At 42.2% G+C, this 101,397-nt stretch overlaps 1 protein-coding gene and 1 pseudogene across 5 annotated transcripts; both read right to left on the bottom strand.

Annotated features, from left to right (window-relative positions):
* Window positions 1–5,313: 5,313 nt before the first annotated feature.
* On the bottom strand, window positions 5,314–82,085 carry PXDN (peroxidasin). 5 transcript variants are annotated; one of them, XM_066612375.1, is made up of 23 exons: window positions 81,856–82,085; window positions 54,388–54,459; window positions 52,918–52,989; window positions 47,873–47,944; window positions 44,280–44,351; window positions 43,703–43,774; window positions 40,724–40,893; window positions 38,721–38,838; window positions 38,314–38,483; window positions 36,445–36,717; window positions 34,244–34,360; window positions 31,324–31,482; window positions 30,275–30,387; window positions 28,429–28,585; window positions 25,550–25,658; window positions 23,994–24,151; window positions 18,781–20,284; window positions 17,780–17,914; window positions 15,385–15,593; window positions 13,202–13,322; window positions 9,554–9,686; window positions 7,594–7,707; window positions 5,314–6,291 (listed from the first exon to the last, which is right to left on the bottom strand). In XM_066612375.1, exons 1-23 carry the CDS (start codon window positions 82,077–82,079, stop codon window positions 6,166–6,168), a joined length of 4,470 nt encoding a protein of 1,489 aa, XP_066468472.1. In that variant the 5' UTR covers window positions 82,080–82,085; the 3' UTR covers window positions 5,314–6,165. The 5 variants fall into 5 exon arrangements, 4 of the variants coding, with proteins under 4 accessions (XP_066468472.1, XP_066468473.1, XP_066468474.1 ...); XM_066612376.1 differs by lacking the exon at window positions 47,873–47,944; XR_010793576.1 differs by lacking the exon at window positions 5,314–6,291 and having other exon boundaries at window positions 7,620–7,707; window positions 9,554–9,628.
* On the bottom strand, window positions 16,472–16,591 carry LOC136637501 (5S ribosomal RNA; annotated as a pseudogene).
* Window positions 82,086–101,397: the final 19,312 nt, after the last annotated feature.

The following is a 101,397-nucleotide window of genomic DNA, read 5'->3' as shown; positions in this document are numbered from 1 at the left end:
ATTACTGGATTCTCCACATTCCCAGGGGCCAGTAAGTCAGCACAGGAAGTGGAAGGGAGGCCAGGAGGGGGCAGAGTGGGGTGGGAGGGGAAGAAACAGGCAGGAGATCAGAACAGAAGGGAGACAAAATGAGGTTTTGAACAGGAAGTAATGGTGCTGGCAGTGCCACCAATATCCTTTCTCCCTTCTAGGTCTCTATCTGCCTTGCTGGGTCCACTCAGACTTGCACCAGCTAAATTGCTGGTGCAGGTCTGATTAGACCCATTGCAACGCTAGAGGCTTACTCTCCAGCACAACTTAAATTGGTGCAGGAGGGAAAAGATAGGATTGGGGCCTCAGTCTTAGTACAAAGTCATATCTTTTCTCTATCTCCTTCTCATAGCTCCACCTAAAAAAGCCATTCCATAGGGACCACAAGCAAAGTGCAGGCAAACAAATCCACAGATCCTATTATGCAAGGGTTTCTAAAGGAGGTGATTCTTAAGCCCAGTTCACATGAGTGCATGGACAGAGTCAGAATGTGGCTTGTCATTCCTGAAGCCCAACTGCTTGTCATGCTGACATTACTCTGTATCAACAGGACACCACTTTGGGTTTCACTGGCATACTGACATGTAGTATTTTTTTAAATAACTGAACATGACTCTGTTCAAAAATGTGACCTGTTTATTGTAAATGAGGAAGCGTTCATAACAGTGCAAACAATTCTTTGGTAGATTTATTTAGTTACAATAAAAACAACAAAGATTTCACTTTTGGTAGGTTTTTCCTTTTAAAAAAAAAAAGGTAAATAAATATGGAAAAAGTACAACTGAGGAAATATTGAGGAAATGATTGTTCAGCCATGGGCCACTGTCTCAGAACTGTTACATGAGCTTTCAATCAGCAGAAAATGTAAAACACATATACATTTATACAATACTTGATTTCTTTCAAATTTTGGAATAAGACCTATTTCCTAATCCATTTATCATCAGACGTTTAGATCAATAAATGCTGGGATTTACTTTTTAACATAAATCTTTTAACATAATATTTGAGCAAATACTAATTAGACATCTGCTTTATTTCAAGAGGGAGAACCAGAGGTATGTTTCCAGCTGTTCATGCATTCATTCGTAAATGACTGAAATACCTAAGCAGGTTTCTTCACAATATAGCAATGGAAAATAAAGTGTGATTAATCTTTAAAAAAAAAAGTTAACTGGTTTAATATAGCCAACTTCCAATTATGGCACTTGCCCCTGTTTTGAAAGCTGACTTCACTTGTAGAAATTTTAGGTACTAGCCTGGAAAGCCAAATGTGAACCAAAAAATTAAAAAAAATAAAACTGAGTAAGACATAAGCCCTAAAATGAGGTACGATACTTAAAATGTGTGTTGTGCTGTAGGAGAATAAAAATCAAAACATTCCATACAAAATCACCTTAAGCAGTTCTTTAAAATGTACATCATAATTTCATATGTATTCTGCATCAATTTTGTTTTCCATCTTTATTTACAGGTACTGTAGCTGTCCCCACCAAACAAATTTCTTGGTTAATTTCTCTTAATGAAGGTGCATTCTGTGCCATTTATCAAATGAAAACTGGTTAAAGACAGGAAATTGATGAGTCAACATATTATTAATGGAAAAGCATCATCACTCTAGTTAATTGCAAACCTGGTTTGCCACACTAATTACACACATTATTTGAAAGGGTTCACGTATTTGCTTTTGGACAGATGGCATGAATTCTTTGATCACCAGGCCCTAAATCCTAATGATTTAATCCAGAATTATTTAACTTCGTCTGTAGTTTTGTCTAAGAAACAAGGTGGGACTGGTTAAATTCTATGAAATTAAGACTTGTTTTATGAATAAGCACCATCAATTAAAATAAAACCATATCAATGAGGTACAAAAGTTTTCCTTCACTGAACCTAATAAAACATATTGGCTATAAAGAGGCAATATTGAAGATACAAAAGTAAACAATGACGTTAAAGTAGACATACATTTGACAGTGCTGAGAAAATCTTAATTGGGCACACAAATTCAAAAAGTGATTCATCACATTATTGTAACACTAGGACTAAGGGGAGCAAAAGAACATGTAGTAATGTGAAAGTCAAGAAACCCTAAAAATGAAACTATGCTGATTTAAAAAAAATTAAAGGAACAGTTAATCCCTATTTGGTAGTTCTGTCTGACAGATATTTTCACGAATCATGCCACAATACAGACAGGAACACATTTATAGGAACACATTTTTTGAATAAATCAGTAGGTATCTTGAGTGCTATCCAGCAGGATAAGTTCAGTCTAACCCTCCCCACCCCATTTCAAAGATGATTGTGTTTTAAGCAGTTCCTAATAGGAGCATGCATTCATTTTCAGAATGTATGGAAGCCAAACAGACTACAGGTGCAACCTATTTATCCACAGATTTTTTATCTGATTGTCTCAATGCAAATGGGGTGGGGGAACTGAAAGTTGCACACACCTTTGCCTCCTTTGCCCTTCGCTGGTGTCTTTCCAGGCAGCCCAAAACATGCAAAAAGGCTCAGCCTGGCACAGGCAGGGAAATAGCCCTGGAGCCATGGAAAAGGTTCCCCTTTCAAAGGAACAGTAACATTCCTGGAGCCCCTGGGGCAGCAGAGAGGATGGGAAGGGGGGGAAAACCTCTGTAGCCAGAACAGAGTGCAGCAAGGTGGAGTGTGCTCTCTTTCTCACTCACACACAGGGGCAGGTGCAACAGAGGGGATTGCTTTAAAAAAACCCAGGGAGTGTTTCCCAATTCCCTCCCCCCCTTCAGACTGAGATGCTGCAGGCTCTCCATGCTCCAGTCTACGGAAACAAAACAGCCCAGCAAGCAAGTCTTCCCAGCAAGCAAAGCATGAGATTTAGGCTACAATCTGATCCACACTTTCCTGCGAGTAAGCCCCATTGACTACAATGGGGCTTACTTCTGAATAGAAATGCATAGGACTGGACTCTTAAAAGCTCAGCATCCCACCTGTGAAAGAAGCCAGAACAGCTGGCAACGGTGAGGGCTGAGTACGGAGCAGAGAAGGGGGAGGCAAAGGAGCTGAGAGGAGAGGATTGATAACAGCTGCCTTAGTTTCCTTCCAGCCCTAGGTGTCAGGCTGCAGCATATTTGCTTAAGTCTATGGAATTTAGCACAATGCATTTTTTCTTAATCGTGCCAGGTCATGGAACAGAAATCATGTGTATAAATAGGCTCCATCTGTACAGCCCTTTTGGTTTGAGTTTCATTCATTTTGGAAAGAAGATAGGACCCCAAATATGCCTGAAAAGGTACGGTTGGGATTAGTTTTCAGAACCCCTTTCATTGCCCATTTGTTTTCACTTTTAAAAAGCCAAAACAATTTTTCTCCTTAAACTTGACTTTCACCACTGAGTCTGTTGCTGTTGTGGCAGGAGCTCCAGCACAACTATCTCCTGGCAGGAGCCGTTTTGAACACACAGAGCTGTCCCTAAACACAGTTTTCAACCTGAAGCAGTGTGGCTAAAAAAAAAAATTACTTCCACTGTAAAAAAAGCAACAAAAATCAAGTATAGAGAGATAAATGAGTTTGGAAACAAATTGGGACCATCTGAATGGATCCCTAAACTAGAAACTTTGAGCAGAATGGTCCCCCCAAAAAGCAAATGGGAGTCATGAAAATACATGGTAACCTGAAATGATTATTTTTTTTGCATGCACACCTCTAGCATCTAAGAATCTAAGAAAGAAGAAAATCTTTCACATTTTCAAGTTTGTACTATAAAGTTCTGCAAGCACCAGTATAGAAAGGGTTGTATGACTGTACAATGAGAAGGAAGTGGGTGCTGTACTTCTTCTGTACTGAGAGGCAAAAATCTAAAAGATGCTTCTCGTAACCTGATGCTAGAAAAAGCTATAGTCCTTGACAGGCAGATAGTCCTGCAACTGTTTAAGGCATGAGAGCCTCAACAGAAAAACAGTTGATGACTTGAGGTACAGTGTTGATCTGAATCAGAGTGAATGTGGCATGGATATGATTTTTTAAAAACTGCACCTGAGGCAAAACATTTGCATAGCAGACTCTGGGTGACTGTTCTGCAAAGTGCTTCTGGCAGTTTCAGAATTTGGTAATAAAAAGGGAAAGGGTTACAATAATGTTAATATCAGTAACCACTACGAGACAAGTAATTTTTTCCTGAAGCTATTAAAATGTTCCTTAAAATGTCATTTTAAAAAACGAATTCATTTATTTCTCTATCCCTACCCATCTTTATCTAGCAGAGGGGGTTAAAGGTAATGATCTGTTCCCCTCACTTCTCTTTGCATTAAGGGTGTGTGTGTGTATGGCGATGATGATGGTGGTGGTGATGATGATGATGATGATGATCACAATGAACTATGAGGAGCAAAGACATCTTCTATAAACAATACAAAAGCACTCCTGATTCTGCATTTCAGCATTATCCAATTATTACACACTTCAGTTTTGCCACTGATGACTAAATGTTTACAACTATAATCATGTGTTTCAATTGTCAAAGCTAGATTTAGTATCTTGTAGGAATGAGCCATGTAATATCAGCGTCCTTGTACATTTCTTCTCCTGGTTACTCACTGATTTGCAGAGCAATGGATGCCTAGCACAGAAAGTCCTGAAAGAACCTGAAACAATACCTACAAGAAGAAGCAGGCTTAATTTGTATCAGGGCTCAGTCTCTGAGCCTAGTTCAGTAGCAGAGCTTGGTCCTGGAACATATAAAGTAAGAAAGGTGAAAGTGGTCCTGAGCTCCAGATCTATCAGGAAATTCTGAGGAGAACCAATATTTCTTTAACTATAGTGAGAGCCCAAGCTTCAGGGAGTAGGGGACAGGAAAGATTTCCAGATTGATCTGAGCATTAACATCTATTTTTGTATAACAAACAGAACACACTCTGCTACATAAGAAGAGCCCTGCTGGATTCGGCCAAAGACAGTTCAGCTTTCTGTATCCCACAGTGGCCCACCAGATGCTTCTGGGAGCACTGAAGACAAGAAGATACCTGTATCCTCTTTCCATTCTCTTGCACTTGGCATTCATGCTGTTTTAGGCAGTTTTCTAGACCACATCAGAGTGCTCTTGGGGCTCCAGACCCCTATCTGTTCATTGGGGGCAGAGACACCCAATGTAGCAGAAGACAGAGAATACTGTTTGTATTGGCTCATAAGAAAGGGCACACATTGCAACTGAGACAGGGAAGGTCTAGAAAACTGAGAAATCAATAGCTTAGATGTGCAGCAGGAAAGAATACTGGGCCAGGAAAGAATTTCTTCCCTCCCTCCCTCCCTCTCTCTCTCTCTCTCTCTGTTGCCTCCCCAATGCCTTCTTCCTCCCTCCCATGAGTTTGTAGACTTGAGAGATAGAACATTTCTTCTTTATATTTGTCAAATTTTTGTTGGGGAGTTGATATACATTTAGGTATCAAATTTCTAACCATCTCAAATGTATTCTGCTAAGAAATAAGGAAGGGTCATTGCAGAGCAGTGGACGGGAGAAGACTTTAATACTGCCAGGGAGTGGATGAAACCCATTGCAAAATTAAAGCAACCTCACCAACCTGCAGAAGTGTCACCACCACAGAACATGAAATTTGGCTACAGGCTGCCATCGTGCCTTGGCTAGTTGCTCAAGTAAAAGAGTTAGTTGCTCTCAGGAGCAGCCCAGCCCAGCTCCATCAAGCTTTGAGACACCTGGCAGGCTAAGCATCTCACTTGGCCAGTTACTATATATCATACTTGAAAAACAAAACTGTGGCCTTCTTTGGCTTTCTTTTCATCAAAGTACAATGGCACCTGTCTTCTTTCTACCAGTGTATGAAGAAATAAAAACCAGTTTGTGAGTCTCAAACCACTTGACAAAGGCTTCTTTAAAAAGTAGCACCAGTTCTTAGTTTGTTGAACCTGAGAATTTTTAACACAAAATGATCCTGACCTGCACTGTGTATTCCCTTTCAATACTTTTACACTTTTCAGTGGGCAAGCAAATGCAATTATGTATTTTCTTACACTGCTACATCATCGTTTGAAGGCTGTCCTGTGATGTCTTGATTTTCTGTGTTGGCTTTCAGCCTACTGTTACCTGTATTTGCCATCAGAAGATATCCAAGTGACTTGATATGTAACAATTGCAAAGCAGACTTATGGCTTCTTTTCTTTGCTAAGAGTTTGTTTTAAGCAGACAGGGCAGCAAGCCCCCTTGAGTTTCACAGGCGTTGCACAATCGTTTGGTGGGCATGATTCTACATAACAGGTTATTTGTCCAACCTGTGTTTAGAAAAAATTACAACAACAATTTAGGATATAAACACTGCCTAAGAAACAATGAATTTTAACATATACATTATTCAGGAACTGCTCCCATGCTGGTACCCTGGTTTGAGGAAATACCTGGTACTACCACCTGCAATCTTGGACCTACAGAAGTTCAGTATTAAGTGTAGTGGGAGCTGGACTGTGTCATAATTAGTTAATTTTTCCTCTCTGCATCTAACAGTAAGGAAAACATATTCTTCAAAGGAGCACTTTTCTGTCAAACTTAACATCAAACACTTATGGCCCAATTCTATGCAGGACTGGGCCAGAGCTCGGAGGGGATTATGACAACAGAACACAGTTCCACTATCATAAAATGGGTCTCTGGTGGCACACACAGCTCACCACCAGCAGTCATTCTACAAACCCCCCTCCCCAGCAACATATTTGCTTGTGTGATAATATACACACAAAGAACATGTATGAACAGGCTGCCCCTTTATTTCAGTGGACACAAGAGGGAAGTTCCTACAGACAGTGATACTCCATGACTTTACATGCAGAGTCTGAGGGCACAATTCTAACCAACTTTCCAGCACTGACCTAACTGCAATGCAGCCCCAAGGTAAGGTAACAAACACGCCCTTAGCTTGTGGAGACCCTCTTGACTGCCTCCCCACTGCAGGATGCAGTGCACACCACATTGGCACAGCTATGTCAGTGCTGGAAAGTTGGTTAGGATTGCACCCTGAATCGGTTTGCTAATTTTGATAATTTAGGCTGGGGTTACAGTAGTAGAGCGAGGCAAAATGTCACGTAGTGCACTGTTTCCCTGCTGCTAATTACTGGAAATCTTATTCAGCCACCATCTGGGATTCCAGCAGACATTGCTGAAGCACATTTTCAAGCATATCTCCACACTGATAAGGCAGTGCTTTTCTTAAAAAAAAGAAGCAGTAGCAGCAGAAAGCTGAGATTCTCAGGCATTTGAATTCCATGTCCATTTTGTTCTCCACTCTCACGGAATTGTGGCAGTCCTATCAGTAGCTACCTTTAGCGATGAGACAAGCAAGCCAATAAAACAGCAGTTTGTCTCTGCCATGAAAACAGCTAAAGCCAAAGCAGCTCGTTGCAAGCCCAGCTCACTCCTGATGCACATATCACTTTTTCACATGGCAGCCCTAAAGTTGCAAGTACAAAAATTATGACAGCAATTATATTTACTTTCCAAATAAAAAGAGTTCCTCCAAATGCACATTGCAAAATCAGTACAGGACATATTAAGCTATGAAACCAAACATTCTGCCTACTCGCCTTGCATTCACACATGGTGCATGGGTCTTTTTTCCAAGTTTCATTACTGGAATAAGATTTGCCTTTTTCATCAGTGCATTCAGTTCTACTGAGCCGTGATTCAAGTTTCTTTATCTGTAGACAGAATAAGACAGTTTGTTTAGAAAAGTATACCAAGATATTTTCCTGCCTATTCTTTTTTCATAAACACAAAGAACATGTTGCAGTAATGGCTACAGTGAAACTAGCACACACAGGATATTTTAAAGTTTATTGAAAACTTTAGTTTTTTACAGAATTTTTTTAGTTTTTTTTGTAGTTTTTTTGTAGTTTTTTTTTTTTTTTACAGAATTTACTCAAACTATCTTCTCCATAATTTTCTCAAATTAGAAAATGAAAAATATCTGTAATACAGGCATTCCCTGCTCATTTGACAGGTTAGGGAGCAAGGCCAAGGTGAAAAGCAGAAATGGTTGAAAAACAAAACCTGGTCTTTATACAAATGTTGCTTCCAATTTTTTTTAGCTAGCAAATTGACAATGCCTTAAATCTTGCAAATTCCTGCTGTCACACAAAGATTTCTGCATGCCTTCAGGAATAGGAACAGACCTGGATCTAAAGTTGCTGAGCTCTCTCTCTCTCTCTCTCTCTCTCTCTCTCTCTCTCTCTCTCACACACACACACACACACACACACACACACACACACACACACACACACACACACTCACTCTCTCTCTCTCTCTCTCACTCACACACACACACACACACACACACACACACACACACCCCAAAATAGTTTGAATCACAATATCATATGCAAATCAACATGGGAAGGGCAATTTCAATCATTAGACCAGCAGAGAGGGGTTAAAAGTGTGGAGCATGCATTCAATGAATGACTTCCAGGTGTAACTGAAAGGTACTGGAAGAGCAAAACATCAAAAAATGAACAGTCAGAAAGTGGGGGATAACTGTATGTTGTTCTGAACTACAAACAGGGTTCTTACATTTTCTCAGCTTAGATCCAAAAATGATTCTATAGATGGAAATGTATGTTTTTTTAATCATATAGTCTTGCCTCCTTGGGTCTTCTATGCTTGCAGAAGAAATGCTGTTTGTGCAAGGGAGAAGTGCTGTTTGCTGTTCTCCCCTTCTCTCTGCAACCCAAGAAATTTGATCCTGAGGGTTGAGGGACCCTCAGGAGCAAATACTCAGGAGCAAATACTCAGGACTGCAGAGGGAAGGGGGTGTTGTTGAAAATCACCTCTCTCTCCTTGTGCAAATTGTGCACCTCTCTCTCTCTCCTTCTTCTTCTATGAATGGAAAAACTTAGGATACAACTCAGAAGCTAAGAACCGAGTATTATATGTTTAATACTTGACAAAGTGAAACGACATAATTTTTGCCTCAGCAAAAAGTTGCAATGTTGGCATCATCACACAAAAGTACTTATTCTCTTAAAACATGCAAAAATCAGGTCTTTGAGCAGTAAACATGACTAAAACAAGCACTTTATTAAAATGCAATTCAGAAAAAAGGGGTGGCATTCAGTGCAGCACAATACATGTCCTTCATCCTGAAGTTTTCTGAGCTACGAAAAAAGCCACACATGAGAGTTGGGACCCCTGGCAAGGAACTGAGACATGGCATAGGAAGCTGAGGGGTGAATATGTGGAAACTGGGAAGTCAACCGATAACATAAGCATGCCTTTTTTAGTGGTTCACCTCATCATTCTTGGATACTCCCTTTTCCCACTGCAGCTCATTATAGTGCATCCAGTGCCATTTCCCAAGCCACATAATTTGCTTTTCAAGGAGACCAGGTAGGGAGCAGGGGTGGAGAAGGGGCCCTGCACTGGCACATATTGTAGTAAGACTACACTCTTGATGCCTCCAATGATATTTACTAGTTCACACAATAAACAAGGAACTCAGCAATTTGATATTATCAGAAACATTTTCCACATTTTAATGTTTACCTGATTTCTGAGGTCTGTGATAGTTTTTTGCATATCTCCAACAAACTCTTTGAAGTCATTCATTGCAGGTGCTTTCTTGCGTTCAATGAAAGATGAAACGGTGCTATTAGAAAGTGTGTTCTCTCTTGCAGAACTATGAGAAAAAACAAGTGCAGTATGCAGCATAACAAGTAAAGCACAAATTGAGTAGATGCAAGGGAAGATCAGAAGATCATCCGGTGGATGATGTGGTGTTGACAGCGATTCCATGTTTTGACAGCTGGCTGACAGCTCTGGGTAGGGCAGGGCTGGCTCCACAGCTGTAATCAATCAAGGCCAATGGAGACTGATGGACACCTGGGCTTCATTTAACCTTGATGGGAATTTGAATAAGCTAAGGAGGTAGCTCACAGCTGAGCTGCATTTGGATAATGGTCTACAAGGATAACAGGCAGTTTCAGTCCCTGATCCCAGAGCTACAAGACTGCCAGGATCTTGCTGAAGGAGACACTCTGCTGGAAAGGACACAGAGGAGGGACTCTGCTGCAGAAGACTGGACTGTGCTTTAGAGACTGGACTTGGAGTGGAGGCTTTGGACCTTTACCAACTAAGTTATGGAGTTTTGGGGAGGGAAAGCCTCTGGACAAGAGGACTTGCAGGGAATAAGTGTTTGTAGCAATAAAGTTGGTTAATTGCTATAGATAAGGAGTTCTCTGTTCATTTCTTTGCACACCGCAGCTGTTGTTTCTAGAGATAAGGAGGGTGTTAATTAGCCAAAAAGTGGGCATTGGGTTACAGGACAATAGGATGGCACCTAGCTGGTTTTAAAAACTGGATGCTTCTATAAGGATTCTTAATAAGTAGATTGTGCAAAATGAATACAGTCAACACTGCAGGATTTATATGAGAGCCTAAAAATTACTTATGAGTTGCTGGATGAAGGGAATTTTAAAGAAAAAATGGTCCAGTCTCTGGTAGAGTGCTGGATGTGGAGTATTGTTCAGTCATGAAAGTCTGCAACATTCTCATGACATACAGGAGCAAGTCTCATGTCTTCGTCTTTTCTGTTCTATCATGGTTACATACAATGGAGAACTACTGTGAGATTTGCTAAAAACCTGCATATAATTGCTTGATTACGCATGTGCAACACAAGGGCTTCCTGCCTATATTAGCAAGAAGAACTTCAAGCCTTGAAGGAAGAAAGCAGGGTTGTCTTTGACGTTAAAGCAGTTCTTCCACACAGTTTGTGTTTATGTCGGGGAACCTTAGTTGGCCCTAAAAATGTGGTGGCGGTGGCAGTTCTAGAATATTACTTCTTGCCAGTAAGTTTAAAATGCTTAATGAACTGGGTATTTTACTCTGTACACATCTGCAACAATAAGCTTAACAGCACAAGCCTATGTAGGACTACTCAGACAAAAACCCTGCTGAGTTCAATGTGACTTACTCCTAAGTAAAAGTGTGCAGAACAGCATAAGAACATAAGAACATAAGAACAGCCCCACTGGATCAGGCCATAGGCCCATCTAGTCCAGCTTCCTGTATCTCACAGCGGCCCACCAAATGCCCCAGGGAGCACACCAGATAACAAGAGACCTCGTCCTGGTGCTCTCCCCTACATCTGGCATTCTGACTTAACCCATTCCTAAAATCAGGAGGTTGCGCATACACATCATGGCTTGTACCCCATAATGGATTTTTCCTCCAGAAACTTGTCCAATCCCCTTTTAAAGGCGTCTAGGCTAGACGCCAGCACCACATCCTGTGGCAAGGAGTTCCACAGACTGACCACGCGCTGAGTAAAGAAATATTTTCTTTTGTCTGTCCTAACCCGCCCAACACTCAATTTTAGTGGATGTCCCCTGGTTCTGGTATTATGTGAGAGTGTAAAGAGCATCTCCCTATCCACTCTGTCCATCCCCTGCATAATTTTGTATGTCTCAATCATGTCCCCCCTCAAGCGTCTCTTTTCTAGGCTGAAGAGGCCCAAACGCCGTAGCCTTTCCTCATAAGGAAGGTGCCCCAGCCCCGTAATCAGCTTAGTCGCTCTCTTTTGCACCTTTTCCATTTCCACTATGTCTTTTTTGAGATGCGGCGACCAGAACTGGACACAATACTCCAGGTGTGGCCTTACCATCGATTTGTACAACGGCATTATAATATTAGCCGTTTTGTTCTCAATACCCTTCCTAATGTTCTCAATACCCTTCCTATAAAGCAGCTATAAAGTGGTACAGGAAGTGTAGGAAAAACCCCAAATGGTAACAATTTCAGTGGAAACCTCTAGTGCAGAGGTTGGCATTTTTTGCTGGCTTAGTGGCCTGACATCCAGACTTTTGGCAACAAAGGTCATCAAAATTGATCAGAGGTTCAGTCTGCTGGTACCAGACACTCCCACTTTAGCATAGTATTGTTGTCTACTTCTCCAGATTATACTTTGGGGAAAAAATCATTCTGACACAGGGTGTAAGATAGCTGTTTTAGTGAGAATTGACAGAATTAAATGATATTTCACACTAGTAATTAAGAACCTGTTTGCTTTGTAGCTGATGGAAGTAAAAAAAGTGTCAAGACATATGCCTATATTTTACTTGTTTCTTGGAAATTGTTGTAATGGGAAGCTATAAAACTAGTCTACAGTTGCCTCAGGGTACTGCAATATACACTTTCATTTTGTCTTTCACAAATTTTGGCCCACACTGGAATACATCACATATTAAAAGGCTCACTCAAACAAAATGGAGATTAAAGACTCAGCCAATGTCTTGATCAGAGGATTAACTTTTTAAATATGGAACACTAGTAAACATTTGTACTGGCTACTTTCTAAACATGGTATCATATCACAGGTTTTCAAGCTGCATGCAGTTTCACAAATCAGATGTAACAATTTTTAAGCATCTTTTCCACTCATCATAGCCATACTGAACCAGGATACAGAAGCCACAACACTTCAACTTTATAATATGTTTACTTAAATGCACATATGCATTTAATTGCATAATTAATTGCTCTCCTCTCATCCTTCTATCTGGGGAAAAATGTAATGTTTTATACAGTGTCTGTACTGGCAACTCACTGTTGGATCAAGACAAGCCTTCTAATGAAGTGCCATTTCTACTTTTGCAGCAATAAATAACAGAACAACAGTATGTGTGCTCAAATTAGTACTGTAATTAACTAAAATGTTTATATTTTATAAATATTTATAAATGAAAAATTTTTTGCCTCACTTTTTCTGTAGCCTGAAGCACAAAGCAGTTTGCCAACAAACAAAATACCATGCATTTGCCAAATATTATCCCAAAATAAAACTGTTAAGGAAAAAGTCGAATCCTGAACATTTGCTTACAAAACAGCAGCCAAAAAACAGCCGTTTCTAAATCACTTATCTTAGGAATTTTGAAACACTTGAAATGTAAGGAATGTAATTTCTGAACTAAAGAAGACGAGAGAACTTTTTATTGGTAAGATATGGAAACATTCCTAAAATTCATATTCTGAAAATATACACCCCCCCTCCACCGCCTAAATAGGTACCTGGACCAGGATCTGACAGATCCTTAATTGAATGCTATGGAGGCATCAAAAAAACCTCTGTGCTAAAGGTTAGCAGAACTTACTCTATAATAATATTTCCATATCACAATTAGGTAAAATATTCACCTCGATGTTTTTGACATCTTCACGAGCTTTAACGGCTTGTCTTCACGGAAACTATAATCAAGAGAACGTCTTCCTCGGAAGTGATAAGAAAATGCGTTGAACTGTCCTCTGGTTCTACAATCTAAAATGGAACAGGATGGTATGTGTAGGGGCAGTCAAAAATGGTAAAAATGAAATAACACCACTATAAAGTGAAATTGGGTTTATAAAATGAAATATCCTGCTCAATTAACAAAATAACACTGACATGTACCTATTAAAGTGGCTGTGGAGCATCTGTGGATTGTCCCCAGTGCTTCTAACCCTGAACTCCCTTGGAGCTCTGTTGCTTTAACTGGCTGTAGAGTCTTCTGAGCATGCTTAGAAGGAAAATGCATGGAGCCCAATGGAAAATAAAACAGACATAGTGTGCATTTACCCATGAGTAGGCAACCGTGCCTTGGTCCATTGGAAAGGGCAGGCTGGGAGGAATGCAATGCCATCCAAATTGTCCTGATCCAATGAACGCAGGCCCCAAAAACACTCAAGAAGGAAGTCACTTCCTCCAAGTACATAAATGTACTGAACCCTATGGTAAGCAAAACTGAGCTACCTGGTCACATTTACTCATGAATAAGCAAATTTTTAAGAGTTTCTTGCTATGCTGGTGTGTTTTTCCCATGCACTTTAAAACCAGTTTGTTTCCATAGCAATTCAAAGCTATGCAATTCTGTTGGTTCAAGTTGCTTTAATGTTTTAATTTGGCAATGTTCTAATTTGTTTGTGTTTGGCAGCATGAGGTTCAGCTCCTGTAAGTTTAATTCAAGTAGTTGACTATGTAGTTGTGCTCTTCAGGTGTGCAGGTGTAAGATGTGTTCTATGCCTGCTTTATTCCTGTGGCTACATCTGCTGACAGCCACAGGCATAACACATATATACCACCTGTATATACAATTACACTTGATAAAAATCAATTACACTTTGACAGAAATGCTTTAAAATTGAGTAAAATATTATTAAAATATTGATTTGGAATAGAAACACCTAAAACCCCTTTCAGTCCTCTTTGTTAGGATAACACCTGCATCTATGAAAAAATAAAACCATTTTAGACTGCCTCTAGTTATGTGTTATTAATAAGATTTTCAGATTTTAAAAATGTAGGAAGCTCTTATATCAGAACAGAAGATACATAACTATGAATATTCAAAACACACACATAAAAGTCCTCCAAACGTGGTAGTGATTTTGAGTTCAATTCTATTGGCCTCAGCACCAGCAGTATACTTGCACCACTGGCAGTGAATATTGCAAATGTGCCATAAGGCACGTTCGTGGTACCTGTGGAGTGCTAGCAGGGCACAGACTCGATAAGCCCCCTTGTAGGGGCTGCTGCTTTACTTGGGGTAAGGGGACGAATGTCCCTTCCCCCAGGGAGACCTCCTGTTGCTTCCCATGCCCCACAGGCTACCTGCGGTGCTGGGAATCATAGGATTGGCCTGCCCAGCTGCTATCTTATATATACCTACCTGGGAATAGTTATGGTGCCAGAATGGCTTCAAGGATCAAGGTGAACACAGCCTTGATCGCTTGTGCTCATTTCCTTGCTATCAGACCTTTGCTTTGTCTCAATGCTGTATAAGAAAAAAAAAATGAAGCTTTATATTTCAAACTGCCCTGACCAATGCTCTGTGACATCCTTCCTACAGATTTCTCTGAAAAAGAATGTGTGAGGATTTTGAGTAGCTTGGCCAGGGCAGAGCAGGGGGGAAGCTGATGAGTGCCAGTGTGCTACATTTGAAAACTGAATAGGATGTTATGAATATGATCTGCACATTTTTTAAATATGGGCAATTATGCACTATGCCAAAGAAACATTATTTGTCTGTATCTCTCTCTCTCTCTCTCTCCTGTCATCCTCTCAGAGAGGTTTACATGGGGGTAACTACATATTCATTTTCACAACAGCCTTGTGAAACAGGCGTCAGACTGAAAAATGGTGACTTGCCTGAGGACAATAAGAAGTTTAATGGCTAAGTAGGGTTTTGAACCCAGACCTCCCTAGTTCAAGCCCAACATTACACCACATACAATAGGATTTATGTGCAAATAAGAAAAGTTTTTGAAAAACATTCTAAAGGTCATTTTAAAAAGACAACTTGATATTACACATTCCCTGCGTATTGTCTATTCAGTTCACATACCTTCGCAGCAATCTTGCCACATCCTGAGGTCCACTTTAGGAATTGCATCACAGCTTCCATATCCATGTGGGAACTCTGCCACTCTGAAAACATCATGTTGCACTCTTGTGATGTTGTCACCATTGTCACACAGAATTCTGGCAAGGGACACCTGTTTAATCTGAGTCAACTGAGCTGGACTAAAAACACCGGGGTTCTCATGCCACAACCTGTAGTCTCACATAAAATAAAAATAAATTCTTAGACAATGTCTCCATTTCCAATCCACTGTGATCAAGAGCACAAACAGAGAATTTCTTTGTGCAAAATATGTCTTGTATGCATCTTAGAGCCCAATCCTATCCCCTGCCAGCCCATAGCATTAGCACCGCCAACAGAGCTCACTGCACATGCTGTGGGGGGCCACAGCAACCAGATGGCCCTGGAGAGCTAATTAAAAATATTTTGTAAAATAGTATTTTAAAATAATTATTAAGCTGGCATAAATCCAAGGAGCCTCAGGGAATGTGTCAGGCCAAGAAAAGGGGGATAGGACCCACTGCTGCCAAGATCGCCCCCTCCCACCCAGTTCAGCCCATTCCTCGCCCCAATCCTCCCCTGAACCACCTCCACGGTCACCTTATCTGCTTTGGTACAGGCTGAGTGAGCCACTAGCTGATGTGTGAGGCTTCCAGCTATTTGTGCTTGTGGTCTCACAGTGCATGACAGCAGTGCAGCTTCTACAATGCTGGTTCAGGACTTAGGGCAGCAGATCATGAGTAGGCCCTCAATAGGATTGAACCGTTATATTCACTAAAAGAACTTAGTTATTTTAATGGCAAATTGGCTCATACCTTGACAAATATCTTCCCTTTTACTGAGTTATCTCTCCTGACATATCTGTAGAAGGCAATCATATCCCCTCAGCATATCATTTACAGTAAACACACTTTTAAAATAATGAGTCATTTTACCTCACCTTCTATGCCATGTACTGATTCAATAAATCTTATTTCAGTATGAATAATAAGTTGCAGGATTCTAAAGATGCCTCACACCAAAAAAAATGGTTGGTTGGCAACCTTCAGTCTTGAAAGACTATGGTATAAGCCTACAGCACCCAGTATTCCCAGGCAGTCTTCCATCCAAGTACTAACCAGGCCTGACCCTGCTTAGCTTCCAAGATCAGATGAGATCGGGCATGTGCAGGGTAACAGTTGCTGTCAGTATCTTGTACAACTGGTGTGCCTGCTGCCTGTTAAAATTGGTCTGCTTAATTTGTTCAAAACTTGACCTCTTTGCAGACCCTCACAGAGATGGTTCAAACATTTTAGGCATATCACTTGATTTCCAGTACTCAGTTATTTGGTGTGGATTATTCCCAGGTGAATACATGAACTAACTTCACGGGAAAGCATTGCATTTGGATATGTGAATGTTCTGTCTATAGTATTTTAACCATGATGGATTATGCACTGTCTGGGGCAGCAAATTTCTTAGCTCCTCTACCATTTCTTCCAGCAAATGAGTTCTCAAATAGAAATCCAACAACAACGTTTTAAAATAATCTAGCTAATCAGATCAGTTTCTGTGGGAAGATAGGGCAATACTGGTGGGGTACTACCCTGTTGAACAAAAGGATAGTGCAGGGGTATCCAAACTTTTAGGCAGGAGGGCCACCATCATCTCTCTGACACTGTGTTGGGGGCCAGGAAAAAATTAATTTACATTTAAAATTTGAATAAACTTACTTAAATGAATATATTGGAGATGAAACTTATATGAAGGAATGAAGGTCTCGCAATAGCTCAAGGTCTAATAAAAGACCTTGTGCAAAGCAAGACCAGCCTTTCTTTTGCTGCCACTGCTGCTTCAGACATGAAACAGCAAGCAGTGGAGGGAGCCCTTGGCCTGCAGCTCCTGCAAGAGGTCAAATAGTTGCACTAAGAATAGTCATGTCGGGCCACTGCAGGCTCCAGCAAGTCTCCGGAGGGCCAGAGGCTCATTGGAGACTGGAGGCTCCCCACAGGCCAGGGGAGTGGGCACTCCTGGGGTAGTACATACACTACCTTGGGCACTTCTGGGGTAGTGTGTGCATGTGCATCTGTGTGTATGAGGCAGGAAGCAGCATGCTTTTCACAGGAAAAAGGAAACATGGCAAAGAATGGTGGGTCAAGTGATGCAATTCACAGGAGGAGGAGGAAGACAGTCACCTGTATCCATCCGTTAAATAAATGCTAAGGATTCCACTTACCCATATCTTTCTATCCACCTCTTCTCTTCATCACATGCTAACACATTATGGCAACTGCCACTCATGAGGGGTAAGAAAAAGGGTAAGAGCAGACATACAGCCACTACAGTTACAACTTGTAAATTCAGTATTAAAGTACTACTTCATTTCCCACAAACTTACCTGTCTCCATCTCTCAGACGTTTAAATTGTGTGCTCAAGAGACACATCAGTGTTGGTCCCAGTCTGCTCCCAGGAACTAAATCTTCTACCATAAGAGCAGGAAACAAATCTATGTTCAGTGGTGAACCATACAATCTATCACAGAAAAAATAAACAATTGTGGATGACCAAATTGTGGATATATATATATAATCCATATATGTATATGGATTATACCACATTTAAGAACTACAGCTGAAATTTCATACAATTGGAAGTGGGAAGAGAAGGGTTTGGTTGTGTTGCATGTTCTTGTTCAGTATTTTTTACTGCTTACTAGGACCTTCCCAAAAAATTATTTTAAGCACCAGGGCTCCTGAGTCCTTTTCCCCATAACTCTTTTTCTTTACCTTAAGACTGGTGAAGAGTGTCTTTGGGCGTGTGCACAGCCTCTCCCTCCCCAATGAATAATCAGATATTGGCCCAACATCACTAGGATTAGTCAGCTGTTTCCAGCACAATCCCAGCATATTCTTATTTTACCAATAAAGCACCGGTTTTCAAAGCAAGAAGCAACTTGCTTGCAACTTTTGTGTCACCAACAGTCATCGGCCTTTGGTAGGAATGGTCATAAGACATTTCCAACATTTTAAACATTAGGTGGTCAAATAAAGGTACTGTGCAATTTTCTCTGTCTTGTGTGTCCAGTAAGGTTATTAAAGTTGGGATCCAAAGAGCTGCTTCATACAAAGGGCTTATTGTAGTCCAGGGCAATATTTGTCTTTTTCTGTGAATACTGAGCCCGCATACCAAATCAAACTACTCTGAAAGTCTCCAGTCTAAAAAAGTACTACTACACTGGTTCCTCCAATGAAATGAAAAGGGAAGCTGATATGCATAGGAAAACCAGAAGTGCATCAAAAAACATGTGGGAAGTCTGGATCGTGATGTTAATAGCTACTGAAAAAAACTTTTCAGGAGTATTCTATCATTACAGATGATCACTTTGGTCTGAAACGTACCTGAGAAGTTTATCTCTGATACTAGGATTCTTAATTTCATTCTTCAAGTCTTCAAATGTGTATGCTGAAGAAAGGTTACAGAAAACTCTAAAATCATGGTAAGGTGGGATTCCATGATCTCTGCCTCTTTGAATATTCATTGCAGCCAGATCTAAAGCCACTGCCCTTGCCATAGAGAACAGTCTCTCTGTCAATTCTGTATTGAGCAACTGGGATGTCACACGCATCTTACCCGCAACACCAAACAGGCCCCTTAGAAGTGGATCAATACCTCCTTCATTTACAATCCGAAATGGAGAGAAAAATGCTTTATGAAGAGGGATGTGGCCTTGTGGGATAGTTTCAAAGTTCTCATCCAGCCGATACAATATGGGATTGATCAGTGTGTGACCAAACCGAAAAGCAGCAGTTGCAAACTCATTAGTTATGCCAGAATTAATATTGGGATCATAGCCTTTATATTCACCAAGCATCTTCATGCCCACCTCTCCCAAAATCTTGGGTAGCCAGTGGCTGTATGTTATGTGCTGCATTTCTGCACCAACAATTTTGCGTGTTTCATGATATATTGTGTCACCATCCCAATGTGGGTTAAGTTTTAGCAATTCTGTGGCAATTCTGTTGTGTTCTCTAAACCACAGAGTATGCATACTTGTGAGCCCCAGTTGTTCATTGGCACGATGATCCCCAGCTAAGAAGCAAGGAATTGGGCTCTCATTTTCATCTCGCATACATTCTGTTGGTGGGCCAGTAGCAAATGGAAGAAGAGGCTTTCCAGATCTCTGTACGATTCCCTGTCTCAGGAGGCCTTTGTGACTTGCTAGATCTCTGACTTCTTGTGCCTCATGCTCTGAACTGCCATATACGTTGGATGCATCAATATAGGAAGTCAACTGGTTGATCTGTTCTCGTGGGTAAACAGAATTCATGAGGAGAGACGTCATGCCACTCCCGCACACTGGACTCGAACGTACAAAAAACATGCACCGTGCTCCATTTCTCACTCGTGGATCATTTGGTGGGATCATGATGGAGAAACACGGAGGATCGTTTGTACAAACCGAACTGCAGTGCTGGCCATCAGAAAACCTGGCCTCGCTTAGAGCAGCAACTGTGGAGTCCAGGTCATGATCAAGGAATTGGCCCCACTGCATCAGCATATGACTAAACTGGTCATCAGGGGTTATTGTTTCAGTCCCTATCAGAGTAGTTGAAACTAAGCGAGGAATTGGGAGTGTGTATCCATTATAACGTCGGTTAGTTCCTATGCCCCGTGGCAAATTAAATCCATTTTCATAGACTGACTTTAACAAGCGTTCAAAGGCTGTCAGAGAGGCTCCCCACATTGGATGCTGCAGGTTATTGCACGTTCCATCATGTGTTCTGTATTTCTGGTGAAAGCACATATCTGAACAGTTATTCACACGCCTGTGGGCTGTGCAGCCTGACAGGTTAGCTATCAGGTTCAAGTACTGTGGAGATACAAGATCATTATAGTGATAGCCTGAAACAGATCAGAAAGAGAGAGAAAAATAAATGCTTTTAAAGTACTGAAAACAAAGTCTTAAATGTTAGGACTATCTTGTATTTCAGTTGAATGCTACTTAGCTTCACGGTATAATTTAATTTCTGTGATAAAGAACTCATCTAATAATGGAAGCATATTGTTATCAAAACTATACAACTCTAATCTATACAGCCGCCTTGAGTGCTCCTTTCTGGAGTGCTAATAAATTCTGCTAATAAATAAATAAATAATGGGCGTTGCAAATTTTGAAAACTATTTCAACTGTATGAAGTGCCCTTTGGGGAGAAATGCGGAATACAAATCTAATAAATAAATAAATATGTAGAAGCTCTCAATCTATGCCTGATGGTGGATCAAGGCTACCCTACTCCCTAACATGTTTGCCCGGCTCTCAACATGTCAGATGTCACCTGTAGAGCAAAATATGCCTAATGAACAAAACGTGATTCTTACTCCTTAAATTCAAGGATTAACAACCATGCAGATCTGGCCTACACTCATTTGGCTTTACATGTAAAGTAAAAAATAACTTGTTGATATCAGGCAACAGAGGATAGAAGAAGCATACTAGAAAAGGGGTTGGGCTGGCATAAACTGGATCTCCCATCACACAGACTGAAGATGCCTATGTGGAGCTAGGATTTATATCCCAAATGCAATTATGTTTTATAATCTCATATTTCATAATCTTTAACGCATGGGTACATGTGCTGGACTAGGCCTCCTCTAAGCAGTGACACTCAGCCTTCAAGAAATGTGAAGGGATGATCCACACCCATTTGCTGTGCAACTTGTGGCACTCTATACACTGAATTTGAAAATTTAGACTTGGGTGATGAATCTAAATTTTCTTAATGGGGGTTGGAATAGGACCAGCTTGCACCTGATAAGAATAGAACTCGAATGCACTGAGAAAGCAGGGACACGTGCAGAAGAACCAGAACTTCAGCCTGCCCCATGACCTGGAGCATCTTTGTGCTGGTGCTGGGAACAGTGGCGAAAAAGGAAGAGATTATGACGAGCCAAAGCTGAGGATCTTGTTGTGATGAGACAACATAAAAAAAACCTGTCAGGCAACATTAGTAATATTTCTCACGACTCTATTCTTGTCAGGAAAACCTGTCCATTACATTTTTACAGTCATTAAAATTATTCATTTTACTGATGTAATTAATTAATAAAGAAATGTTAGCATTCCACACATAAACATTCTTAAAGTGCATAAACTGCACCTTCAGTGCTTAAAGTGCATTTGTTTTGGTAAGGCTGCAATAATACACTTTACAACACAGTCTTAATATTTTTTTGTAACTGTAAGAGTCAAAGTAGCCAGGACCTGGCTATGGATTTTCAATATGCATAAATGTGGTAACTGACTCTATATATTATCTGTTCAGTCTTAGTTATGTAGCAAAACATGTGTTCCTAAATTAATCTGGTAACGTTCCAGCTTCACAAAACGAATACGCTCAGACCTTGTGCAGTCAGTCCTGTTTAGAAGTTTTAAGGTTGCTTTAATAAAATTCACAATTACTTAGAACAAAAGAAAAATTCTTTGCAAAAGTATTTCCTTTCACACTGTAGACTTAACTACAGCATTTGGCTCTCTGCCAAGTCCCAGCTGCTCTGTGTTCCTAAAACTTGAAGATAACTTCCAAAAACTTTGCAATATGTCTCAAGCAATAACTGCCAAAAACAATACCTTGGAGGGATTTCTAAATAACTGCTTTACAAATGCTATATTAGATTGTCTTGATACATTCAGACTGAGAATATAACTATTCCACAAGGGTAATTATTAGCTGTTTCCAAAAAATGTCATCACAAACCAGGCACTTGGCAATGTGGAAATAGAGTAGTTCTAATCCTCAATCAAGCACCACATGCTGGACAGAAGAAGTTAAAAGCCAAACATGTCTTAGTTGTGAAATTCTGGACCAGTCTTCAAGATGTTAGAATGTTTCCATCCCATTTAAACAAGCAGCTTAGATCAGTGAAAACACCTAGTCCAATGACTTTCCAACAATTTATGGTATCTTTCTCCATGAGTTTCATTTTTGAGTTGCTGAATGAGTCAAACAGCACAATCCCAACTGGCCCTTGTGCCCGCCTGGAGGTGTTGTGCCAGCCATAAGAAGTTGGGAGGAGTTGCCTCCCAAGTGTCTCAGGAATTGGGAGGCCACTTCCAACATCATTATACCAGAGGAAAAGTGAGTTGACATTGACCGTGTCAGAACGGTGTGGGGGTCTGGAGAGGGTCAGAAGAGGGCAGAATGAAGGCGTTCCGGGATGGGGAGGGGGCAGTGGATGGGTCTGTGGACAGCCTGGGGTTGAGTGGGGGGGGGGTGGAGCCAGGATCCAGCACTTGGGCAAGATCCTAACTCCACTCCCGGGTGAACCAGCACCAGCACCTGGCTGCTCGGATCTGCATCACCTTTTCAGGTGGCGCAGAACCAAGTAGCCCCATTGGGGCTGCTGCTGTGTTACCCAGGGTAAGAGGAATCAGTTCCCCTTGTCCCAGGTTGAGCTGCAGCCAGACCCAACCCCACGCTAGATATGGGGCAGGTCAGCCAGCCTGTCCGTTTCAGCATGGATTAGGATTAGAATGCCCATAACTTTACCTGGGAGGCATATCAAAAAGACAGTGTGATAGTGCTGAGTTACAGATCTGAAAGAAGTGGCATTTACTTGTGGGATAACTACAGAGTGACTGGCCTAGCCTGGTTCTCTCTTTGTGGAAACTACAAGTCCAAGAGTTTAAATTGCCCTGATTCAGAGAGAGAATTAATAAATGAGAAATTCACACACTGTGGTTTTACATCTAATCTCTTAGAACTACAGGGATGTCTAGCCCCACAAAAACAATGGAAATTTGCTATGATTTCAACTATGGCTTTCTCTAAAGGGGTCCTACAAAAAAAAGCCAATACAGATGTGGCCTCTGCGTAGACCACAATGTTTTTGTGTTTCCCAAAATGTTTTGATCTTTATATAACATTAAAGCAAATTTAGTTATACAGAACTGTGAACATCAAAGGCTTAATTATGATGGCAAGTCAAAATATGTTATCACATTAAGAGTTTACATCAATGTAGGGAACACTTTCACATCAGGGGTCTAAAAAGATTCCATTCACCAACTTGGAAAAACTTTAGTGCTAGCCTTTGTTGAACTACAAGAACTAGCCATCAACGTTTCCTTAAAAATGTTACAAAAAAGAAATCTGCCCAACATCAGACTTCATCACTGAAATGCTGATAAAAAACTAATATTTAGCCTATATCAGGGGTTTCAAACATAAGGCCGGGGACTGGATGCGGCCCGCGGAAGCTTTTTATCTGGCCCTTGGGCTCTCAGTTGCTGAGCAGGCATCATAAATGCTATTCAGCCCACCGTATGAAATGAGTTTGACACTCCTGGCCTATATTGACCTTCCTGTAAAGTGACTACTTTTTACCTATATACAGTGAATACCACCATGTTGATTTCCACGTTTTAGTGTTAATTTAATTATATATTCTTAGTTTGTTTTAAAAGTTAGTACCTGTCCCAATACTTATAGATCAAAATGGTCTAAAAATAAAAATAAGTTGATAATACATTTTGAGGCACAGTGAACAGAAGCTGTGTATATCAGAAAACATACAACAATAAACATAGATGGCATAAGGAAAAAATACTGACTTGTTCCATTTAGGTCAACCATTAAACCATCTTGCACATGTTCTTGAATCAGCTGTAATGTCCTTTCAAATATTTCTCCTGCTCTTGCTTGCTCGATAGTATAAGGATCTCTTGGGTATCGAAATAAAGCTAGCAAATCATTTGGAGAACGGGGGCGACTAATAAGTAAAACAGGAAAAGCAAGGAAAAGGATAAACATACTAAGAAACATAACATGGTAGGTATGATTTAATCTAAAAACTATATACTATCAGATGAGCAGCATTAAAACATCTAAGTACAGTACCATAATTTATAAATACATACCTTGGTAACTTATACATACCTTCATAACTTATTCCAAATTGCAAGCAAAATAAATACATAAAAATGTTATCAGCCGACACCTGCACTTGAATGTTGAATAAGGACTGTCAAGCATATATAGCTAAACAAAGGAAACCCCATTTTAGCAATAACAGGCTTTACTGTGGCCTGAAATGTATTAAATCCAACATCATGATCAAGTGACGAACACAGGTTTTTGGTTGTGATCCAAAATGCCATACTAGAGTCTCCAAAGTAGAGACTGCTGCGTCCTGAAAAAGCCCTCCCCGTCCCAACCAGCGCTTATTGTTCCGCTATGTCACCGTGTTTCTTTCAAGCTGACCTGGGCACAGGGATGTTCTGGACAGTCTGGCCTGCCTGGACATCCTGCTGCACAGCCTTCTGGGATGCTGGGCAATAGATGAGACTGCCCACAGCATCCCTGTGCCCAGATCAGCTTGAAAGAAACATGGTGAAACAGCGGAATGGTAAGCACCAGTCTGGACAAGGAGGCAGGCTCTCTCAAAACCCCAGGTCCAGCCAATAGGCTGGGATTTGGAGAGCCCTGGGCTGTATGGTAAGCTCCATATATAATGCTAAGCTGTTTCTGAAAACATCTCTTCCACACATCCCACAAACTCAGGAAAACTTCAACCATGGCCCACAAAGCAGTTCAAAATGCTAGGGAAGAGAACTGACTCTGTAGTGAAAGAGCCAAGTGGATTTTAAACTCTGACATGAATAGTTGTTCCTCTTTAAAAAAAATGCTAGTCAGTTTCCATTTAGAGATTTTAAATTGGTTGCAATCCTATTATTACATGGGAACATGTAAAATTTGTGTTTAGGATATTTGATTTAGGGAATCACAAACATAATTTCTGTACTTCCAATGTTAACAAGTACAGGGTGCTTAAGCCCTCAGTGCTACCTCTCCAGTCTACACAACCAGTGAAAATGTTTGCAGACTGTGGGTATGGTGATGCCACAGCAGCAAAAACATCTTGCACTACGTCACCTCCTGGAATAAAAGACAGTGATGCTGGGGGAGAGGGGGTGCCCATATTGAACTAACTGTAGAACAAGGGGTAGCTGTGTAAATAAAGGATTTACAAGGGGGAAGCATATTCAATACCACCAGCTAAACTGCCATGTCCCCTCAAGCTACAGTTTCAAAATGAACAAGTAATACTACAACACAAGGCTATACTGCCAAAAAAAAAAAAAAAACCCTCCAGACAGCACAATAATACCTGTCAAACAAATGTGTACGTGTTGAGTTTATTGCTCTGTCAACAGTGGCAATTGCTTCAACAATTGAGCTTGCTACAAACGGATCTCCATTTCGACTGACATCAGGAACTGCAGAAGGAAAAGGGGAAATCTGCAAAGTTCTCCACACACACACAAAATGACTCAATATAAGCTAAGTCTAGACACTGCATCATTTTGGTATTACAAAGAAAACCACTTTTTCTGACAGTTTTATTACTTTTTCAACTGACAATTACAAAATACTTGGGAATGTTACAAAAACATTTAAATTGCTCTGGGAAATGTTCTGTTCTTTTGTAATTAAAGAGTTTATCAATATACTGTACAATTAACGCAAAAATGGCTGAAAATACATAATACAGTACTATCAAGGTGGCTTAGAGCTTAATCAGTGAGACATAATTAAACACATGTGCCAAAAGACTCATGAATGAATTGTACATAACCAAGGAAATTTTGGACTTTGTTTTCTCTAACACCCTTCACCAGCACTGCCAAAGTTGGGCAATCGCTTTGAAGAAAATTCCAGTGGCAGGATAGAGAACGAATGATAGCCTATTCAAAACAAAATCCAACAAAACCTAAACTTCAAACTAATTCACTTGGCCTCCAATTGCACTTAAAGTTTTCCCTTAGTTCTCAGCAAGACCATAAATCATATTATCACTATTTAAGAGTCTGTCCAAAGGAAAATGAGTGCTCCCTAAAAGAAATGGCTCTCAATATTCTTGAAATCTTCCAATCATCTTTTTAATTTATTTCTACCACCTATAGTCTGCATTTTCATTACAATAACTAATACGTTACCAGTTCACCATCTACCGTTTCCTTTCATACTAGTTTGTATGAAGTTTACTTGCCTTATAGATCAAAGGTTAACTGGAGGTTTGAAGATCAAAAGATAATGAGCGATGAAAGGTCAAATGGTTTTTATGGAAGATGATAGATATCATCAGCCATACTGGGCATAAATTACTGAAAAGTGGAAAGCTAATAGTAACATTTATTATTATAATTAATGCCCTACCCTGATTTTGGCCTCAAGTGCATACAATCATGAAGTTGTAAATTATGAACACCATTGAGAAAGCACAGCCATATCCTATGCAAGCTTACTCTGATGTAAACCCTTTTGTGCTTAGTCCTAGGTGAGTCTATAAGCATGTCACCCTTTCAGCACTTTCTAACTTAAAGTCACACAGCAAACTTCACTAAATGCCACTTGGTAAGTGTAACTAAAAAGAATGAAGCTATTCAGGGGATTATTCAGATCAAGACTCCTCTAACGCAGTGTTTCTCAAACTGTGGGTTGGACCCACTAGGTGGGTTGCGAGCCCATTTCAGGTGGGTCACCATTTCAATATTTTATTTTTTATATATTAGACTGGATGCTACCCTGGTAGGTGACTGCATCTGGGGAAATGTTACAGACATATGCTTTTAACAATGATGGTAAATGGGACTTACTCCTGGGTAAGTGGGCAGGATTGCAGCCCAGGATTGTTAAATCACCTGCTTGATGATGTCACTTCTGGTCAACACTTCCAGTGGGTCCTGACAGATTCTCATTCTAAAAAACTGGATCCCTGTGCTAAGCATCTGAGAACCACTGCTCTAAGGGATAGGTTCAATATTTGAAGCTTTTGTTTTTTGTTTTTTTTAGTAATCTCCATTTGTGAAAATTTAATTATGAAAACTATATAAATTACATGCAACACATATGTATGACAACATATTTATTTGTTTGTACAAGAAAAGATTTGTCAGTATCAGTGGGACTATGGGCTCTATTATCTCAATATGTTACAAACAGTGACTAATAGCACAATCTTACTGTAAGTTCTATTAAGTGCTATTATAGTGCGTATAGGATTGCAGCTCTAGTGCAGTTGAGAACTCTTAACTTGCTGTCTACCTTACGGGACTGTCTACTTTATGGGACTCAAATGTAAGTTGTCATATTTAAGGTTACCCCACTGGGCTGGCCCAATTATGCAGGTTGAAATAGCCACTTTGAGTGGCAGGTTGGAGGCAAACTGGTAAGGAGTGCCATGTCCCACAAACCTATCTACTGTCTCCCTCTGCCTACCCAGCCACTTCACCCTATGCTGTGCACTTGCTTGCTGAGAGAGACAGGAGGATCGGGAGAGTGACAGCTCACCTCTTTCTAGAGAGCCACAGACAGCTGGAGAAAAAAAGCAATAGGGTACCATAGCTATCCTTCCATGAGAGAGATCAACACAGAATTGCTCTGCTTTCCTCTTGCCTGGCTGGCCACAGTAGAGTGGAGTGCCTGCTCATTCCCTTACCTTTACCTGTTCTTCCCTGGCCGAATTCAAACAAACAGCCTGGGCAGAGCACACTGGGAGTACAGTCATCTTCTGCTCCTATCATGCTCTGCCTCACATGTCTGTTTGAATGTGACTGCGCAGGAACAAGCAGGAGATGGCAGAGGAAAAGGTGAGGAGGAGACAGGAGCACTCTTGGATCTTTGCACAGTACTCTTCTCCCCTAGCTCACCCAGCTGCTTCTTTGAAAGCTGTGCAGGCAAGGTGGAAGAGGCTGTGGAGGCAGCAGAGAGGCATGTCTGTGTGCTACCACCCCCAGAAATGGGAGCAGGAGGAGAAATTAGGGCATCACCTCAGGCAACACTTAAACAGGGATGTTGATGATGGCAGTGGTGAAATAAGCACTGGCTGCGGTTGCAGGTCCATACCACTTTGGTCGGTGAATTTGCTTGGGTTTCCCCTGCATACTCATAATTGGAAGCTTTTGCATATTGGAAGTTTCTAAAGTGGATGAGGATTTTCATGAAATAATTAATCTCTAGTCACCCATTGTAATTTGGAAATCTTACCATTTACACTTAGTACCATACTAACGGATGAATATCCAATAGTATTCCGTGCAACACATTCGTAACGACCTGCATCTGCTGGTCCAACATCACGAATAGTAAGAAATCCCTCAGGACTAACATGAAATTTTCCACTTTCTGTGACCTGAACACCATCCTGCAGCAAATCAGAATGCCAAAATACTGTGATAATTTTGTTAAAATGTTAGATTATACCACAATCTCATACAGGTCCAGCCTATTTATACATGGATTTTTTATACACAGATTTGACTCAACACTGAGTCATTGAATGGCCCCTGCAAATGAGAAAGAATGTGCTGATCCATGGAGAAGGGGAAAAATGCATCCCTTTAAAATCAGTTTTAAAAACTGAACAGTCCTTTTACAATAGCCTCCTTAATATGAGAGAGAGAGAGAGAGGGCAGCAGGCTAACAATCCATCAATCCTCTTTCCTTTGAACCCCTCCCTTCCCCCAGTACAGGTGATCATTTTGCATTGGTGAAGGGAGGGGCTGAGTGAAGTGCTGATGGATTGTTTTCTTAATGACTCTTATCTTAGAGTCAAAAGGTCAGCAAGGCTGTTTTTCAATGACTGGAGCAAAGAAACTTTGTTTTTTAAACTGATTTGCTATAGTGCGTTTTTTGCCATCCAGGTGAGTGCTTGGAATGGAACCCACGCAAATAATTAGTCTCAACTGTACTTGCTGTTTTTGTTTTAAAATGAAAGAGCATAGGAACCCACATCTGAAATTTCAGACTATTTGAAATTTTATATGTCCACAGTTACTGCATACAAATATCCATAAACACATTACACGTCAATGTGCAAAACAAGTAAACTGCTTCTCCATGTACTCTGTCAATGTTTCCAAAGCCCATGTCATGAAGAATAGTGAACTGGCAAAGATGCTTCTATTTTCCCCATTTCTCTCAGACACAAGATGATGTATAGAAGGATTTTTGAACTCTAGAGATTTTTTTTCATGCTCATGAGCAAAGTAATCATCATATATTTCCAGACAAGTATCATTGTTCATCTCGGTCAGAATGGTTGGTTTTAAGATCAGAAATGGAGATTCCAAAAGATCAGACTCCAAATCTGGAATTATTTATGCAAGCAACTTTTTTCAAAACAAGGCTGCCCACCATTTCAAAGGGGTAAGTCTAGAATGTTCATAACAAGAGAAGGGCTGCAACTATCTTCTCAAATGTGGTATCTACCTATTAAATGATCTTTGTAATACACTGTCTCAAAGGACTGACAGCTCAACCCTAAAAGTGGCGCTGCCATCAGGTACAACAGCACCAAAGCTGCTACCGCTGCATCCTGTGGCCCTGCAACAGCTGCCGGAGGCCTCCTCAGGGGAAGCCCCAGTCCCACAATGGGGCTTCTCAAGCCTGCACTGACTGTTTTGATCCTCCAGTTCCATTCCCCTCTTGCCCCAGTTCTTCTTCCCTCTCCACCCTCCCCCCGCTCCCAAGGCCTTCATCGCCACCCAGACCTCTTGCTTGGCTCCAGGAAGTGATTAGCCAGCGCTGGGCTCAGCACCAAGTGGTGCTGGGCAGGCACTGGCACTGACTTGGTGCAGGGTGTTGCAGACATGCTTTATGGCATTTGCAACACCCAGTGCCAGTGCTGAAGAGCTCAGGATTGTGTTCTGACTCAGCTAATATTTTAGACAAAAGAAAAGTAGTCTGCATTACAAAAGTAATTGGCATTTGGTGGGCCGCTGTGAGATACAGGAAGCTGGACTAGATGGGCCTATGGCCTGATCCAGTGGGGCTGTTCTTATGTTCTTATGCAAAGATTAATTAAAATAAGAAGCTATTATAATTCGATTACCTTATTCCATGTTATTACTGGCTCAGGCTCCCCTTGAGAACTGCATGGGATCTGTATATTTGTGCCAACTTCTACTGTCATATCATTTGGAACATTAACAAACACAGGGGTCACTAAAATAAATTAGATTGCAACAATGACAAATAAGTAAAACGCCTATCATTAATGAACACTGGTACATACAAAGTATTACACAGAAAGCTCCCTAACCTCCAACAGTTAATAATAATAATAATAATAATAATAATAATAATAATAAAAAAACTTTATTTTTATCCCGCCCTTCTCCCAAAAAGGGACCCAGTTAGCTCTGAAGGACTCAGTCCATATGTTACTGTTTTCCATTAAGCTTTTAATTTCTATGCAAACTGTTGGTTATGCTTATTGAAATACATACTAAAAATGTTTATTGAAATTGGAAAACTGAGATGTTCATTTTTCCCCCATTTATTGCCACTTTCAACCACTGTGCACACTGTTGTGCCTTGGGTGGTCTGCAGATTTGCCATGGGAGTTTGGGGGAGGATCATTTGTTAATAGGGCCACTGGAGGACATGAGCCCCTGCTGACAGTGTGGTGTGCCTTGTCAATTGTTAAAAAAACAGATGGTGTGCCATGACTATTTCAGTGCCTTGTCAGTGTGCCATGAGCTGAAAAAGATTGAAAATCACTGCTCTAGATGAACTTTAAACGTACTAAGTTTCCTTTTCCTAGCTTGCTTTAAGGATGTATGCTGTATACTTAAATTACAATTTGATAATAAAACGTAACAAAAAGTAAATAAGCTTACATCATAGCTTTGTTACTGATGAAGGCAAAAGCTGCAAATGACTGGGATCTTAATAACTAATATGAATAATGAAATACTTTTTCTTATATTGTATATCCCAAGTTCTCTACAGTAGTAACCATAAATAGTAAAGCACTAAGCCATGTTGGTTTATGCTTTTAAAATAAAATTACATTATTTTACCCTGCAACAAAAGAGTATAATTGGATGACAGAAAAACCAATTTAAACCAAACACAACCGGCCTTTCACAGACATACCTCTAGGTTGTACACTCAGGTGTACAGCAACTCTTTGAGATCCTACAATGTTGACAGCTTGACATTCATACTGGCCTTGGTCATGTAAAGCAACTCTGGAAATCCTCAGGGTTCCAGATGACAGGACTAAGTGTCTTCTATCTACAGAAAGCTGGCTTCCTGAAACATACCAAATGCTCCTTAAATGAAATACTGCATCAGTATTTTAGCTCAATTTAGCGTAAAACTCAAAAACTTACAGCCCAATCCTATTGGGTTTACTGCCCGTGCTCTTGTCTTACCGCTGGCTCCAGGTGTTGTGAAAAGTGCCATAAGGCAGGTCTTTTTGAACTGGAGGAGTCATATTGTTATGTTTTCCAGTTGCAGGTTCTGCAACTGTTAGTTAACTGAGGGCACAATTCTAACTGCGCTGGAGCAGGCAAGCCAGGAGGCTTGCGCTGCATCCAACACGAGATTGCAGCAAGCAGCAGCTTAGCCACGGGCAAGGGGAAGCTCTTCCCCTTACCCGGGGGTAAGGGCTATGCGCTCCTATGGGTCTCCTCAGACCTGTGCCACCTCTGGAGCTTGAAGCTGCTCTGCTCGTCCTGGGGACGGGGGTTGGGATTCGGCATAACTGTCAGGTCCCAGCCCCGCCCCTGGCTCCCCACGCGCCTGTCCCCGGGCCTTGACCCGCCCCCCCGCCCAGTAACGCCCCCTCTCACGCCACCCCACGCCTACCTTTGCTGCTTATGTTGGTGCACTTGCACCAACACAAGCGGCAACGTGGGAGCCGCGGTGGAGGCTTCTGCCACCATCTGTGCGTCAGCGCATCTAAATGCGACAACACAGCTCCCGCCTAAGGAGGCGCAAATGTGCTTTATGGCACATTTGCAACCCTCCAGGACCCCCTATACCGGTATAATTGCTGGTTAGGATTGCGCCCTGAAGCAGATAAGGATTTTAAGACACTAAAAATGACTGACATTGAATCAACAGTGTACATAGTGCTTTGCACAGAGTAAAAGACAGTCACAACACAAGAGGATTTGTGATCTAGAAAGTGACACAAAGTAAACAACATAGGGAAAGAAGCAGGAGTAACCAGGGATAGCAGGCGTAATTGTTTCAACAATGATCATACAAAAGTATTATTGCCAAGTAATGAAATGTCAACGTGTACCACATATTACAATTATTTTTTTCCTTTGTCTTGAGTCTGTCTGGAGACATGCTAACATTGCCCTATTCTTCACAAAGGGAAAAAAGAAGAACTCAGGAAATTGTGTCCAAGTTGTCTGACTTCAATACCAGGAAATATTTTAGAAAAAACTATGTAAGTCAGTCTGTAGACATCTGGATTTCAATGAAATGATTACTAGAAGCTCACAAGGATTTGTCAAAAAATAAATCCTGTAAGAGAAATTTCATCTCTTTTTTTATCAGGTTACTAGCTTAGTGGATGGTGTGAATGCTGTGGATGGAATTTATCTTGATTTCAATGAAGAATTCGACAATGTTTCCCATAATGTCTCGATTAGTGAGTTAGTAAAACACAGGCTAGATCAGTGGTTCCCACCCTCTTTTGCACTGGGACTCACTTTTTTAAATGACACTCTATCCGGACCCACCTAACTTTACAAACCCCCCAAAAGTTTCATGTTACCAACCGCTCAACCCTGTTTTTATCCTATGGTGGGGAGGGGGAGGGACTGCCTTCTAGAGCATTTGTTGAGCTCCACATTCTTCAGATTGGGGCCATTCTAGTGGCCTTGCATTCCCCTTCAATTGGTCTTTGATAAGAGCAGAGGCGTGATTGCCTGCTTGTGAGTAAACACACTGATGTGGCTCAGTTTTGCTTCCTATAGGGCAGGGGTGTCCAAACATTTTGGCACGAGGGCCACATGATCTCTCTGACACTGTGTTGGGGGCTGGGGGGAAAAATGAATTAATTTACATTTAAAATCTGAATAAATTTACATAAACATTAGAGATTAAACCTATATGAATGAATGAAGGTCTTGCAGTAGCTCAAGGCCTATAAAAGGCCTTGCACAAAGCAAGGTCGGCCTTTCCTTTGCTGCCTCTGCTGCATCACGGATGTGAAACAGCAAGTAGTGGAGGGAGCCCTTGTCCCACAGCTCAGGAGAGCAGTCGAACAGTCATCCTCATGCTGAGAGCAGTTGCATCGGGCCAGCATGGGCTCCAGCAAGTCTTCAGAGGGCCAGAGGCTCATTGGAGACTGGGAGCTCCCTGAGGGCCAGATTGGGAGCCCCCGAGGGCTGCAAGTGGCCCCCGGGTCGGGGTTTGGGCACCCCTGCTATAGGGCTTAAATACATTTTCCTTGCCAGTTTGGAGGAGGGACTTTCTTCTTGAAAGTCAGTTAGGGCTTGTGTTCATCAGACTGGGACCATTCTGGTGGTGCTTTGTTCTCCTTGGCCTGTTCTTCAAAGTGGACTGAGGCACATTTGCCTACTCATGAGTAAATACATTCTGCTCTTTTTCAGTTTCCATAGGGCTCAATAGCTTTCCTTGACAGCATTACAAGAACAAATAGTCCAAGAATCAGAATTACTAATAGTATCCTCCTGAAGAAAGCTTCCAGTCACCTTATAAATAGGAATGGGGAAGCAGAAAGCTGCTCAATCTAAAAATAGGAATTAAGCCTGGGGGTGATAGTGCAAGCCTTGAAAAATGCATAAGGGGCATAATTCTCCCACCCTGACATGCCCCCAAGGGAAATAAACTTACCCTATTAAAAAAATTATACATAATTCCCATTAGGTCACACAGGTCACTGCAAAATTGTAGAAAAAAGTATGCCATTTTTTCAAGTTTTACAGCTCGGTGTTAACCCATTTCTGCCCAGCCCATAGGTGTACACATTTCATCACTGTTGCGTATATGTAGCATTTGGCAGAAATGGCTTAATCTAAATTTTTACCTCCTTTAGTCCATGCAATAACTGGTTGTGGATATCCCTGTGCCTCGCAAGGAAAGTCAACAGTTTGCCCTTCAATCACTATTCTGTCTTGAGGAGTCACAGTAAACTGAGGTACAGCTATGAAAAGGAAAAAAACCCCAACAATTTTAGGTAACTTATGTCATACAATACAACATATACTTTATGTCATACAATACAGCTTGAAATCAGAGCCTATATGTACTTACTAGGTTTAAAGAAAGAAAAACAAAAATTCAATTAGGTTGTACTTTAGGAACGGTGTTAATCAAGCTACAGGCATGTGTCACTTAAAAACTTTCCGCTTAACAACACACTGCATATATAATAGTTTTCAAAGCACAACAAAGAGGCTCTTAATGAGGCAGTCAGGATTCCCATAGCCTGCAGCAGAGAGTCTGTGTCACAACACAGCAGAGTGTCACAACAAATAGGCTCTGAATGCAAAAAAGAGGCGATCTATCTCCAGTTGCCTGTGCAGCCAGCTAGTTTCTGGCAGAGTGTATGTTTACACAAACAAAGGCACTAGATTGGGCTGAATGTTCATATAACAAGGAGGATTGGAGAACCTGTCATTAAGTGACGAACACCCAGGACAATGTGCCCTGGAACTAGGTCTCCCAATGCCTTATAAGGCATTAAAAACGACACTTCCGGTTTCTCTATGAAACCAGAAGTCATGTGTTTTGAGCTATACAGCTCAGTCTGAGCCCGGCAGAGGGAGAGGACAGACATCCTGGGCTTCTGCAGAGTTCAGACTCCCCTTCACAGGCAAGAGAAAAGGACTTCCCTGCGCCTCCAGAAGGGGCATGCACAGGGGTGAATCCATGAATCCGTGGATACAGGATGCACATATATGCCCCCCTCCCGTATTTTATAGTTTATAAACTATAAACTGTATTTTAGATTATATTTTATTTTGTATATTTTGTATTTTATAGTTTATAGCTTTCTGTATTTTATAGTTTGTGTATTTTATTGTATATATTCTTAGTTCATTGAGAGCTGCCTTGGGTGCCCTTTGGAGAGAAAAGTGGGGTAAAAAAACTGGAATAAATAAATAATATAACGTATCATATAATACTATTAACACAAAAAAATGCATCTGCAAGAAAAAACAGTAAGTGATGTTTCAATCACTAAGATAACAGTGGGCATAATTAGAGCCAGGGTTTTCAGTTGTCTATGAGAAGATATTCGTACGTATCCTAGTGGCATAGACATGATTCAGCACTACATGCCACTAGAGGCTCTTGAAACTGACACTGAAGAAATAAGTCAAAAGCCAGCTTACATACATTGTGAGCATGCTACAGACTGACAGAGCTGGAAGTGAGACTGGCCTGAGAACTGCAGTTTCTACCATGTAAGATGACTGTATTAACTAGCCCTCAGGAATTAATAGTTGTACATTTTTATGTGGAAAAAAATGTTAGCTAATGAAGAACATTATAAAGTCCAGACAGGGAAAAATATAGGTGGGTCCTCTTTATCCGTGGATTAGGGTCCCAAATCCATGGCTGAGGTCCCACTGAGTCTCCCAGACACAACTGAAACCTTGTTCCGGTTGCAATCAAGAGCTTTTCTGAGGCCCGCAGAGGTTGCCCACAGCCTCTATAATTGTCAGAAAGCTCCCCCAGAGGTGTTTAATGGACACTTAGTACCCATTAAACACTTCTGGGGGGCTTTTTGAGGCTTGTGAAGGCCACGATGACCTCCCTGGGCCTCAGAACGCCCTCTAGTGACTGGAGCACAGTTCCAGTCACGTTTGGAGTTCTGGGTGCTCTAACCCATGGATTTCATTATCCGTGGGTTTTGGCATTCATGGGAGTTCTGGGAATGGAACCCCCATGGATGCAGAGGCATCACCTGTATATACATACATGAAACTGGTATGAAATATGAAAGCAGAACAAACCTTCAATACATTACAAATGAATAACTGATGGGGAAATTTTGGTGACTTTGGGAAAAGCTGCTCCCCAAAATACAGAATTTTGTTCATCCTTGTTAAAGTCTACAAATTGACAGGGAATTAGCTATACTAGCAGTGTTCATATTAGAGTAATTAGCAAATTTTGTCTTGTTTTGGAGTAAGATCATGTTGCACGGCTTAAAAATGCTATATGATTTGCAGTTTTTGTACATATCTCAATGCATAGATCTTATTAAATGCCACATACCTTGCACTATGATGAATGCAGTTGCATGGATGCTATCTATACTGTTGGTTGCAAAACAGGTATACTCGCCACTGTCTCCCTGGTCTACATTTTGGATGTAGAGCCCTCCTGATGGAGTTATGGTGATGCGGGGATCATTTGGTAGAGGAGTTCTATCACCTTTTGTCCATGTGATACGTGGCTGGGGGTGACCAGTTGCACTACATTCCAGAGTGACACTTTCTCCAACCAGAACTTCTGTATTTTGTGGGTGAATCACAAAACTTGGCCTAGCTGTCAAGAGACAAAAAGTCCAGAATAGTTTCATCTAACAACCACTTCTGCATAAAAGTGAAACAAAACATATGCATTTAATATTAATCTAAGTGCTAAGGTTATAACCACCTTTTTCAGTGCCCACTGCCACAAATAGAAGGAAATTAAGATGTTCCTAAATCCACTCACAAAAAATTAGTGCCCAACTAGATGCGATGGCAGAAGAATCTAACCCAAAGCAGAACAGGCTGATGAACTGCTCATCTTTCTGCCAAGATGGCCCCTCCCCTTCCTTCAACTGCCACTATAAGGAACGATCTTGGTCAAAGAAGTGAAGAAAGAGAACTTGATTTACGGCCCAATTCTATCGTAGGCCTTTGTCAGCGGAACATGCGTTCTGCTGGTACAAACTGCTACAAAAGCACCATAAGGTGCTTTGCAACAGTGCAAGGCCTAGGTCAGAGACTTCCTGCTGGTGCTGGCGGAGCAACAGAGGGACATGCAAGTCCAGCAGAGGCTGGGGAAGGACAGGGAGGTGGATGACAAGGAGAAGGAGGGAAGAATGGGGTGCAAGTAGATGGAACCGATCCATGAGGGAACAGGATTAGCGATCAAATCCTGAGGCCCTTCCCAGGTCTGATCGACCTGCATGGCCCATTGTCGACTTGAGCCAGCAATATTGCTGGTGCAAATCCAAGCTGAACCATTGTGGTTGCTGGGGTTTACCCCAGGGGAAGGGGGTAAATGTCCCCAAAGAGACTGCACTGCATTGCTCTGTGTTGGACTGGGCTGTTAGAAAAGCAGCATTAATGAAGATCTACCTTTAAGTAAGATAGATCTTTCTGCTACAGTGGTGCCTCGCAAGACGAATGCCTCGCGCAACGAAAAACTCGCAAGACGAAAGTGTTTTGCGATTTTTTGGGTGACTCGCAAGACGAATTTTTCTATGGCCGTGCTTCGCAAGACGAATTTTTTTTGCAAATTTTTTTATGGTTTGTTTGCAGTGATGCCTCGCAAGATGAAATTTTCGCAATACGAAACAACTCGCGGAATGAATTTCGTCTTGCGAGGCACCTAATTGCCTTTGGATGTTTCATTGCATTTTTTAATGATCGTTATTGTTTTAAGAATGTTATACAAATTGCATGTTAAGTGCCTTGCCTGGAAGGTATTTGCTTTTAATAAATAAATAATCTGAGTGCTCTTGATTTCCTATATCTTGGTGGGTAGAGATTTTAGGCACAGCATGAGTGGGCAAGAAAAAAAAAAAAAGAACCGTTCCCTAGACTACTTTTTCCCCCTCAAAACTGCACATCATTAGCTGTATTTCTCCATACAGGGGTTACATCAGGTCACTGAGTCCACAAGGAGAAAAATCTAAGATGACCAGTCACATCTAGTGTGGCCTAAAGTACTACAGATTTAAAGAACATTTGTAATAAAAACTTTAGGCAGGCTATTTTAAATGGTGTGATCTTTTTCGTTTGGTCAGTTTGAGTTTGTAGGAGGTATAGTACACAAATAATATCATAATATTAAACCCTGAGTAAAACATATAGAATCAAAAGTAATGTTTCTCCAAAATTTGAGCATTAAAAAAAAAAATCTACATACCAGGAGACCCAAAGTAGCGCAGAGTGACTTCTTGGGTTTTCACTTCACCGGCCACATTTTTTGCCATGCACTGGTAAATGCCTTGATCAGTCTCTTGAGTATTCTGAATCATCAGAGTGCCATCATCAAGCAAATTTAAACGGGAATCTGCTTTCATACTGAGTTCATTACTATGAAAAAAGAGACTTGTAGAATTTGCCCTTTTACAACACAACTACTGCATGTTAAAACTTACCAAAGAACTGAATGTTAAAATAGCAATGTTGTTCAATGTGCATGCCATATACATGTGTGCGCATATGGTTTGCAATAAAGTTAATGCTTGTTTAAAAACTTTTATCTAGTTAACTATTCTTTTAACGTGAGTCTACACAGATACACTCTCTTATTTTCTAAAATCACCTTACTTGTTTCGAAGCCAAATAATTTCTGGCTTGGGATTGCCTTCAGCTCTGCACGTGAAGTAAACAGTATTCCCTGAGGTAACATCCACATCCTGAGGCTCTGATGTAATTCTTGGCCGCTCTGTATCAGCAACAAAGTATATTAAAAGAAAAAGACCCCTGTGATTTCAAATACATTATTGACAGTTTAGTTTTTTTATTTTAACATAAACTATAAGAGATATCACTTTCTCCAATCCATAATTAAAAATAATGTGCAGACCAAAGCAGTATTAATAATGATATTTTTATGTTAATGTTTCATATTACTAAAATGCATCAAGGCAAAGAATGAACAGGTTGTACACAGTTTTTGGAAGACATCTTCCCAGGAGATAATTCACATGTGCAGCTGTTAGCACAGACAAGCAACTGTTCCACCTCAAAATGTATATGAGATAACATACTTTGGAATCTATCAAAATCTTCTTTCATACCATATCCATCACAGTTAATAAGAATTTGAAGAAAAAGAACCATGAAGGTTATGAGGCAGCATTCTGTTTGTCCCTCATAAACTCAAAGCAAATCCTCACAGCTTGCAAATCACCAAACTGAAAACCAGGATGAAGTTCTGGTGTTGGATTTAAACCTGGAAGAATAGAGTCAAATCCCCACTCAGCCATGAAGCTTGTTGTATGACCGTGGGCCAGACATGATCTCTCAGCCTCACCTACCTCACAGGGTGGTTCTGAGGACAAAAGGAGGAAAGGTACCATGTACAGCCTGACTTCTTTGGAGCAATTGTGGTATTAAATGTGAAATAAATAAAAGCCACCAGCCATGTATTGTGTCCCACCTTATGCCTGACAGTTTGGCTGTACTTGTCGTAAGAGGCGACTAAACAGCCACCGGGTAGATGGGACTCGTCAGCCTGGGAAGGCAGCTCATCTGAGAGAAGGAAAACTCTGATCCCAAACCGCCACTGCCTTCTGGCTACATCCATTTATGGAAGAGGCTTCAGGAGTCAACCTTGAGGCAAAATCCGGAGCCGGAGTCCCTGAGGCTGAACACAGTCACGTTCTGGGAACTCCTGCGACGCCGCTGGAATCAACCGTATTGGCCTCTGCCTTTCCATTGGACCATTTCAGCGATGTGGAGAGGGGGGATTTGCTGCATGGGTAACAGTCTATCCTCCATATCTACTTTACCCAGGCTTCGCACACTGGAGAGGACACTGTTCCAGAACCACCTTTCAGAGCGCGATACCATAGTCTTCCAAGACTGAAGGATGCCAACAATATGCTTGACAATTGCCTTGGGGGTTTTTTTAATTGTCTGAGCCATACAGGGAAAATGAGATATTTTCTCAGATATTTACTGAGTGCTTTGTGAATCCTGTACACATGGTGGGTGGGCTGCATTTAGCTTGGTAGATCACAAGTTGTACAGGCCTGCCTTAAAGTATCTGCTATCTCTTTTGCACTGGTTTTAATTTCACTTTTCTGAATGTTTAATTTTTTGTTTTATGTATTCCTTTAGCAGTACACAAGAATGTTTGGCAACTTGTTTAAAAATTCTGTCTGTCTCATTTGCTCATTTGCTCTACAACACATGAAAATTCCAAAGATGTAAGTAATTTGTATTGTGTTTTCTGCACAGTAGGAAAAAATAACCATTTTTAAACAGAAAACCATATAAAATTGTTCAATATTTTTTAAAGAAGCAAAGGTAGGCACAAGTTGTGATTTTTAGATAATGTCTATGGTTTACTCACACACATATCAAGGAAGGGCTTCTGTATGCTACAAAACGGTATGGTTTTATAGCATAAAGGTAAAGGACAGAAGATAATCCAAAAGGACAATAGAGAAAAGATTGCAGAAAGCAATTAAATGGCTAGTCATTAATGTTAAAAAGAACTGGATGGGCAGATGAACAAGATATTTTCCATGAAAATATATGTAGCATCCCTAATGAAAAGACAGAAGGCAGATTTACCCCTTTCAACAAACACACCACCTCACCACAGTTAAGTTCTTCTGGCGTTATTGTAGCCACTGATCGCCCCTGGATCCTTCTTGGATATTCACAAGTAGCTGCAGCTTGGGCATTACCAGATTCAGCATATGTCTTCAGCAAGTCAGCCAGCCACAGTATTTCACAGTCACAGTGAAGTGCATTTGAATCCAAGCGCCTGGGTAAAACAAAGAACTATAGCTATAGATATTAATGAGAAAAAACTTACTTGATTGATATCCAGACTGATATCCAGTAACCAGAATTTTAGGTATGTCAATTAAACGACACATCAATTACCAGACACTAACATTTTTCAGGGCATAAAAACATGAATGCTGGCAAATACAAAATGTATGGGTGTCAGTTAAAATTAAATTATGACTCTTCAGTTTCTGTCTCATGTACTCAAAGAAGTGAAGAAAATGGCAAAAGAGAACAAGGCAACCCTTGAGATCCACGGGGGTTCCACTCCCAGAACCACTGCAGGTGGTTCTGCAGGTAATTGTATCCACAGATTTTGGGGGGCCCAAGACCTCCAAACCGGTCTGGAGCTGTGCTCTGGTCAGGACTGGAGGGCCTGAGGGCCTAGGAAAGCCTCGAGGGCCTGGCCTCCCTGACCCTCAGAAGGCATTCTGAACTCTTCAAAGGCCTGAAAAGCATGACAAAAAACTGGCAGCCATGCTTTCGGCCCTTCAAAGGCCTCAGAAGGCCTTCTGAGGGTTGGAGAGGTCACATGCGGCTTCCCCAAAGGGAAACCAGAAGTAGTGTTTTCTCGGCCATAACGGCCACTTTGAAGACCGCAGAGACTACACGTGGATGCATGCAGCCTCTACGAGCTTTTAAAAGCCCTCCAGAAGTGACCAGAGTGCAGCTCCAGTCACCTTCAGATGGTTCAAAGGGGCTGAAACCACAGATTTCCTTATCCACAGTTTTTGGTATCCGTGAGGAGGGGGCGAAAATGGATCCCTCACCGATACTGATTCCCCACTTGTATTACAGTCCTTAGGGATCTGATTGACTCAAAGTCAGGCAATCACCACCAAGGGGCTCCACTTGAAATAGGAAGAACATATACACCATAAGCAAGTTAAAGGCTATCACTGGTTCTATGCCTCTGCCTCCTACACTTATCTTCTCATCCCATGACACAGACAAACCATCATAAGCAAGTATGGTGTAATGGCTGGTGGGCTGAACCTATCCTAGGATCCCAAGCTAATATCCTCACTGAGCTCCAAACTTGACCTTGGATCAATTGCTGTATTTCAGCCCAAATGAGAACCCAATCCTGTGCTCGGTGGCACGGCTCCATGCTGCCAAGCACATTTGCCAGCCTCACTGCCAGGCGCCATAAAAAGATAAAGTTTGGGAACCACTGCTCTAGGGTGTTCTCTAATTCATCCACTAGGGGGCAGGTTCTTTTGAAGAAAAGCATGACCAAGGGCTAGGCAGGATGTACCACCCACTTTCTTTTTACTGCCCGTTTCTACTGACAAAGTAATGAAAGGACCAAATCCTGGACCACCAGAGGGGAAAAAGCAGGGAGAAAACTTTTTATGTAATTATTTTTTTCTGTTATCACTCATAAGCCAATGATTTCATGATGTTGCAATGATTTCCCAAAAGCCAAATAAAGATAGCTATTACATTAACATTATCTACACAAACAACACAAAAGACAATAATTTCATAAAATAAATGTGTACACAAGGCATCTAGTGGAAGACTTAAAAAAAAAACTATGACCATTTAATCTACATACCAGAGGGCTGTAATGTTCAGGATAAAAAGTAATACTAAAGGATTAAATTGTAGACTTCCTCAGAAGTCTGAAGCTGAAGGCATGGAAGGAAGAGTTTAGCTTGATATTTAGTAGCGATTCCATTCTAAAATGAAAATGAACCCAATCCACCACTTCCTCAGTTAATAGGGCAATGGGTTTCAGTGCTATATCTGGCAGTAATGATATCACTCATTGCACTGGTGTACTGGAGATCAAGACTGCGTGAGGAATGGAGGTGAGGACAAAGCAAGAACTTGTGTGATTAATTGTGTTTTCCTCATGGTGACTTCTAACTAGTATTAGTGGCAAAATGGGGATAGTGGTTAGCACATCTTTTTAAATTTTTTAAACTGTATAATCCACTTTTCAGCATTTCTGACACCCACTCTTAGAACAATATTAAGGCTGCAAGCCTATACGTACTAGCCTGGAAATAAGTTCCATTGAACTCAATGAGGCTTTCTTCTGAGTAGAATTGTGCCCCAACACTTTGTTCAAGTACAAGCACAGATGAAGTACAGTACGGAGATTCTAGACCCTGGCTCAACACTTATTTCCTGGCATATCAATTAATAGAGTTGAGACTGCCCATATCAATAATATTTGTCTATCAGTCTGTTGGATATTACAGTGGATTACAAAACAAGTTGTGAATAGTTTAATACAGGTCCAGCCTATTTATACACTGATTTTTTTATACACGGATTTGACTCAACACAAATGGCCCCTGCAAATGAGAAGGAATGTGCTGATCCCTGGGGAAGGGGAAAAATGCATCCCTTTAAAATCAGTTTAAAAAACTGAAGTCCTTTAACAATAGCCTCCTTAATGAGGGGGGGGGGCAGCTGATTGACAATCCATCAATCCTTCTCTCCAGTGGACCTCTCTCTTCCCCCTGAGCACGTGAAAGAAAGGTGATCACTTTGCATTGGTAAAGGGAGGGGCTGAGTGAAACGCCTTTGTAAGCGCTTGGAGGACTGATTGATGGATTGCCTTCTTAATGACTCTTATCTTACATCACAAAGGTCAGCAAGGCTGTTTTTAAATCACCAGAGCAAAGAAACTTTGTTTGTTAAATTTATTTGCTATAGTGCATTTTTTGCCATCCACATGAGCACTTGGAACAGAACCACCGTGAATAATGAGGCTCAACCTGTAGTTTTGATCCATTTATTTTAAGAAAATAAAATCATTTACTTACAATCTTTTCATAGATTCCAAGTGACTGAATGTCCCAGGAATTAGATGAGATATTCGGTTGTTATGTAAAAATCTGTTGAAATATTGCATGTGTTAATTATTATTTTGAAAGTATTTTGCCAGAATCCTGACAATATCTCCTGGGTAGTCACTGAACTCCAGTGTACTGAGATAAACCAAAGTGAGGTGGGAGGCAACTGGGGAAAGGCCTTCTTAGTAGTGGCAGCCCATTCACAGAATATGCCACATAGAAAAGCTTCCCTGGCACCTAGGTTAATGCCTTGTCACCAAGTAGTGAAGACTTAAAAAAATTACTTTCATTGACTTTTGATATCTGACTGTTTTACTATTGCTATTTTATTGATAATTGTTATTTTATTTCATTTGCATGTTTTTGTTGTTATCTTTAATCTCTTAAGAATATTTGTAGAAGTGTACAATAGAAATGAACGCGGTTCTTAAATAAGGAACATGTGCTCATTTGGGGCTTTATCCAGGAAGCATGCCATTCTCCATAGTGTTTATGATAATTTTGTCTGAATGCAAAAAGGGTGCCATCAGGAGAAAAGAAAACTTACAATCTTTCAAGCTTGGGAAGATGGGTAAATGATTCTGGTTCCAACGTTTCAATCTGATTAAAGTGCAGATACCTATTTAAATGTTAGAAAGCAGATAACACAAAAAGAGTGTGTTTAATAAAGTGGTGCTCCCAACGCATTTTTAAATATGCAAAAAAAAAAAAAACACCCCTTAGATCTCATAGTCTTCTTGAATTAAACAGAATACCTCAGCTTTTATGTGAGAAGCAATGGCTAAAGTAAGAAAAAAAATAATAAATTGGTCTAATATGCCAGTCCCTATACTACTTGAACACGTTCTCAGAAATTGCCACCACAGGTTCAAGAACAAGCCTAAATCTATTTACTGCAATAAAATTATATAGAGCGAAGAAAATTTTTCAAACATAACATAATTTATTAAACACTGAATAGTACCTTTTCTACAAAAAATTGGGAGTAACCAGTAATATCTAGTACAATGTGTTTTATATATTAATAAAAGTTCCTTAGACGAAAAGAAGTTTTAAAAGCCCCATCACTGATCATGTAGATAAATTCATAGATTTTATCTTGCATACTTCAACCATACACCTTTATTTGGCAGAAAGTCCTACTATGACCAGTAAGGCTTGTCCTCAAATAAGTGTGCCTAGGATTGTAGACCACAGCTGAAATTCCAAGCATTAGGCAATAAATCTCACTCTTTGTACAGCTGGCCCTTCTTATCTGCAGGAGTTGCATTCCCAGACCCCTTGCAGATACTGAAACACAAGGATAATCAAATCCAATGTGCCTTCTGGGCACGTCTGGAGGTGTTCTGAGGCCTGGAGAGGCTGCACACAGCCTCCCTGTTTCTCAGAAAGCCAAGTCAAATCTGAAGGTTCTGAACCCATGGATTAAAAAGGGCTCTCCTATATTACATGCAGAGTAATTGCTGTCATATATCCAAGGAGGCTCATAAGCAATCAGGTAGCCTACTGGGGGGAGGGGGGGTAAGTAAAAGATTGTACCCTCTGCAAACATAGCTGCATCAGTGCCAATGCTGGGGAATAGGATAGGACAGTTTTATTCACACAAAGTACTAAGAAATAAAATTCCACATTCGTTCTTTAGTCCCAAACTCTTTCTTCAATGTATAATAATTTATGCACATATATAATCCCACTGATGACTATTTACTTCATTAATGGCTGAGATGAATGATTAGGAACATTCATTTAATACTTTACAAAAACAGGACATTATTAATATTTATATAAGCCTTTTCAAGAAGAGTAGTTTGCAAAGCAGTGTATATAGTAAAATAAATCAATAAATGGTTCCCTGTCCACAAAGGGTTCACAATCTTAAAAAAAGATGCATAAGAGGCATCATGCTGGGGTGAAGTAAGACAGTTGCTCTCTCCTTGACAAATATAAGAGGACACAACTTTAAAAGTTGCCTCTTTGTCCAGTTAAAAACACACTAGAATATGGACAATAGTTTATTGTGTACAGGAAAAACTATGAATTGAACTTTTTCATGAGATGCTGGCAATGTACATTTTTAATTATCCTGATTTCAGTAAGTGCTAGAACGGTATGGAAAGGTGATGCTTTACAGCTACAAATTCAGAGTCTAGAGTTCCATTCCCAAGCAAGACTGAGAATAACAGGGTAAATTCTTATTCTTTTTCTCGTTCTTACAAAGTTTATTCTTACAATTGAAGAAAAGATCAGAAATAGGACAATTCTAATTTTTTTTAAATCCAGCATGAGCAGAATATAAGGTTAGATTTCAGATAGGAAAGGAATAAATTACTGAACTAAACTAAACAGCAAGATGACGACTTCTAGCCAAAATGGGCTCATATTTGGAAACTATAACTTGTGACACATAGTGAGTATCCCAAAAAATGTGACCTGTTCAAAAAAACATACTCAATCCATGTTCCACTCTGATGGGATGCTCTGACAGATACGAGAGATAGGTATACTAGTGGCATATTATGGTACCTAAAGTTACAAAAGAAATTGCCTCCTTCCTTTTTTAATTCCAGGAAACTGGATGTAGAAGAAGAAGAGAGATAAAGTTTTTATTCTATAAGTGATAATGGAAACAGCTTCCATGAACAATTTCATTCCTGTACATTTTCCATTAACCTCAGAGACAGTTATTCTGTTTCCCTAAATCAGAGGTTCCCAAATGTTTTTTTACTGGCGGCAACCTTGACCTACTGGGCCATTGGCCACGGCTCCCCATTACAGCTACATTTCTATACACTGTATAAGGCAGTGGGTTTTTTGTGAGGATTCTGCTGCTTCCCTGGCTGGTTTCCATGGCTCCCCAAGGAGACACAGCTCATAGTTTGGGAACCACTGCCCTAAATTATTCTGAGATTAAATGCCCCAATTAATCAAATCAGAAAGAAAAATAAAAAACCATGACAGTACACCATTCTTTAAGCAATAATGCTTTGTACAATGTAGCTGCAATCAGCAGCTAATGAACGAAACAAGGAATCTACCAGGCACTGTTTCTGTATACATCTCATTTAAAAATATCTCCAGCTGAAATACGTGAGCAATAGCTCCCTCACGATTAATTCTGAATTCTACATGTACAATTTTTTAAAAAGAGTCATTGTGTACATCCAAAAATGATCATTTTTCTCCACAAACCATGAAAAGTTCAAAAGGAGGGTGGTTTCACTTGAAGCAACAAAAATATTTATCCAAGTGCAGCAGAAAGTCTTACACTGTTCTGTACTTTTACAACTAGGCATAAAACTGTCTATTAAGAGCCTGGAATCTCATTCAAATAATAAAGGGTGCATAACATTCAGAGCTGATGGTCTCAAGTTACTTTTTAAATGGAAGTCATTGCAAAACAAAATCTAAATTTTCTCCAGTGCAATGACAAAGCACACCAATAGTAAAAGCATTTTAATGGTAAAAAAGATATGTACAGGCGGCTCTCGGTATCCATGAGTTTGGTACCTGAAGATTTGAATATCCATGGGGTTGGCCACCTGTAGCCTTCCGAACCCTACTGGAGTTGTGTTCCAGTTGGGTCTGGAGGCCCTTCTGAGGCTTCAGAGGGCTGAAAAGGACAACTTTGGTTCTCGGCTGACCCTCAGAAGGGCCTTTAGACCTGAACGGAGCACAGCTACGCTTGGGTTCAGAGGGTTTGCCCCCCCCCCCCAAATCTGCCGATTCCAACATCCACAGATTTCAGTATCCATGGGGGTTCTGGGAACAGAATCCCCGCAGATAATGAGGACCACCCTGTAAAGGTAAAAGAACAAACAACAACAGAGCTATTATTGTCCTCTGTTACTCTATGGAGCAAAAGCAATTCCATTTAAAAAGTCTAACACCTTTGTAAGAAACAGCATAACTGAAACAAAACTACATATAATTTTGAAGATATCATTAGACGAACTGAGACTCTTGAACTCTAAATCACAAATACAGTAAGAACACAGAAAGAAAGAATTTGGCAAACACATTGCCTGACTCAAAACCCATTCCATGCAGACATGCAAGGCATGCAGCAAGAAATGTGAACCAAAACGTGCACTTTTCCTCTGAGGCAAGCGGATGACAGCACAGAAGAGAAAAGGCACTTACAGTTGTTCTAGAGAGGCAAGTCCTTTAAATGCTTGCCTGTCAATTGATTGGATTTCATTCTTGTACAAATAGCTGAAACAAGAAACAATCAGTAATATTAGTATACACAAACAAGAGCTACATTAATGGGGGAAAGAATTAAGGTGACACATGAGGACAGTTTTCCAAATACACTTAGAAAACAACAAAACAAGACACTTGTGCACAATGAAACACTTTTCACTTGACAATATTTCTGACAGATCTGCTTCTGATATCACTTTTGAGAACGTAAAATTTGTAGGATGTACAATTGCGTCTTTAATGACTTTCAGTTCCATCTTCCCTTTTATCACATTTTCCCAAAATTTATCAGTGGGATTGTAGAGCATATTTCCTTATTTATACTTCAAGACACCTTCATTAAAACATAGGAAGAGCCCCGCTGGATCAGGCCAAAAGCCCATCTAGTCCAGCTCACAGTGGTCCACCAACACAAGACAACAAGAGACGTGTATCCTGGTGCCCTCATAGAATCATAGAGTTGGAAGGGACCTAATAGGTCAACCCTCTGCCTTAGGCAAGAAATCTTCTTAGGGCATCTTCAACAGGTGCTTGTTGAGTCTCTGCTTGAACCTCCCTTGCAACTGGCATTCTGAGGTAGCCTAGTTCTAAAACCAGGACGTTGCACATACCCATCCAACACAGCTTGTAACCTGTGATGAACTTTTCCTCCAGAAATTTGTCCAATACTTTTTCAAGGCATCCAGGCCAGATGCCATCACCACATCCTGTGACAAGGAGTTCCAGAGGCTAATCACATGCTAGGTAAAGAAATATTTTCTTTTGTCTGTCCTAGCTCTCCCAACACTCAATTTTAGTGGATGTCCCCTGGTTCTGGTGTTGTGTAAGAGGGAAAAGAACATCTCCCTATCCATCCTCTGCATAAGTTTGCATGTCTCAATCATGTTCCCCTCTCAGGCACCTTTTTTCTAGACCAGGGGTGTCCAAAGTTTTTGGCAGGAGGGTCACATCATCTCTCTGACACTGTGTCGGGGACCAGGGAAAAAAAGAATCAATTTAAAATTACATAGGTTTACATAAATAAATATATTAAAGATGAACTTATATGAATGAATGAAGGTCTTGCAATAGCTCAAGGCCTATAGAAGGCCTTGCACAAAGCAGGGCTGGCCTTTCCTTTGCTTCCGCTATTGCATCACAGACGTGAAACAGCAAGCAGTGGAGGGAGCCCTCATCCCACAGCTCACGTGAGAGGTCAAAGAGTCACCCTCACACTGAAAACAGTTGCATTGGGCTAGTGTGGGCTCCAGCAAGTCTCGGAAGGGCCAGAGGCTCATTGGAGACTGGGGGCTCCCTGAAGGCCGCATTGGGAGTCCTCAAGGGCCACAAGTGGCCTCAAGGCCGGGGTTTGGGCACCCCTGTTCTAGACTGAAGAGCCCCAAACACTGTAGCCTTTCCTTGTAAGGAAGGTGCCCCAGCCCAGTAATCATGATCTCTTCTGCATCTTTCCATTTCCACTATATCTTTTTTGAGATGTGGTCACCAGAACTGGTTGAGGCCACCTTCAAGAGATTGTAAGAAGAGCTCTCTTCTCTGTATTACTGTGGTAGTTATAACCAAAAAATACACGGAATTATTGGTTATGTTTTATACAGGATTAGAATGGTCTAGTTTTTCAGCTTTTTTTTGTCTCCCGATGTACCACTTCACATGGTCCGCCTATTGGAAATACCACAGAAAGTAACTGGTGATGATGTCATCACCAGTTACTTCCAGAGTGAGGCCAGACACAACCTAACAAGAACTAGTAAGAGATTCATGGCAGGTGGAAGGTTTTTTTCAGCACTCAAAAAGCACACGCTAGAGCTTTACCCACCACCCACTGTGCCTGTCATGTTTCATTGCTGGTCTCGCTACCAGGTGGTGGCAGGTCTAGGGGACCTGTGCATACCACCAGGCACCAGCTCAAGTACCACTGGACATTAGCTCAAGTACCACCAGTGCTACCATGAGTTGAAAAACACTGGTCTATTTCTGTTTTCAAATACAGCAATGTTTCTATTGCAATTCAACATACAGAATACTTTTTTACCTCAACAAAATCAATAATTGCTCCTTTCTGCCCCACAATATTAGCCAATCAAAAGTACTATGTAAATGAAAACATAACCCAAATATATTTTATTTTATGACTCCCTGAGATTTAGAAACTATAAACCTTAAAGGTTGAAGAAGTAGAAAACAATGTAATAAGTGATGCAGAGAATTTATCAAGCCCACAGACAAACAGAGCTCTGAAGAGAAATATGCTTATGTTCAACAGCTATATCTTTCTTACAGGCGGTGTGTACACATAACATAGAAACAGAAAGGCACAAAAAACCCATTCCAAACATATAAAAAGGGTCACATGACAAAGGTTACAGAAGTGTTACTTTTATTTGGGCAGGAGGTCTGGTCTAGAGGGTAGAGCCTCTGTTAGCCTGAAGATAACATCAGAAGGTCGCCAGTTCAAGAACACGGGCAGCTCCCTGAATGGCTGAGAATGGCGAGACATTGAAGCAGCTGACAAGCCCAGCTGAGTGATTCCACCTGCTCTTGGGGTGAGCAAGAAGCATCTTGGCTGTCCTCCAAGTGAGAGATGGAGCTGCTTGTCAGCCTGCCTGGGAGAACTGGAGGCCAGAAGTGAGACCAAACCAGGAAGATCCATTCTGAAATGTTGGTTCTTGAAAGAAATAACCTCTATGATTGTAAAAATCCCCTTGAAGGATTTAGAAACGCCTGCCTATGTAAACCGCCTGGAATAAAGTCAAAGGAGTAATCTGATGACCAGAAAGGCAATATATAAATAACTAGTTATTATTATTATTACTATTATTATTATTATTATTTACTGACTTACTGCTCAAGGAATGCACAAAAATACAAGAGACTTGCATTAAAAGTTTTAAAATCCTTTAAAATAAATTTTATTAGTGATGACCACAATAGTGATTTTTAAAAATTTTTATTCTCAACTGGTTTCTTGTCTCACAGTTTAGAGGTTTTCAAAGATGCTGAATCTTTGAATCAGGAAAAAGAATCTTTCCCTGTTATTGGAAATTCGTTGGCATTTTATTGCATTTTGGATTCAAAAGGCTATAATCTTATATACGCTTACCTAGTAATGATTGCCACTTAATTTAATGGGGCTTACTTTTGAGTAGACATGCCTAGGATTGTGCTGCATCTCACTCAGCGAATAGATCCGAAATCCCTTCATTGGCATCCTGTACACTCCCAGATCCAGGACACACACCCTGTCCGTATGCTCAAAGCCCTCCATAGCCTCATCCTTCCTACTGCTCAGCTCTGTGCTCTTCAGTTCCACCACTCTCAACCATCTATCTGCTCCCTTAAACAAATTATGACGGCAACAGGATGCTTCCTAATGCATAACTTTCACATCTCATCTGAAAACCCACCTTTTCCATGTATCCTCTAGCAAAGTATTAGGGCACATTTTCTACCTGAAGCTAAGTATAAGTACATGGAACTATAAGAACTGCATATGTTTCACCTGTTGCTCCTGCTTCCATTCCTCTCCTTTCCTCTGCTGCCTCTCCTGGGCAGGACCTGTCTTTTGTAGTAAATATAGGAATCATGCACATGGATGGTGCTAGCTAGCTAGCTAAATAAATAAATGAATAGTAATAAAACAATCACCAAAAACATGAATGTGGATTTCAGAGGGTCAACATTTCTCACAAAATGCCCCTCCCCCAATTTTAGCTCAACACTAATATCAGGCAAGTCAGGCACTTACATTTTGGTGCATGTATATTTAGTGATAATAATAATAAGGGAAACAAAAATAATTATCTAAAATGCATGAAGTGTAAAAGAGAGCCAGATGGATACTTTGATTGGCTTTACCTGCATCTGCACAAAGAGTGATCAGTAATCAATGATCACCTCCTCAGTAATGGAGCTCAAAATCCTTCCCCTCCCACCGCTGCTTTGTCCTGCCCCAAATCCATTCCCGAACAGCCCCTGCTACTGACCTATCTGCTCCTGTAGCAGGAAGAGGAGGTTCTGTGCCCAGTGGCACCTACATGTGACCTCAGGATGCCTGTTCTGGTGTGCCTGCCCCACAGAACAACAGAGCGATTTTCACACCATTGTACCAGGACTTAGGGTGGCAGAGTGTGAGATCTGCCACTGTAAGATCAGAATAGGACTGGGCTGTTTGTGAAGCAGCCCAATCCTATCCTCCCACCTGCCCTACCCTAGCCTCCCTCCAGACCCCTGTGCTGGTTTGACTCAGCCAGCACGGGCTTACTTTTTGCACTGGCCCATGGGGCTTGGACCAGCCTCCCTCTTGTCTCGGTGGTGCAAACGTGCGTCACAGCACATTTGTGACACCTCTGGGCCAGCGTAAGGGACTCCAACCTATCGGTAATCTGTTGCCAGAAAGAATTGTTTAATCCCTTCATCTTTGGTTCAGTGGCCCCACTTCCCTTGACTCACAGCCCAAAACTATCCCCCACCACTAGCAATGATACAGCTGTGCCAACAGGGTATACACTGATTCCAATAGTGGGGGGTGTCAGGAGACCTATCAGAGGTAAGGAAAAATATTTTTCCCTTACTTCTCTACAGGTCTCCTTAGACCTACACCAGCTACATTGCTGGTGTTAAATCTGAGGAGAGAAAAGGGGCAAAAGGCAGGTTCAAAAAGAAGGAATAGGACATACTGACACTGTTAGGATCCTCTCCTCTCTGCCCAAATCTGAGAAAAAAAGTGTTTTCATGCCAAGTTCTGGTTGAAATGAAATAAGCACCTAAGAAGTAAATGTTACTATTATTGTCATAATCCCAGTCATTCCCCCCCACATGTGCCCTTTTTAGATAAAGTTTAAGTTTTTCTGTCCTGTGCAACATGAACTTCAGTTCTTCAGCATGGCGAAGGGAGTTTGACTAAATAACGTCCAACTTTCTTCCAAGTCATTATTCTATGAGCATGTACTTCATTTTAACAATATTATTTAAATGTAACTTACAGATATTTTAGATTTTCAAGGTCTTCAAATGCTCCAGTAGGTATCCTTTTAATGTGATTGTTGTTTAAAAGTCTGGAAAATAATGAAAACAGTTATTTGCTTTTAAATTCTGACAATATTCAATCAAAATATAAAATCCAAAAATAGGTTCAAAAGAAAGCCATTACATTTATTGTGCTAAAAGAAAAATGATTTTTTATAATAGCTTGCCACCTTTCAGAGCTGCTTTTTTTAAAAAAAAAATCTTGAAAAGCAGTATGGGTTCCGTTCAGAAAACTCTTTAACAAAGTCAGATGTGAAAGGAAAGATCACTCCACAACTTGTAGTGACACAACCTACAACAATATGGGCTGAAGTTTTAAAAATTCACATATAACTGAAGACCAAAGTAGACATACCATTTGCTCATGAACTTGATTTATTCTGGGCTAAACGGATCATGATTTATGGTGTCGGTTTTTCATGGTAGCTACAAAAGCGTATCGAGGCGGGAGACCATTTCCTTCTTGTTAGCCCCAAACTAAAATAGAAGGCTCTGCAGCAGGTCCAGGAGGTTCCTTTGCAGGAACATCAGAAAAGCTTGTGGAAAAAATAAACTGCTGGCCTGATCCTTGAGGCTCTGTAGCATCACATGGGAAGGTAATATTGGAGCACCTCAGCTCCATGAGGTACTCTGAGAAGCCTTATGCAGTTCTGGCCTGTTCACGTGGTAGACAAAAGCAGTTGCCTCAGGCAGCTAATTGAAGGGGTGCTGAGTCCCATCAGCACCCGTTTCTACTGCCTCCACTCCTGCTCCCCTCTACTGGTGCATCCAGTAGATTTTAAAAGTAAGAGGCCAACAGAGAGTGGATGAAAGGAAATATGCAGACTAAACTCTGTCAGCAGATTATCTAAACCACCCATCTACTCTACTGCAAATGTCATCTTCAACTTCATGCCCCTCTTACTTTTCAATTCTAGCAAGCATAGGAAGTGGAGAAGGTGGCTCTTTGCTTCTGCTAGTGCACCACTAGGTAAGGGTGAGGGCTGATGTTATTTGGTGCCACTGGGTAAAAGGAATTGGTATTTTGTGCTCTGCCTCAGATTTTGGAAGATCTTAGGTTGTTCCTGCCAAAAGGACTCTCACAGCCCTTTATTACTTCTGACACAGACTTGGTTTCCCAATCTGAGCAACTTGTCAGCCACAGTACTTGCGATACAGAGTCCTGAAGTTTAATACTAAGCCATAGCCTCATTCAAGATCTCTTTGATGTAATGTTTTCCCAGCATTCGGTTTCTTATTATTCTTCAGTGGACTCTAAATTATTACGAAAATAGCAAGTATATTAGGATGAAAGAGAATCAGCATCATGGAAGTAATTATTTAAATAATGCTGTGAAAAACTCTGCCTTAAGGAGGTTACCCTTCTATTCAAAGTGAAATAGCAAATATGTATGAAAGGTGAAGCAGGCATGAAGAATGGAACTTACAATGTGTTCAAATTTCTAAGCCGTCTAAATGCACCAGGCTGGATTTCTTTAATTCTATTAAACCGCAGATCCCTGTTGAAAACAGAAAATTATACTCATTAGTATAAAAGCTACCATCTCAGGTTAATGTTTCAAAAATCTCAAAACAGGGGCTTGCAGGGGATATCCTACACCCCTTGCTGATCCAACACCTCCTCCAACCCACTGTGTGCCTGGTTACTCCACCTGGCTGGTTCTGCCTCTTCTTGTGTGCTCAGATATTGTGCAAGAGGAGGATGAGAACAAAGATACTGTCTCCTGAGTCAGCTCTATCACTACTTCCTGTGGCTGGCAGAGCAGATGCTGTGAGTGAAGTAATTCCACTCCAAGTATTATCCCAGACAAGCCACTGTACAGAAACCAGCAGCAGAGTGGGAGCAGGACATGGTGGTGTGAAGGGAGTTGTGTGTGTGTACAGCTGATGGATAGGTTGTGGGCAGTGGAATTTAGGGAACTGGTAGAATTTGAGTGGTGAATTGGCTTGAGCCATTCCTGTTTCCAGTCCTACTTCAACCTAATCAAAGTAGTCAGCTCTCAAGGAAAAGTACACTAGTTTGGCAACAGCCCAGTCCTATCCTCAGTCACTCTGTGATGCAGGGATGTTGACACAGCCTCCACTGCATCCCAAGGGCTGGCTGGGGACCAGGTCAGTAAGGAGAGGAAAATAGTTTTTTTTTTTAACTTACCTGGTCTCCACTGGGTCTACTCAGATCTGCACCAGCTATTTTGCTGATGTAAATCTGTTAGGAGGAACGTGTTGGCCTGAAATGGAGGCTCCAGATCTCATGGACATCACTGCTGCCAAGATCTGCCCCTCACATGCCCCCAGTCCAGACCAATCCCCCCCCGCCACCACTTTACTTGCTCCAATGGTCAGTCTGTTGCCTGCCATTGCTGCTGCAGAGCTTATAAGCTGCCACACCATCACCAGCAAGCTGGACTCTGTGCAATACCATGGCAGCTTGTGAGATTGGACTGGGGTGTAAATATGCTCAAAAGGAAATGTTAAGAATCTAAGGGAACAATCCTAACCAGGTCTACTCAGAAGTAAGTCCTATTTTGTTCAGTGGGATTTACTCTCAGGAAAGTGTGGTTAGGATTGCAGCCTAAATCTCAGCCCAGAATGAAATTGACAGCTAATTAACTTTTGGGGCAGCTTAAGCAAAATGTGAGAATTATTATTTTGTCAAGGAAGCTTAGAATCATTAACAATTGCCATGCTGAATCAGTGTATAGAGTTGTAACCTTATAGCTACAATCCTTTCCTGGTTTGTCTTTCATCATTTTGTTCCTAGAAATTCATAATGGAAAGGGTAAAGGAAGGAGGAGCAGTAGCAAGAGAAAGGCAGAACAGACACAAAAGAGAAAGCAAGCAAATGTCAACACAGAATGACTTGTTGCAGTCTAGGTTTGTCTGCTACAATCCTCTTATCAGGAATCAGATACAAAACAAAGGCCTGGCTTAGTCAAACTATTTATCAGAAATCTATTTTCCTGACAACAGATAAGGGTAACTATCAGTTAAAGAATTCCTTTGTTCACTGCTATTGAGATAGTATTTTCCCTTCTTGATTCCAAGTGAACTAGTGAACTTTGATAAATTAGATGTGAGTCCTCCTGAGCAAAATCACGTCCCATTGTTTTTTAAAAAAGGTACAAATCTGCCTCCATGTCCAGCTCACTTACAACTCAATCCTATGCATGTCTACTCAGAAGTCTCATGGGGCTTACTCACAAGTAAGTGTGGATAGGATTGGGCCCTTAATCCAAATACTGGGGCAAGGCAGACAAACTCTTAACCTTTAGTCCAAAACACCGCACATGACCATGCCACTGAATTCTTCATATATAAGTTGTCTGGTGGAGAAATCTAGATAAATCAAATTGCTCATTATAGTATATCTTAATAGGTTAATATAACTTTGATTTAGGGTGCAATCCTAACCCCTTATGTCAGTGCTTTCCAGCATTAACTTAAGGGCAATGCAGCTCTGAGGGAAGGGAACAAACATTCCCTTACTTTGAGGAGGCCTCCGTGAGTGACACCCAACTGCAGGATGCAGCACACATCCCATTGGCACCGCTATGCCAGCGCTTGAAAGCACTGACATAAGGGGTTAGGATTGTGCTCTTAGTGGATTGTTTAATTTAGATCAGGGGTCTCTAAACTTTAAGGCCAGAGGGCCACATCAAATATCTGGCAGGGTATCGAGGGATGGAAAAATAAACATAAAATTTAAATAAATACATTAGAAAGCCTCAAAAAGCCTAACCCCTTCAGACGGCCCAAAAACGTCACTTCTGGTTTTTCAGGAAAACCAGGAAGTGATGTTTTTGGACGTTTAGAAGGCATTCTAAGAGGGGGGGGTGCATGGCCTCTCAGGCCCTTAGAACATCCTCACAACCAGAATACACCTCTGGTCACGTTCAGCTGATTGGGCCAGAGGCTTGTCGTGGGCCGCACAGACGCTTCTCACGGGCTGCATCTGGTCCCCAGACCAGGGTTTGTAGATTTAGATCAAGCTTAATGAAGCTTTATAGTCTGTGAAAATGCTCTCTGCATCTATCCACAGGACAGCTGCATTGTCCAATTTCCCTACCCCACATACACTATGGTAGTATCCACACAGTAATGCGTCTTGTTAAGAGCTGAAGCGATGTTCCATTTCCCAAGCCACCTTTTTGCAACCTGAATAATGAAGCTTGCTGAAAGTGTGTTGTTCAAGGAGCTTGAATTTGGCACTAAGCACAAAGAAGTGTCAAATACTTTCCAGAAATCTGATTTTCATACATGGATGACTTAACATAATCACGACTTAGTAGGGTGGATTTCAAATAAACAGAGCAAACTGAATGCACTTTCGAAGAAAAAAAGGAAAGAAAACAAAATCACAACTAATACATCAATTTAGTCCATCTTGTAACTACAACCATGAGTTTAGTCACACAAAATGTGGAGAAACACATATATTTTTTGGCACAGGCAGCTGGAATGCACCAGCATACTTTCCATATAATGATATCTTCTAAATCTTGGAACTGAGTAAATCAGGGAGCTTATGTTTTCTTTGGACACTCTTTGTTCTTCCATAAAAAAATGGCCTGGAGGGCAAACTTATCTTTATGCAGTTGCCAAGTTTTAGACATGATATATAATCACTTCTCTTTTGTTTCTCTCTTTGTCCTGTTCCTGGGGGGTCAACACAAAAGTGATCCTGTACAGAATTGCACAGAGCAACTCTTAAAACAACTTTATTGTTTTACAGTTTCAAGACATAGTTCAGACAAAAAAAGAAATGGATCCATAGTTTTCCATTCAAGAACCACAGTATTAGAGAGGATTTTTTTTAATGAAAAAAGATTTACGCAGTTCAGAACTGTAACTATGGAATGTCTATTCAGTAATTTTCACTATTAATAGTGAGGGGCTCACTATTCCAGACTAACAGCCCAATCCTATCCACACTTTCCTGGGAGTAAGCCCCATTGACTATAATGGGACTTACTTCTGAGTAGACATGCATAGGATTGGGCTTAACTTGGTACAAGTTGATTTTTTAAAAAATTCACAATATTGCTGAACTAGTCACTAGAAACAGTTACAGTTGGCAGATTTGGTTTCCACAATAGGAAACAAATTAATAGGAAACAGAACTATAGGAAACCAGAACTAGGTAGATTTGGTTTCCACAATACCAGTCACAAAATTAGCAAATACACCAAAATAGACTGATACTTCCATCCTTTCTATTGGACTATTCTCAAAATAATACAAACACAGTCTGCAAATATTCAACTCTCTTCCCAAATCCTTTGTGTGCACTCAAGAGAATCCAGAGAAACAGGATTGAGAAACAAACCAGGATGTACTGCAGGATTAGTTTTGACATTAGAGAGGAGCTGGGGTTTTCTATTAGCCTCAGGATTCTTGTACAAATTTAACACATCCAGGTTCTGCAACTCCAGAGCTGATATGCTAAGATAGGTAGAAAGAAATAACCTAGTGAGAAAATAAGAGGCTGCCACTGACCTCCACATTCAGGATAGGATTTCACATTTTGGTATGTGCCTCTCACAGAGTCCCTTAGAGATTCTGATAGACTCTGGTTTAACAGAGGCGTATGGACAGTCACAAAGTCATTGCAATAAAAAATGAAAAACAGCTATCAGCACAACAAAAACTATCAAACAGAATGAGAAAAACCACACAATACATTATACCACCAAGTCAGGAGAGTGAGTCAATGATGTCAGTGGCACTTCCATACTGACTTCATCAGAGTACATTAAAAAAGTTGTTAAACTATGTCTATTATTTTGAAGAATGTCTGGATTTGCAATACACATTGTGAATACAAAAAGCATGCATTTTGCAGAAATGTCCAGAAACCAAATTCTTTCTTTTTTGATTGAAAACCGGAAGTGAGTCTGAATTGGAGATTAGAGCTGTTTGCAGCAGCAGGGAGGGCTGCGCAGGGGGGGGGGTGAGTCCTCTGCACCCTCCTGATGGCCAGTGCTACCCCTCAGGTAAGTTTAAAAGCCTCTTGCTTGCCGTGTCGTGATCGTGGCAGCACCAGTGGTACACTCTCCCTGCCCCTGCAGAAACTTACCTGGTTCCCAACTTCGGTGGAGAAGTTTGGGAACCACAGCAATAAAACAAAGGATCCCCAATTTCTACATAATTCCAATTCTGTTGGAGAGGTGTTTCAGTCACAACCATCGGTGGTTTCTGTTTGCTCTGGCTAAACCTATTAGTTTTACTTTTAGTCTTGCTTTTAGATAATAATATTGTTTCATTTTCTTTTGCTTGTCAAAAGACAGGCAAGTGAAAAAGATTTATGAGATAAGTTAATTTTTTTTTTACTTAGCTCAGATACAAATTCAACAAAATGAGAATGAAAAATCCTTAAAAATAAAATAAGAGCTAATTCTGGGCAACAAAGCACACAAGACACCCAGGGGAAGAGAAAGAATTAGTAATTCATCCACAAAAGATTTTTTTTCCTGTTATGAAAACAGGACACAGGTGCAAACAAATAAATATAGGCTTTTTAAAATTGAAACAACATGGATTTGGTATACCGGAGAATAACTCCTGCCAATAGTTCAAGCACCCGTAAAACACTGTGTACATGTGCCAGGAAAATGGACTTTGGATCAATTTTTGATCCTCCTCTGCCTACAACTATGCATCTTTGGCCCTTTCCCCAGTCCGTCAAATTCATATTTGCTTCTTGAGTTTCTGGCAGCAGACTGAATAGGCACTCTGAATGAAGTCTTGCAGTTCCCATCTTCAACTCTTGTTCTCTTTTGCTGACAGACTTATAGCCCAATCCTATGGGCCAGTTGCACGGCGAAGCAGCTACTCTGCCAGCGCGCACTGTCACAGATGTGTCATAAAGCATGTTGTGACAGCTCAGTCTCCTTCTCTGGTGGGAAGGCCAAAGCGTTTCCACATGAGCCCACACATTGGGAGACACCCACCGGAGCAGGTAAGTGCTGCATGGTGTGGTGAAGGGCTGGAGGGGTGGCAGGGAGTGGACGTAACAGGGCAATGGGAGGGTGGCGGCAGGGGCAAGGGGAAATTCAGGCCTGGGAAGGATGGGATCTGTGGCACAAGTGCACACCACTTTCTATCCACCAACACTGATCAACGTGCACTTGCGCTGAATTAAGCACTTTGTTCTCACACAGAAACTCATAAGCTGAAAATGTGCAAATCTTGTTCATATTTTCAAGATATGAGAAAGTCCAATTTTAATGAGGGCTGGGGAAATTGGTTACAGGGGCCACATTTGGCCTTATGTCTGACAACCCTGACCTAGACTCGTACTGAAAGAGGAACACGAGAGGAGGCAACAGTGAGAACACAACCAGGAAATGAGGCTAGCATTCTTGTTGTCTGCGTCCTCTGCTGTCCACTGTCTGCTGTTCAGGAATACCACCTGTAAGAACGCTCTATGGGACTGTACTTTTTCAGACTGCAGTCAGATATTTTTCATATTTGAATGCATGTATCTGAAAGTTCGTCATGTAAATAATGCCTTGAATACAGAAAGCTAGAGCAATTGGCAGAAGGGTTCCAACTTAACATTCACTCTGATGTACACGGAGTGTTCTTTCACGTATTCAACTTGTCAGTCCTATATTCAGAAGTGGTACAGAAGGCCTAGACCACGTCTGCACATTTGAAACAATTCTAAAAGCAAACAGTGCAAGGGGCAACAGAGCACAGGCAAATTATATTCTGCATTTGAACATGGGCTCAACAGATTACAAGTGGTTTTACATAAACAGGAAAGGCATTTTATGCGTGCGTGCGCGCGCGCACACACACACACACAAGCATACTTCTTGTAGTTGCCATGCTATCATTTATGAGAGCCATATAATTGTGGTTGTTAGAGCATAAGATGATTTCTTTTTCATTGTCATCTAATGCAAAACATTGTGTCCAGAGAGTATAGGACTGCAAGAAGGCTTTTATAGGTATACATAGGTACAACCTATAGGTATAGGCTACTATAGGTGGTGCCTTGGTATCTATGAGGGATTTGTTCTCAGACCCCCCGCAGATACAAAAAACCACAGATAATGAAATCCGTGGTTTTGACCCCTTTAAACCCTCCCAAGATTAATGGAGCTGTGCTCTGGTTGCCTCCAGAGGGATTTCTGAAGCCCAAAGAGGCCACATGCGTCTGCCTGCGGCCTCTGTGGGTTTCAGTATGCCTGTTTTGGTTTTTAAAAAAACCTGCAAGTTCCTGTTTCCCTAAAGTTTTTTTTTTTTTTTTTGTCAAAATGGCCATTCTGAAACCCACAGAGGCCACAAGCAGATGAGTGCAGCCTCTGTGGGTTTCAGAAAGCCCTCTGGAGGCAACCAGAGCATAGCTTTGATCGCCTCCAGAGAGCTCAGGTTGGGTCAAGTCTGGCTCAATGCAGGTCTGGGGGACCTGCATTGAGCCATATCCGTGGATATGGAATCCACTGATAAAGAGGCCCCACCTGTATAGTTAAAATGTAAGCACTGAAAGAAGGAAGCAAGGGGTTACTAACTCATCAAGCCAAAACAAGAAAAGCACTCTCCTTTTCATCACAGACTAATTTGTCCTACTTGATACATGAAATGAAACCGAATGCCTTTCAAAACACGTCGTCAACAATTGAACTTCAATTGTTCAGACAAATGAATAAAACCTAATCCCTCCCCCGTATTCAAGCTAGAAAACAAAGAGAGAATAAACACTTAAGCAGTCAGTAATATTTGGTGCCCCTTCCACACACATGAACAACGATGGGCTCTGCAATAGTCACAAACATCTAGCTATAACTGTTTTGCTTTTAGGCAAGAGCACAGGAGTCCTGCTGCATTGGATCATTCAAATTCAGCACCTCATTTCCCAATCTGGCCAGCCATATGCTTCCGGGAGGTTCACCAACTGGCTGTGACAGCATCACAACTTCTTACAATGAAGTCTCCGAGTCATCGTTTTTCTAAACTGAAAATCCCCAAATGTTTTGGTTTCTCCTAAAACGACACAGCTCATGAGCCAACATATTACTGAACTCTCCACCATGACTATAAGGTATGTTACTTTAATGATCCCACAGAATGCCCAGCCACAAAGGGATTCTGCTCTCAAAACCAGAGCCATGTAAACCTGCAGCCAAGACGAGGGACACTCAATCCAGGTGAACAGTTGAAGAGAAAGCTTTATTGAACAATTTGTAATAGGTTAGGTAGGGAAAAATAGGTTTGAATCAGGAAGACAAGGTAGGTATTTGTTAATACCTTTGGTATTTGTTGCTCTTTAAATCTAAATTGCCAAGCAGCGGCATGGGTCCTCTTGACCATCTCCTTAAGGGATAGATGATGAACTGCTCTTGCCTTTTCTCCCATCACTGCTCCTGACCAACAACACAAGAACGTTAAGCCAATCGACCCCAATCTGATGGAGAATGCTGCTTATGTAGGGCTCCCCGAGATTTCAAGAAGCCTCTCCTTATAAGGTGCCTTCTAGCCGGACCTCACTGCTGCAATTCCCTCTCTGGTCCTCTGCTACCTAACAGCTTTCTGTGCCTTTTCTGTTATGCTGCTAGCAATTCACAATTCTGAGGGAAAATATTTCACACATTAGACTCCCCCCCCCCCGGCAGTGTAAATCACCATGCAGAACCGAAAGGAACCAGTTAGCCATTCATTGTTGAACAAAATATAACAACAATGTTCACTTATTCAGACAGGAAATTGATGTTATGTCCTTCTTGATAAGCCCTTCAGGGCCAAAACAGATTACCTGGAACATCTAGTTAGGTCTTCAGTTAAACTAGGTGCTACACTGAACAGTACAATAAGCCCAATGAGGGGGTGCATTTATCAGGGGGTGCATTTATTTATCAGAGACAAAGGAGGAGAAAACAAAGCAGCCAATGAAGATCCACCATTACCACCTCCAGCTGCTGCCGCCTCTTTTAAGAGGTGGCTTTGCTTTCTTTTTTTAGGCCCTTGAGGATAGGCCTACTGATACGTAGAAAAAACATAAATACTGTAAGCTAACCTGGGCACTTCCTGATGGGGAGGGGAAAGGCAAGATATAAACATTTAAAAAAATACACCAAGTGCTTAGAAGGGAAGGAGAGACTTCTTAAAAATAAACTATTCAATCCTTTTACATTTTACATAAGCAATTATTGCTTCCTGTTGTCTTCTAGTATTCTAAAACCATCTTGTTTTCTACTGCTCTTTCGGCTACGCTCCATTCCAAATTCATGCATAGTTGAATTTTCTTCAGAGTGAAAACTCTATTCTAGCAAACATGCAATTTAGATAGAATGTTTAGTATGCTGAAAGAAAGAAACTTCTGTTTCTGTTAATGTTAAGAACTTTTAATAGTCTGTAAGGTAAATATGATCATAAAATGTAAAACAGGCTGGATTGCCTTTAAAACTGAATGATATAATACTTGGTTTATTTTGAAAGGGTTCAGACTCTTTCCCACTACCTGGTAAGACTACTAATTATGATCCTTAAACTACATAATAAACCTAAATTGCAATTACACCTAACACATTGGGAGAGTATTTTAATTAGTAAACATTCCAAAATTACACAAAATAAGTGCGATGGGCACTATTCTTACACGATGACTTTCTTTCCTTCCCCCACCCATTCCATCCACAATATTTAGCTGGGGAAAAAAGAGCCAGATGGAAAACTTGAGTGCTGCAAATTCCACAGCTGTGTCTGTCATTTCCAGGACAGCTTTGTTAGTTTTCATTTACTGTATGTTTGTTAGCAGTTTTGTTAGTTAGCATTCTTATGATTAACAATTGCAACACAGACAATATCTCCACTGTCCTGGCAACAATTAAAAATGTCAAAAACGACATTCAGTCTTCTGAATCCAAGAAAGATAGAAAGGAAGTGCCTTTTAAAATGCAAACAGTCATCTTCAGCCATTCTTGAAGAACGAGAGAATATGTGATACAGCAGGATAATGCAGCTGTGTAATCAGACACAATATGCTACAAAAAGATAAACTTCAGCTTCTGGATACCAAGTAGACAAATGGGGTTAGCAAGAGCTTCTGGAGCATGGCCCAATGGGTGAAGTGTAATAGCTGAATAGAAGCTGTGCGAGTCAGAGGCTGGGAGGGACAGCTCAATGTACGTGATTGATGGAAGGATACAATAAAAGTGATATTGTTCCTGAAGAGTGGCTGAATGAGATGTGCCTGAACAAGATGGATTAGAGGTGGTGCTCTGGCCTTACTGGCCAAAGGGCAATTGAACTGCATTTTAATGGTTTAAAAAGATTTGTTCCAAAGACACATCAGAAGCTTGAAATTCAGAATTAGCCTTCAGTGCTGTGCTTTCCATCCACTTTCTCTCTCCTTTAAGAGACTGTGGATGTACTCACATAGCTGTTTTCTCACCACAAATTTAGGTAACTTAAAAGTTATCACACAAAGAAGATACCTAGGATCTGTGTTATGTGAGGGATTGAGGATTAACATGAGTGCAGCAAGCTTCAACAGTCCATCTTGGAGTAATCAACACTGTATAGCACGATATCTTACTGTGAACTTCCAATATGAACTAGAATATGTACATGCCAGTGGTTCTCAAACTTTTCCGTCCCGCGGCTCCCCTGATCCTTGTGGCCATTGGCCACGGCTCCCCATTACATCACCTCACCTCCCCCCAAAATGGGGGTGAAGGTGTTAGAATTATACACTAGAAACAAAAAAAGTCAAATCTTGCAGCACACCTGGAAAGTGATTAAATCTGCTGGGGAAGGGGAAGACTTTGTTTTGTGCGTATCTGCTAATTACAAACTGATGTGAAACAGACCTAGAGACTGTTTGGCTGCAATCCTAACCTCACTTTCCTGGGAGTAAGTCCCATTGAACACAATAGGACTTACTTCCGAGTAGACCTAGCTAGGATTGTGCTTTTTGTCTTATAATAGCAGCCAACATGGGAAGTACTCCCTCCCAAAGGAGGCTGGAGGAAAAAAGGGGGATGGTTGAAAAGGAATAAGCATTTTTATTTTTTAATCAATTTTTGGAAACAAAGCTTGACTGATCAAGAGTAGCTTTTTTCTTTTTTGAAGGGGGAGGAAAAAGAGAGAGGTGAAGATCTTTGGTTATGCTGACACAAGCCTATGTAGGTCTACTCAGAAGTAAGTCCCATTTGAATCAATGGGGCTTACTCCCAGGAAAGTGTGGATAGGATTGCAGCTACACCGAGCAACTCACCCCCCAAAGTAGTTGGGGGCCTGCTCATACACAAACACGCCAACATGCAGATGCCACCCCTATTCCCCTCAGGTAAGATGGAGGAATGCAGGCTGGGGCATTTGGACACCCCCTTCACTAAGAGCAGACTGGGCTCCCTCCTTCCCAAGCGGAGGAAAGCGATGCGCTGCTCTCTCTAGGTCAGGCTTGCCTCCCAGTTTGAAGCCTGCCTGGAGCGCACCCTGTGCTGATGAGATGCAGCACCTCTGCTGCTGCCCAGCCAGCCTTCTCTCCCACCTCCCCCCACCATGTTTCATAGCCCTCCCCACCTCACACTGCCCCACCCACCTCGTTCACAGCCACAGAAAAGCAGCAAGTAGGGAGGCAGCACGTGCAGCTGAGCCGAGCACCTATGGCCACCTCTCCCCCTAATCCCGAGGACGCAGTTTGAATACCTCAGGTATATGCCTTTGTTATTCTGAACAGATTAAAACAACAATTTTCATCCTTTTCCATCTCATGACACTAAACTTGTCAAAGCACACCATCAGTTGTTGGTTTTTTTTTTGGCAATTGACGAGGTACACCATGCTAGCGGTGGGGGACTCATGTACCCAATGGCCCAACTAATAAATGACACTCCCCCAAACTCCAGCAGCGTACCTGCAGTCCATTCGAGGCACACGAATGGGCCACAGCACACTAATTGAAAATATGCCTCAAAATCTGGCATGAAAAAAGCTTTTTAAAACGAGGGCTCAAAACATTCAAAAATAACCAGATTCTTCCTGTTTACAGATCTTCTTCTAGGTACACAATGATTTCTAAGAAGTTTCGTCATGGATAAAGAGACATCCAGACAAGGCAGTTCTTTGACAGAGCCAAAACACTGTAAATCTAATATACAGATGCTGTTTAATTTTTCCGTTAATGATGAGGGACATTTTTTGTTTCAAAATTTTGTTCCAAGATTATGATCTGCAGATTCTTTTGTACTGGTCAGTGACCGTAATAAAAGATTCTTCTTCTTCTTCTGCAGACTCTTTTTAAGGACAACAGTTGCACTGAGAGACACATGGAGACATTCTTTGAAATGAATTACAGGTGGGCCCTCAGAATCTATGGGGTTCCATTTCCGGAACCCCAGGAGATGACAAAATCTTTGGATGATGAAGTCCACAGATTTGGGCACCTGATATCCTCTGAAAATGACTGGAGTTGTGCTCCATTTGCATCCAAAAGACCTTTCAAGGGCCAGAGATGCCTCCCTGGCCCTCAGAAGAACTTCGGAGACCTCCGGAAGGCCAAAAATGGTGACTTTCAGTTTTTGGCAGAAAACCAGAACTCACAATTTTCAGCTTTCTGGAGGTCTCTGAAGGTCCTCCAGAAACAACTAGAGTGCAGTGTATGTCACATCCAGAGGGTACAGGTTAGACCCACCCTGGGTCTAATGTATACATATACTCCAGCCCAGGGATGCAGTCAGTGATACATAGGATTTGTTTCAACTCTCCAGAGGCATACATCTTACAACAAGCAATCCTGAATCCAAATTAGCAATCTGGTGAAGTTAAACTTCAGTGAAGTGAAGAGGTAGTCAAAGAACATATACTATATAGCACAAACCAAGCAGATAGACTATCCCCTGCAACTAGATACAGCTCCCAGAAAAAAAGTCCTCCAACCCAAATTAGTTCTGACAGGCAGTTTTGAAGTCTTTTTCCTCATCTTTTGTTTTGTTTTTGTATGACCAAAATCAGCCCCAGGAGATCTCATTTAACTATAGGGAGAACAGGGTGGGGGTGGGGTGGATGTATAACTTTCTTAATTCTGGTCATAACCCTATATTTGTGTGCAAAATAGCCTCCAGCTGCTTTTCTCACCTATCACATTTCCCAAAGGAAGAAAAGCAGCTTGGAGGGGGAGAAGCAATAGTGATCAAAAAATGGGTGGGAGAGGAAACGTTTAAGGAGCCCCTTCCACCCGCTGCTCATCTTCTTAGAGCCCAATCCTATCCTCCCCCCAACCAAAGCAGCCATGCCAAAAACAAGTGCACCTCTGTCGAACTGGGGGCGGGGTGATCGGGAGGCTTCAGAAAGGAAGGGGGAACCTCAAGGCCAGGGTACTCCTTCCATTAGAACCTAGGAGAGGGGGGTAAAGGGGATAATTTGTACCCAGGTCCAGGGTCAAAAAGGGGGCCCAGGAACCAAGGGAGGGGGCCAGAAATTTCCTGGGATCTTAATTTTCTTATCTATTCAGACTTGTTGCCTGCACGGGATGCTGGGGACACTAACACAAACATGCGGCTGCAACTACTGGTAAACCATATATGCTGGACCAAGGAATGCATACATGACATTCCTTAACACAGTGGGAGGAAACTGGCCTTATACTGCAGCTCTTTGGCTTGTGGATCTGCTTGTCATGAAGGAGTGTATAGGAGCTCAGGGATACAGCTGTGGAGCTACAGCTGCTGCAGAAGCAAGTTTTGGTACACACAGGACACTTTCCATTCTAGTGTTAGTCTAAATATGATGCTGCTAATTTTCTACATGATTTTCTATATTTAAAAGATTTTAGAGAGACTAAGGAGTGTGTTTGGTTTTCTGTATTACTGTATCTAGCTGCCAGTGCCACACGGATGGGTGCACCAGGGCTCCAAAGACTTTTCCAGCTGTCCCCTCCTTTTCCAAAGACTTTTCCAGCTGTATCCACCCTCCCCCTACCCTATTTCGCCCCTCCCTGCCTCCATTCTGCTCGCCTATCACCACCACCCCTGCTGTTACACCCTTTCCCCCTTTGCAAAGGGGCCTAAAAGAAACTTCATACTCCCTGAAAAAGTTCCTCAGAGGCCCTGCCTTCCATACATTCTGGCCCACCATTTCAAATAATCTGAGGAGGCCCTCTTTCAGGTGCCACCCTGACAGATATTCAGGCATAGGAACAAGACGCAAGGTCTTCTCAAGAGTGGCACCACAGCTATACAACTCCCTTCCTAAAGAGAGAGAACTGCTCCCTTCCTTGATGCCTTCCAAAAAGGATGAAACATGTTTATGCATTGGGCAGCCTTTGGGTAGTTAGGATGGGTGGGGGAATATTTTGTTTGTATTAGTGTTTTTCATATCTGGCTTTTATCTCTCCCAACCTGCTATATTATTTTACTGTGCTCTCTATTGCATCTTAATTTGTATTAAAGGAGCTTATACATGATTTTCAGCTCAATCCTAACTGAATCCCTACCCCCACCAATGCAGCCACCCCAACAGTCCCGGAAGACTCTTCAAGAAAGCTGCCCAAATTGATCTCCTCTGATTTGCATCAGTCGTTTTGCTTGCTCAAGTCTGAGGAGACTATGGGAGTAGAAAGGGGAGAGTAGAGGTTATAGGATCCTAGCACACACCACTGCTGCTGGGATTCACTCTGTACCTCCCCATTCCATCTTCTGCCTGCCCCCCTCCTTGTTCATAAAATATAGTACAGTACAAATTAAGAGACCCCTTATTCCTCCCCCTCCCGACCCCATTCTTCCCACCATCCACCCTTTGTGCTGGCTTACCTATGCTTCCACTGGTAGCCAGCAGCAGGCCAACAATGCCACACAGCACATCACCTTCTAGCCATTTACAATAAGATAACTACTTTTCCAATGTCACAAAGTCCAGTTCGAATTGGGCTGTAAATGATTATTCATGCCACAGAGCAATCTATTATTTATCTTCCCTCTGTTGTTTTATTACTAATGCGTTTAGGTTTTTATGTTATGGGTTTTATTGGGTAATGTTTATTTGTATGTATTTTACTATTTTTATGAATCGTCTTAGCTGGTACTAATATATGCATCCTGGACAACAATTTGATCCTGGCCCCTGTGCTGCCACGTGGCCTCCCTGTCCCCCACAAAGCCTTCTGAGGCCTCCAAAAGGCCTAAAAATCTCAGCTGAAAACTAAAAGTGATATTTTTAAGGCCTTCTGGAGACCTCAGAAGGCCTCCTGGGGGCTAGAGACACCGTGTACCACCTCCCTGGCCCTCAAAAGGCCTTGAAATAGCCTGAAAAAAAATGGGCAGTGGGGAAAGGGGCAATGGCACCCCACCAGATGGCACCCCAGGGCATCTCCCCCTCCCAAGTAAACCAGTACTGGATGAATACATCCTGGTCATTGCCATCCCTGGGCTTTTTTGTGCATCCCACTATAACTGGACAACAAACCACAAGTTATATAAACTAAGCCTCTAATCCCAGCCCTAATCCTAATCCTCCCTTTGCCCTAACCCTAACCCTCCCTTTTATTAACTTATATAAATATACATATAGTGGAACACAAATTCCCAGGATGGAAAAAAATGCAGATGCAATGTCCAATACACCAGGATGCATTTGACCAGGACACAGTTGTCAAAGATGCAATGGTCCTGTCACTATCTTAACCATCTTGGGCATTCACTTGGTGAAGGCGGGATAAAAAATGCATTAAATCAACAAAATAAATATTTGGACACAGTGTGTTTTATTGGACAAAAGTGGAGCTATGCTTGCCATACTCCCTTGGAAGGAGGGGGGAGGAACCAGTACATGTTCACTCCTGCACACCCATTTAATGTCTTCACTGAAAAATTTACAATGGCCAAATAGGACAATTCTTGCATAAAAAATAATAAAGAAATGGTTGCAAATTGCACTTTTAAATTGGAAACAGACTAGAACAGTGAATGAGCCACTTTGTTTAACAAAAAGCCTTTGGGGGATAATTAGTACATGAAGCTACAGAACCGGAGAACAGTTCTGAGTCTTCAACAAATCTGACTGCTCAATAGGAATTAGAGATGTGTTCCAAAGAAACTACTTAGGTAAGTGGGGGTGCCACATGGGTGCAGAGAGTGCTTTCTTTGAAGTTTGCCCTGCAGCTGTTATACAGAATAAGAAGTGAGCAGCTTTTAAAACAGAGCAAGAGTTCGCATCTTTGGCTGGTAGCAGGAGCTGCTACTAAGAAAACTACTCCAACCCAGGGGGTCGTGTCCGCTGAACTAAACAGCTGCTTTGGACTAAAGCCTAGCAACATTTCTTGAATCCAAGCTGGATGCAGATGGCAGACTCACACTTTGGTATAATCAAGTTATCTCATTTAGACCCTTACATTCTAAGCATTCTTACAACAGATGTATGCCACACATGCTAAGTGAGGAAAGCAAACATCCCCTCAGCTTAATCAGTAATGTTACTAGACACCAAATTCTTCACAGAATGACAAGTGTCCTTTTATTTTTCATCTAGAAAAGAAGCGACTGCAGATAAATTTATTTCAAAGCAAACTGTGCATGATGATCCTTCTTCCTTTTAACCTTCTTTCTTTTGTTTCTTCTGTTGCTTGGTTGCCTATTATGTACAAAAGCATGCATAAATAAAACACTTTAAGAAGCAACAAGGGTACAGGGAAAATGAAGGGAGAGGGGCAAATACCTGCCTCAGGGCTTCAGCCAGCACACCAGCTCTCTGCAGTGTTGCAAAGTGCTTTACAGCACTTTTGCAACAGCGCAGCAGTGGAACACACATTCTGCTGGCACATTGTTTACATACAATTGGGCTGTGCATTAAATTACTGTAATAAGAGTTTATCGCCTTCAGTTTTTTGTGCTTACAATTTAAACAATGTAAAGAAGCATGATACTGAATGGCTAAGTCTTAAAATACGTTTCCAAGTAAGCTTTGAATTTGTTTGAATATAAATCATGCCTTATTGATCTCTCTCAAATATTTCAGTTCAAATACTTTTTGGCTATTGGGAAACCTGTTGAGATTTGAAAAACCTATTGATTATTGTAAACATTTTACAATATGTAAAATAAACATGACAAATCTCACAAAAGTTTTGTTTACAAGTCAAACATGCTAAAACCGATTCCAAATAATTTAGAGCATCAGAAAATTGGAAAATTCAAAATACCCTTGAAAGCTCATGTACGGAGTGAACATGTATGCAGAAAGCATTGTTCTCAACCAGCATGTCAAGTTATATACAGGGGGAATCTTCTCCTGTTATTTCTTACAACCCACTCCTATAACCTGGCACTGCTAAGCGGTACAGTGGTGCCAGAGTGACTGCAGCTATATCCTGTGGTGCCAGAGAAGCTGATGGAGGTCTCCTCAGGATAAGGGAACACCAATTTCCTTATTCCATGTCAAGCTTGGACTGCCCCAATGGGTCTACTTGGATCTGCACCAGTTCTTCAGCCAGCACAGAACCGAGGAGACCCATGCAAACTCTGGAGACGGGATAGGATCTGGCAGCAGTCTCTGCCACTGTCTCCACACCCTTGGATTGGCCCTCCCTCTGCCTGTTCCACTCCCTCCCCACCTTCTCCCTGCCCTAAGAAGTCTACCGTCCACTCGGCGGGGATACTTAGTGCACAGCACTCATCCACAGTGTTCTGCTAGTGTGCAGGCCCAGCCCTGACTGGCACTGGCCTCTCTAGCTGCTCCCCACAGCTTTTGCATAGTCATAGAGGATTTGGTGCTGCCGGAACTAGTGTGTGCAGCAGCAGAACTAGCGTTCTGGCAGCACAATGCCCCAAATGGCTCACTAGTGTGGATTTACCGCAGACACCCGCCTACAAGTCGACCTCACAGGTAAGTCGAGGGCAGGTTTTGAGCCAAAAATCATGGAATTTTCTATGACCCTCGGATAAGTCGGGGGTCTTGTTTTGTCTGATTTTACCTGAGGCCAGATCCTGAAAAATAACCTCCCAGTAATTGTTACCTAAGAACTATACAGTCTCCAATTTATTAAAAACATAGTAAGTAAGTATTAAAAACACAGAATACGTACATAGTATATACAGTATGTATACTTCGCATAGCAAAAACTGTTTTAAGTACAGACTCTAAGTTATTCAAAACTATGATCTCACAGATCAGGTGTCTCCAAACATTTTAGCAGAAGGGCCACATCATTACAGATATTCTTCTTTGATAAAAACACATGGGAGTGAAAGAACTGGAAAGCACACCTCTTGCCCAGTGAGGAACACTGCACAGTGGGGAGATTTAGATGCACATGGGGTTTCATTTCATCAAGCAGGAAGTCAGGTGGGGGGATGGAAGGGGAGTGAAAGAAACTGGAAAGCAGCACCGGATTTACTCAGATGTAGACCTTCTTCAGGAGGAGGTGCGGCAGCACCTCCTGGGGTCTTGTGTTGGGATTCCTGGCAGCCTCGCCTCCCACCCAGCCAGTCCCCCCATTGCACAAGGACCCAGAGGAGCCCTGGAGGAGGCAGGGCGGTGGGGGGACAGCTCGCTGACCCAGTGCTCCCCCACACCCACTCAGTGCTGCTGCACACACTCACTTAAGTCCTGCCGCCCGCGGAGGCAGGGAGTGGAGCGGGGGCGTCCTGGCTGCTGCCGCCCACAGCCGTCACCAGACTGATGGAGGGCAGGGAGCAACCTGCGCTGCCTACTCCCAAGTGCATGGCTGCGTCTGTGACAGGCACAGAGGAAGGCACACTGCCCCCGCCCAGGGAGCATCTGTTGGGGAGCAGGCAGCGCAGGACGCTCCCTGCCCTGCATCTGTCTGGTGACGCCCCCACTCCGCCCCCTGCCTCTGCGGGCAGCAGGACTAAAGCGAGTGCATGCAGCAGCTGTGCGGGGGAGCGCCAGGCCAGCAGGCTGTCCCCCACCACCCTGCCTCCTCCAGGGCTCCTCCGGGTCCTTGCGCAATGGGGGGACCTGACGGGAGGTGCGGCTGCCAGGAATCCCACAACCCCACACAAGACCTCAAGAGGCACCACTGCCCCTCCTTCCGCAGAGTCGCTCCCTGACCCAGGCAGGGTACAGATAGTCCCCTCGCCCCCTCAGTCTGCCTGCGTAACTGCGCAGATAAGACGAGGGGGGGGTGATTCTCCCATAATTTCCGGGCGCAAATTTATCACCTTACAGGCGAGTATCTACGGTATTTTCGATTGGGAGATTTATGAATCTTTAAACATATTTTAAATGTTTGTGTATTACATTGAAGATGAAATCTGCAGTCATATGTGCCCAGTCACCCCGGGGGCTGGGGGATAAGACTAGGTCCTCAATTTGGCTGTACTTGTTGTAAGAGGCGACTAAACAGCCATCGGGTAGATGGGACTCGTCAGCCTGGGAAGGCAGCTCATCTGAGAGAAGGAAAACTCTGATCCCAAACCTCCACTGCCTTGTGGCTGCATCCAGTTATGGAAGAGGCTTCAGGAGTCAACCTCGAGGCAAAATCCGGAGCCGGAGTCCCTGAGGCAGTTCATGGCTGAACACAGTCACGTTCTGGCAACTCCTGTGACGCCGCTGGAACCAACCGTATTGGCCTCTGCCTTTCCATTGGACCATTTCAGGGACGTGGAGAGGGGGGATTTGCTGCATGGGAAACAGTCTGTCCTCCATATCTACTTTACCCAGGTTTCACGCTCTGGAGAGGACATTCTGTTCCAGAACCACCATTCAGAGCGCGATACCATAGTCTTGTGAGACTGAAGGATGCCAATGCAATGTGCCCAGAAATTTTCAAGGTCTCAGAAATTAATTATGATAAGCTGATAAGTAAACATGGTCATTCATGTACATGACTTTTGGGGATTTATTTTATTTTTGAAGGAAAACACGGACAAGAGGGAGAGACTACATGATGGAAACAACAGCATCCTTTCAGTTGTCAAGAAACAATGAAAGGAAGCCTGCAGACCCTAAAATATCTCTAGTTTCCAAGTCATTAACTCTTGAATCTTAAATGTTCATTCAATTTTCTTTCCAAAGGAATCAGCTGGCTCTTAGCAACAGTTATAGCCCCAGAGCAGCAATAATCTAAACCTGGCAACTGATGAGTCTGAACAAATCCCATCCTCCAACATTTGAGACATTCCATTTTAGCTGAACCAGCACTCATTCCGCACTGCCTTGAAATCCATGCCCATGGTTAATGTACGAGTAAAACAACAGCTGATTAACCCCACTGCTTTGTTAAGTGCTAATTGGAACCAATGGCAAAGGTATCTTTCTTACTCTGCATCAGTTTCTTTCTTTTTTTACTCATAAGACAAAACCAGGACAATGTTAGAGGTGCTCCTTTAGTTTATACTAAGCAAAGCCTCAGACCTATCTGGAAATGCTCACATGCTTTCCACTTTACCTCTGACACAGAAGGAACTGAGAATGAAAACCTGAATACCAGGAATACTTTTATGAGGTGGGAATGAGGAATGCCATGATGCCAGCTTTTAAATACTAATCATTCACAGTTCAGCCATGTATAAAGTAATTAGATTGCGTGTTTTAAAAGAAGTGAAGTTCTACCAAGAACACTGTGTTTGGGTTTTACACAGATCTGTCTTCTAGAATGAGCAAATGTGGTTTTCAGAACAATTTCTTTCATGGGGATTTGTGGAGTTGGCGCATGACAGATGCATGATGGGAATATTTTATCTGACAAGTAATAAAGTTACTCTTTTGATTCATCATAACAACCACACATACTTATAGCCTGAGAGCAGCTTTTAAACTGAGTTCAGAATCACAAACAGAATGGTATACTGGGCTTTTTCCTCAAGCTAACCATAAAATGTGTTGCTTATTTCTATCATTTTTATCCTGACTCTCTTTTCAAAAGAGATGTTCAAGTTCATCAATACACAATATCATACACCTATCAATACACAATAACATACAATAAAATCAAATATAAACCAATACAATCCAAATACAAATCAGAAACCTATTACAAAACCACATAGCATTTTAAACACTTGTTTTAAAAACACATATTAAGTTTCACTTCCCATCTAAAATGAGAACATGCTCAGATGTGTTTCCCTGAAAAGGCAAATATGATGGTATTTGTCAATACGCAAGTTAATTTGTGTAGCACAGCAGTTGTGCATTTCTGCAAAAGTGGGGAGTCCATGAGAAAGATTCTAAGGAGGGGCATTGCTCCCTGCGTTGACTTAGTACAGAAGACAGTACATTTTCTGGCTTGAATGCAAAGACTGCTCTGATCTGATAATAACTAGAAAGTAAGCATCCTGAGTTATCAAAATAAAACACACAAGGAGTCTTTGAGAATAGGCACTCTCTCCGAGGGCAGGCATGAAAGCAAGCTGTATTAATATAAACAAAATACAAGCATTAAAAGCCTTGTGCAGTAGACAGGCATAATAATGGAGCATTGTGTCAGTTGGCCCTGTCAACCTACAGACATCTATCAAAATATGCACTGCTATACAGGTACATCCCAATGTGTTCAGGCTCCGCATGCGCAATCTGAATCGTCTTTCCCTTCTCCAGTTGCACCTTTCCTCAGCAGGCCTCAACTAGTGGCCTTTAGCTTTTCTGCAATAAGGGCTTGGGTATGTATGGTCCTCACTCTCTAATTTCTTGGGCTCCAGTGGGGGAAGGGGAAGTAGCCCTTTGTTAGTCATCCTCCTGGCCAGTTTACTGCTGCTATATTGTATGAGGCAGACAGTATGGGAGGGCAGGCAGGACAGTCACGGATAGCTACTGGGCAGCAGTTGTCAGCCATGATGCAAGGAGCATGATACACATGTGGCCAGATGGATGGGCTACTGCAACAGGGACCCTGTGTCAGCCTAATGAGGTGTGCCTGTTTGTGGTGTAGTACACTGGTTCCCAGTCTTCTTAGCTCCGCAACTTATCATGTCCTGCATGCTGGGTTTCGACTTACCAGGAGTGACTTACCAGAAGGGTGGGAAGACCTCCGCTTGGTTTGTTGGGCCGGCAATCCACTCTACTGGCCTCAGAATGGCCCACAGAAGCCTCAGAAAGCCACAACTGATTTCTGGACACAAACCCGGTGTGAACCAGAGGAGGCCTTAACACTCTCCTTTTGAGTAATTTGGCTTCCAGAATGGTTTTGATATGGAGCCAAACTGGAGCAAGGTCAGTGGGACGGCCCAGGTCACGACCCACAATTTGGAAAACCTTGGCATAGTAGGATTCTAAATGTCCCACGATGTGTTCTATGCCTATCAAACTGCTGTGGCTGCGTAGTCAGACAGCAGCCCTGTGATCTGCCTCTTCTTGTGTTTCTGGCCAGTCATGCAAAAAGTGAATAGGATGTTGGTTACAGCAAGTCCCTCTTGGCTCAAATCTATCTTGCCTGGCTTCCGGTCTAGGTTTCTTTGCCATTTGCTACCAGTGCTCCTCTCTGCCTGAATGCTGTTGGGATTCCAGCTTGTGGTTTATCCCAGTCCCTACTATAGCAAAAAGAACTCTTCAGTCACCTAGGCCTATTTTTATGCACTGACAGTTCCCAAGTTGAGGTATGCTTATATGATTGTACGATGTAATGCTTTACCAACTGTACTTATGAATGGTCATTTTCAAAGGATTCCTCCCGAGCAGCATTATTGTGATTGCCCCTTAACTGAATTAGGTACCCTGGTGCATATGTTTTTCCGATGCCCAAAATATACAACAGGGAGAGATAGCTTCTTAAAGAAATGGATACATAAATTCTCTATGTTTTCAGATTCTTTAAGATTGAAATTACTGTTAAATAGCCTTTGTAAAGAGTGTGTTGTAGACGTAGCCAAATTCTGTTTCTATGTGGTTTTAACTCTGGTTTTAAGATTTTAGATGAATAGGTGTATGGCTTATGTGCTGATCAACCTAATAAACTTGACAGGCACCTAGGCTCCCCCACAGGGTCTCAAACCTTTACCTAGGGAATTCTTCTTTATCCTACATGCCTGCCTATGTCAGAGGAATCCATCACGCTTCCTTTGTTCTTCTGAAGTCAAAAAGTATTTTTTTGGAACTGTGTGTTTGTATGCAAAAAAGAAAGAGGACCTTCCCGGTGGTGGCTCCCCATCTGTAGAACTCACTCCCCCTGGAACTGAGAACAACTCCCTCTTTAGCTCCCTCCCTCCTGTTCTTAAGGGCTTAAGACCTTTTTATTTAAAGAAGACTTTTAATGCTGACACAAGGAGGCATGGCTTTTTATTATTTTTTTCCATTTTATTTATTTATTTATTTAAATTTGGGGTTCCAAGTTTTATTGTGTTTTATTGTTTTTAAAGGTTTTATTTTTATACATGTTTATATATTGTATGTTTTTATATGATTTGTAAGCTGCCTTGAGCGCCCTTTACTGGAACAGAAAGGTGGGATATAAATTCTAATAATGATAATAATTAATAATAATAAACATACAAGAACTCAAGCTCCATGTGTTGGAAATTATGGCTGCTCTCTGCTTTAGTCCCTTGCAGCCCTTGCCACAGTGGTTCTTACAACAGGAGGTGGTACGGCAGAGATATGAAACTCAATCCGTACAGAGGGTCAAACTTAGCATTCGTGGCACCAGCTGAGGGCCAGAAGTGACATCATTAAGCAAATGATGGCCAGAAATAAGCACCTTGTTCTCACATAGAAACTCAATAGCTGCAAATGACAGAAGAGAAAATGTGCAAATCTTGACTATATTTTCAAGATATGCGAGAGGCCAATTACCAAGTTGGAAGAGTCCAATTATAACGGGGGCCGGATAAATTGCTTCCAGAGGATACATCTGGCCCCATGTTTAACACTCCTATGCTATAGCATCTTATCAGGCAGGTTGCGGGTGCACTGTGCTGCAATCACATCAACAGATCCCAATGGCTGGCAGCAGTCTGGCAGTGGTTGATCACTGGACCTGCATCTTCCACCAACCCACTGGCATTGGGACTGAGAGGGTTGCAGTGATTGGCTCCTTTCACGTCTGACCCACATAGGGTTATCATCCAGCTGCTGTTCCATGATTGGTCTGTGATTTCAGTTTTTCCATGGATGCTGGTGGAGTTACTGAGAGAGCTGCGGCCCATGGTATTGGTCAAGCTCTTGCATACTCTTTGTGCTGAATGGGCTTAGGATTCTTATGTTCTTATATGTTGCTATAAGTTTGCATGCTTATAGTGACCTGTAAAAGGAAGAAACATTTTCACCATAGTAAGCCTTTAACACCACCAATGGATGTTGGGGAGCAGAGATAGGGTTCTCCCAGATTCACAGGGGGCCCATGGAATGGCTCCCCCATGGACACAGGGAGATGCTTGTATAGTCCTTACATCCTCTTCCACTTCTATGAGACAAAAACAAATCCAAGTTTTATGTATTTCTTATTGTCTCTGCAATAAATACAAGAGTAAAAGTGTTCTCTAACAACTGGCCTACAACTCGCGTGATTCAAAAACCTTGGAAAACTGCTCTGTGCCAAGACTGAACAATCCCAAAAATAATCACTACTATTCTTGCCTGTCCTGAACTCACTGATTCCATGTTACTCTAGTCCAGTGTTTCTCAAACTGTGGGTTGGGAGCCACTAGGTGGGTAGCGAGCCAATTTCAGGTGGGTCCCCATTCATTTCAATATTTTATTTTTAATATATTAGACTTGATGCTACCATGGTATGTGACTGCATTTGGGGAAATGTGACAGATCTGAACTCATAACAGGCTACTATGTAACAGTGATAGTCAATGGGACTTACTCCTGGGTAAGTGTGAGTCGGACTGCAGCCTAGGATTGTTAAAAATTTTCCTGCTTGACTTACGGTCACATCATCACTTTTGGTGGGTCCTCACAGATTCTCATCCTAAAAAGTGGGTACTGGTGCTAAAAGTTTGAGAATCACTTCTCTAGTCTCTTCTACATCTTAAGAAAATGTTGGATTGCAGAGAATCTCACATGTTAAAGAAATGAGTTAATATTTGTTAAATACGATAGGGCAAATGAGCATCAAGTTCAGCCTGGTTGCATAAAGTACATATCTCTATATATTAGAGTTCAATAGAACAAACTGCATAATTTATCATGGTAGCTCTTAATGACTAAAAGCTATCAGCCAAACCATTAGAGAACGGAACCATCTTTCTTCACCCAGGGATTACAAGTCAATGTGAATAGTGGTGGGACAGGCAAAGGAAATGCCTTCCCCACACGCATTAAAACTGGCTTTTGCTTATTACAATGCACTAATTAATACCATGAGACCCATCAAGCAGTTTTAATCAAACATTATGATCTTCTAATCCACATTATTTCTGTCATCCATTCAAACATTTAGCCAAGCTTGCTATTATTGAGAATAATAACATGAAGTAGCATTTGGAATCATTGACAAATGGAATTACAGGAAGTGGTAGAAAGAACACTGACCCATAGAAAAATGCTCTGTAAATGTACTTTCTTTCACATGTAAGAAACATTAACCGCCCACTTCCTGTGCTAGTCAGTGAATTTTTTTTCAACTCTGCTGGATTAATCAAATCCTGCCAAAAGGTTGCACATTGAGACAAAGATTCAGTTAACGGTAAAATAAATGCACTTTTCATTATTTTGTAGTACTCTACCTGAAGACTGAAAGAAGACAAGACATTCTTAAGTACCTTAAAACATCTCAGGACTAATCCATTTAACTAAAACCAACTTTAATCATTTTAAAGGAGCCTAAGAACACTTTCCTAGAAGTAAGTCCAATAGAATTGGACTTGCTTCCGAGTACAAATGTTTAAGAGTACCTGTACCACTATAACTCAAGAAAAATGTAACCAGAATGACTGAAATACCTTACCAAGTACATGAACATGGCAAATAAAGAACTGTATGTGTACTTGCACAGACTTTCTTTTTTACTGTGAAGGGTAGTGGTTGAGATCTCCTTTTTCCAACAAAAACCATCAGTGCCAAAATACAGGGCTTGGAAAATCTCAGGCACCTGGCTTCCTGGAAATTTAAAGTGTTTATCCAGTGCTGTGCAAGACAGTCTCTGACAATTTGATCTAGGCTTCTAGGAATTTGAAATTATTTTCCAGCCACCCTAAAAGATACGCTAGGACTTATTTCATGATACAGGATCACTGTGCTTTAAACATATTCAGTGCTGTATCTGTGAGAAAGTATTTCCAAATGTCAAACCCCAGCACAGTACATACTTCTATAGGGAATGTTCAATAACACATCAATGTACTGTTCATACAAAAATATATAGTCTCACAGGGGCAAACAGGTGGTAGAATTATGCAGAACTGTGCCTCCTTGCTTTATTGCTATGCCAATGGAAATATAAGCACTATAACTAGTATTTGTGGAACTTCATACCACGAATTGTTGGTGTGCACACAGCCCAAGTGAATGAACACAAGTGATTGTGACTACACTAAAGTCAAGCATCCATGTTAACACCAGAACTTGTTACCACACAATTTCTTTGTTGTTAGTAAATCTGGGACTTGTAGATTCCGTTCACTGTGAATGTTTTCAGAGCTATCACTGCAGTTCACAAAGTATATAAAGCTAAAGTATATACAGTACTGTAAAGTGCATAAATCTTTTCAAAACCAGGGGTTTATATCCTTCTGGTTTAATTCAACACAGACTCTCTTTGTGCGTCTGCACAAAGAAGAACATATCCCCAACTGACCCCTCCTTTTTTTTAATGAAGTACACCACACTAAAATCACTAATAGGAATCATGTTTTAAAATCTCTCAGAACTGGATGCAATTGGAAACGAAATTCCTATTCAAACTCATGCACAAGTATTCACAGTCCATGGCCATGTGAATGTTTTTAAGAGACTACATAAAATATCCTGTCCAAGATGCAACCACACTATGTAAATGCAATATTCTCATTTAAGAGAAACGCCAGAAAGAGCAGGTATCCCAAAGGTCCCCAATTAGTGCATTCTTAGCATAGTCCACAACAGCTTTAAGCAGACATTCAGAACTGAACTGAACAGCAGAATGAACAACAAAAAGACATCAGAGACCAGTGATGTGGAAAAGCCACACAGTTCCTGCTAGTGGTGACTCTCCTAAGAACAAAGCCACACAAAGCCCTTTAAACTGTGATTTAAACTCAGCTGCCCCCTCCCTCCACAGCCTCTCCTGAAGAATGATTTTTACATAGAGGATTCTGCACAGAAATGAATTAAACCCAAGCAACTGGTACTGAACTCAAATGGCACAAACCACAACTCAGTTAAATCAAATATTTGTGTGTAGTTGGATTTAAGCAGCCTTACAGCACAATCCTATCCATATTTACTCAGAAGTAAGTCCCACTGTGTTCAATAAGGCCTCCTCCCAGGAAAGGGTGCAAAAGATTGCAGCCTGAAAGCCCTTCCCCTCTTATTTAATTCTGCATGGGGCAAAAGTCAGCTTCGTGATAACTGGGCTTGTGTGGACGAGGAGTGGCTCCATCGAAGCAGTCCAGCAGCTTAACTGTTTCTGGGCAACAGCCCAAAATGCCTGTAGAGTAGACAACAGACAGAGAGAGAGAGACGAGGAAAAGTTGGTGATGGAGCGAACAAAAGAAACTCTGCGGGTGGAGCAGCCAGACTGCAAACCGATGCACACGCTCCTGGGAGTAAGTGCCACAGAGACTTACTTCTGAGTAGACATACACAAGACTGGGTTCCCAGGCTGCAATTCCCTCCACACTTTCCTGGGAGTAAGTGCCATAGAACGCACTGAGACTTACTTCTGAGTAGGCACGCACTGGACTGGGCTTCCTGGCTACAATCCTCCCCATACTTTCCTGGGAGCAAGTGCCAGGGAACACAAGGGGCCTTACTTCCGAGTAGACGCGCACAGGCTTGCGCCCCCACTGGACAAAGGAGCGTGGCGCTGCGCTGCGCTGCCCTCCGCCGGGCCCCCTCCCGCTCCCACTTACAGGATGGTGGTCTGCGGCGACACGGCGGGGACGCTTTCCAGCATGAGGTGCATGCAGCGCACCGTGGTGCGGAAGCAGAGGCAGCGGCTGGGGCACCACACGCTCCCCCGCTGCGCAGGAGGAGGCGGCGGCGGCTGCTGGGGCGAGGCGAGCGGCAGGAGGCTCGCGAGCAGAGCCCAGAAGCGGAGCCCGCCACAGGCAGCGCCTGCCTCGCGCCGGGCCATGCCGCCGAGAGCGCCAGCGACGCGTCTGGGAGCGCTGCTCTGGTGGCGGGCGGGGGCTGCGCAGGGGGAGGAGGAAGGGGGACGGCGGCTGCAGGGACCGCCCCAGCCGGCAGCTGCTGTTGTCCCCGAGGAGGAGGAGGGAGGAAGGCGCCCTGCCGGCGGGGGCAGTTGCTGCTGGCTGGGAGCCTCCCGCGCCTCCCTGCCCCAAAGACCCCCAGGGCAGGGGGAAAGCGAGGAGCCGGCCCGGCCCTGCCCGGCCCTCTCTCCCACTAGGGCTGGGGGAGGGGGGCTGGAGACTTCGCGGGCAGGGTCCACGAGAGGGGGGCGCAGGGGGTCATTTGTACCCGGGCCCAGGCCAGAAAGGGGGCCCAGGAGCCCAAGGAGGGGCCCAGAAGTGTCCTGGGACCTGACATGTCCCAATTCCACCCAGACTCACTGCCCAGGCAGGATGCGGGGGCACAATGACTGCCCCCAGCCATGCATCACAGGCCCAGGAATGTCACACCTGGGAGGAAACCGCCCTACTCTTTGGTTTGTAGATCTGCTTTCCAAGAAGCAGCAGTGGATTTGAACCCAGAGACAGCTGCTGCAGAAGTCAGTCTTGCAATGCACAGGACACACTTCCATTCTGAAATCCCATGATGATGGTTTTTGTGCAACCCTTTTCTATGTGTAAAAGACTAAGGGCCCAACCCTCTCCAACTCCCAGTGCATCCACAATGCAGCCCCTAGGCAAGAGAACAAAGGTTCCCTTACCTTGGGGAGGCCCCATAACTACCCTCCCACCACATCAGCATGCCTAGGCCAGGGCTGGAAAGTTGGATAGGATTGGGCCTTTAGGCTACAATCCTATACAGGTTGTCCCTCGTTATCCACTGGGTTCTGTTCAGGAATCCCTAGTGGATTAAAAAAAAAAAAGTGGAAAAATAGATTTAAAGACCCACTTCCAGGTTTTTTACCACTTTGTTGGTCCTAACGGAATAAGGTTGTGCCTCAACGTCCACAGGGGTTTGATTCTGGGACTCCCTGCTGATACCATAAAATGTGTTAAATAAAAGCAGTTTTAAAAAATTAAAGAGTGTGTTCGTTTACAATTGTGGTTTAAATCAGCTTTTCTTACTGTTGTAGAGAGGCAGGCAGTGATTAGAAATGCAAAGGACCCCCTGCCTGGCTCAACTGAAGAATGGAATGATTGCTAATATTACTGTCTCTCTACAACAGTAAGAAAAGCAGTTTTTAAAACTGATCTTAAAGAGAATACGTTTTTCCCCTTCTCCAGGGATCAGCACATTCTCATTTGCAGTGGCCATTCATGATGAGCCAAATTCACGTATAACAGGGTTGGACCTATACACACTTACCTGGGAGTACTGAATTCAATGGGACTTGCCTTAGAGTACACGTACCTAGGACTGCACTGTCAGAGAGACTTGGGAGTACATTTGGTTTTCCGTATTACTGTATATTTTTATATATTGGCAACCTTCAGTCTTGAAAGACTATGGTATCACACTCTGAAAGGTGGTTCTGGCACAGCGTCTAGTGTGGCTGAAAAGGCCAATCCGGGAGTGACAATCCCTTCCACACTAGGAGCAAGTGCAGTCTGTCCCTGGTCTGTCTCCCTGGCTATGGGCCTTCCTTCTTTGCCTCTTTGCCTCAGACTGTTGGCCAAGCGTCTCTTCAAACTGGGAAAGGCCATGCTGCACAGCCTGCCTCCAAGCAGGCCGCTCAGAGGCCAGGGTTTCCCACTTGTTGAGGTCCATTCCTAAGGCCTTCAGATCCCTCTTGCAGATGTCCTTGTATCGCAGCTGTGGTCTACTTACTGTCTACTTAGCTGTGGTCGTATTACTGTATCTAGTTGCCAACGCCATGCAGGCAGGTTGACTTGGGCCCCACATCAGGAAGCCTTGTAGACCTGGGCTCCAAAGACTATTCTGACTGTCACCGCCCTCCCCCACCCTGTTCTGCCCATCCTTGTCACCACCCTCTCTGCTCTGTTTCATCCCCTCCCTCTTTGGGAAGGGGCCCCAAACAAACCTGGTACCCCCCCCCAGGCCCTGGTCATAGGGAAATCCCAAAGCTGTTCACAGTCACAGGGAGCAGTTCATCTCCAGCAGAAGAGATGCCAGGGGGGCACATCTGTCTGGAAAAAGACATCTGGAGAACCTGCTCAGCACCACCTGCACATGCAGCTCACCTCCCTGGGCCACCTGCTGCCCATTACAGCATGCAAAACTCTCCCCCAGACTTTGAAGCATCACTCCTGTCCCTCCCCGTTGTGCAGAAGGTATGGGGGGGGGGGGAGGAAATAGGTTTGATTCCAGAGGGCCAATCTACATAGAGCAAAGAGGTCCATCATGAACCTGATTTTAGAGTTGCCCATCCTTATGGGTCCCTGGGAGTTACGAAGGTGCTAGGTAGTATCTAAGATCCCTGGCAGGCTGGCATCCTGCTGTTTCCCCAACACTGTGCCAAGATCCAGTGTCAAGAGGGTGACCAGATGCCATGGAGGATAGAATGCCTCTACATTTAATCACTGTATGGAATTTGGGCAGGTGCAGTTTTTCAAATCCTTCCATGCTGAGCTGCTCCTCCCAAAATTCCCTCTTCTCTACAATGATTAAAGGGACAGGCACCCTGTCCTCCATTGGATCTGGTCACCCTGAGTGTAAACCACAAAATGCAACCCTTTACATATTTACTTGGAAGCAAGGAATTTATTCCAGGATAAGTACACAAAGGACAATCCACGGCCCAATCCTATCCATGAGAAACACTGGTGTAAAGACAAACTCTGCCGGCAGGAGACAGCTTCCACCAATGGACACGAACCTGACGGTGCAATGGACATGCAATGGCACATGTTCTCATCAGTGACTTGCTTCTCTCTCTCTCTCTCTCTCTCTCTGCCCTTGCTCCCCTCAGGCAACTGTCACACAGGCAAAGACCATCTAAGCCTCCCAAGCAGGGAGACTACTGAAATTCCCCCCACTGATGGAGTGCATGCTGCATTGGGGGGGGGGGGGTGTTGGAAAGGACTCCTCAGAGAAAGTGAATGTTTGCTCGCTTACCCCAGGGAAATCTCTGCCTGCTGTCTGAGGCATGTGAAAGAGGCAGTAAGGGAGATTAATGGGAATTGTACATTGGCGCACTCTCGTGCTGCTGATGCTGCCCCCAGTCTGCCTCCCTTTCCACCCTGCCTGGGATACCCCTGTTCCTCCCCCCTCCTTGTTCTCCCACCACCACTGTTGAACTCACCTGTGCTGGTTCAGTAGCTGGCCTCTTATGCCACTGCTGGTTGTGGCAGTGCACTTAAAATGGCTGCGCTGCATACATAGCCAAAAACCATGTGACCTCAGCAGAATTCTGTTCCTCTGTCATACACCCCTTTTGTGTGCTGGCCCAATTCCAAATAGGACTGGGCCATTTGTTGTTGTATAGCTTAGGGGACGTGGCTATTGGGGGTGTCAAGAGGAGATCCTGCACTTTAACATTTACCACAATACTGTGTCAAGAAGGACGTTGAGAGTTTACTAAAGTGCCAAATTTCCATACAGCGAGAATAAAATCCTGGTACTACTACTAATTGGCTTAACCTAATATCCAATTAGCTTTAGGGGAAAGACATTTTGACTTTTCCAACAGAAACCCCTCCAAGGAAGCAATCAACCCATTGCTAATGATGAAAGCCAATTGCTTTCCTGGCTCTCTTCAGGTTGTTTCAGAGCTCCTGGAAGCTGAAGGTGCACTTGGCTGAGGCCAGATCCAGAGGCGAAGCAGCTGCCAGCTGTCTGGGCATGTTTTTGACCAATTTCTTGCTAGTTGCTAATGCCATTGGCAGACCTCCTCCTCAACAGGAAGCTTCAAGTGTAATAGAAATATAATTTCCTGCCCCCTGGGCCATCCAGTGGCACCACTTTATTGCTTCCCAGCAGTATCTTTAATCACCAGAAACAGAGGCATGTCCTGGCAGTGCTTCCAAGAGATAGTGTGATATATACCCTAGAGCTAATCTCTTGTTTTGATGGCACTCCATCATCTGTGTTTGATCATTCTTCAGAGTGGTGGAGGCCTTGGGCCAAGAAGTATGGAAACAGAATGGGAAATCCAATAACTAGAAAGCATGGAGAGGATCAGTAGGAAAGGTTATATATATATATGCAAAACCTCACAAGGAAATCTGATTTCCCCCTATAAAACACAGTATACAATCCATTTTTAAATTATTTTTCCTTTTGCAATCATGCATACTGAAGAAGTCATGGTTAATATTTCAAAGTCATAGTTTATATATATATATATATATATATATATATATATATATATATATATATATATATATATATATATATATATATATAAACTATGACTTCTTCATACTGAAGAAGTCATAATATTTCAAAGTCATTGTTTATTTATATATATTATGAAATATTATGACTTCTTCAGTATGAAGAAGTCATAGTTTATATATATAAACTATAAACTATATATTTATATATATATAAAAATAAACAATGACTTTGAAATATTATGACTTCTTCAGTATGAAGAAGTCATAGTTTATATATATATATATATATATATATATATATATATATATATATATATATATATAAACTATGACTTTGAAATATTAACCATGACTTCTTCAGTATGCATGTTTACAAAAGGAAAAATAATTTAAAAATGGATTGTTTACTGTGTTTTATAGGGGGAAATTAGATTTCCTTGTGAGGTTTTGCATCCCAAAATTGAACTTCACAACCTTGAAAGGTCTGCTTTACAACCCAAGGATGCCTGATACTTTGGGGGCAATCCTAACCACACTTTCCTGAGAGTAAGCCCCATTGAACAAAATAGGACTTACTTCTGAAGACCTGGTTAGGCTTATGCCCTCAGTTTCACAAGAATCTTAGATCAAATTAATACTGATGAATATTTCCTATGGTACTTAATAGATATGAAAGTGATGTTGCATTACAAAATTCTTACATTCATTTAAAACTATGCTAAAAACAATGTGCTTAGCTGTGGAAGATCTGATTTGAAACCAGAGAAATTGTTTCTCATTTCTGAAAGCTCAAAGACAGATTTATTCTGGATGGTATTAAAGTTGGTAACGTCATAGTTTCTATACCACATTAAAAATGTGGCTCCCTTTCAAGCCTCTCTACTTCAACTTTATCTTTGTCAAATACTGCCACTTGCTGGTTTTATCTCTAGTCAGTGCTATAGTTTTCATGTTTGCAATTTGAAAAAGAACATAGCATAAAATGAGCTTCTTTTAATTCACAAGGTTGTAATCATATGGCTGACATTCCAGGCATTAAAAGTAAGCTGAATTTGGCAGCAAATTACATAAGCATGCATGCAACCCCCAGGTTTAATTTATCCAACAGTTTAAAATGCTCAATCTTCTCTAATTTCTTATAAATTGGGAGAATTGTTGGATACAGACATTCTTTTGCTTCCCAATATGTCTTAAAAGCCTCAGAGGCATATTAGTACAGGTGTGCACTACTTAACCTTCTGCTTAAGGATGGACTGCATATACTATCATGGTCAAAGCACAACAAAGAGGCTCTTAAATAGGCAGTCCGTTCTTGAATAGCCTGCAGCACAGTGTCTGTTTACACAACAAGAGTCTCTTAATGCAAAGAAGAGGCAGTTCATCTCCAATAGCCTGGATATTGGTTTAGGTACCTGTATGCCAAGATCAAACATTAACTGGTTGTACCAAATAAGCTCCGGACACATCAAACTCAGCGCAGCAAATTCTGATTCACATGTGGATAGCGACACATGTCTTTGCTTTACAGTCTTCCATCCCACTAAGGCTCCTGCCAGAAATAGTGTCATGCCTGAGGTTGACTTCCTTGTCTTGGTGTCTGAGGCAAAATTTGCATCCACATATGCTGTAAGACTCAGACCACCCTTAGGTTCAAGGTACAAGGACAAGTCTATTGTTTGTTTTAAATACCTCAGGACACGTTTGGCGGCTAGCCAGTGTTTCTGTTTGGGTTGGCTTGATGCTCTGGCCAATAAATTACAAGCCATCGCTATGTCCAGTCTACTCCACTGGCTAATGTACATTAAACTTCCCAGTAAGGATTTATACATATTGGTGTCAAACATGGGACTGGGTGATTCATCCTTCTCGAAGTCAGTCTCCATAGGCGTCTTCACCCCATTGCACTGCTCCATGTTAAACTTTCTTAGCAGGGCGGATATTTTGCCTCTTTGTGAGATTTTATAGCCATTTAATACTTTGGTAATATCCAATCCAACATAATTGTGTATTTCCCCCAAGTCACGCAATGTAAACCTTTTTCGCAATGCTTCTATAAGAACATTTGCTTGTTCTGCATTCTTACATAGTATTGCAAGGTCATCAACAAAACATAGTACAATGCATTTCAGCTGGCCTTTACCCCTGGTAAAAATACATGGGTCAGCTGTGCCTTGGTGGAATCCCTCCTCCTTCAGTGCAGTAGAAAGGCATTGGTTCCACTCGTAACCAGATTGCTTTAGTCCATATAGGCTCTTTTTAAGTAGCCAGTATCCTTTATCAGTTTCAGCAGTCCCCAAAGGTTTCCTCATGTAAACAGTGTGTCTAAGTGGCGCATGTAAATATGCAGTCTTAATATCTAAATGCCTAATTTTATACCCTTCCTTCGCTGCTAACACCAGCGCACTATACAAGGAACAATTCCTGAGAGTGGGTGCGAACAGTTCATCATAGTCTGTCGCATCCTGCCCAAATCCTTGTGCGACTAGTCTGGCCTTACATTTTGTCTTACTATTTGCATCCCTCTTCACCTTGAATACCCATTTGCACCCAATTGCCTTTTCCCCTTGTGGGAGATAGGTTTCCTCATACACATTTAACTCTTGCATAGATTTCAACTCAGCATTGATAACTTCCTTCCATGCTGTTTGTTCACTTAAGGGCATGTCCTTTATAGCGTCATATGAGGAAGGTTCAATGGATACTTGACAGATAGTCCCTGGTTTGAACTGATCAGGTTCCCTACATTCTCTGGTGTATCTACGGGGTATACTGACATCCTCATCAGTCTCATCAGTAGGTTGTGGGTCTGGTATCTCAGTCTCAAGTTCTGGCTGTAATCCTTTTTCATCCATATCAGGGAATGTCTCCTCATCCATAGGCTCCTCCTTCAGTATAGGAGGTAGTCTTTTAGGCGATTTCTCTTTTACAGGGACAGATTTCTTTGATTGTAATCCATTGTAATCTACCATCGGGTAGAATGTGGCAACACATGGCCCCAAACGTTCCCACCCTGTACTGTCCTCTAAGAATTTTGCACTTGCACTAATAACAATGTCCTTTGAGTGCAAGTACCCAAATAATAATAATAATAATAATAATAATAATAATAATAATAATAATAATAATAATAATAATAATAATAATAAATAATCTTTATTTATATCCCGCCCTTCTCCCTAAAGGGACCCAGGGCAGCTAACAACATATAAAACACATTTAAATGCATAAATTAAAACAAATAGCAGATAAAAACATTAAAAACACATTAACAGCGACCTTAAAAAACAGTAGTCAGATTAAAAGACAGAATAAAAAGAGTACAAAAGAGCAAGTTACAGAGGAGTCAGACCTGTAAAAACTACAAAATGTGTAAAAAATGTTAAGAAGGCCAAAAAATCAGAAGGCTTGTATAAACAGCAGTGTCTTCAGGCCTCGCCAAAAACTCTCAAGTGAGGGAGCCATTCTCAAATCAAGGGGAAGGGAGTTCCATAATGTTGGTGCCACTACCAAGAAGGCCCTATTTCTTGCAGCTGCCCCCCAGACCTCCTTGGGTGGCGGCACTTGTAAAAAGGCCTTCTCTGATGACCTGAGAGGGCGAGCCGGATTGTACGGGAGTAGGCGGTCTCTAAGATACCCTGGCCCAGAGCAGTATAGGGCTTTAAAGGTCAAAACCAGCACCTTGAATTGGGCCCGGAAACGAATGGGCAGCCAATGTAGCCCCCGGAGAAGCAGGCTGACAGAGTCAAACTGTCTAGCTCCAGTGACCACACGGGCCGCCGCATTCTGCACTAATTGCAGTTTCCGAACCGTCTTCAGGGGCAGCCCCACATAGAGCACGTTACAATAATCTAACCTCGATGTCACCGTGGCATGGATCACCGTGGCCAGGTCTGCGCTATCCAAGTACAGCCGCAGCTGGCACACCAGCCAAATCTGAGCGAAGGCTCCCCTAGCCACAGCCGCCACCTGGGAATCCAGGAGCAGCTGCGAGTCCAGGAGGACCCCCAAGCTGTGAACCTGCTCCTTCAGAGGGAGTGCAACCCCATTCAGAGCAAGCCGATAATCCAACACCTGCATCGAGGATTTCCGAACCAGGAGAGCCTCTGTCTTATCAGGATTTAATTTCAGTTTGTTAGCCCCCATCCAGATCCTTACTGCTTCCAGACAGCGCTCCAGGCCCTCAACCGCCACCCTGGAATCTGGAGGAAAGGAGAGATAGAGCTGGGTGTCATCAGCATATTGATGGCACCTCACTCCAAACCCCCGGATGACCTTTCCCAGTGGTTTCATGTAGATATTAAATAGCATGGGGGACAGAATTGAACCCTGTGGCACCCCGCACCTCAAAGGCCAGGGTGTCGAACAGGCATCCCCCAGCACCACCATCTGGGACCGACCCTCCAAGTAGGAGCGGAACCACCGCAAAACAGTGCCTCCAACTCCCAACTCGGCCAGTCGGCCCAGAAGGATATCATGGTCGATGGTATTGAAAGCCGCCGAGAGGTCCAGCAGGACCAACAGGGACGCACTCCCCCTGTCCAGTCCCCGGTGTAGGTCATCCACCAAGGCGACCAAGGCAGTTTCCGTTCCGAAGCCCAGCCTGAAACCAGATTGAAAAGGATCCAGATAATCCACTTCATCCAAGACCCTCTGGAGTTGGGTCGCCACCACCCGCTCAATTACCTTGCCCAGAAACAGGATGTTGGAGACTGGCTGGTAGTTATTCAACACAGTGGAATCCAGGGAGGGCTTTTTCAGGAGGGGGCGAACCACCGCCCGCTTCAAGGCGAGCGGCAACATCCCCTCCACCAAGGAAGAATTGACCACCCTCCCCGTCCACTCAGCCAGTCCCCCCCGGGCAGCTCTAATCAGCCAAGCTGGGTAAGGGTCAAACAGGCAGGCAGATGGCCTCACACTCCAAAGGAGTCTGTCCACATCCAAATCTGTACGCCTTGTGGTTTGCTTCATACCCAAGGAAGTACATCTTCCTGCTTTTCTGTTGTCCTTTACGCCTTTGTGTCTTAGGTATGTGTACATATGCAGGGACATCAAACACATGTACATAGTCCAGAGAGAGTGTTTTCCCATGCCATATCTTATATGGTATCTGTCCTGTGCCAGAATGCCAGATCACATTTAAAGTATGTGAAGCACACATCATTGCCTCGCCCCAATATTTAAATGGTAGTCCACTGTCTTTAAGCATAACGAATGCCATATTCTGCAAAGTTTGGCCCCTTCTTTCACACTGGGCATTGTGCTGAGGTCGATAAGGTGCTGACATGCGGTGCTCTATGCCATTTTCTTTTAGCAATCTTTCAAACCTTTGGTTCACAAATTCACCTCCTCGGTCAGTTATGATGCATTTGGGTAGCCTGCCTGTCTTCCTCTTTACAAATTTCAGCCAGTATTCCACTGTCTGGCTGGTCTGTGCTTTTGTGCCCATCAGGTAACAAAAGCCAAAACGAGAATGGTGATCCTCGATGGACAACACAAACCTAGCTCCTCCCATACTAGGAGAGAATGGCCCAATTAAGTCCATGAATATTAGGTCTAGCACCTCTTTGGTAATGTAATTTCCAGGCTTCCTGGTGGGTGTAGCTTTGGACTTGATAGCCTTACATACTTCACAATCCAAGTACAATCCGCATGATCTCAACGTAACCCCTTCTGATTGTTCTACTGTCTTTTTAAGGGCTGGGAAACAAGTATGTCTCAATTGATGGTGTAACTTATGGACACAATGTGAGTGTGCTACTTGGTTAGTCAACACTGACCCCACAGTTTCTCTTGATGTAGAGTATAACAAATACAATTCACCACGTAATTTAACAGTAGCTACGTGCTCAGCATTCTCAATTATTTCACACTCCTCTGTATGGAATTGCAGGGTGTAGCCCTGCCTTGTCAACGCGGCAACAGATAGGAGGTTGTAGGTCATGTTTGGTACATATACCATTTCAAGGGTTCTGTGCAGTACTGGCAAAAAGACCTTTCCCTTTCCACACACACTGGCAGTGACTCCATCTGCTAGTGTGACACATTGGTTTGCTGCAGGCTCAAATGATTGAAACAGTCTCTTATCATTGCAAATGTTTGCCTTAGCCCCACTGTCAATAACAAAGTAGTTTTCACAGTCCTTTGTTTTTCCGGTGACAGTCAAATTCACCCCTCCTCCTTTGCCATAACGGAGGGGTTTCTTTCCTCCCCTTTTAGACCGATAGTCTTTGATTAAGTGGGAAGGGCTCTGGCAGTGATAACATTTTTTCACGGCAGAGTAAGCTTTTGCAGAGTCAAGGTCACTTACTCTTTCCACAGGTGCTTTCCCTCTTTGCAGGGCTGAGGAATTCTGCTTGTGATCTCTAAGCACTTTGTTGTATTTTCTCCTTTCCTCATCAAGGAGTTGACTTGTCAGGCTGGCAATTGTTAGTTCTGCTTGGGGTATTACTTCCAAATTTGCCACAAACTGGTCATAGCTTTCATCAAGGGAGCAGAGAATTATGTACACCTGCTGCAGATCAGTAAAAATTAGCTCCTTTTCCTGGAGTTCCCCCACAGTCCGTTTCATAAACTCTAGGTGAGTCAGCATGTTCCCTCCTGGCTGGAGGCGTGTCCGTAGCAGCCATTGCATGAGATGTATCTGTGCGCCAACACTATCTCGCACATAGATGGCTCTGAGTGCCTCCCAACATTCTTTCGCCGAGATAAGTCCATCAATGTGGACTAGCTGCTGGTCCTCCAAGGTCAAGCCAATTATACATAATGCTCTTTCATTTTCCCTTTGGTAAGTTTGTATTAGTTCTGCGTCGTCCTCCCCATTGAGGACTGCCAAGTCTGGCGGATTAACCACCACATTCCACAGAGCCTCTCGCTTTAGCAATAACGAGACTTTACAAGACCAAGTGGCATAATTATGTCCATTCAACTGGGTTATCAGGAACCCTGAGGCTGCAACTGTGCTCATCTCCATGCTCTTAATCTTTTCAGTCACCTGTAGCTTTAACAGTAACAGCAGCAGTTCTTGTAGCTCACCAGTTCACAGGACCAATTCAGCAGTTGCAGGGACCAAGTCAGCAGTGTCTAGGACCAAGTCAGCAGTTCCTGGGCCCATAACCCATGTTAAGGTTATTTTGTGGGATGATTGGTGTAGGATCCCTGTTTTGTCCCAATGTGAGCAGGTTGCAAGAAAAACAGCGAATACAGCAGAGTACTTTCAGCAGATGTATTTGAGCAAGGGATATTACAAGCAGAGTAGTCAGTAAACAATCCAAGAGTCAGCACAAAGAGCAGTCAGTTCAAGTATAACAAATCCAAATCAGTTTCCAACAATACACAGTCAAAGGTTCAGTCCATAAGTCAGTAATAACATACAGTAATAACATATACATATAGTATCCAGCCTCCTCAGTCACTGGCAGCAGTTCCACAGTTATCTCCAACTCCCCTACTGCTGCACTGGAAGCTCCAGTAGACTAACCTTATGTAGTTAGCTTAGCCAATCAGTGCTGGCTTGGTCACACCCAGGGTGTGTCAGTCCCAGGTGCCTGCTGATTCTGCTGACTCAGCAATCTACACCTGCTCCCTGAACCAACTTGTAAGCTGTGGTTCTGCTTCCCTCAGAACACAAAGCTAATACTGTGCAGCCAGCAGGGAGTATCTGTTTACACAACAGAGGCACTAGATTGGGCTGAATGTTCACTTAATGACCTAATTGCATAACAACAGGGATTGCAGAACCTATCCCTTCGTTAAGTGGAACACACCTGTACAAAAGTAGGCACCTGTGTGTATGAAAAACCATGGATGAAATAAATGGATGGATGAAAAACCATGCATGCAAACATGCCATATCTGTGGTTTCTCCCCAGTCCACACCATAGTCCTAATTAAAACAGAGACAGTGCTGATCAGCTATTCAGAAGTTACACTAGTTAGGGGTGTATTTAGCCCCTATTCCTCCCTCCACACCAAATCGATCGGATTTTCTACCTTTCAGAAAGACTTATGCATGTGGATGCAGTTGGATCCATTATGTCTAATATGATTTTAAAAGCACCATCATTATTTGTATAATTGTCTGAATTCATTGGCACTTGATTAAGTATCACTATGATTTATAAATGCTGCCATGCTTTTCAGTTCAGCTACTTGATCATTAAGGGACACAAAGTAGCAGCTGCTATAAAGTAGGAAGTTTGGAAAAGGAGTAAAGAGCCATGTAGATCCATGGATATGGGAGTTTTCTAGTCAACTTGGAAATCACAACTAATAATTTGTTAGTTTTTAAATTTTAAAAATTTGTCTTTTTAAAAAAGATACAACATCAAACAATAAAATAAAATATAAAACAATAAAAACCAATATGATAACAGTGTTGTGATATTTGCAAGTAGCATCTTACGGAACTACAGTGAAAACTCTGCAGTTAAGAGCCCAGGCTGTGGGACTGGGCTGCCCATTTACAAGCACTAGAGGCACTAGTTTGGATCTGTGGGACTGGGCTGTCCATTTATTTTATTAAATATGTTTTGCCCATTTATTTTGTTTTGTTAAAAAACAGTTGATATGTACAGGAACCCAAGATGTTATAAATCAGAAGAACTCAGCTGCTGGATATGTCACTGGATTGAAGATACAACATTGTATGATATATTCCCACTTTCGGTTGGTTGTCCAGCACTAACTAGCCCACAGGAAATATTATATTGTATATAATGAAAAGTATCCATTCTTTCCTCCCTGTGAAAAGCAAACACTACTCTGTTTTTAGCTACATACATAATTGAGCCCACTTTATATCCCTTAGTTCAGTGGTTTTCAAACTGTCCAGAAGTCTGAGAAGCACTTGTAAGTCTTGATGGGGGCAGGGACTGGGATGGGAGGGTATGTCCTGATGGCGCCACAGCAATTGCGGCACCACGGGCACCCAGACGCATTTCAATATACCTGGGGGGGGCTGTGCAGCCTCCAGGAGGGTCTGGGAGGCTCACAGCCCCCTTTGCGAGCCTCCTCTCCACTGCAGTGATCTCCAATCTGCAGTCAGAGCCCGCTTCCGGTTTGTGGTCTGAACTTTGGAGCGCAGAGTTTCTGAAACTGGAAGTGGGCTCTGACTACAGATTGCAGCTCATTGCATTGGAGGGGAAGCTCGTGGAGGGGGCTGTGAGTCTCCCGGACCCTCTGGGAGGCTGCACAGTCCCCCCAAGTATGTTGAAATGTGCCTGGGTGCCCACGGTGCTGCGATTGCATCAGGACACCCATTTATGGGTTATTCCCCTTAAGGGGAAAGTGAACCATTTTGGTTCCAATGGTGGGTCGTGACCCACCACTTTGAGAACCACTGCCCTAGTCACAGCGGCTGTCCTCCTCCTTGTTCACCTTCTCCTGGAAGTGCTACTGATTAGAATCAAGAGGTTTAAGAATATTGAAGGTGATTTTTGAAGGATGTACACCAACAAAACAATCGCCAAGAATGTGCTATTGGAAAAATCAAATCTCAGTGGAATAACTTATTTTGTTATCTATTTCTGCTGTCAGTGGTTCCAGAGATATACTGGACTTCACACCTGCCTGAAAGCACCACACTATAACCTGGAATCCCTGGCCCATTCCAGATGCACGGGGACTTCACTGTGAGGGAAAGGCACCTTGTGCATAGTTAGAGGCACTAGTTTGGATCCTAAATACTTTGTGGAAGCTTGTTATGCCGCTCTGCAAGTACTAGGATCCATTCACTTGGCTGTTACTAGTTCATGTAGTGTAAGGCTTAGCTTTGTCCTCCAAACCAGGCTCTCCTTGAACTGTCCCAGATTATGTCTTGCCCAGATTATGTCCATATCTTGAGATATGGAAGGTGCGTCTGTGTGACTATGCATGTGTGTGCGTATTTATATATGTATTAAGAAAAAGATGCACTTATGTTATTTGCACAGGAATGTCTGACAAGTGTCTATTACTAGAGGAATACAGAAAAATGCAGAATGAAATCCACCTATCCTGCAAGTATGTTCTGAAAGGGGAATCAAGCCTATAAGAGGAGAAGGAAAGGCCAACAAGATAATCACCACTGCCACCTGCTGGTGCCTTTTTAAACTGACTTGTGCTCTTCTCACATGCACAGAGAAACACCAACTCCCTGGCAAATTGAAGAGAAATAAAGCAGAGAGGCATTCCCACTCTTCCAGTCAATGAAAAAGAGAGTAACAGCCCAAATCTTAAGAGCATATCCGCTGGCGGAACATTCATTTCACCAGTGCCAATTGCCTTTCAGCAGTCACAAAAGCCTCTCTGGCAGCACATGAAGCCATATGCTGCCGGCATGCCGGTGAGGAGGCTACAGTGGCGTCACGCATGTAGTAAGTAAAATCCATTTTTGCCCAGCCACAGGTGTTCACATTTGGTCCCGGTTGCATATATGCAATGTTGGGTAGGAATGGCTTAACCAGAGCCGGAATGTGGCAATCAGCCTCATTGTCCCAGAAGAAAACTCCCTCTCTAACCACATATCTGCCCCTTTTGCTGCTCTAGAGGAGATAATAGTCAATAGCCAGAAAGGGAGAGCAGGGGGCTGGCTGAAAGCAAAAGGGCTTGCACATCTAGATGCAAGTGTCCTCTGTCTGCTAAGGGTCCCACTTTGAGGATGTAGTTGTGCTATCCCTTCCAATGCAACAAATGGCTGGGTAAAATCCTCTGTATTGTTTGTCTGTGTGTGTGTGTGTGGGGGGGGGCTTAAAGAATCTCACTGGCAGGACTTTTTAGAACATCTACTACTTAAGTAGTAGAATCCAACCTACTACTGCTACTACTAGAATCCAATCTACTATTTAGGTAGTAATGACACAGAACCTGCAGGGAAGGGGGCTTCCTCTTGCTTAGCTCACAGGGCCTGTTCTTAACATAACTCAGGAACCCAGTGTATATCAATGGGGGTGTACAGATAATACGAGCAGAGCACCTGTTTTTATTCCTATTGCATGACCATGGACAATCCATTCATTTAAGGTAGCAGGAAGGCTTCCAGTTAGGTTACAGTGATTTTTAATATCTTGATTCTGTTCTGCTAGCATGTAACTTTTCTAAATGACCTTTGAAGGAAAAAATGAAACATCTTATGGATGTGGACATCTTAGCATCCTCAGAGATCTGTAAGAATGGATTATTGGACCCTGTAGTGTATCTATAGAGTATGGTTGATTTGTATGGGTTAATGTTTTCATAAATTTGTTAATGTAGTTTAAAGATTAGTTCCCCTGATTTCTGTGTTTTCATGACTCTATTTTTCTGAAACAGAAAAAGAGAACATAATAAAGTCAAACTTGATAGTGGAAGAGGTTGGATTCTCTGATCAATAAAAGGATTCTTCACAGCGTATTTCCATTTATTAAAATTAGTTGTTTTGACACGATAGGACTTACCACTTGAAGATTTATCACAATCTGTGCCAAGGAGACAATAACTAAGGGCTCAATCGTATCCAACTTTCCAGCACTGGTGTAGCCACAATGCAGCCCTGAGGTAAGGGAATACATGTTCCCATACCTTGAGGAGGCCTCTGTGACTACCTCCCCACCACAGAAAGCAGTGCATGCATCATGGGCACAGCTGCACTGGAAAATTGGATAGGATTTGGCCTTAAGGCTACATCCACACTGAAAAATATTTTACTGTTGTCTTTGTTCAGATTAACATCTAGCTCCTTCCAGAGCCTCCATGTTGGAAGCTCATTTAAGTCTGTACCATTGGTATATTCCAAAGGATACATGTATGTAATTTGGTTTACAGAATTCCCATAAGCCAGTGATTTTCAACCTTTTTTTGTCTTGTGGCACACTGACAAGGTGCTAAAATTGTAAATGCACACCATCAGTTTTTTGAAAATTGACAAGGCACACCATGCTGTTGGTGGGGGCTCACATCCCCCAATGGCTCTACTAATAAATGACCCTGCCCAAACTCCTGTGGCACACCTGCAGATCATTCGCGGCAGATACTCGCAGAAAATGGCTGCCAAAGGCCTTTAAAGTCAATTATCTAATAGAAATAACATAAGCAAGCATTCATTAATATAAAGAAACACAATTTTGCATTTTCATTATTTGCCACCATAGAGAAAGCAAAGTTTCATCTTATGGTTGGAAAGTGGTATAGACATTCATTATATAAATACATCTGTAGGATTGCACAAATGAGAGACAAGAACAAAATCAATAGAAATCTCACCTTTTGAACTAGACAGTACCCTGTCGAATAAAAAAGCATCTGCAAGCAAGTGAGAAACAATGGATTCAGGCAGGTTTCCTTGCAGGTAACTGTTGGATATTGAAGTTGCAGTACTTTTCTCAGGTGAACTCAAGTAACATGAATGAGTAAGGTTGCCAGCACATCAGCATCACATCTACACAAGTTTTGCAGAAGTACTGAAAAGCAGACGAAAGGTTTGCTGCATTGCCTATACTGACACTAATACAGGGTAAAATGCAAATACTGTACAAACAAGGGCTAAAATGTAGAGCTTACATATACAAAGTGCAGACTTTCTGAAATTGCACCATTCTCCGACTGTAGGTGGGAGATAGTTCAGATATGAGCTAAGATTCTAAATTATCAGATAATACAGCACACATAGCAAAGGCCTCTGAACTGATTGCATGCTTCCTCCACCATGTACAGGATTCAGTTTTCAGCTTGCCAGCACAAATATTTTTAAACCATGTCAGTGGCGTGCTAAAAATCAATTTGGGTATATGGCAATGTATACACACGACTGACGGCCTGATCCTCTCTGGGCCTTGCGCTGCAGGAATTCACATTCCAGCAGCACAAAGTCCTTCGTAGTAGTGTGAAAGTTGGGCTGCTGTTGAGCAGTTCTGGACCGTTGCAGCAAATAGACAGGGGTGCGGTGCATGCACCAGTGACTCCCAGAGGCTCCACTGTCCTTAAAAGGGATTGGACAAATTTATGGAGGAAAAATCCCTCACAGATTACAAGGCAAGATATATGCAGGTTTTAGAGACAACCTATTTCTGAATGCCTGATGCAAGGGAGTGGCAAGAGGCTACAGGTATCATGTTGTCTTGAGTGCTCCCTGGGGCATCTAGTGGGCTATTGTAAGATTCAGGAGGTTGGATTAGATGGGTCCTTGGACTGATCCAGCAGGGCTCTTCTTATGTCATATGTTCTCAGCAGGGTTATGCAAAGGTAAGTAGAAGGTATTTTTACTTACCTCTGGCAGGCTTCCTGATTGTCCCCTTACCATTGGATACAGCATGCCCTCCATCAGCATGGCTGCATTGTCAATGGTGGGGGATAGGACTGGGCTGTGCATTGCTTAATGCTGAAGCTGTGAGATGCACTCTGAAGATACAACCGAAATCCTACTGGCATCAGTAGAAATTTAGCAATTGAATTGTCAGGAACTGCCAACTGTTGTTGTGGTGCCAATGAAGGGAATGGAATGCTTCTCTTCAAAAATACATGAAGTTACATCCACAAGAAGAGGGAAGTTAAATTTGCAAAGGACTAGTATATACAAAGCTGGTATTTGTAGGCACCAATCCAATCCCCTGCCAGCAGCATGATGCAGCTGTGCCAAAAAGGCGCATGCTGGGTCCAGTGGTATGGGGGTGACCTGAGGGCAAATGAGAGGTAAGTACAAAACATTTATACTCACCTCTGCATAAGCCCTTGGGTTTCCTTGGACATACACCACCTCTTTTGGTGGCATACTTATATGCCCCTTTTGGTGGCAAACCTATGTAAACTTATGCCTCTTTTGGTGGCATATGTCTGAGAAGAGAAAAAGAGCAGGGAGGTTTGAAACGGGGGTATAAGATGCACCCCTCCCTCCTCCTCCCTGCCCGGTTCCACCCCCTCCCCACCTAGTTATGCTTCCAATCCTCCCTCCCTGCACAACCCACCCCCACTACTGACTTACCAAGTGGACATGGTGGGATTCGACAGGGAACTTTTCTTTACACTTTCCAGCCAAGCTCAGGCATTTTCCATCTGCTTGCATGTATTTTTGCTATCCACTTTTCTTTCCTCATATTGTTTAATTCTCTTTTTTGACTTTTAATAAACTAGTTACATGTTCTCACTTGTCTGCCTGCTCCATGTTCATGGATAATTGAGTAGAATATCATGTCTCTTTGCCCTGCAGATGCTACTATGGGTTTGATTTTTATTAAGAATATTATTATTATTATTATTATTATTATTATTATTATTATTATTATTATTAACAGTATTTATATACCGCTTTTCAACTAAAAGTTCACAAAGCGGTTTACAGAGAAAAAAATCAAATAACTAATGGCTCCCTGTCCCAAAAGGGCTCACAATCTAAAACGATTGAAAAGAACACCAGCAGACAGCCACTAGAACAGACACTGCTGGGGTGAGGTGGGCTAGTTACTCTCCCCCTGCTAAAAAGAGGAGCACCCACTTGAAAGAGTGCCTCTTATCCAGTTAGCAGGGACTGGTTAGAATACCTGGGGTTTACTGCTGTCCTGGGAGGGATTTGTACCCCAGATGCCTAGTCTTTGTAACCCGGGATGGTGGCAGCAGATACAAACTACCAAGGATTTTTCCCTGTTCAGTGGCTAGTCCACTAAAGGGAAAACAAAAAGCAGAAAAGGATGTGTGTGCACAAACCAATAGGTATTTACTTCCATTGGTCAGCCTGCCTTCTCCCAGACACCCTTTTCTCTGACAGGCCTGTTAATGATTTAGGGTCCAATCCTATCCAATATTTCAATGCCAGTGCAGCCATGCCAATGGGGCATGTGCTGCATCCTGCAGTGGTGGGACAGTCATAGAGGGCTCCTCAAGATATGGGAACATTTGTTCCAGTACCTTGGGGCTGCACCAGTGCTGGAAAGTTGAATAGAGTTGGGCCCTGAGACATTCCAACAATAGGAATTCTATGAATTTTTTCAGTGTAAGGCAAATTACAGGAACAAATGAAGTGACAGGAACCGTAGATTATACAGATGTGTTAAAATAGAAAATTTCCTTGATAATTTAACG

This window comes from Tiliqua scincoides, chromosome 1 (assembly GCF_035046505.1).
Source record: "Tiliqua scincoides isolate rTilSci1 chromosome 1, rTilSci1.hap2, whole genome shotgun sequence".
Classification (NCBI taxonomy): Eukaryota; Metazoa; Chordata; class Lepidosauria; order Squamata; family Scincidae; genus Tiliqua; species Tiliqua scincoides.
This window is presented reverse-complemented; position numbering and strand designations above follow the sequence as displayed.

Coding starts and splice junctions, on each gene's coding strand:
- PXDN (XM_066612375.1), bottom strand. CDS start 82,079: ATGGCCCGGCGCGAGGCAGGCGCTGCCTGTGGCGGGCTCCGCTTCTGG. Junction 31,483..34,243: donor TATTGCATGGACTAAAGGAG/GTAAAAATTTAG, acceptor GGTATGTTTCAG/GAAGCCAGCTTTCTGTAGAT. Junction 9,687..13,201: donor AAGATGTCAAAAACATCGAG/GTGAATATTTTA, acceptor TTTTTCTCATAG/TTCTGCAAGAGAGAACACAC.